The 144,179-nt window shown below is 39.2% G+C and overlaps 2 protein-coding genes and 1 non-coding gene across 3 annotated transcripts; 2 read left to right on the top strand and 1 right to left on the bottom strand.

Moving 5' to 3' along the window:
• Positions 1 to 1,908: 1,908 nt before the first annotated feature.
• On the bottom strand, positions 1,909 to 31,197 carry LOC139726482 (dehydrogenase/reductase SDR family member 1-like). Its single transcript, XM_071637439.1, has 8 exons — positions 30,998 to 31,197; positions 21,323 to 21,498; positions 12,042 to 12,099; positions 10,757 to 10,900; positions 9,456 to 9,535; positions 7,833 to 7,965; positions 5,363 to 5,515; positions 1,909 to 4,043 (listed from the first exon to the last, which is right to left on the bottom strand). Exons 2-8 carry the CDS (start codon positions 21,436 to 21,438, stop codon positions 3,759 to 3,761), a joined length of 969 nt encoding a protein of 322 aa, XP_071493540.1. The 5' UTR covers positions 21,439 to 21,498; positions 30,998 to 31,197; the 3' UTR covers positions 1,909 to 3,758.
• A 38,947-nt stretch (positions 31,198 to 70,144) lies between these two features.
• Positions 70,145 to 70,217, top strand: Trnat-ggu (transfer RNA threonine (anticodon GGU)). The gene has a single exon. It is a non-coding gene; the product is annotated as a tRNA-Thr (tRNA).
• Positions 70,218 to 81,870: 11,653 nt separating this feature from the next.
• LOC139727232 (fascin-like) lies at positions 81,871 to 132,843 on the top strand. Its single transcript, XM_071638192.1, has 5 exons — positions 81,871 to 82,128; positions 90,304 to 91,164; positions 127,732 to 127,912; positions 129,363 to 129,643; positions 131,403 to 132,843. The coding sequence occupies exons 2-5, from the start codon at positions 90,339 to 90,341 to the stop codon at positions 131,606 to 131,608; spliced, it is 1,494 nt and encodes a 497-aa protein (XP_071494293.1). The 5' UTR covers positions 81,871 to 82,128; positions 90,304 to 90,338; the 3' UTR covers positions 131,609 to 132,843.
• The last annotated feature ends 11,336 nt before the right edge of the window (positions 132,844 to 144,179 follow it).

Genomic DNA, 144,179 nt, shown 5'->3' with positions numbered 1-144,179 from the left:
GTAATAACAATGGTCATCAAATTACATTCATTTTTCTATTGCATTACAAGTAACCATGCACTTGCTATAAGGCACACAGGGTACAGTTTCACTACGCTCGCAACTCCATGGGCATACTAAGAATGATATACTACATACATCATGAATTCATTAAGACATGATTTTTCATTATCCTAATGGCAGTACATGTATTCACAAAATATTCATTCATAATTGCAGTGTTATGAATGCAAATCACAGTAGCTTGCAACTCCATTGGCATATTAAGAATAAAATGCTACACATACCATGAATTAAGACATGATTTTCCATTCACAATGGCAGTATTTACAAAGAAATGTTTTCATTTCTTCAGTGTTATCGATACAAAATCACAATACAATTGTATATCACAGTTAAAACAGGAGACATCACATCAATAATGCCGCTATCCGTTACATGGCAAAAATACAGATAAATTGATTAAAGTGAGGCAGCATTCTGATAGCATTCAAAGGTAGCAAAACAAATTACAAAATTGGCAAGTCTAGAGAAACATGGATCTCTAAAGATTTTAAGATAGAAATAAAGCAAAGAATAAAACATGACTGGCATGAACAGATGTTGGATGTTCCTGTCACAAACTAAATTAGGAACACTTATGTAAAAAGTGATAAGGCACATATATACTGTATGTAAATTGATTGAATACATACGCTGTAGATCAAACATCAAAGAGGGTGCATAACATGATAGGCCCATAAAATATGTATCACATATTCTCTGCACTAGACATGAAAGATTCACAAAATCAGTAAGGCTTTCTACAGTGATGCAATCGAGCAAGTTAGAGCTTTGCTTGCATTGGAAATCAAATAAATATTAGAAGGCAATTAAATAAATATTAGAAAGCAAACAGTGAGTAAAGGCAATGTTAACATTGAAATACTGTCAATTTGAAAAAGAAAGCCATAGTTACCCTGTTGTGGCTGACATGTGAGACTACGAGAAAACCCATTAATGCTTTATCTCGTAATAAAATTGACTGAGGTCTAAAAACACTGGAAAAACAACTCAGCAAACTCAAATAAAGTTGTCCCTTCCATTAAAAAAAAAATAGTTATATCATTGAAGAATGATAGGGATACTCATTTATCTTTAAAAAAAACCACATATGACAAGTGCAGAAATATGTTAAATGTCAGAATAGAGAAATCTTAGCATCAGACATAATCATATCATCACATAGCCACTGAGAGCAAATGAGATTACAAATTAAGAACATAATAACATCACATCACAGAGACACAGGTATTTATAAAAATTTATCTTGCAAAATCATACGTGCAACTCTTAAGTATTGAAAAGTATGTAACATATTTGTATAGTACAGAGTAGTTTATGATTATCGAAACAAATGTTGACAGAAAGAAATTATTTTCCTGATGCATGCTCATGTATTTCATTGATCTATTGAAAAAAATATATAGTTCTCTAATTTAGTTCAATGTATATTTTGAATTTTTTTATGGTATTGTTTTGCTTTAAGTAGAATGACACAGCTCCTGTTTGCTATGATAATACAAAATATAAGGTAGTTGCATGTGATGTTCATTATCCTGAAGGTTCATTAAAGGTTCATTATTCTGACGATTTGTTCATACAAAAAGGAAATAAGGTTCATTAATCTGAAATGAAACCAAGATGTGTACTAACAAACTTGTAAATTACAGACGCTGTATCTTTTTTTCAGATTAACGAATCTTCAAAATAACAAACCTTTCTTCATTTTCGGGTTAACAAACCTTTGGAACAACGAATCATTCTTCATTTTTGGATTAACATACCTTCGGAATCATGAACATTATTTCATTTTCAGATGAATGAACCTTAAGAACAATGAACTGTAACTGGAAATTGCACCTCCATAAGTCCAATGTGTTCCTTTGCTCATTGCAGCAACCCTACAATTTAAGTTCACTATGCCAATAAAATTTTGTGGATTTATCTATGTTCTAGTAAGTACAAACTAGCCACGACCACAGGTTTAGAGAACACAGATCTGATTTTTTTTTTTTTTACATGAGAAACATTAAGTTCTTTTCTCTGTCTGTGTTTTTTATGACTTTGCTAAGGAGCATTGATTGACCATATTGCAGAAGATTTCTAGATCATTTTGTGTTCTGCAGCACCTGTCTTAGATCTTTGCAATTGCACCTGGCAGACCTGTGACTTACTCATTGCTTTTACAAACTAGTAGTATGAGTTGTTTCAATTACCTGCTGCAATTAATCATACCACCTAATATCTATCTTTAGCTATTAATTTAATTTGCATAATCATCCACACATCCAGTTGGCACTAATTAAATTGATGAGAATCTGAAATATAAAGAAAACATGCAGAAGATTGTACATTAATGTATTCACACACTCATAAGCAGATATCCAAGTTTACACCACGTTATATTACTACCAGCTGGGGAGGAGGGAGATGGGATGACTGTATCTAAACTTGCCAAAGTTTGTGCTTAAAAAAATCAACAACAACAAAATCAACAAAAAAAAATCAAAAAAAAAATCACAAGATTCATTCACATGATAATAAGTTAAAATCTGTCCTTTCATGGCTAGCTCAACTTTGAGAGACATAAAGAAAAAAAAAATGGAATGCTTTAATTTGGTGTGTTCAGCTATAATACATGCAAATACCATGCATAATCATGCATGTTCTCTCCTGGCACCAACTTCACATAAACTCTGTTTACAAGGATGAGTGCTTGCAATAAAGATATGTTAATTACAACAATCTAGTATAGCTACTTATATTAACTGAGTTTCATGTATTTTAGACAGATACAATGATACTATTATTGCAACACACACAAATGCGATTATGAATACAAATTTTGAAGTCATGCACAAATATGAATCATAATATGCTATATGAAAGCTGAGTGATGACAAGAGAAATAAAAATCTCTTTGATCAAGTTCTGTTGAACATAAAGCAGGAGCACAAATGAACAGTTCTGCTACCTTGGCACTTTCACTTCACCTGAAAATATGCATGAACCCTAATCAGGCCAGGCTTTTTTGGCTGTGCTACAACCGGAGGGGGGCAGATTCCACCCCCCCCCCCCCATTTCTGAGATCTCGGCCATAAGTGGTCTCTGACCATTATTCTACCATAATTAGCATAAAAATAATCAATCAAAGTGAATAATGGGGAAAATAGTCAGGTTTTTTATGAGTTTCATGCCAGAGCACTGTTTTCCACAGGAAATGTACACAATATCACAAAAATGTGCCTGTTTTGGGGTGACATGCAGTTACAAAAGTGGGCGTGGCTTCATAACAGAATGTGCGGATGTTGCAAATTTCATCTTAAGAGTTACGTGAGATCCGAACAAAAAGAGTAAACTAAGAAGTCTCATGACAAGGCCTTCTCATGTTGCAGAATTATTGCGTGAAAAATCGAGGGGGCGGAATCCGCCCCCCTCCCCTTTAGGGTTTAGAATTGTGACCTTATGGAAAATAACATCATGTTATCATCTTTTTGTTTAAATTGGTCTATGGTTCTGCGATGTTGCTTCTTTTGTACTTGGTATAGCTGTTGAATCATATTCCCTTTGGCATAATTACAAAAACGCTGCTTCATTCTGCCAATGTATGGACGTGCAATCATTTGCGTATGTCATACAACATGAGCGTGAACTTCAATGACATACCGTAGCTGCATGATTTACAGCTTTGGAACGCCAAAATTCATGCACATTTTTCAATATTTGTGGGTTAGGGAAGCAAGCAGCCAAAAGGGGACCTTGATGAACCCGGGAACCAAAGCCCCAATCCAGGTATGGCCACCCATCAGGAAAAGGGACTTCACCTGGCGGTAGTTCATGGGACGGTGGCCGTCGACATCGGTGAAGCCATACTCGTCGGCCAGGTCCATGGTCAGGAGAACTTTTCCAGTCTTGCGCATGATGTTCTTGTCCTGTGCCAGTCCCACCACACACTTCCCTGCGTACTCTGGACTCTCCCCCATCATAAAGATGTCCTTTCCCTGCAAAAGGTAACATTGTCAGTGAGAAAAACTTGCCAAAGCTCGAGTTATTCCAAATCATGGAGATGCACTTTTGCTGCCATATTACTGTTGAAGAAGGAATTTTGGAAAATTAATGTGTGTGGCTCAATCGGGCGAAATGACTTTACATATTTTCAATTTTGAAGATTATTGACATAATAGTGAATACCAGTAGTTTATAAAGTAGGGGGTGGAAAATACTTGCCAATTTTTCATTACCCACTACAAATATTTCAAAATAAAATATGCTCTCATGCTGAGAATTATATATTATATGATTATAAATTTGAATGAATATATTGTGAATTTCTTTCAAGAATACTTAAATGGATAACAGATATGAAATAGATTTCTTCTTCGAAGCAATATATACGGATGAAAGCATTCTCCAATCAGATAACAGAGAATGAAGGGGGGGTGGGGTGATAAAAGGGGGAGGGGGTTGCTGGGAAGGAAGGAGGGTGGACATAGAATCTAAAGCTGGTGAACTCTGTCCCTCTATCTTTGGGAAGTAGTCGCTGAAGGTGCTTTCATACAAATGACCAAAACAAGATATTCGTGAATACATTATCTAGCGAGCTTCAGCACACAAAGAAGACTATGATCATCTTTGTGACGAAAACAGATGGTCAGCATGGATAGCCATATAAAAGGAGAAATCCAGTCCAATTATATGACTGTGGTCTGATAAGAAAGAGTGAAATATCATGAGTTCAATGGTAAATTTTGATCGAAATTGGGTGAAAAATGAGGAAGTTATGACGTTTTCAAGTTTCGCTAATTTTTTACGAAAAAGTTCTTGAACAGTTCATATGAATATGCAAATGGCAAAGTGAGTGTGTCATCCCCTCACAACTTGCCATATAGTTTGTACATAAAATTTTGACATTTCCAGTATTCATTCAAACGCAATTATGCCCGAGGCTTAAATCCTGATATATCTTACTGGTCACTATTCTAAAGTAATTAAACTGGGAATAGCATCATATTTCAGACTTCAATGACAGAAGCATTGAATTTTCATCATTTTTTTTTGCACACAATCAATGGAAAATTGTGAAGTTATGACATGGTCAGCTCACTCATTTGCATATTCATATCTAGTGTACAAGAACTGCTTTGTAGGAATTAACAAAACTTTAAAATGTCATAACTTCCTTATTTTTCATCCAATTTCAGTCAAATTTTTTACCGTTGAACTTGTAAGATTTTACTCTTTTTTCTTTTTTTTCAAATCAGACTAACTTATTTTTGGACTGGATTTCCCCTTTAAACAAAACATGGAAGAGAGCATTCACTTTGGCCTCAAAGTCGCCGATCTTCCAGCTCATGTCTGGGTCCTTGAACTTGTCCATGATGAGCTCTGTCTTGACGGCACCAGGCCAGAGTGACACGGCCGCCACGTTGTGTTTCTTCATCTCATGGGCACAGTCCGCTGCCAGCCTGTCCACCTGCCAAACAATGCATAAACCTGTGAGGACATGATGGCAAGAGTGACACTTCTCATCAATCTTTAAAGGAATGGTATAGTATTGATTGAGGTGAGGATTCAGCCTAGGTTACCTTTTCGCAAGATACTTACAAACCACTCTATGAAATTCAAAGAGCATACAATTCTAAGAGGAGATCGAAGTTCATTTGATGAAAATCCGTTTTGAAATGGCCGAGATATCCAAAAATGAAGTATTGAAAAACAAAGCAATCCTGATAAAAGGTGGGTCCCACCTTTTTACTAGGATTGCTTTGTTTTGGATATCTCAGCCAATTCAAAACCAGTTTTCATCAAATAAACTTTGAATTCCTCTTAGAATGATATGCTCTTTCATAAGAGGTTTCTCATTATCTCTTAAAAATATCATTAAAAAAAGTTTGAAACCTGTAGTCCCATCTCAACCAAAACAGTACCATCCCTTTTACAGGAGACTCTTTACTTTCATGAGTTCTTCGCCAGCTGCTCATCCTTGGATAAGATGTAATACCAGTGTCGTCTGTCTTGACTTGGGGTACATTGGGGTATAGGTAACTGGCAATGATGGAAATATAACAATTTCTTCCTGGCGAAGCTTCCAGAAAACAAGCATGACCACTTATCTTCCTCCTTTTTCCTTTTCTCCTCCCTTTTCTCTTTCTCCTTATCCTTATTCTTCTCCCTCTTCGTTCCCTTACTATAACTTACTGTAAAACCAGATACTAGCAGCATGAAGCTTTCAGGAATTGGAGCTGACAGCATTTCTCACACCATGATACTGAGCAAATTGCCACTTGCATTCAATGCCTTGTGTAAATGAAAAACATTTTTGTGTGCTTTTTATCTTTGTGAATCTTGGCTCCTCACAAAACTTGGGAAGGTTTCATAAACATAAAAAGTCTTTTTTTTTACAATTACTACAAATACTACTGCTGAAAAATACTACAAATATTGATAGAACTATGACAATAAGTAAAAAATGAATATGACATTTCTTTCAAACTTCATTATACTTTATTCACAAATAAGTTCATCCTGTGGCATAGTAGTTTGCTATTTAATATACATGGTTTCAAATGTTAAACCCAAAAAAATTGTGTAACTGTACATTGTATTATGATGGCCATAGAAGGCTCATGACATTAATTCTTTAGCGCATCCGGTGAACAAATTCAGATGCTATGCTACGCCATGAATCAAACTTATGATGTAAATGCTTCTTCTTACAGGATGATTATGCACAAAAATGTGATTTATATCTTATTTTCATCAAGAACACATGTAACATCAGATACCATCTTTCTTACACTGCAAAATGTGTTATACTTTACAGTTCACCAAATCCTATCAATCTCGAACAAGCCTAAACCGGCCAGCTCCTAAGCTCCATAATGTTCACATGTTTCCATATTGAGAGTAATTTTATGTTGAAAAAGAAAAACATTACTGGGCTATGTCTGCACACTTTCCACCCAAGAGAGTATGGGGAAATATATAGCAGAGTTTGAAAGGTGAAACTATGACATGTTGACATAAGGTTAACAGGGTGAACAATTTTACCGCAATTTGAGGCTCAATTACCTGATTTATTTTGGGTGTGGTCTGGATGACTGTCTAACCTGCAATTTCCTTCCTTTTTCTTTCTCTTTGAATGTTATGAGCATTAACGTGATTAGAAATCAGAAATGGCACATTATCACATTCCTGTCTGACAGCTCTCCAAAAGGAACGTGCCTGTGTCCTATGACATAGGCAGATACTACAAAAATACTTATAACAAGTACTCCACAGCAATTTGTCATTTGAGCAATGATTATAAATGATGACAGTGTACCAAAATGACAAATGAGTAGCCAATACTGGAGTTGATTCAACTGAATTACATAATTCAAACTGTTGTGCCTTTGTCTGATGCCAAAGTCTAATAACAAAAGTTCAACATCAATTAACAGACAACAGTTTCAAAAAGCCACAACAAGAGAAAAGATTGTACCGAGAATTGAATTCACTCCTGCTGTATTTATGTCCTTACGGCCCTATCTTTACCCCATCCTCTGAACATATCACAGAAGCATCCTCACTAAGTTGGAGATATCAATTTCATAAAATGAACGTATTCATGCAACAGAAGTTTCATGGTCTAAATCTTGGTTGACTCATTTCTCTTTCAGCTTATTAGTCCATTAATCTGTTTTTCTCATGATATATAAAGCCCCTGAGCAAAGAATGACTTCTTGTTGATGACTGTATATGACTCAAGTTGAACTATTATGTCTGCAGCTTGAAGAATTGATACTTACAGCAGCTTTGCCGACGCCATATGCAACGTTGAAGAGATAACGGAGCCCACCCCCAGATGAGATGTTAACAATAAGTCCCTGTTTGGCTGGCACCATCATTTTGGCTGCATAGAAGGAGCAGATATAGTGATTCCTGAAAGAGCAGAGAATAGACAAACGGTTACAAAAACAGTGTTTGCCTAGATCTGTGACTGTACATTACAAAACCTACAAAAAGTCACATGCACTGATTTTGTGTGGGGACTCAAAATAGGTGCAAAGGGTTGGCATGTAGTCAATCTTGAGTTTTTCATATTTTCTGAAAGAGCAATTCTTCTTCCACATCATCCTCAAGTTTGGGTAATTTAAACGAATTAGAAATTGTGTTTTTAACTGTTGTTCTAGAATGCTTTTTTGTGGAATGGTGTGATTAGGTGTGTCTTAGAGTCACCTACTGTAAAACATGAAATATTCGCGGCACGAAATTTTCACGAATTGGAGCCGACGGCCTTTTTCGCGGAAAGAAATTTTCGCGAATTGCCTCTTGCGTTCAATGCATATAGTGTAGAAAAAAATTTCACGTGCATTTTAATTTCGTGAATCTTGGCGCTCGCGAAATTCGTGAAATTAAAATGCATGCGAACATTTCTCGTTTTACAGTATTCATTCTTATAAATCCTTTGCACACTCTTCACTTTCAACTACAATAACTTTTTAAAGGATAATGCTACTGCTTTGAAAGTTGGTATTAGCTACAAATTAAATATGTTAATAGAGCATAATCAATTTCAGCTTAATCTAATAATCCCTTCACTGTTGTTGCTATGAAGTTTTACACCCTGTTTTTTGTCCCTGCACAGAGCACGGCTCGGTCATAGACCCTATAATACTTCAGAGTCTCTTTTCTGAGTACCGGTACACACTTTTGCAGATTGCGTTCTTTCTTTCTAATAATCTAGATAGGTTAGGAGAGTCCATTTGAATTGACTTATACATCATTTTAAAGCTTACAGACTAGTCTTTCAGAATCTGACCTTAACTAAAAATCGATGTCTGGTGACTTTTTGTTGGTTTTGTGATGCAGTGTCACACATGTGTGTTTCAAACATTAGAATCTTCCCTGCCTTATATGCTGACTCCCAAGATAAAATGTAATAATCTTGAATCTTACTCTAATACGGCCGGAAAGTCATTCTAGCAATGAGGAACACATGCCTTTTTAATTTATATTCATTTTTTTACAGTTCATATGAATACTTCTTAAACAACATAGACACAACCTGAATGCAAGAAATAAGATATCAATCTCTTAACATTGTCTTAATTGCTTTGTTTCTCTTTTTTTTTGTTCATTGTTTTCTATCTCCCATCTTGTCTAACATTTTTGTCCTTTTTTCTCTCTTCATTCTCTGGGTAACACTGACTGATATTCCTACTGTTAAATTAGGTGTCTGACCAACAAATTCAGAATACTTGCATGGTCTGCATTTGAGCAATTATATTGTTGACTTACACTTACAAAGCAAAAGGTGAGAGAGAGGGGGGGGAGAGTGAGAGGTAGACAAAGAAATCAAAAGAAAGGAAACAAAAAAGAAACAAAGACAAAAGAAAGAAGAAAGAGTCTACTGAACCAATACTACTCACCTCAGCCCAACATTATTGACATTATCCCAGATATCCACAGGAAGTTCCCAAAATGGAGTGTCGACAGCATTCATCAGACTCTTTTAAGGAAAGGAATAACAAAAAGAAGACACAGAAGTAGATAAAACATCCCTAAATTAATGTCTTTTTTGATTGCTACATTAAAGATATTTTCTTTCAGTTAAAAGATGTGAATCAAAAACAAAAACAAAAGTTTTAGTTATCCACAAGGTTGCAATGACAAAGATTTTTTAATTGAATCTACGAATGAAGATATCAGAATGTGTGGTATTTCCTCTCTTTCTTTCAATGACTTTTTCCTCTACCATGAACTATCAAAATCCCAGAAAACAGTTTCCCTTCCGACTGCAGAAGTGTTGATTGCTACAAAATGCTGCTCTCAATCTTTTGTGATTCATGAAAGTAAAATGCATGCATAAGTTCTTGACTATACACAAAAGACTGAATGCAAGTCACCACATTGTGAAAGTTTCATGCCGCGAAAAAAGGCTGTTGGCTAAAATTTGTGAAAGTTTCACGATGCAATTGTTTATGGCTTGACAGTGAAGCCCATCGCACACTATACAATATGACCAGTCGTACGACCTTAAGACTGGGGGGTGTCTCATAAAGCTGCTCGTAAGGTTACAAGTGACTTACGAGCGACTGGTGATCAGTTCTTGTGCTGAATTATGGAAATTCTGATAAGTATAGCACATCAGAACTGATCACCAGTCGCTCTTAAGTTGTTCGTAACTTTACGAACAGCTTTATGAAACAGGGCCCTCAAAAGTGTGACATCACCATCCTTGCCAGTTTCAATTTCAGTCTTATGACTGGGTCTTAATGCCAGCTGTAGAGATTTGACATAATGAATTTCCACGACCGGTCGTGGACTTTCAGCCAATCACAATACAGTATTATCCAAAGAGTACAGAAGCGCCCGCAATCTTCCATACTCAATTGGCATTAAAATGTACTGAAGCCAGAACAGTCGTAAGCCTAGTTGTAAAGGTAAGGTCCTATAGTGTCCGCTGCCAGGTCATACGACCTGGGCCCGTTTCATAAAACTTGTCATCAGTGACAAGTTGTCATAGATGTGACAAGCTACTGAAATCCTTGCATCTGATTGGCTGAGAGCAAATTTGTCATAGAAATGTGGCAGTTGTCACTGATGACAAGTTTTATGAAACGGGCCCTGGTCTCATGGTCATAAGGTCGTATAGTCGTGAGTTGCATGGTAGTGTGCGGAGGGCTTTAAATGCAGAAATGAAGGACAGTGCCATGTTTATCAGACTCACTGTGACAGCCGCATACGCATTGTTAACGAGCACGTCCAGTCTTCCATGCTGTTCTTTCTCAATCCTCTCAAAGAGGGCCTTGATCTGGTCATCCTTGGAGTGGTCACACTGGACAGGAACACACTTACCCCCTCTACTCTCAATCTGCATGATAAAGACACAAAAGTTAATGTTCACATGCAGTTGCCAAACTTGAAGTTTACGTTGAAAACTTAATTGTCGATGATTAGCTTAACTCCTGAATTCACGATGCGGGTTCACACGCGCACCTAAACCTTAAGTTACAACTTACGAGTGAGCCCCACTCGATGGATACAACGGAAGTGCAGAGCCTTTGCTAGATGACCTTATGGACATACAAAATAGCGCAGCTAGCGAACAAGACACAAGGTTCATGCTAACTCACAAGCTTGTTGATTATTGTGTCCACACAAAACTACGAGTGGGGACCCCCTGTGGCTCGTGGAGAGAGCGTAAACCCAAAGATGTCTCGTGGTTCTAATCGTCCACTAAACTTTGAGACTGCTAACTTTCGAGTGCATCCACACATGCATCCACACAGTGCTAAACTACAAGCTAATAATCAAGAGTTAAATTTTCGACCTAAACTTACAGTTTAGGAACAGCATGTGAGCTTAACTATAAACTGTGATCCTCCTTCAGCAACAGTATGTGAACATTGCTTGGAGAAGAGTTTCTTCATCTCAAAAGAACAATACATTTCTTTCTTTGGCATCAGTGAAAAAGCATGATCAAAATCAAGATATCTTGCATGATAATTGATATTTTCAAACTGTCAAAAATCATCTTTTTACAGAATTCCTTGTATTACCCTTACTTGCCCTTATACCATGATGTAAATACACACAGATTATTAGAAGTTTTTTAGTACATGTATTACCCAATTACTTCTAAAATAACACGATAATTGGTGTATTTTGACGTAGGATAGGAGAATTTGTCAATCAGTGACAATACAAAGAGCTTCAGGCAAAATCATTAATTTGAATATTCCATGATATCTACTTTCATATACATCAGGGAGAAACACAACAAACTTAACAGTTCAAGTTGTTCAATACTCTTTCTGGTAGTTTCAATAAATCACACTCCAGGCCTGAAAGTTAAAATTACCTCACGGCCTGAAAGTTAAAATCACACACCAGGCCTGAAAGTTAAAACTACCTCACGGCCTGAAAGTTCAAATTACCTCACAGCCTGAAAGTTCAAATTACCTCACAGCCTGAAAGTTCAAATTACCTCACGGCCTGAAAGTTAGAATTACCTCACGGGATGTTTCTTCCAGTGATCCTCCAACACTATCTGGCTTTGGTTTTAGCGTCCTTCCTGTGTTTGGTGAAAGCACAAAACATTGGACATTGTGTCATTAGTGCCATCTGTGTCAATGAGCCAAATGTTTACAAATTTCACACACATACCTATGGACAAGATAGTAATGTGGCACCAGAGAGTTAAAGGTGCATAGTCCCGGTAGTGTAGAGGGCGCTGTTGATGATACTGCCGATCACCGTTAGCATTGATACAAAGATTACCGAAGTTGAGCTGTCATCAAGAGTAAAGTGCCTTCGTTGTCTTCTCTGCGCATCACGCAGTCTGTAGTAATGCCAGGGTGCGTACATGTGCTTGTTATTATGACATCACAAAAGAAGTTTGCTAAAGCTGTCATCCCCCTCAGCCGAATCATGAGCCGAACTGTGATCAGACCACTGACTACAGTGGATCGGACTTCTTCGGACTCAGGGAAGTGGGCCAAAGCGTAAGCGCTAAAGAGGAGTCAATAGCATTTTAGGTCTCTATAGGAAACTTGCACCGTGCGCCCGCATACGCATTTGACTAAAAACACCAGGACCATGCACCTTTAAAGTAAACCAAAACCCGAAGAGAAATGTGGATGAGGAGACTACTAGAGGTTATGACTTCATGCGTGGACAACAAGAAAAGCATAAAATATAAAGGGAATTCCACAAAAAATCATTTTTCATGAAAACTACACATTCCATCAACTTGATACTGACATAATGCTGAGGGTAGTAAAATTTTATATCCCCTGCTTTCTGAAAGCGGTTAGTCAAGTCTTCTTTCATTATGCTAGAAAAGTGAAAGCATGTTCAATTTTCTTTATATTTTCTTTTTAATTGTTGTCCACACGTGATGTCATAAACTTAAGTAGTCTTATCATCCAGCAGTTCCAGCACCAAAGCTTTAAAAATGCATAACTTTTGCATCGATTGTACAATTTTCCTCAAACTTTCATTGATGTGTTCTACTAATGTTGCTGCTTTCACTCAATCCATATTGCTCTTTGGGTTTGGGTTCCCTTTATAGCTCAATTTCCCACAAGAGAGCTTCACAACCCTATTAAACATATAAATATGATAAAAGTATAACATATCATCTAGGTACTGAGATACCTATTATTGACAAAAAGAACAACAAGATGATGTAATAAATTTGCACCGACACCATAAAGTCTTGTTTTGTTTCATATGTTCATTCTTGGCCAAAGACTTCAACTTCACAATGACGACATGCAGGAAAGGTCATGTCAATGACAGCTAGTCTCTCACCACTGGACTTGTGTGGGCCGAGTACACACACTTATAATGAGAACACTGTCAAGTCCTACTACAGTGTATTCTTGGATAAACTTTACTAAAAATAAAGAATTATTATTTATTATTTTTAACAAACTTTTTTTTACTAATCACCGCTGGCTGATATCGAAGTCTTCATCAACCCTTTCATGTATTGCAAGTATGTCTACAAATGCTTATCAATGCTTTATCCCACCAAGTTAAATATCACATGTTTTGTTTGTTTTTGTTTTTGTTTTAGTTTTTTTTTCAAATTTGTGGCTTTGATTAGGCTTCTAATTCTGGCACTGGACTATAGACAAGTGGCATGACATGACTCACATATTGATTGCAGGAGATTATTACATCTACATTTGCAAAACAAATTGCGCTATAGAATCCTGCCTATCATCACACACAGACCTTGGTAAAGTGCAAATAGCTGATAAGAAATCACTTTACCAGGAACATGCTTAATCTTAATAAGTACATTTATAACCAGCTGAATGTAACAAATTTATATGTCTTTACATGTCATTTTTTGCTGCATACCTACATAATACTGATACCATGTTCAGAACCCCCTTTACCTCAGGAGGGTATACCAGACAAACGAGTGGTAAAAATGTTTACATCGGTTGTTTCTATCCCAAACTCACATTTTATAACAATTGTGAAGCACTACATTTTTTTTTTGATGATCTGTAAATATTAAATAACAGCTTTATAATATGTGCTCAGCTGTATAGTACAACATCAGAGACTCCAACCCCAAGCACCTTCTGATCTGGAGATTCTCCCGCCCGAAACCCCTAGCAAACGGGAGACTCCACTGAGTTGATGTGTGCGAAGTGCGAAGTTCCTAGGGTTCTAGATGTTCTCTGGTGCTATCTAAGGCTTATTTTTTTCAACATACGATAGCAATAAGTAAGAAATCCTTTCTACCGGGAGACACAGAGCCAGGGCGGGAGAAATCAAATCTCCAGCGGGAGAACGAGAGATTTTGCAAAAATGGGTTTTCGGCGGGAGATCTCCCGTCGAAAACGGAAGAGTTGGAGTCTCTGCAACATTTACCTACAACTCAATCCAGACTCACGCTTTGTGCTTTGTGCCCTATCCGTTTAGAGTCCAAGGCATCATAGCTTAATAGGTAAACATGGCAAGACCTAGAGAGGCTGCAGGGGCGGCGCAGCCGTGGGGGCCATGGGGGCTCGGGCCCCCACACTTTTTGTGCACCATACAAAGGAATACATAAGGTGTCATCACTTTGGGCCCCCACACTTTTTTCAACCCTGAAGTACGTAAGTGGTACTAAAATGGGAGGGGGGACGGGGAGAGATGAGCTGAGGACCATTTTTTTTTTTTTTTTTGCTTGTTAGCTCATGAAACCTGGAAGTGAGCCCCCACACTTTTGAAAACACTGCGCCGGCCCTGGGCTGTGCTGTGTTTGGGGGACTCAAACAGGATACATGACTACAATCCATTCAGTGGAGTCATACTTTTGAAGAGACCATCAAGTTACCAGAGCATAATGTCTCAGCGCTGCTGAATCGTAGACTCACTTACATGTCAAATATTCTTGTCTCTGAGAGATTATTTTGCAGAACACCAAACAGCAATGTTCGGCTGATACATTTACCAAAATTTTGAGCACCATGTCATTGTTTTAATTGGCATTTTGTCTGTAGCTGTTTCTTGTCTCCATGGATGCCAAGTAGTAGGATAACAGACTGTGCATGCTTGGGCTAACATTATACCCACAGGGATGCCAAGTTCAAAAAAAATTTATGAGTGAGATTTTCATGACCGGCATCTCGGCATGCGAATGTGTGCGCGAGCGAGGGTGTTGGGAGGGGTTTTTTCCCCCCTGTGGCCTGAGTCCCATGGTAGGGAGCTGTTTCAATTTTTAGCTCTTAATGGTGCGATCAGTTCATACTTAAGTGACTATAAGACAAAAGGGAAATACACCTTCATTTGCAACTATCACTTTAATCTTTTGAGCTATGCTCATTATTATAGGCCCAAGTTGCAGACTTCGCCTGATGCGTAAGAAAAATGGGTGTCATGCGTGAGATCGTGAGACGGCCCCTAAATGCTTGAGTCTCACGCAGAATGCGTGAGACTTGGTAGCTCTGTACCCATGTATAAAGTTTCATGTAGGGTTGATATGTCTGAGTCAAACAGGGAGCCTCGTTTACATGGGAGGACAATTTAGCCCTTTTTACACTTGTGTTTCTTAACCCCGGACTTTCTCTGACCCAGGACTATCGTTAGTCCCATACCAATTTTTTCAGCTTTTTACACTGGCCAATTAGTCCCGTACTATCTCTTGTCCGGGGCTAAGGAGAAAACTGACCTTTTTACACTCGTATTTCTTAGCCCCGGACTTTCCATACCACATGAATATTCATGATTACGCTGTGCACTGTACACGTACACGCACGCACCGGCAGCACTTGATTACCTCGTTTCTGATTGGTCAGTGGGGGTCGGACTTCGTCTCCGTCGCTTAGCCCCGGATTATTTTTTCGTTCTGTTTACACTCATTTGCTTGGCACCGCAATTGCGGTGCTAACCCTGCTATTTTGCAGGGCCAGATAGTACCGGACTATCGGTGGGGCTAGCCCACTTTGGCAAAAACGAGTGTAAACAGAAAGTGGGCTAAGGATAGTCCCGTACCAACGGTGGGGCTAAGGCCCCCCCCCCCCCCCCCTTATCAGCCTCACCGTTGGTACGGGACTAAGCAAAAATTAACAAGTGTAAAAAGCCCTTTTGACTCCAAATTCCTTGACTCCAAATACCTCCTGATTGTGAAGGGCTTACAGTGATACAGCTGTTGCTTTTCGAGAGGTGTAAATAACACTTGATATTCCAATGGGAATTATGTTTTTTTTAAAATGACATCTCGAGGGGAAAGTTAAACTTCCAAGACTGTAGTGTTATAGTACAATGCCACTATCTACATAAATACTCATCATTTTATTCAAGCCTCATCGACAGCAAGTCAAATTCTGCAATTAAATCTGATGCGATATCACTGATTGCAATATTACTGTATTTGCAATATATTTTGCAAGCTTTTCATTTTTGCATATACTGCAAGTCAGGTGCTATTTGCAAATTAAAAAATGAGTGATGATATTACCTCTGATCCCTGCATGAATGGGACATGCAAGCAAACATTTCTCAGTTCATTAATCGCAAATTTAACAACTCCCAAAATTGTCAGGAAGTCCAAATTCATAAAAAATCAGATGCGCTAAATATATGGTGTCTACAGTATAACAATTGTGATCCTCGCTGCATTAGTCACTTGACTGCATTTTCACCAATCACCAGCCAGTACTAGTAAAATATGTAGATCATGTAACATATAACTTATTTTTTGATGCACATAAAAATAAACCACAGATAACAATATTTGCACCAAATTTGAGTCAATCACATTCAGCCAATCAAAAGATTTTAACCATCACTATTAATAGAGCTGGAAGATAACAAACATCTTTTATGAATTGAGAGATCTTGAATTCTTCTTCTTGTCTAGACTCTGAAGTTGACATGCGCTATTCTTAGCCTGTATATCACTGTAATCAGTGATAATATTAACAGGTCACAAACAATTATATAAATAACTGATATGGTAGCAACCATGCATAATGATCTAGCTATCAATTTCACCAAGCAGTGCTTTGTGCAATGGGGGAAAAAAAAACAGGATAGAAAACTCTATAGGAACTGCTGCAAAGGGATTACCACATGAAGCTGGAACTTTGCACACTCATTATGAAGTACACTGTATTCATGACTGATTTTTTTTTGTTGTTAATACTAAAACTCTCAATGCAATAACATCAATTTCTCAACACTAGTGGAGTGCGGAGAGTTTGTAAGAAATGAAAAGGGACATTTACTGGTATTTAATCACCAAGACTGAAAAAAAGTGTTCTAGATATAGGGCCTGCTGCAAAATGTAATATTTCATAGATTGTTTTACAATCTAAAACTTTGAAGAAAAGTCGTTCGGTCAGAAAATGACAACAAGGCAAGTGCCGTAAAGCGTCTCGCCCACAAACGTACGACACCTTTTTTTCATTTTGTTCACAAATGGACCTATGGATCAAAAGTTAGGAGTCAAAATTAAATGCACAGTACATTGGGCCCTAAAAGTTCATTGACCCCTGCCTGTGACCTTTGACCTTGTCGTGACCATCAACTCCCCAAGGTACATCTACCATCCAAGTTTGGTCACAAATAGACTTACGGATCAAAAGTTATGGTCCATAATTGAAACTCGCCCTAAAAACTTAACAATGGGCCCTAAAAGTTCATTGACCCCTGCCTGTGACTTTTGACCTTGTGGTGACCATCAACTCCCCGAGGGACATCTACCACCTAAGTTTAGTCACAAACGGACTTATGGATCAAAAGTTATGACCTATCATCGAGACGTGCCCTAAAAACTTAACATTGGGCCCTAAAAGTTCATTAACCCCAGTCTGTGACCTTTGACCTTGTGGTGACCATTAACTCTCCGAGGCACATCTACCATCCAAGTTTGGTCACAAATAGACTTACGGATCAAAAGTTATGGTCCATAATCGAAACGCCCCCTAAAAACTTAACATTGGGCCCTAGAAGTTCATTGACCCCTGCCTGTGACCTTTGACCTTGTGGTGACCATCAACTCCCCAAGGGACATCTACCACCCAAGTTTAGTCACAAACGGACTTATGGATCAAAAGTTATGACCCATACTCAAAACGCGTCCTAAAAACTTAACATTGGGCCCTAAAAGTTTATTGACCCCTGCCTGTGACCTTTGACCTTGTGGTGACCATCAACTCCCCAAGGTACATCTACCATCCAAGTTTGGTCACAAATACACTTACAGATCAAAAGTTATGGCCCATAATCGAAACGCGCCCTAAAAACTTAACATTGGGCCCTAAAAGTTCATTGACCCCTATCTGTGACCTTTAACCTTGAGGTGACCTTCATACTTGCTAAAAGGTAAAACTTTGTATGACCACTCTTCCCTCCAAGTTTGATTCAAATTGAAGCCCAGAGTACAGAGTTATTCAAGTTTTTATAGCGTTACGGACAGACGACGGACGGACTGACAGACAACGGACGGACAGACGCCGCAGGTGATCCCTTATACCCCGTTTATACTGCTAGCGGGTTTCAGAGCCTCCTCGAGGAGGTTCGAAAGCCCACTCTGAAAAAGTAGCCTCTTGTCTGTTTAACTGCTCGCCAAAAGCGGACTCTGGCAGGCCCTAGCATGCAGGCCCAACCTTCTCCTCCCCTCTGATTTATGGCGCGGGCTTTTGAGTGACAAAGTGCAAGTTCAGCGGGGATTGGTCGAGATGGCTGGGTTGTTGATGTAAGCAAGTGATGACCTTCAGCAATTACCTCCGGGTCGGCCAAAAAGCGGCTTCTCGAACCCCCCTTGCGTTTATACTGCAGTCAAACCTCCTCGAGCCTGCTATAGCGGGTTCTGAAACCTCCCCCCCCCCCCCCCCAGGAGGTTTCAGAACCCGACCCGACCCGACCCGATCGGATCGCCCTTTTCTGAATTCTGTCTGTTTATACTGAGCTGAAAGCCTGCTCGAAGCGGCTACAGGGGGTTTCAGAACCCCCTTTTTCCTTAGTATAAACGGGGTATAAGTCTCCCCTCACTTCCAGTGGGCTCGACAAAAATGAAACTTGACTAAGTTGATCATTTCACCTATTCGTGAGTCATCATGTATAGTCCAGTGATACAACTTTTTGTTGGTTCTGTGATGCACAGTCATAATTTGTTCTTGATTACTGCAAGCCATTTACACACAAATTATCTAAAGTGGCATTGAAAATTCTCAGCATGCTCTGAGATACCCAATCACATGATCATGTTTTATCCGATTGATGATTGTAACTGGCATTGGACTAACCAAGAAAACATTTTATATATTTGCTTTCAATGATATAAGTCGGCCTGGATGTTCCGCTATACTTTGCATTAATTTCTTTATGGATTTTTTTCCCCCAATATATGACATGTATAACTCACACATAACTATCTCTCTGTATATTTTCAGCTTCTAAAATACCTGTGCAATGGTGCTGACACTGACATACTTCAGTGCATAAACTGATTGCAATTGTTTACTTTTTCCTGAAAACACTTTACAATTCAAACGATACAACAAAAGAGTAAAAAAGTATACATACAAATACAAAAAAAAAAAAATGTTTAGCATCACTTCCCTCAAACACATAGAGATGGCAAAGATTAGCTATTATTACACATTCCTTTGCAGTAGTTTCGACTGGGTGCATGCTGAGGCCACTGATACACCATGCCACATTGCATGCATGCATCCAGTGCCATAACTGTTAAAAACAGAGTCATCAGTTATACAGCTCAAAATATTGGCAGTACCATTAATTATGGTAACTCTTCTGGACATACTTACACTCTTATCAACCCATTAAGGACGAGTCCCGAGTATACTTAGGCAGGTGTCTATGGGAAATGCGTGTTATAGCAAAATCTGTCCGTCCTCAACGGGTTAACATAGTTTAAAGAACAGATATAAGCGGCAATTACCTCTACCAAAACCAATGTCTAAAAATGCAATAGCTTTTGCAAATGAGTGAATTGTCTTTGGCTGTGATAAGGCTAATAATTAACTAAAATATACTCTAATACATGTAGATGCTATGTGATCAAATCATACAAAAATATCCACCTGTAATTAATCATTCACATAAACAGACAGGTCTTTTCAAATTTCTGCAAATAACAACAAATCATGAAACAAATTGCCCGCAGTCCTTCAACATGATATCAAATAGTCCAATTATGTTTGGTACCATTTGTGATGGATTAATGAATACATGGTTAAATTTCACAATTTATGTGATTAATGTGATAATGCTTGAAGCATCTGCTCCAGAACCATCCCCTACTCTTTACTTCTAGAGAAAAAAAATAATATCTCAAAGATAAAGAGATCACAGGATTGACCTTGTAATATTTGGGATAATCCATGGATTATGACTGCATTTAATCATTTTAATGATTTAATCAAAAGAGACCCTGAAAGAATGAACTGAAAGTATATTTAAAGGAAACCTAAGCACAAATAAAAATGTGGCTTGAGTGAAAGCAGCAATATTAGTAGAACACATCAGTGAATGTAAGAGGAAAATAGACAAAGTATTGGTGCCGGTACTGCTGGATAAGACTACTGTAGTTCATTATGTCATTTTGAGCAACAATATAAATAAAACATAAATTCCACAAAATTAAAACTTCTTTTTAAAGAAAAGTACAAGTTCCATCACCTTGTTACTTACATTTATGCCAAAGGTTTTATTATGCCTCCTGCTTTCTGAAAGAGGCAAGTTAAGTGCTCTTTTATTATGCTACAAAAGTAAAAACATGTTGAAGTTTTTGCTGTTTTAAGAACAGCTGCATTCACAGAATTTGACGAGCGGCATTGCCATTGTTTACTACTGTTCAGATTTTCAATACCGGTATGACAAGAGTGATATCAACATTACTGTTAAGTAATGCACAAATGATTGAATCTTAGGAAGGAAATATCGCCTCAGATATGCCCATTCTGTCAAGATCTTTGTCTTTAGAAATTGCATGAACAGAGGGTTTGCTGAGGAGTCATTCCCCTTTTGTACATCCTGTAATCTGACTCGTAGCAGGACTGCACACTAACCCATTTTTCTACTGGTCTGACCTGTCTGTCGGACCAGTAGGTACCTAGTTTTTCCATGTTTTATACTGGTCCATTCCTGAAAAACTTACTGGTCCAACAGTGATTTTTACTGGTCAGGGACCATTGGACCAGTGCCAGTGTGCAGTATTGCTTGTGGTGCAAAATGGATTATTACAGCAAGAGGAGAGTCTAGATCAGATGAACTAAGGATGAAAAGTCCCTACCAGAAGCTGTGTTTCCATGGTAACTTGCCTGTGATGTAGACTGTGGCTCCGGCCTCACCGAGCTGGAGGGCAATCCCCTTCCCTATTCCCCTTGTAGCTCCCGTCACCAGGCAAATCTTCCCACTCAGCGGTTGACTCATTGTGGCTGATGATCCCACACAGTTGAAACAGTTCCCAGACTGGTATTAAAATTTGTTTGGCTGCAAGAAATGGATGCACACACAAACACAAACACATACAGTCAGACAGCATACTGTGGAGTATATTCAAAGAAAAACAACAACAACAACAAACGGAACATGCAGACAATCTTGCAAATGTGAGCAATCATTAATGGGGATGTCAGCAATGGTCCCCAACTTTGCAATATTGGCTTCTGCGACAATTGCTCCCATTTGGAGAAAAAAAATGCATGCTAATAAGCCAAACATAAATTTTATTCCCAAACATAACCTGAACCCTAATCCTAATCCTCACATCAGACTGAACCTTAAACCATAAAAGGTTGATACGATGACAACTCTTGCTGGAATGACAATTGTCATGGTAACGATAAGAATCCAGCTTCCTGATTGGCTGTTGCTATTGGAAGTTGCCATTCCAGCTAGAGTTGTCATCCTAACATCTTTTATGAAACAGGGCCCTTATCACAAACATAACCCTAACCCTAAGACCTTGGAGACAAAAACAAACAAACCAAAACAAATAAACAAAACACTGGAGAGATTGTCGCAGGAGCAAATGTCTTGTCACTGTCAGAAACATGTACTTAGCCTGCTGAAGACTAGTCAACAGTATACTCAGGCAGGTGTCTTAGGAAAATTTGTGATGTATACCAATCATCAGCTCATCCTCAAAAGGTTGAATTAGAAAAACATTTCTTTGGTCTGATTCTGTAATTCAATTACATAGACTACAGGTACCTGTCTATTTGAAACGGCTAATCGTATTCTGAAAAATAGGCAACATATCTCAATATTAACAAACACACTAAAATCTGAAAAATTACTAACATAAAACACACACAGCTTTCACACTAACTGAGCATTCACAAAGAGCAGATTGCAGTTTTGCGAGAGAAAGAAGTTCCACTCTGCCCTGCAATCTGTACATGACTACCACTTCAAAATTGTTTCTGATATATCTAACATAGCCTAAGACCTCAGATCAATTTCAAACCCGCTGAAGACTAGTCCAGAGTAGACCTGGGTAGGTGTCTCAGGAAATGCGAGTTAGAGCAAAATCGGCTCGTCCTCAATGTGTTAAGAAGGAACCAATCCATATCTTTCACTAGAACACCTTTGCCTCACAAGCAATCCAAAACAGTGTAAACCTGTGAAATTTACAACAACCTTCTTGAAATAAATTCTGGATCTTAACTGATCGACGTACAGACACAAATTCCTTGCTATGATTCTGTACATAGTTCACACACAGATCCCCCAAATCCCTACTTTCTATCCCATTCCACCCACTGAAGTTGCCATGACAACCAGCACTCTTGTGAGCCAAGAGCAGACACAGGCACTTGACACCAGACAATATCTAAAAAGAAATGATCACTGGGGATGGCATGACCTCTTATTTTCTTGGAAAACTCAAACAGCCTGTGACCCCACATGCAGCAATAGGTCATTGCCTAGGTAGTAGCCTATGCCACAAAAAAGTCTGCATTAGGAATACCAGGGCTACTCTACATATAATGGTTCCAGTAGTGAGGAGTTAACCATAACATCAAATATTGACAGTCATCTTGTTCAAATTAATGAATTTTTTGCATCAAGTTGTTTTTCATTTTAACTGATTGACAAATTGCCCTTATCAACCATGAATAAGCAACAAATTAATCAGTATTTTAGTAGTAGCCTTGATTGGCAAATTGCCCCACATTGATGCAAATAATATTTAAAGCAAAGTGCACTTCTAAAACACAGATTAATTCAGTGCTTACATTTGTATTTCCATTGATGCTGGGCAATTCATCACTCATCTTCTCGTAAAGCACTAGCTAAGTTCAACACAGAAATTCTTATACATCTTTATCTGTACAATTGTGGAAATCAAACCGACCACTGCGGAATTTCTCCAAATCAATCAAGAGACACCCCTGGGCTGAACTATGCTTGACTCACGGTATTTGTACGATAAACAAAGAGTTGCACATAATGAATTCATGGTACAACTCGCAAGACAGTGGAGAATCTTGGGATCAGCCACTATGATGGCCATCGAATCTGAACAATACTGAAAGAAATACCACTGGGTCTCATGAGACCAATATGATAGCAAGATATAGTTGACAAGTTTTATTGCAGCTGGAGGAGGATCACAGTTTATGATTCCTCTGGTACAAAGTGACCTTGCTTTGCAAAATGAAGAAAAAAAAAAACACATTGTTCTCAGCATTGATACAGGATGACACAATTGCCCTTTCACCTACTTCATTAAGTTATTATAAAAATTTATTTGGCTTTAAATCACAAATATCAATAATACATACAGGGGTGGATCCAGGAAGTCTGAAAAGGGGGGAGGTGCAACTAATATTTCTTGTGCCCTTTCCGGGTTTCATTTCATTTTTTTTCTTTTTATTTCTTCTGTTTTTAACGAAAAATAAAGGGGGGGGGGGGCATGTGCTGGTTGCGTCCCCCTCTGGATCCGCCACTGACATTTAAATACAAAATCAGAACAAACTCATTCAGTCAGTCAGAAACCGGTGGAAGTAAAGCAACAATCCTCGCATTCACACTAGTGACTACGTCCCATATCGCAGGAAAAGTTCCGCACTGCAGGACTTTCCCCTCCAAAACCATAATGTGGACACTAACTGGAACTTGTCCCCCTGTCCCCACGAAGCAAGTCGGGTCCAGGGACCAAATTTTTAGGGGAGAGTGACCTTGGGCCTGATTGATAGTGCCCAGAGCGTGTATTCATCAAATGTGCGCATGCGTAAGGTCTGGTGTCAAGGGGCAGGGCTTACCCCATTGCCCTCACGGCTCAGGGACAATCAAGATTCCAGTGTGGACGGACAGTCATAAAACAGATAAGATTCCCTGTGACTGACCCTTGATGCGGTGCTTATTTGAATGCCAGGATAATGTTTGAAGAGTCCTGAGAGTTAGATTGGACACAACTGGAAACTACTGTCCAGGGCCCTGTTTTATGAAGAGTTATAATTGATTGCATAGTTGATTTCTATCATAAGTCATGGCAGCCTGTGTGGTAAGGGAATTTACAATCGATTTTATCTTTTGATAAATTACAACGGGGCCCAGATCTCTTCAAAGATCTCAGAACAAAAATTTTTATTTTGTATGAAGCTGTACATCCTAAATCTTCCACATGTTGAAATCTGCTACATCGATTCAAATCAGAATTTACCCCAAAACACAAATTCAGATTCAGGGAATGAATATTAAAATAATAATCACTGAAGTTTAAGGGAAATTGGACAATCTGTTCAAAAGAACTACATGAATTTTCAGTGCTTTTATCAAATCAGCATGCAAGCTGTCATCTCAGAATAAGGCTACCACAATTTGTAACATCACAGGAAATTAGAATAAATAATAGAAAATACAAAGATAATCAATGCAATTCTTTTTTGTAGTTCACAGCCACTTGACTTTATCACTGACATACAGTATGTAAATGTTGTATCATTCTACTTCTACCCGCCTTCTGATGGAAGTCGAGTCCTCTTTCTAGATATGCCAGAAAAAATCTAAATATGTGGAGGTTTTTTTTTCTTATTTTACAGCATTGCACTACCTGCGACATCCCTAAGGCCAAGTAAAAAAAGAAACCAGTTTCTCGTTCTCGCGCGCATCGATTTTGGCCGCCGCATCGATTTTTTTACTATTTACTATTTTCAAAATGGCGCTGAAAATACCAAGAAATTCATAATTCTCGTCCCAGCCCGCTCCCCGCCCGCATCGATTTTCAGTTGCCGCATCGACTTTTTTGATATTTACTATTTTTTCGGCCGTGTCTGTAACTTGCTAGCTGTCCAAATCGGGTCCCCAGGCCATCGCACGCATGAACACATTCGAATGTGTAGAGGCCCGTACACTCTGCTCTGTAACGTTGCACCTGACGGCGATGTATTTTGAAGAGAAAATGAGTGCGCTTTTCCAGCAAATGTGGAATTATAAAATGGGTGTAACTACAAAATAAATAACTTTTCCACGGATTCTGGTTTGTATCGTATTTCTGCGGGATACTTTTCTTTACGGCGTAAATTCACGGACACGGCCGTGAATCGTAACATCTGTAGTGTGGTATACAGGGCAGGGGAAGCTCGGTATATAAAACGAACACTGCTATAACGAGATATCGGTTATTACGAGGAAATTTTCCCGGTCCCAAATTTCCTTCCACACAAGTCCATGTAAAATGCTACTCTTACAGCGAGATTGGCTATAACGAAATAACTGCTATAACGAGATAAATTTTGTGATTTCCAAACAAAGAAAAATATAGCCAATCAAACCTGATATAGCGAGGTAAAGCAAAATGTCTTCGGGTAAAGCTTAATTCGCCTGTGCTATCACGGTCCGAGATTGTAAAGCTCGATGCGCCAAAAACTGTCTTGTACACACACATTTTCTTCATGACAGTTCACTCTACAGCTAGCACCGCATGTTGTACGTGTATGTGTGTGTGTGTGTGCGCGCACTGATACATGCAGAAAATGTGGTGGGACGGCCGTATACATGACATCATCATGACGTTTAGCAAGTGTGAGGCAATCTGATGCTGTGATTGGCTTTCTACGTAGGGAATTCCCCATCTACACAGACACATGCAGTCATAATGTACATACAGAATGTGTCACACACACACACACAAAACATCGTGCAGACCATATTCAAGCTTTCCACACACAACACCCATACCATAAACCACATACCAATCCACAGACGATGTTCACACAATCGCAAGCTATGTAGATTTACAAATTCAAACATCTATTCTACAATTAATAAGAAAAACATTCTTGATATCGGATTTCATTGGCGAAAAAAAATCTTCTTAACCATAAAGGTGAGTAATTACCTCACACACATTAGCAAGTTATCAGTATTGATTGAAAGATGATGGGTAGTCCCACGTGTGCAAATTAATGTCTTTATGTTATGCCTTCTTTTATGCCTACTGATATAACGAGATATCGGCTATAACGAGGAACACGACTCGTACCCGACCATCTCGTTATATCGAGTTTCCACTTGTACAATCATCATCCAAATGATGAGTGATTATCAAATGTCTTTTTAGAACATGAAGAAACATCTTTGTTTAATGCTATAATGCCATAAATCGTATCATTTTGACATCCATCTGCAATTGTACAAGCCAGTTTCCAGTTGAATGTGCTACAATTGTACTGTGAGGAAATGCATATACAGTGTACATACACTGTACCAGCTGTGTGGATACAGTGTCACAAACACAATAATAAATAAAGCAGTGTTTTGAATATCATGGAATTTATTTCAGTCGTACATTTGTTGAAAGACATGTTTTATACCTGTTTCAATTAATAGCACAATACATCAGAATTGCAAGTACACTGGTATCAGAAATGCCATTACAACACTAAATACCAGTATTAAGATGGTCATTTTCCCTTGACATCTGTAATGGAAAGAAAAAGCAAATGTATTTCTGCATGCATGAAGTTTCATTTCAAGTATGGTACATATATCTATTTGTTTGAATATGTTTGAGAGTGCAGGCAAGACATACACTTGGGACCTGGTTTTTCATAACACAGCTACCACTTAACAGAGTGATATTTCATTTCATAAATTGGATATAGAAAATAGTAAAGCCCTCTCTCGTTACTTTTCTCAGAATTACCGGACGAGAAACACATATTACTTTCATTTTGACAATCCTCGAAAAAATAGTAAGATATCAAATAGTAAGGACCTCCCTCATCGCCTTGCTCAAAAAACCCGGACGAGAAACTACTTTCTTTTTTTACTTGGCCTAAGCGTTCACAGCAACATTCTTATCCAGCAACGATGACACTAAAACTTAAAAATTCAAATCTTTCAAACAGATTGTCTGCTTTTCCTTCAGATGGACTCTACTAATAAAAACATATTCTGCATTTGTTGAATGTGCATATCACATTGGCCTTTGTGAATGGGGTACAGTCCATTTTTAACAAAAACATTTAGGTACAGAATCATATTTGAAAAAAAAATGTAGCTTTGCTCATATCTTTAATACAGTGCAGTGGCGGATCCAGGGAGGACAGCAACCGGCACACGCCCCTCCCTTTATTTTTTGTTGAAACAAAAGAAATAAAAAGAAAAAATGGGGGGAGGGGTGTGAGCGCCCCTCTTTAATTTTGTAAACGCGCCCCCTCTTTACGGAATTCCTGGATCCGCCCCTGCAGTGTGATTCCCAGAGTTTTGGTATAAAAATGCTTGACAATGATATCCATCTCATAACTGCCTCAAAACACAGAGAGAGCCGCAACTTCAACTGTGAGGATATTGAATTCATAGTTCCCCTGATCAGTTTCCGACTTAAGATTCTCCCACTTCCCTGAGGGAAACTCCCTGCTGCACCTGGAGCTGACAAATAAAGCAAGAGCGGATCCAGGAAATTCGTAAAGTGGGGGGGGGGGGGGGCACAAAGCAGTTTATATTTTAAGCCCTATTTCTGGTGCTACTTTCAGGTTTAATGGGCTTTCAAGGAAAAAAAAAAGCTTAAGTGCAAATTTCCTTGTTTCTCATGCCACTTCCACGTTTCATCAGTTGACATACAAAACCAAAAACAAAGAAAAAGGCTTCAGTGCACTTTTCTCATGCCACTACAATCTGCTAGCTGACAAGGCTCAACAGATCATATTTCATACACATTTGTACATTTTTCTTTTAAAAACGGGGGGTGTGCATGTACCCTGTGCATCCCCCTTTCATTTCTAAAAATTTTTATCAAAAAATAAACAAACAAGGAAAAGTAGAAATTACGCGGTGCGTAATATATGTCCCCGCCGGAAGTAGCATTTTGTAGCAAAATGTGCAATATAGGTAAAAAATCAAGGTCAAAGGTCAAAGAAGTCAAAGGTCAAAATTCTGTGTAAAAGTTTTGAAGCCCTCACCTAGTGCCATCACATAAAGTAAACGGAATCGAAATCGGGTTAGAAATGGCGAAGGAGTAGCATTTTATAGCCAATGTACAATACAGGTCAAAAATCAAGGTCAAAGGTCAAAGAAGGCAAAGGTCAAAATTCTGTGTAACGTTTTGAAGCCCTCACCTAGTGCCATCACATAAAGCAAACGGAATCGAAATCGGGTTAGAAATGGCGAAGGAGTAGCATTTTGTAGCCAATGTACAATACAGGTCAAAAATCAAGGTCAAAGGTCAAAGAAGGCAAAGGTCAAAATTCTGTGTAGAAGTTTTGAAGCCCTCACCTAGTGCCATCACATAAAGCAAACGGAATCGAAATCGGGTTAGAAATGGCGAAGGAGTAGCATTTTGTAGCAAAATGTACAATATAGGTCAAAAATCAAGGTCAAAGGTCAAAGAAGGCAAAGGTCAAAATTCTGTGTAGAAGTTTTGAAGCCCTCACCTAGTGCCATCACATAAAGCAAACGGAATCGAAATCGGGTTAGAAATGGCGAAGGAGTAGCATTTTGTAGCAAAATGTGCAATATAGGTCAAAAATCAAGGTCAAAGGTCAAAGAAGGCAAAGGTCAAAATTCTGTGTAGAAGTTTTGAAGCCCTCACCTAGTGCCATCACATAAAGCAAACGGAATCGAAATCGGGTTAGAAATGGCGAAGGAGTAGCATTTTGTAGCAAAATGTACAATATAGGTCAAAAATCAAGGTCAAAGGTCAAAGAAGTCAAAGGTCAAAATTCTGTGTAGAAGTTTTGAAGCGCTCACCTAGTGCCATCATATAAAGCAAACGGAATCGAAATCGGGTTAGAAATGGCGAAGGAGTAGCATTTTGTAGCAAAATGTACAATATAGGTCAAAGGTCAAGGTCAAAGGTCACGACTGAAATTCTGTGTAGAAGTTTCAAAGCTCCCATGTAGTGCTATCATATAAAGCAAACAGAATCAAAATTGGCTCATAAATGACAGAGAAGTAGCAAATTGAAGATTTTGATCACACACGGACGCACACACGGACACACGGACGGACGGACGGACGGACACACACGTACGGAGCCCGTTTCATAGTCCCCTGCTCGCACTCGTTCGGCGGGGACAACAAACAAAATTAAAGGGAGGTGCGCACCACTTCCCCCAGTCCGCCACTGCATAAGGACACTGTTTTACAGTCACAGCATACAGTAGACAGAAAGATCCGTCTGTCCGGAGGACTCTTTTATGTTTTGCCATTAACGCTGTCCTCCGTAGACATGGAGGGGATCCGTGAAGCCAAACGCAGTCTCCGCGGAACATTCCCCAACAGACAGATACAGACCGATCATTCGGTCAAAGCATACAGGTACTCCTGTTGTAGACAGAAAGATCCGTCTGTCCGGAGGACTCTTTTATATTTTGCCATTAACGCTGTCCTCCGTAGACAGACGGAAGGTTGCAGTACCCATTGCTGTGTGGATGTTCTTAACCACTGTCTCTATGGAAAATTGGGTGAGGTACCTCACCCTTCTCGATTGCGTCTAATTCATGGCCCTAGGTCGGCAAATTTAAGCTTGTATGGTGAATTTATTTTTTTAAGAATACGTTACACTCACCAGATTAATGAATAATCCAACATTTTAGGAGAATTTTCAACGTAAAACACAGCCTGTCGTGTCGTCACATTCAAACTGCAGAAACGTACACTATGAATCTATTAGCCAATCACATGCGAGGTAGTTTCTACGTGTTTGTTTTACTAAAACACGTACCTCGCATGTGATTGGCTTAGCAATTGTTACAGATTCAAAATGGCGTCTTACTGCTCGCGAACGGCGATGTTGCGATATCGATAAAATTTCTGCATTATAACCGAGGTTATGTGAGTATTTCGATTGCACAATGTGAGAAATTTATCCCAAATATTGCTGCATAATGTGTCATGTCATTTCATACTTGTTTGAATGTAAAAAAGCTGTCTGAAATTTGGTTTATCGTAACGTTTGATCTGTGCGCGACTGCTCCACACAGGAGCCGCAATCATTGACTTCGGTCTGTATACGGAGGGGATCCGTGAAGCCAGACGTAGTCTCCGCGGAACATTCCCCGACGGACAGATACAGACCGATCTTTCGGTCAACTCCTGTTGCTGTGTCATCCTCTAAACTTTACAGCAATTTCTGAAAATCCCAGCCCACGGCCAAGTCAGGAGATTTTTTTTTTTTTCTGTAGCACAGACAGGAGCTCTTCTGAGTCAAATGTGCCAACATCGGCAGAACATTAAATTTTGTGTAAACACAAAATTGAGATACTAATCACATTTTACATACAAATAAAAAAAAAACCCCAATCCATTTAGGTTCTAACCTGTTAGTGACAAAAGAGATAAGGAAAGCTATACGCGGCATAAGCAACTCAACCACAACGAGCACGAATTATGTTAAATGACTATACATCTTTGATTATTTTATGATCAATTCTCACTTACAAACAAGATGTGGCCATTAAAAATACTGATAAGCCAAGAAGTTAATTCATTTTTTTCCGAAGAAAATCATTCATAGATTTCAGAGGCAGAGCCTTACCAGGTAGCTGTGTGCCTTCCTGGAATGAAGTTCGGAGATAGGCCTACAGACAGCGAGATTACCCCGTGTGTCTTGACTGAGCAGCGGTGATATGAGCAGCGGTGATGTACCGGAGTAAGGTGCGGGGCGGGGCGGGTGCGGGCCGTGATCCCTCTTCAAAACCTCGAGTAGACGTCTACACGTGTGTTCCTCTTTATAACCTTTATTGGGGGAGTCGGAAAAACTATGCGAGCACCTGTAGCACAATGAAATTAGACATGCGCCCACCCACTAATCTTGTGCACATTCACAGAAATAAACAACAGAAGGAAAAAGAGAAGTCGATATGACAAATGAGATGTGTTTAAAACCGACATTGGCGACAAGGTTAGGTAACTAACCTTCTCCGAGCGTGTTTTCGCAGCTCGACGAAGACGGCGCTACAACAGACTTCTCTGCAGAGCCTGGCTAGCGGACGTTAACACCTTGCTGGACCATCGCAGCCTCTTCTCTAGCCAAAAATCTTCCGGGATCCGTTTTATCAAAAGATATAATCGATTATACATTTCCTTACTACACAGGCTGCCATGAACTTATCATAGAAATCAACTACATAATCAATTATAACTCTTCATAAGACAGGGCCCAATATTGATCTGCCACTGGAGCCCAATTAGAACGTTTTACTTTCCTAGCGTTCTATCACGTCCTCAGATGCGACTGAGCACTGGTATAGGATCGGGATAGGATTATGATGACTGAACTATTATCAATGGATAACGACTATGCTGAGTACCTTTTCTTTCCTCTTATTAATGATTTTACCCCCATGGGAGGGAAACCCGGAAGTGCCCCCGGCCCCCCCCTCCGGCGGTGGGTAACTATACAAAAAAAAAAAAAAAAAAAAATCCATCTCAAAGCCTAGAGCTAGTGTTATTACAAGGTACATGTATTATAATATCAGTCTCTTGATACACAAAATGTAACTGAAGATAATCTATATGATGATTTAAAGAAGTCCATAAGTATTGTATTGAATAGTTAATGCTTGACTTTATTTCATCATATATGTTTTCAGCTGTTATAGCTGGTATTCCGCAAGGTCGTGTGTTTATAAGCAAAATAATACTGCATCAAATGTATTCAGAACATGTAACATGAAAAGTATTATAGCCTGCAATATTATATACATGCATTACGTCCCAAGTACGTTACATGACTTTGTGTGTGTTAATCATATAGGTCCCTACATATACAATATATATATATACATATATATATATAATGATGATGTTGTCAATTTTCATATTATTGTTCATGTCGACCCTGTTCAGAAGACGTGTGAATGCATCGAAAATTTGGTTTGAATAAAATAGCACTGTTTTACTGAAATGCATTACTACCCTACTTCGCCATGTTATATATAATCATGTATATAATATTATGATATATATGTATATATATATATACATATATATGTATATATATACATATATTTTTATATTCCTCTATATATATATATATATATATATATATATATATATATATATTGTTGGGAGATGTCTGATTTATCTGATTAAGGCATGATGTAGGATTGGTGTCATGGTAAGGGAGTGCATGTGTGGAGGCTATATACACAGTGCTTCCTTCCATCTTCTATGATTGTGATCTCACACTTCCGGCGGCTTGAATTGGCACAACACATTGCAGGTTTACTTATACATAGCGACATCAGCCATTTTGGTATTTTGGATACATGACATATACACTAAATGTTATCTGAACATATAGCTGTTTATGTATACGGCATAAATAAGCTATATAGTGTGAGCATTATCATGTTTATTACAGTCCCGATGGTCTTTCACGGTCATTATACATCGTCACGGTCATGTTATGATCTCACGACATTGGATCGAAGAAACAACGTCAAATCGGCCGCGATATCATTCCTTCTGCTTGCAGTGTATCACACACACACACACACACGCACGCACGCACACACACACACATACACACACACACACACACACACACAAACAAACAAACAAACAAACACTGAGAATATAGGCATCAATTCGGGGACCACTGCAAAAAAAGATTGATCATATTGAAGAGTTACACACTCTACCTACAATATGAGAATAAAAAAGTGGGGACCGGAAATTCGGTCCCCACTTTTTAAAGTGTCCCGGGTTTGTTGATGTGTGTTCATGCATCTTTTTTAAATGACATTGAGGTGTTTATACTGACAAAAAAAAAGAAAAGAAAAGAATGTTGAATGTCTTGAGCGGATTTTCGAAACAAAAATAATAGTAGGCATAATACAGATTATTTGTGTTTTCTCACTTTGCGAAAAAAAAAACTCGTCATGATACATGAAAGCAGTAATCTTTATTGGCAGTTTAAGAATAATGTCTTTCTCCAGTGGCGCATCCGGGGGGGGGGGGGCGCACCGGGCGCGCGCCCCCTCTTTATTTTGTGTTAAAGCAAAAGAAAAAAAAAAGGGGAGCACTTGCGCCCCCATTAGATTTTGTAAAGGCGCCTCGTTTATGTATACGGAATTCCTGGATCCGCCCCTGTTTCTCTTTGACACCCTTTCAACGATTACATAGACAGAATTACATTTCTCTCTAAAAAAAAATCGAGTGAAAATATTCACTCTTAAAGGAGTGAATACAAAAAAGAAAGAATTTAGAGTGAAATTGGAGTGAATTTTGAGTGAAAACGTTCATTTTCACTCGTTTTAGAGTGACCTCAGGGATCACTCCAAAATCTTCGAGTGATCCCTGAGGTCACTCCAAAATGAGTGAAAATGAACGTTTTCACTCAAAATTCACTCCAATTTCACTCTAAATTCACTCTTTTTTGTATTCACTCCTTTAAGAGTGAATATTTTCACTCGATTTTTTTTTAGAGAGTTCATTAACTATTTATCTCTTTTAATCAAAGCAACGTAGAAGCTTCTCGTTGTAGCTGAAATTGAGCCGAACATTAAAATTAGACTTAATCATTAAAAAACGCACACTTTCAAAAGCCATACAACCTTATATAAGACCCTAATTTTAATTCACATTAAGATGCTATCTTGCATTGTCTGCGAAACTTCAGAACAAAAATGTTTCCTCATTAAGCAATTCAATGTATAGGCCTACTTTTGTTTTTCTATACTCAATTTCTTTTTTTTAAATTTTGATTTACAAGTTATTTCATAAAGAATCATTAACAGAATCGTTCATTATTTCATTTTCTTGCCACGATAGGGTTTCAGCAATTCAAGTAAACAGGTAAAGGTTATATAGGCCTATATGATTCAAAGAAAAGTTGTAGAAAATTTGCAAGAAGACGAAATAATATAAAAGTTGTGAGTAGAAAGGAACGCCTTTTCCATGACAGAGAAGAACTGCGAATGATTATAGTCCTCTATTGCTATACATGTATTCCATTTTGCTGATGATTTTCGAATAGTAATGAGTGGAAAAGTCAAGTTAAATGAGCTAGACCCTGTTAAGTAATTATGGTAAAGTTTTACGAGTAAATCGTTTGGAAATGAGTAAAAATGAGATCCATAATTTTCAAAGCTTTATGCTGGAACGCTACTTATTCTTGGCAGGTTAACTTTCAACGAACTCACGGCCGGGAGTCTTAGGTAAAACAATATCATTGAAATTTCGACATCCAAACTCATTTCATTTGAACAGATTTACAACTCGCAAAATGATCATTCAACTAGCCTGTCGAATCACCTCATGAGCAACGTTCGAACAAACTGGTAGGCCTATACAGCTCTCTCATATACAAGTTAAAGGACAAGTTCACCGTCATAAACATAAAGATTGAGAGAATGCAACAATATTAGTAGAACACATCAGTGCAAGTTTGAGGAAAATTGGACAATCGATGCAAAAGTTATGAATTTTTAAAATTTTTGTGTTGGAACCGCTGGATGAGGAGACTACTACAACTTGTGAGTCATATGCGTACAACAGTATAAAGAAAATGTAAAGAAAATTCAGCATATTTTCACTTTTTTCGCATAATGAAAGAGCACTTGACTTGCCTCTTTCTAAAGGCAGGGGGAATAATATTACCCATAACATTTGTCGGTAACAAGTCGGACGAATGTGTACTTTTTTCAAAAGATGAAATTTTGTGAAATTCTCTTTATATTTTCCTTATATTGTTGTACGCATGTGACATATAAGTTATTCACACACTGCAGTAGTCTTCTCCTCCAGCGGTTACTGCACAAAAACTTCAAAAATTCATAACTTTTGAACGGATTGTCCGATTTTCCTCAAACTTTCAATGATGTGTTCTACATGTACTGATATTGCTACATTCTCTCAATCCTTATGTTTATGAAGGTGAACTTGTCCTTTAAGAGAGAGGGGGTGGGGGTGGGGGAGAGAACCATGCCCTTAAAAGGTCAAAACAACAAAAATAACTCAATTCCTTATGAAGTCAAGGACCTTAGATAAAAATGTGAAAAGCTGAGCAGATCTGTGATCCGTCAGAACCTATGCATCCCCACAGCGAGAATGCTGAACGGAATCTTGATACATGACGGCACCAGAGCCGCTAACCACGTGTGTCCGTACATCTTCAAGAGTGTCCTCACGCGGCGGAAGTTGGCAGGAGAGCGCCCGTCGACATCGACGAACTGGTACTCTTCGGCGAGCTCGACCGTCCAGAGAATGCGACCTGACTTCTTCAGTAGGTTCGGGTCGTTGAAAAGGGCGACGATTGCCTTGCCGCTGAACTCGGTACTCTCACCGTTCGAGAACAGTTCTCTTTGCTGTGTGTCATGAAAAATAAATCACAAATAGCGCTTGACATTGCATATCAGAGTATATTACGTCCATTGATGCGAGTCGATTCATCCATGTTTTACGAACCGCAAACACTTCAACATCAAAGAACAAAAACATGTGTGTCCGAGCTAGTGATAACCATGGGAAAATAGAAATCTGACAATCGAAACGACTCAGTTGTATCGATATTTTATATAGTGGAGTCAAAAGGGCCCTGAGCTTTCGATCCTAGCAGAATCTTCGTCAGAGGCAAAATGACAAACAAGTAGGGAAAGCACTCACATATAAGGACTTCACACAAGAACAAACAGGTACAGGCTGGGTACACAGAACAAAGAAAACAAAGGAGAGGGTGGGAGTTCATGGGCAAGGAGCCCAACAGGTAAAGAGAGGGGGGATTAGAGCAGGAAGGTGGACAGACAAAGGGCAGAGGAGAGTGGACAGACAAAAGGCAGAGAAGGGTCAGTGCTCAACAAGAGGATCAAGGGGGCAACCAATGTAGGAAAAGGATGAATAGGGAGGCAACATCAAAGAAGATAAGGAACACCAGAGGGATAAAGAAAGGGAAAGAGTGAAAGGGACAACAGCAAGGGGAAGGGGGGGGGGGGGGGGGGGGGGCTGAGCAAACAGTGAACCCTGAAAGGAGTACCAGGAGGAGGCAGCAAAAGGAGGTTAATCAAATAAATCAAAGTATATATACACACAGTAATGATAATGACAATTGAAGTAACAATAATGAAAAAGATATTGATAAAAGAAATGAAATAAAACACATATGAAAAAACTGGGGGAAAGAAAATTGTATACAATGTATGTAGATAAGCAGGCAAGGCATAGTAAGCACAAGTATGTGAAAACCAACAGAACCAAGTGTGTGTATGTTAAGGTAGAAAAGGGCTGTATAAAAGAGACTCGGACTGGAGGAAGGGATTAATTTGGAATAAACAGGTCTGCAAATGGAAAAAGCGCAAAGAAAGAACAAAATGAAATTCAAAAATGTAAAAGAGAATAACAATGGTAATAATAATAAAAAGAATGGTAATAATAATAAAAAGAAATAAAAGGTGGTTAGTCATTTCCCTCCTGGATGTTGAGGCCATGGGGTTGGATAGTGTGAAGACGTCTCATCCAGAGCTTCTCTCTGCTGGTTCTGACTGTGTCTGGACGAGTGCCTAAAGATTCAATGCCCTGTAGAGTCATATCAGTGATGGAATGATCGGGTAGATTGAAATGGTGGCCCACTGGAGTGTCGAGCTTGGCTGTGTTGACAGTAGATCTGTGTCCATAGAAGCATCTTTTGAGTGTTGTCTTGGTTTCCCCAACATACTGGATTCTGCAAACTCTGCAAGTGATGAGATACACAACATTAGTGGTAGTACAAGTGATGTTTCCCTTCGTGTGGTGAGAGAGGCCGGTAGAGTTGCTGGTGAAAGAGTCACTCTCGTGGATGTGTATGCTACAAATGATGCACCTACTGGCTGAACATTTGAATGTGCCATGCTGTAAAGGAGAAGAATTGTCAGTGAGGGAGGGTACTTCAGCACGGACGATGAGATCCTTGAGGTTGTGGGGGCGTCGGTATGCCAGGATGGGAGTATCTGGGATGGCCTGTAAGAGACGATCAGAGGTATGAAGGATATGGTGGTTATCACGAAGGATATTGTGGAGAGAGGGTAGATTGGGATGGAAAGTGGTCACGAGGGGTATTCTGTCAGTGATGTCCTGCTTGTTGGTTTTCGGCTTGAGAACTTCAGATCTGGGGAGAGAACGAACTTTGTTGATGGCTTGTTGAAGTCTCCTGGTACCGTAGCCCCTGGCTGCGAGATGTCTCTTCAGGTTCCTGGCATGGAAAGAAAACTCAGAATCCTCAGAGCAGATACGGCGAAGTCTGAGGGCTTGGCTGTAGGGGATACTGGTTTTGCAGTGGCGGGGATGGCAGCTGGCTGAGTGAAGGTACTGATGGGTATCTGTGGGTTTAGTGTAGAGAGTGGTGGTGACATGGTTAGACTCCTTCCTAACGGTGACATCAAGGAAGTTGGTCTCTTCTTGGGAGAAATCAGAAGTGAATTTGATGGTTCTGTGGAAAGAATTGATGTGGTCAATGAAAGTATGGAGGCTTTCTTCCTCCCTGGTCCAGATGAAGAAGATGTCATCGATGTAGCGCCACCAAATCCATGGACGACAGGGGGCTGAATCTAACATCTGCTGCTCTAGCTTGGTCATGAAGAGACAGGCGAAGGAGGGAGCCATCCTGGTACCCATACACTGCAAAAAATGCGGTGTTAAAAGTGTAACACCAACCGGGTGTCAAACTGTGGGTGTTAAATTTGGTGTTAAATTGACACAATTTGACACCCTTCGGTGTTAATTTAACACCAACATTCTCTCATTCATTGGGTGTTAGATTCTCGGTGTTAAAATGACACCCAAGTGGTGTTATAGTTTTGTCATGAAAAGGGGGTTTTCACTAATAACACCGTATCGGTGTTAGTTGTCCACCAGAGAAGTCACGTGTTCGCAGTCCGATGATCTCATTGGTTACACATGCCAATGCCTGAAATTTGTTGCTGTGGCGCGGAGTCGTCAACGTCTGTCATCGCGATAGTCAGGTTTTCGATGTCGTCTGGGGCTAAAAATGACATTGAATCTATGATGGTGACTTTGCTAAGTCTGTCAGCGGGGATAAGTATCTTTTAAGGTAATTATTTCCTGTACCAGTTATTTTCTATCATAAACGATGTGCATGATTTTCACGGATTTCATCGCATATTATAGACAACTTTGTCTTTGCACGCACGTAATACAATGTACTATAGTATACTATGTAGCGCAGCATACTAAGTACATGTAGCCTATAGTGTTTGCCATACATAATAGGCCATAACACCAACGCGCTGCATGCGGTGCATTGAGTCCGAATTTCGCTGAGGGTTCCTTTGTCCAATAATTGCATTTTAAAAATATCATCAAATTTTAAATATAAAAGGTTCCGTGGCATTTTGTATTGTTATTGATGTAGTTTTCTTACCTCTGAGGCTCTGGTGCGAATCTTTGTTAGTGCGCAAATCATTACCCGCTACTGACGTGCACGAAGACGAAGTTCGAACAATGTTTGTGTGTACATGTTCGTAGGTTTGTACGGTATGTTCGTAGGTATACTGGTAGGCCCCTAGGCCTACTATATTTTTTGTAGGGCCTACTGTAACTGTTCTAGGTCCAAACTGTTAGGTTTAAATTAGTACTAGGTACTAGTAGCAAATATCGCTCTAAAAAGAGCGTAAATACCCGATTAAAGGGGCTGGGTGGGGGGTTCTCCCGACCCGATTTTTGTTTATCACAACAGGTTACGTGATGTTTTCAGTACACTACAGTGTACACGTAGGAACGTAGGGGCCTATATAGGACGCTAGTGTTTGCGCGTGGATCTTACGTTAGAATCTACTAACTAGTTTTTAATATGAGTACTACTATTTATGAGTTTGCTAACCGCTTACAAATTTACATTATATAAGAATATGCTCTTATAAAGTTGATGACGTCACATGCATGTAAAACCGGTATTTCCACCGAGTCCATGTTAAGACTCTAGACTCTAGATCTAATTGTAAGGTGCGAGTTCAAGGGTAGCGAGAAACAGAATCACAGCCCATATTAATAACTAGACAGAAAGGGCAGTTGTTCTCTGTCTGAGAACTGATCCTAAATTTCACAAATGAGTCAAAATGGAATACTTACATGTATCATCGCTTTTTTCATGATTCAGGTGAGGGAATATACGTCTACTTTGATGGTAGTATTTGTTGAAATAATCTCTTGACAAAAAAAAATCCCTTCTGGAATATGCCTCTTCCCCATATAAATTGCCACACTTAATGATATTGGCAATAGTGCACTTGAGAATCTTGAAAATGACAGAATTGCAAAAAGAACTTTAATTATCTATCTAAAAAACCTTGAAAATGAGAGTAGATCAATTGCAAAATGGCATTTGATTTTTCCATTTCTCCTCAAATAATATTTGCATAAATGTACACTGCATAAAGATGATGAATACCTGGAAGCAGGATATTATTGCCCCCCCCCCCCCCCCCCCCCCCCCCCCCCCCCCGTGGCTAATTAAAACGAACTTGAAATTATGAGCATATCTCAAGTAGGTATATATGATAGAATCACCGACTGAATTAATCTGAAGCCACCTGAACAAAACCCTTTGTTTTCTGCAGTTCTGATCAAATCTTTCATGCACACAAGATAAATCTGTTTCATGCACTTGTATACAGTAAATACACTAGTGCAGTTATGTGGATGTTCAGTACTTTGAATCCTAAGCCAGTGCATCACACCTTGCGCACCAGTTTGACAGTTTGTGGACTTGTAGCCACTTGATAATTATGTATGTTCATGGTCCTTACACTTGCAGGTTGAACAGTACTTCTCACTCCTTCTCCCAGGCAACGATGCCAAGCTTTTTTGAGCAGTGGCCAGTTTTTGGTGGAAGGTCTTGTCAAGCTAGCAAGAGGAAAGCCTTCACAGTCAAGCTGTTGAGATTGCTGGGAGAACACATGCGGAAAACTGATGTGGATTCTTGAGACTTGGAGCAATCATCAAATAGTGTACCACCAGACCTGGTAGCAGTCAGGGTATGCCCAATACTATAGGTTTTGAAAGCCCCTTTTTTTGTGTTCTAGATGTCTATCCATCCAATATCGTTTCTTGTGTATCATGCCGCAAGTTGAAAACAATCATCTGTGAATGAAACTTGGTAAGGCTATGTAAATCCAGGGGGCGTTCCACAAAACTTGTCATTGGTGACAACTGTTATAAGTAGCTGAAATCTTTGCATCTGACAATACATTTTATCAAACGTTTCCCTGGAGTCGATAAGGGTCATGAGGTCAATAATCAAGGGTCAGGAGCCCTTCATTATGAAAAAAAAAATGCAGGAAATATCTTGTGACTTTGATTTTTCAAAGGCAGATGAATGGATTTCACCAAACTCAATTGTAATATAAAAGTTCACAGTCACAAATCAATATGTAACGTAATTTTGTTATTTTGGAGATGCTGGTGAAATAAAGAAGAGGTTTTTTTTCTTGTTTTTTTTAAAGAAGTCACACAACAACCCATGGGTTCATCCTACATGAAGGATCATATTTTTTACTTAATGCTCCCTGATTATGCAGTGCAATTCACTGATAATTTCTGTTGATACCTGGATACTTTGTTAATGAGTCGTAGAATATATTGTATATAACATGCATTTCTTACAACACAGCATAGAATGTAAGTAACCTGCAAATCCTTCTTGTACTCTATCTGCTTCCACCTGTGAACCAGGGCGCAAGGATTGTGCAAGATTGCTGTGGCTTTGGCTATAGACTACCTTATCCGATTTCAAAAGGTAAGTCTACATGATTATAAGGTTTGTTCATATATGATGCGACAAACCCCCTGACGTTTTTAGTGTTCAGATACGGTGCGCCGAACCTCGTCACTTTCATTATGTTAATGAAGCACATGACTTAAAAAAAAAAATAAGATAAAGATAAACTCATGACATTGTATCTTCACTTACTTTTGAGCTTGATTGCACCATAACTTCTTGCCACAGTGTGGCAAAATATATTCCTCTTGCCTCAGTGTTTTTGTTTTGTTTTGTTGCATTTTGATCTGTTTATTTGTTTGTTTTTTACCATCTTATATCGCATTGATTTGTGCACTAAAATGTTGCCGGAGTTTGACTCATCATATCTGAACAAGCATTTATGAGTCATTTTGGACAGGCAATTAGAACTCACAGTACTTTGGTATTCTGAAAATGAAATTGATTTTTACGAGTTTAATTGATTTTGCATTTTCTACTTTCTATGATCTGTTTTTGTATTAGAAAATAAATTAGAGGTCAAGGGAAATTTTCTGGGTTTTTTGTGTTGTTGGACTATGTAATTTATTAAGATCACTTGCTTTTCAATGTTTCACAGGTTAACTTTTTTTTTTTTTGGATGTTGTGAATATTTTTGCGCACTTGCCTTTGTCAGGGTTATGTCCTGATGTCGACGAGAACTTTACTCGTGAATGCTTTAAAGTCGATCCTTAAACTTTACAGATTGTCTTCCCCATATGTAGGCTGAAATTTTGAAGTTGCTTTTTGATCAGTCACGAATAAGAGAAAAGTGATAAATTTCAAAGCTTCTTTAAGAAAAAATAGGTATAAGTGAGTTTTAATTGTGAAATTATAGTGATCTTTAAGTAAAATGGAATAAGATCCATTTATTATCCTCTGCCAAGAAGTGGTGCCTGAATTGTTATGGTTTTGAGTAGTCCATCCCTCCGTGTGTGTGATAGCTTGAAATCTGTTAAAATAATCATAAATGTGAATAAAATGTGTTAAGCCTATGTATGACTGAGTCTATCAAATTGCATTATGGAATCGAAATAAAGGTCACAGTCAAATTTGTCTAGATTTTATTTGTAATAGATTCATACAATGTCTGTTTGTTTTTCATTGTTTCCTTACATTTTCAGCCTGATGCTAGTTTTGATCACCACTTGAAGAGGGAAAGCAGAAGAAGATGCAGCTCTTGATGCAGCTTGCTTGCTTGAAGATCAGAAGATGCAGCTTGCTTGACAGAGGACGTCAGAAGGATAACATACATGTGTACCAATATTACTTCATTGTTGACCACTTGGTACTACCCTGCCCTGGTGATATCATTCAGAGTGCCTTTGACACATTGTTCAAAGCACATTAAATATGTGTTTTGTCTACGGTATGCAAAACCTCTCATCAACCTTTGGACATTTGGAATTACCCCGAGTTCGTGAACCGAGATCTAAACTTTCAAATAGATAATGAAGTGATGCATTCTTTAGGAGTTCCCACTGAAACTGCTTTTTTTTCACTGTTTGCCATACGAACATGGACTGAGTGATGGACAAACAATAAATTGCGCCCAGGGGGTTTGTGTATGGACATAATTTGATTCGTTCAATGGTTTTAGAAGACACTTGAAGAATCATCATTGTGACAATGAAACTGTGAAGATACTCCAAGTCCAGTTCTATGGAGGAACCGAGATAGAGACTGATGATACAAGTTGTATACAGTTGATGAAGCAGTACTCTCCATTAGTCGATGACAGTTTTTGATGAGGAGGTAATTACCTTTAGTCCAGGGGACATTGAACAACGACCTTGTAATTTTTACATGTCCTAGTTTACATGTGTCAGTATGGAGTAATGCATTACCATGGTAACATCAAATTTTCATAAAGATTACAAATACAGAATGTGGATCAAGCTACTCAGTTTTAAATCAATTCTGTTGAAATTCGATTGTCCAGAAATCTGTTGCCATGGCAATTGCAGTTTTTAAACAAATCATACAAAATTGTGTGGATCACGCTGCTCTCTTAGTTTCTTTTTTTTTGTAGCATTTAGATTTGAATTTGATACATATGGTCACTATGATAATATGTTATCATGCAAGACACTTTTTGTGGGGGTCATAAATCCGTTTCCATGGCAACAGCATCTTCATACAAATCATCCACAAGTACGATGTGGATTCAGTTAACTTCCTCAGATTTTGAGCATTTGACTTTAAATTTGGCACATGTGACCACTGTATTATGTACCTGTGCAAATTTTATTTTTCGTCATTGTCAAATAGTATGTTGTCAAGTTAATGGTATTTTGTAATGAGAATCGTATAAACTACAAGTGGATTGAGCTTACTCTCTCAATTTTTAGCAATAACCTTGAGATATGACACCTATATATTGTGACAAGATAAATTCTAGATGTGCAAAACACTTTTCTCGTCAATGTTAAACAATGCGTTGCCATGCTAACTTATTTTTTTTTTAATACAAAGCAATCGAAGATATTGTGATTGACTCATAACTCCCTCATGTTTTAGGCATTTGACTTGAAATTTGGCACGTGACCACTGTAGTGCGCTAATGTGCAAATGTCATCTTTTGTATCGGTCAAAGAAAGTTATCATGGCAGTGACATTTTCAAATTAAAAACTTACACAACAGTTGATTATGCAATCTCCCTCAGTTTCTGAGCATCTGGCCTGAAATATTGAACAGAGTGCTGATGTAATGGCAACCATCTTTTAAAATGAAAATCAAACAAAAAATACTGTGAATTGGGTGAGCTCCCTCAGTTTTCTAGCATTTGACTTGAGGTTTCGCTCATGTAACCAGTGTAATCTTAAAATGAGTCGCACACTGATCTCACTGTTGAGTAATCTTGCTATGGTAACAACTTTTGTTACATTGTACTTTTTTTTTTCAACAAAAGGCATACAAGAATATCATGAATTGAGCTAACTCTCTAAGTTTTAGGTGGGGGTATCAATTACATCCAGTTCGAGTTGAAAATATTGGCCCAAGAAGGCCTTATGTGTGTCATTTGAATATTTAAATGATCAGAATTTCACATGCTTGTATCATCACTTGCAATAGCATTGATCAAAAGAAAGAGTATATTTTTTTTTATGTTAACATTTTACAACCAGACTGGATGATCTATGTTGAATATTTGAATTATACAGCTGAGTAGGCAATTCAATTTGAACATTTGAATGATAGACCCAAGAAGATATAATACTAGTATCAATTTCATTTGAAAATTCAACTTGATAGTGCCAAGAAGGCCAAAGGTATTCAGAGTGAGTATTTAAATTTGATATTTTAGCCTACAATAGCCATAATGTACCTCATTTGCATAGATAATCAAAGAACCAACTGACAGGGTCAAAGGTATTCCATTTTGATACTTATATTGTAGAGATGATGCTTTCATTACATGTAATAGAATTATTGTGTTTTGTTGTGACAGACAGAATTTATTAAATATTTTGATCAACCTAGTAGCACGTGACTGTCTTTCACCTACTTACATTACTGTGTTATTTTGTGCGATTGAATGTGGAGAGTGTGAAATGATGTCGAGGTATCGACACTTCAAATTGTTAATAAGTTGGCATCACTTGGAATTTATTTCTCACTCTGAAGCGTTGAATCAACACTTCTGTGGTGTCAAATAAACACCAAATAATGCAAACTTATAACACTTTGAAGTGTTAGAATAACACCATGACAGGTGTTGGGGTATAGATTCTAACAACAAATAGTGTTGAAGTTACACCGTCATTGGTGTTAAAGGGTGTCAAAAGAACACCAAAGTGGTGTCAACTTATCAATAATCTAAGCAACACCAAAGCTGGTGTTGGTATATTTTAACACCACGGGTGTTGAACTTACACCATAACTGGTGTTGGGATGTCAAATGAACACCATTATGGTGTCAACTTCTTAACACTCTCTTAAGTGTTGAAAAAACACCGAGGCTGGTGTTGGTATATTTTTACACCCTTTAACACCCATGGGTGTTGGATATTTTAACACCACAGACGGTGTTACTTTAACACCAGATGGTGTGGTCCTTTATTGAAGTTCGGCCGGTGTTAGATTCAACACCAGTGGTGTTAAATCTAACACCACTGTTTTTGCAGTGCACTCATTATCCGTATATTGTCATAAGGATACCGATGAAGTTACATTGATGTTGCAAAATGATTTGAATTGAATAATACGATGGCATAAAAGTAATCAATGTTGTATCAATTTAGACGAGACAAAGATGATATTATTAAGTCCATGATGCTCCAACAATATTTGAAGATCTTTCTTGACGGAAAAGGAAAAGGGATTGAGAAGGTTCATATTTCATTTTCATTTCGTTTCTTTATTTGTCCAAATATGTATAAAACCATGGCCTGGAAAATTGGTTTTGTCACACATTCTACACACATATTGACAACAAAATTAATAAACAACAAATTACATTACATATAACATCTCTGCAACGCTCTGTTTCTGCAGCAGGAGAGTTTTAAAGAGCAGCAAAAAAAAAAAAAACAACTCAATTTGTCTCCCTCTACAAGCAGACAAGTGAAATTTGTAAGATCGCAACTGCTGATCTATGATTTAACAAATATGTCGGGAAAAAAGGGAACCACGGGACTCGAATCTGTCATCTACTGCTTTCTGGGCAGCGACACTACCACCAGACTATCCCTAGGGTTGCCAGCAGTGACACGAGGAACTTCGTACAAATACTCAAGCTTCGAAATTCCGACACTGTTAGGTTAAGTAGTCCAAGGCGGACAAGGCATTAATGAAAGGAAGAGGGAGACAAATTGAAGAAAATTTACGCGTTAACCTTCACCCCTCTGCTTAATATTCTGTTCCTTTCAATTAAAAAAAAAAATCGAACAGTAGCCGAAAGCATGCAGTTCATGTTTACCGTAATGATCATTCTGAATTTAAAAAAAAAGAATTCCGAATGTTTTTCATTCGTTTGCTGTAATAACAGAAAGTTGCAATAGCTTAACGTTGTTTGCGTGCAACATGATGATTTGAGAGGGGAAAAAATTATCTGTCAAGTCCTTGAAGTCAGTGAACTATGGTGCTGTTTGTTTGTTTGCATTTATGCAAATACAATGTACTCGTCTTGCATGAGAAGAAATCAGATGGAGTGATGAACTCATTGTAATCGAGATCACGAAACTTTATCACAGTACGTGATATGAACGTCACACCTCCCGCTCGTCTTGGAAAAAAATATGGAAACGGAAGAATGAAAGATGAGTCTAGCAATTCTATTAACTAGCAGCATTGATCCAGGGCAATTTTAACCTGCCACACTGCAGTTACGTTGATGTGTAGGATTTCGATTACCTGCTAAAAGGCAAGAGGAATTTCATTGCTATCCACTCTTAAAACACTTTACGTGTTTAACATCTTCATTCAACTTTTAGAGGAAAGCAAAATGTATTGTGCTTCTCATTATTGGTAGGCCTACCATTTGCCTGAGGTTTCATTGTTGATTGGAAACATGGAAAAAAAAATCTAGCTCTCTTATGGCAACCGTGGGGCTCAGCCTTAAAACCGTTATGCGGGCAAGCTGAAATAATAATTACCAAGATGACGAGACCATTACCACCCAAAATCATTGTAAGACTACCAAATGTTCTGAGCAGAGCCTGATATTGGTAGATGCTACAATTACATTATGCTTCATATGCTACTTCCATCAGTTTGTTGGTTTGTCAGTACAGTTTGACTTTAGTTTTGAAGCCTGCATTAACGCAGACAGATGTTGACTTTGAATCTATTCTATTTCGTGTTCATCGTGTCTTGGCTCGTAACTACACACACACACACACACAAACACACACACACACACACACACACACACACACACACACACACACACACACACACACACACACAAACAAACAAACAAACAAACACATCCTAACTTATTCAGAGATATACCAGGATTTATATTTTAGATAAACTGTACAAGTGAATTATTATGTGCACACACTGAGAATGAAAAAGAGCGGGAGAGAAACTGCTATATCAAAATCATATAAAAATATACTTTGCATGAGTTTAATCTGTGTCGTATTTTGTATAACTATAATATTAGTGCATCGGCACGATGTATGTTACATTTGTATAACACATCTAGAGATCAATAAATAGTAACAAATATTTGAAAATTCTGTGCATACAAACTTTAAATAATATTTCGGGGTACAGAATGGGTTTAAATCAGTCTAGAGTATGTCACATTCATATCGGATATGGGGTTAAGATAATATGCGGGGGAATATGCTTGTGGGGGTAGGTCCCCAGAAAAAAAGTCAAACAGAATCACTCACATGAGCATACACACACTACACACACGCAAATACACCTGGACAAGCATGCATGTACACACATACACACACACACACACACACACACACACACACACACAACAACAACAACAACAGCAACAACAACAACAAGCAGGAAAACACCAACAAGAACGTCATAAGGACAACATTAAGTACAAAATAATGTGGGTTAATTCCTGCAGCTGTGAGAGAAAAGAAAATATGAAAAAATAAGAAATTAGAGATGAGACCATCTGGACCTGTACAACAACCATGCCGAGCAGCTGAAATCAATGTCACTTATTTCAAATCATGTATTGATTCATGTTGTCACTACAGATTACTGTAAAAAGCTTACGTTTAGTTGTATAAAATTTGGGTGCTCGTTGTATTTAAGTCTTAAGGAAATTCGAAAGTTTGGGGCCATTATAATTAACACTATTTTGCAACATGAGTAGTCATCTCTGTCTGGCTGGATATTTATGTATTTCTTTTGTCGATAATCTGTAAACGCTTCGTAGCCATTGGAGAAATGAAAAACAAAATACCGATGAAACTAAAACTGCTCAAACTGTGGCAGTAATTCATGTTTCATGTCATAAATATTAAAACAATTGACAGTTTACTTGTGACATATTTACCTTTGATATTTTTACGCTGGCATCTGTAACACAGATATTCTTACCCCTTGCATTTTCGTTTAACATTTCTACCCTCGACCATTGTCGACATATTTTCCCTGGACGTGTTTTCCTTTGACTGGTTTACCCTTGACATATATATATATATATATATATATATATATATATATATATATATTGCCCTGACATTCTTACCCTGACATTTTTTTCCTTTCGCACGTTCACCCTTGACATTTTTTACCTTGATTTTTTTTTTCTTTTTTACTGGCATTTTACCCTTGACATTTTTACAGCTAACAATTTTATCTTGCGCCATTTCTAATCTGTTCCGTATATCCACTAGCTGAAATATTGTAGGAATCCACAATCTTAACAAATAGAACAATAAACAAAACTAATAAGCACCGAATTTTGCTAAAGTCACAATGTCTGAGATCAGAGTGCTCCTACTTCATTGACACGAGTCTATACATTAGCTCATACAGGAACCAATAAATTTCTTCAAACAGATGATTATGACTGTAACTGTTTTTGAACGTCACTATGAAAAAAAAAATCACTGGCATGTTGTTGATAGTCAATGAATTATTCCTTCCTAACTAACTGTTTCAAAATTCTTTCACACGATAATGTAATATGAATGGTGGTGTTGCACAAAATTCTGAGTGGCAAAGGCCAATGAATTATCTTGAATGTTTTTAATTGCATCAATATTTCGCCATGTATAAGGAAATACAGACTTTGGCGACCATTTTTGCAGCCGTCGTGAACATCTCAAACTCCAAGATGTGCGTTTTCTTTGAAACAAAATGTTACAAAGAAAATATATATTCAAGATATGATGAAACTGGGGTACATTTGGCATTGTGATACAAAAGAAACAAAACGGAAAGCTTGAAAGCGTGATGATCTTGAATGAAATGTTTCATCTCTCTGTGTATACATACTGAATTCAAAAGCCGCAGGTGCATGCGCAGGGGGTGGCTGAGGACAGGGCGGAGATGATTGGCTCTCAAACTGTGTTTCATAATCTTTATAATGAAGTTTAGGCGTGAAATGTGTAAAATAATTACAATATCTCTACATCAGGAAGTTAAAAAGAAACCAAGTAAAATAAAATGAACTTAAAAGCGGAACCCGTAGGTAGTACATGGATACGGTAATGATCAATCTGAATTAAAACAAATTCCGAACGTCCTTCATACACATTTATTTCTGCAATGATAAAAGAAAGAGTAACAATCGTTTGCGTGCAACATGATGATTTGAGAGAGACAAAAGATCCCTAACGTGTCCTTGAAGCCAATGAACTGTGCAGTAGTTGTTTGTTTGCTCCAGTTTTTCACTGTTAGCGGAGAACAAGGGGCTGTATTATTTGGGCAACAGACTACTTGTCTTGGATGAAGAGAAATCAGAAGGAGTGATCAAATGCTAATTCAGTGTAACTGAGATCACGAAATGTGCCACAGTGTGTGATGTTAAATAATTCACATCTCCTGCCAATCTAAAAGAAAAAGAAATTAAGTGAAACGTTATTCTAGCAACTTAATTCCATCAGCGCGGCGTACAGGGATCGTCTTTGTTACTAAATTATAAATCGTCATTATCATCATCATCATTGTCACACACGTGGTAGTCACACTGAGAAGCAGATCAACGATTTGTTTTTGTCAAGGTGAAACCCATTTTACAACATCTGACATTCAGAAATGAATATTCTGTTGTGAGAATCGACTTTTGAATCCAATGTAGCATGATGACCTCTTTTAATATGAATGAAGAGGATATCAGGAAATAAGTCACACAGTAAATCCTGGCTTTATAGGGGTCGTAAAATTTTGGTTGAGACCTAAATTCAGGTTTCTAACCATTTTTGGTGAGATGAATGAGAAACCTCTTATGAAATATGAAAGAGCATGTAATTCCAAGAGGAATAAAAAGTTGGTTTTGAAATGGCTGAAATATTCAAAACAGAGCATTCCTAATAAAAGGTGGGACCCATATATCATATCTTCACAACTCAATGTCATTTCTATATAACTTTTGTAAGCATATACGTCACGTATAATTGTATTGCATAATGATAAAAATCCAGGCTCTCATGACGGTTAAGCAAATTAAGGTCAAGGTTGATATCTTAAAAGTTAATTGAAGATGGTCCTTGAAACACTCTGAGTGTCATTGTTTGTTATATAACTTTGCTAAATATGCAGTAATGGAGTTTTTTTAATATTGACGCACACCTGCACGTATGGATTGAGATTTGGATTCTGGGTCCAATTAATAGCGATATCCCTTTATTTCTAGTGATTTAACATTAAACAAGAGAAAGCGGGTGCGTGCATCTTTCACTCCACACAACGCAAAATAACGGAAAATCATAGCAATCTTAAATCCTCCATAGCTCCTAAAAAATGTATGATGACCCCGGACCCAAATTTGAAAACACTTTCTGAGAGTTTATGAGTTGTAGATATAAATTCATTCATCATTAAAATGTTCATCGGGTGTTCTGATGTCAACATATCGGCACGTGAAATCAAGTTATTGTTTGGCATTTTGATATCATTTTTTAATATATCAATTTGAGGTTTCTTGGAAATAAATAGTCAATTTTTCCCAATCTTTAAGATGTTGTACCATCAAAATACTGCTAATTTCTGATGACGTCATCACAATGAAATTTTCGACTAAAGGCGACTTGTCAAAATCTGCCATATTTACATAATTATTATGTCTCCGGAAGGTGATCTTTATATTTTTTCCATTTATGAGTTCTCGTAACTGTATCTCGATTTCCTCGGAAATTCAAATATGTTGTAGTTGAGACAACAAACTTTCATGAGTGTTGCATTTATGTTTTGCTCAGATGCTGGGATCATGGTGAAATTTTCTATTAAAAAGTGGAATTACGAATGGATTCAGTTAAACCGAAAAAGAAATAAGGTTCGTAATTCCGAAGATTCATTAGTACGCACCTTCTTTTCATTTTCGGGTAAATGAACCTTCGTACTAACGACCCTCATTTCGTTTTCGGAATTACAAATATCCGAAATATAACCTTCATAATAACGCCACAAATGTTTCGCATTAACAAGCCTTTTTTATTTTAAGAATAACGAACATTCGGAATAACAAACTTGAATTTGACTCGACCTTGACATTTATGTTGCTTTGTGAGAAAACAGAAGACAAAAAAAAAAACAAAAGTAGATCATGGAGAATTTTGAAAAAACAAACATGAGAATCACAAGAAAGTTGTGATCTTTTCAAGCATAGAGAGTAAGAAAAGCTAACAACTCTGTGCATCGTAGTTGTTGAGCAGCTCTCAAATCGGCAATGTTCGGTTTGTGCACAGAAAGTCACCATTTTTCCCCATTTTTCTCAAATATACGGGTATTTACAGACAGAACTTATCATCTGATGAAGACATGCAAAGACTTTACTCTAATTGCTCTTCATATACCAAGATGACAGCTATAAAAGAGAGAGAGAGAGAGAGAGAGAGAAAAAGTGTTCTCTGAAGAAGAATTATAATTGTTGGATTGCTTTTACCTCATCTAATTTGTGTTTGTATATGTCAATGTCATAAGGAAAATAATGATTGCGATGATAAAATAACTTCATTTTCGCTATCTCTGTCTCTCTCTTGATATCTCACAACTGTTGCTTTCTACAGTTCACAAAACTTTGCGGATTACAAACAGCTGGATGTGATTTGTTTGATTACCATAATTTATGTAGTCAGTCCGTTAAAAAAAAAATAATGATAATAAAAAATAGTACCAACTACATAGTGGATGTGACTTGGGTTGTGGTCCTCAACGAATCACAAGAGTACCAGGCCCATCATCAAGCAATATACTCATAAATCTTGTTTTAATCAATTTACATACTAAGTTTGCTCGAGTTTGATAGCCTTGCAACTGTGAAAGAAAAGAACTCATGATATTCTAAAAAATTAAATAAGGAGGCCATTTTTTAGTATATTCATTACCCAATTTGAGATGTTACATTCACTTTTGTCGTGAAGTTTGCAATCTACATGTAATGACACTTATACAAGAAGAGAAATTTAAACCGCGCAAACAGAGAACCTTTCGATAAGCCACGTTTAATAGCTTCATGAGGAGATCACGGTGACATACCGATGCGTATTTGTTAGGTATAGACTTTGAATAACGGCGGTAATAACAAGCTGTAGCCAGCAGCCCAGAGCAATACAAACTGAGCGTCTGCCTTTAAGAACTATCGTGACAACGTTTTGCATGGTTTTCAGGACTGTAAATTCAGTTGCTTTTTGCAAAAACTCTTTTTAAAGCCATATCTTCATCATTGTCATTATTTTATTAGTACAAACCTATGTTTTGTCCATGTTGAAAGATAGGCTGCCAAAATGATAGTGATTAAAAAAAAAAACATTTTTGATTGAGATAACTTATTTAGTCGTTAATGTATTTTATTTGAAATTTGGCACATGTGAAATGACTACTATGATGTGCGGTTATGTAAATTTTACTTTTAGTTTAAATCAAATTATCAGTTGAAATGGTAACTGTATTTTTTCAGCGATCAGCTGTGTGTTGATATGTTGACAGGAACTTGTTTTCCTTTTCCTTTTTTTTTCCTTATTCTGTTTTTGATAAAGTAATCTTAGTATTGATCGGGCTGGTACAATCACTGGTAAAGTTGAATTATTATTAGTTGTAATAGTAACGTGATTTTTTGTTTGTTTGTTTGTTTGTTTGATTTTTTTTTAGCGTTGAGCAGTGTGTGTCCATGTTGACAGTATTTTATTTGTTCTTTTTTTTTTCCTTTTGTTAAAGCAATTTCAGTATGGATTGGGCTGGTACCCTCACTGATTGACCATTTGTTTCGAGATTTGCCACATGTGACCACCGTAATGTTTGTTGTAATGTCACGTCTTTATATTATTGTTTGTACAGAACACTGAAATAATCTGTTTTTATAATCATGATTGTAAACATGTGCAAATCAGCCTTTGGCTGCGAGACATGATATTTAATAAAACTTGGTCATTGCAATTCAATTCAGTTCAATACAGTATGGAACTAAGAGAGTCGGGCACACATCACGTCTTGAATGATTACTGACATGTACAGATATTTACTGCATTAACAAACAGGTACCACTGCAGTTCATCGTATATACCGAAGTATATCTTCTTTGAGGTAATTCATTTTACAGTGTAAAATATTATCAGTCCTCTTGAAATTCTAAGACACAAAAAGATGTTTGTTACAAAACAAAATGTTTACCCTGCTTTTACAAGATACTATACACTCTAAGAAAAATGGGTTCTTGTAAGAGCAGGGTGAACATAATATATATTGTGTCACAGTTAAAGGTGCAAAATTGAATCTATTTTTCTTAGAGTGTATAGTCTCTTGTATTAAAACGAGCAGGGTTAACATTTTGTTTTTGTAACAAAATGTCTTTTACGTGTGCAACTTTGCACCTTTCCGACCAATGAGCACTTTAAAATGTGCAATCACGCACTTTTCTGGTCTGAAAGGTGCAAAATGGCACCCGTTTAGGTGCATACAGTGTGTAATACGTAAAGTGTAATATGCCTTTTTCCCCAACTCATGAACACACAAGAGCATAATATTGTTACAGCTCAAACCCTATCTTATAATATTTCAACTACAAGCAAAATAATTAAGTACTACATATATTTGAAGTGATTACATTTCAAATCATACCTGTGTGTCCAACGTATTTAGCCACTTACAGGTGTCAACGGTACTTTTATTATTAAAAAAAAGATAGTGTTGGCAGATTCATTGTCTACCTTTTTAAGCATTACAAGCTCCTCCCTTTGACGCTGGATCACATGATTTTTTTTTCTGTTTAATTTACCATGCATTTGCATCACCACGACTAGTTTAAGGCCCTGAATCAAGGTACAACAAAGTAAGTACAAAAGTAACCATTGTAAATGTAAAGCACGCTAATTGGTTGCTTGTTGCTAAGTGGAAAAAATGAGGCGTCGTTTCCTTTCGCATTGTTACGTTGTGATATCAATAAAAACTCGGATTATTATAATCGAGCATCACTCATCGAATGACACAGATAGGAGGAACATCAGCAACCATGAATGCTGTGTATTGCCTGATATTCATCACCTTGGCGGGGTACGCCTCTGTCACATCGGCTAATGGTACGTCCTACGGGGTATTCTATATTTTTGTTTGATAGCTACCACTATAACTATAATCATATTCCACAATAATCTATATAGTTCCACACTAAACTATTACTCAAAGAAGGTTCGACTTCAAGTGCAGTCGAGTTTTACACTTGAGTGAAATATGGTGTACCCGACATGAACACTGTTCCTCGCCAACTTATAGTTCAGGACTTTTTCATGCGTTCTATACAGCATCGACACTTGTATCAGTAGAATTTTAGAAGTATAAAACGATACGGCACAACACTGATTAAGGTGTAACATATCTTGAAGACCTGCTGGCAGACGTGTGTGCTGAGTGTCTTGAAAAATGAAAAAATATCACCCCGTTTTTGTTTTTGGGGTGGGTTTTTTTTTTTTTTGCATACAGTTAGTTGTCTTTGTCTAATGACTTTTTTACGATTTTAAAAGTGTGTTTTGGGTTTTTTTTACAATTCAAGATGCTTTGAGGGTATCACTTACATAAAGTGTCTAATCTTACCTCAGATGTTACCTTTGCTCATTAATTTACGTTGAATTGTGTAGCTGCGGCCAATTAGCCTTTGCCATATTATGTTGCCTCATGTGTATATCAAAAGCATCCTCAGTCAAATTTTCGATTACAGAGAAAAGTCATAATTGTCATTATTTATGTGTCTATGATGTATACAATCAACGTGAATGAATGGTGATTTCTTTTGAAATCATGATCTCATGGGTTTTGAGCAGTATCTATTAAACTTGAGGGGTCTTTTTTTTAGGGGGAAAGGGTTGTTGTTGTAATGTTTGAGCACGTTCGCCCAGGTTTCATCACGTTGTATCTGAGACTATGTGCTACCTTTCATAAGTAATCGGATTTTTTTTTCAATTTCAATTTTAATCTATTTCTGCAACTTTTTCATTCAAGAATAAGATGTATAAAAAAATCAAATACAACAGTGACATAGAGACTTTGGTAAAAAAAAAAGATGTTCTTTGGAAAGTCAGGTTTACAAAGAAATTGAATAAATCATTTAGATAAAACAACAGAACACTATTGCCTTTTTATTTCTTTCATGACATGTTCCTTGTTGCAAGAATGGTATACATAATGATGCTTGATGAGATGGCAGCCCTTTCCTTGTGACAAAATGACTAGACGTTCCAACAATATCCCCATAAAGGGAGATTTCAATATTACAATAGGTAGGGTAAAATGAGTGTAATAAAGCATTAAGATGCATTCTTTAGGCTACTGTACATATCACCCCTGTTCCTTCGGCTAATTGTGAAGATTTACCAGCTATATGATAATTCCAATTTGAATAATTATCAGCTAACAATCCTAAGAATTAGTATAATCCTTTCTGTCCAATTATAAACCACCAATCGCTATATCATATTCAATTTGGGGAATAACATTGCAGTATTTCGAAAATGCATGCATTTCTTTAACCAACATCCAGAGATAATTTGCTGCATTAAAACGAAAATTGTAATTTCTGCAATTCTGAATTTAATATCTCGATATGGTTGTGATGGTTCTTACGAGAAACCTAAACAGTAGTGTCATCCGCAAACACACACAAAAAAGTATTGAGCATTAAAGGGACTCAACATAATTATATTGTATATTTGGCACGGAGGAATAATGACCTTGTATACATACAAATTGTTTCCTATCAGATAGCAACTTTGAAACGAGGAATAAACTGGACCTCGTGTACCGTAATTCAATTTGTAAAAAAGATTCTTATGATCAGTGGTATCAGAGGCTTTGTCTTAATTCAAAATTATATACGGCAATAATGTGCTGTTTTTTGTGAAAGTTGTTCGGTGAATTTATGTCTTCACTGTATGACGGCAAAATCAGTTGAACAATTTTTCCAGAATCTACATTGGGATGGAAAAGGTGAATTAAATTTGTTAAAAACTATATTAATCGTTTGTTCACAATGGTTTCTAAACTTTCGACATTAAGGGCCATAATGAGATAGATCGATAATTTGTTACCTGCCTTTTTTGGCTTTTATAAAAGTTTTTATGTTTTGCATCCCTTTTGCAAACTTAAGCGAGGTTGGGAATTTAACACACTGCAAAGATATATTATATCTATAGAACATATCATACTCTAAAGGAGATGCAATGAATATACTGTTTGATTAACTTGATACCTAATCCATCATATCCAGTGGAAGTCCTAGGTAGAAATGATTTATCAATATTTTTTTCACAAATAAAGTATCTTTGAAATACTTTGAAACATAGTCGCACATATACAAACCAAAAATAACAACAACGAGAGATTCACTATGTATAATGGCTCTGTGTGACATGATCTACAACTCTAAATCAGAGAATATAATTGCAAATACATGACATATATAAAAGAGATGTAGATATGTATTCTGACCTGTCTGTCATCAAAACCTGATCAAAAAGTTATATGATTTGTATTAGGTTTTTCAAATAATTATATCTGAACAAAAACAATAATAAACATTTTCTTTTTGATAAGTGAGTAGATACTACTGTGAGGTCCATGCACATTCGAATACAGCAAGATGCACCTTGCACGATTACCCAAACGATATTTTCCACTTTATTTCCTCGTTTCCATTCTCTTCGATACCCCATTCCCAGACCACCATCAATGAAGGGAAGTGCTTACGATGTGCGGTCTACTGCATTTTTTTTTCTCTTCGTTGATATTCTTTTTATTTGATATTGATAAGTCGCCGTTGATAACAAATGTACAAGTTTCTGTACTGGGATATTGAAAAATGGAGAAATAAAATCAAACCATGCCAATTCATACAAATTGCTGGTCAATATTTGTGTCAAATTTTCGGAAAGACAGACAAGACAGACAAACACTTCCTGGCCTTTTTAAAGCTTTTTTTTTAAATCTTGAAAGCCTCTTAGATAAGTAATCTATGTGATATTTCCATGGTAATTCATGGTCAATATAAAAACCAAAATATTTAGACTATTCAACTTGAATTACACAGTCGTTATTTATCATGTTCATGTTTATATCGCCTGGCAAGTGAGTAACAGAATTACTAAATAACAAATAAATGACTTTGTTTACATTGAGAGACAGCTTGTTTGCTTGAATCCACATTTGAACCGACTTTGATTCTCTGTTCACTACATCAAAAATGACTGCTGGGTTTCGACGTGAAAAGAAGATATTAGATATTAGTTTATATAACGAAATATCGTGATTGGTAGTATCAAAGGCCTTGGACAGGTCCAGGAATAAACCAACTGTATGTTATGAATCGTCAATATCGTGGGCTACTTTATCGATAACAGCAAGCAGCGCGTGAGTAGTAGAGTGTTTTTTTCTAAATCCAAATTGAGAATAAAAAAAAAATATTGCAATCATTTCAAAACTTAATTACACGATGATATATCAAATGTTCGAGATATCTTGGAAATTGTGGTCAAGAGAGAAATTGGACGATAATTATTTACATTTTCTTTATTACCTTTTTTTTTATAAACTGGAACAACTTTAGCTATTTTCATTTGACTAGGCACTGTGCCAGTAACAAGGGACAAATTCAATATATACGTTAAAGAAGACAAAATTGCGGATATGATATTTTTCTATAAAACAAAAACCGCAATGCCATCGTGTCCACCACTCTTTTTTAGCTTTTAATTTATAAACTACGCATTCTTGGATGGTAGTGAAAACACAGATTGAGGATTTTGATTAGTTAAGAAATAATAAAATTCTTTATCTGTTACTGGGATATTACTAGCAAGAATGGGGCCTAAATCAACAAAAACAAAAATCATAAACGCATTATCTGCATGTACAGGATTTTGGATCAAGATTCCATGCTGAGATATTTCCTTCACTTGTTCCGATCTATCTTAAACTCGGAAAACTTCATTAATCACCTTTCACGTACTCTTGGCATCATTTTTGTAAAGATCAAACTGGCTTATGAAATAAATTCTTCTTAGCAAGCCTCAAAGAAGTTGTAAGAATGTTGCGATAAGAACATATTTACTTTACGTATTTTCATTTGGATTCCTCTTGTATTTACAACATAAATTATTCCTATGATTGCTAGACTTAAGGAGGGATTGGTAATCCAAAGCATTCTTGTTGCTCTTTTATAACTATAGATTTATGATTTTTCCATTCGTATCCCACTCGTAATTCGCAAAATTTTCATTTAGTAAATCCCAAATTAATTATTGCACAAAAATCTAGAAGACATATTGGACCAAATCTTTGGAACACACTCCCAGATTATGTTAAATCACGTAAAACGTTATATTCTTTTAAGGCTAGATTGAAAACTACGTTACTGTCAGATTACAATCTATGAACATAGCATCTGAATATAGATTTTGTTTTGTTTGATCACATTTCTTTTCCTGTAAATTGGATTTAAAACTACAACAAATATACGCAATGTTGCTGTGTGTATCATTTCATTTCATTCCCATTATCTTCATCATCACCACCATCACTTTCATCTTTATTATAACATTTTTTTTCTCATCATTACCCCGTCGTCATCATCATCGTCATCATAATTCACTTTAATTTTTTCGTATCTAGAATATAAAACATAATGCATTTACAGTGTATTATATTTTGTAATATTTCCCCATTCCGCAAACAATATATATATGTATTATGTACATAGGTCCCTGGGCTGCCACGTGTTCAAGCTTTTGCTTATAGTGGCAGTCCTAATTCTTCCGCATAATTTATCAGGTAATCATTTGGAAATTTGGTAATACGAGTTATACTTTGTTAATGGAATTAATTTACACATCAATTTCCCTTCTTTGAATCATGTACATTGTAGGCCTAATCTGCTTACTGATATTTTATGTGATATTACTGAAAAGAATCTTGATTTATGTATGAAATTGTGTTGGAAGAAAAATAAATCAAACAAACAAACAAACAAAATATCGGATACGTACTATAACACCAAATGACACAGACGAAATATCGTTAGAAAATATACTGTCTCTCAATTAACGTGGGTGATGTATCAGTCACACAGGTAGGTTTTTTGATAAACGGTATAAGGTGTTTGGATAACATCATATCTAAAAATTCTTGACAGCGAAGACTTTATCGTTGTAATGAAGCAAATTCAAATTGAAGTCCCCCATAACAAAATATTCTTTTGATTTAGGGAAGGCGCTATCAACAAATCGGAAAATGTTACAAAAAATCCTGGAAATTGGAACGCGCTGGCTTATAAATTTCACCTACTACAATATTCTTTTGTTTCGAAATTTCAATTTCAATACCGATACTTTCCAAACTATCACACATTATATTCAAATCCTTCAAAATTTTAACTTTCATACTGTCAATTAAATTGAAAAAAAAAAAACTACAGCACCCCCTCTCCTACTAAGCCTATTATTTGAATGAAAGGTATAATACCCTGGAATATAACAAGTCTCCAAGTCTCTGGAATGCTAATGACGGAATAATCAGATTTCACCTGATCTAAAAATATTATAAACTGATCAATTTTCTTATTCTAAGAACTCTGATATTAAAGGGCGAAATAAGAAGATAGCTCACAGAATCCTTTTGCGGTTTTGTTTTAATCATTTCGTTCACGGAATGACAATTTGTGGTGATGTGGGCTAACCAAACATTGGTATCAAAATCAAATCGCAGCTCAGGGTGTGTAAAGTGACTGTAAAAAGCCACGGTTGCCAGCACATTCTATAGTTCTACTCACAAATAAGGAGTTTATGATAACATCATTAGCCATTAGGAATTAGGTTACAACAAGTAGAAAAGGAAGAGTTGACATTATTTAGAAACTACCACTTTCTGGCGGGACGGAGAAACAAACAAGACATGGTTCCCAGTCATATCCATACGCACAATAAATAAATAAATAAATAAATAATAAATAAATAAATAAATAAATAAATAAATAAAGATAATATTTGGAGGTTTCGATGTATGTCGATTACCATATTGACACTGCGAATACAAGAAGTGCATGATATTACTATTAAACAAAGAGACAATTTGACATAATTTGCCAGAAACAGAAACACCGTCTGAATAGCAATCGGGAGATTTCGTTGCCAAGTAGGATTATAGACATTTCAAGAGGAATAAAAAAATACTTAACATTGCCATTATGGGAAGAGACATTTAAAACAAGCTGGTGGAAAACGTAAGCAGCGAGAAACACCAGTTGGGAGATTTCGATGCCAAGCAACATACTGACGCCAAAACTGCAAATTGTCATTACGAAGGCAGATGAGTCATACGCATTAAATCACACAAATGCATGTGTAAAAGGAATATTTTTTCAAGAGGAAATGTAAAGAATGCTTCTGAAGCGTAATACACCAGAATATTCTCCGAGCAAAAAAGGTGAGAGACAAACGATTTCTTTATTCTTTTGGTAAAAGTGAGCTAGAGTATACGCATACAGCTAGTATATTGTGTGAAAGGAAACTGCTGATGAGTTTTCCACAAGAAAGATATACGGTGCAAACGAAATTCCGCAGGAAAGAACCCGGAAACAAACACACACACAAAAAAAGGAAAAATGTACATACACATCAGAAACGAAACAAGGACCGAAATCAAGATCACAAGGAATGAAGTAGAAAAGAGAACTAGACGAAGATCTCGTCATAGAGAAGACACGGTTGTCTGCTCGCAGCCACCACTGACTTCGGGCTAACAATTCAATGAACAAAATGTGGACTACATGCAGTGAAAAATACAGCAGTAGAGGCCTATAAGGTCATATCACAAAATTAACGTTATGATGAGTAGAAGTTTTTGTGCAAAATTAATGGCTGAAAGTCATCATTTTGCTTCACCACTGACAGACAGTTGCGTTAAGTAAGCACATCATTACAATATGGTAATGATATCAAAGAAACAATGTAAATAGACACGACGTTATAAGTGTAACACGTTGAGCAAGCATACTGACAAGAGCAATGCGAAAAAAAGAGACTACAACGTTAGCCACTGTTAACGTTTATCTCAACAAAGCATTAAATATGTGAGAAAAAAGAATCTGTCCTTGTGGTCAATGCAAAAGACTATTACCGTTGAGCAGTGTTACCGCTTAGCAGAGACAAGCATTGATTGTATGGGTGAGAAATTTTCTGTAATGAAATTTATTACACATGACACGACGAAATTTTATGACAAAATGCGTTGTTGCAGTAATCAAAATGCATGACAAAAAGTTGATTCACTCTAGTCACTGCAGTTGATCCATTTTCTTGTATTTTTCCCATTGCAACATTACCTTCGTTCCAAGAACAGCAATCTTGGTCAACACACCTTTCTCGTTCCTCAGTCTGTAGGCAGTTTTGGCTAGCTCTCCTCTGGTGATTTTGATGGTTGGTGGCAAGTCAGTGCGGACCGTGTTTTTTTTTTTTTCCGTTGAAGGGTAGGTAGGGAGGGAGTCGCGTTAGAAGCTTGAGAAGAGAGGTCGGCCCGGCTTTGACGATCGTCAAAAGCCGCTAGGATTCTGTTTCTGTCCGTCATGTGTACGAACTTGGCGATGATGGGGTTGGGTTGGGGTGGGCGATACTGGTCAACCTGATCTTCTGCAACATGGCGGGGCGGCAATCGGTGAGCGCTCACCAAGGCCATGTTGCTGGCAGCGTCATCTTCTTCGAGGCTGAGACAGGCGAAGGTGTCCGATAAAACTTGGTAGATGTTTTTACCCCACTTCTCCTCTACGCCGTAGAACATTGGGTTAGAGCGCTTGAGTGGTGTGTAGATAATTTCTCTCCAAATCATTTTTTTTTTACCCTAAGTTGAACAATTATTGCTGATGAGCACAAGATTTTCCAGAGAAGACAGATAGAGAGACAGAGTGGGGAATGATAGTGCAAACATTTATTGCGTTCATCTAACCATAAATACACAAACAGAAAGACACAAAGAAATAAGTTTGCAGACGCGCTTACAGTACATGAGGGTGAGCGCTTTCAACCCACATTACCGTTAGAGAATAGAGTTGAAAATGGTATAGGAGAAACATTCTATCTTTTTTTTTCACTTGCACGGTATTTCTATTGAGAGAGTAAATCATTCTTCGAACGATTTTCGTCTAGAATTTCTGTAATCTCACTAAACATTCTTGCTATTGTGCAAGAAATCGTAACATAGGCTAGCTATTCCTTTCCAAATATCTGTGTGACAATGCTCGTGTCTCCGCCGGTAAACATACGCGGGTCACGCGTCATCGCGCCTACCAGTATGTTGTACATTCATATGAACTCTTGGTTTTCTTGCGATTCAATGTGCAAATACTGTGGAGTTAAATATCTCATTTGTCACAATCAATCCTTTAAGAAAAAAAAGTGGGATCCGTTTATAAGTAAAAAGAGATGTTCAGTTTTCAGAGGTCACCGTACTATCGCATTCTGTCTCACCTCCAATCGTTTATATTTCAAACACGCTATCACGGAATCAAAGAAGGTTTGAGTTTTTTAGGGGGTGTCGTTCTCATGGGCCTTTATTTGCCTAGTGATGAGCTCGTGGGTTGTATAAAGCTACGGTCACAAAGGTTCGTACGAATGTGACTGTTCGTACGAATTCTGGAGTTCGTAGAGATTCGTAGATCGCCTTCTTATGAATTTCGTAGGAAAGCTGTATAATTCGCAAGAACAACTTGAGACCTTTTTAAGAAACGAAATGATTTTCAGTTATACAAAGGCCCTAGAATTCGTACGTTTTTTGAGAGAATGTCTTGAGTTATTCTTTCGTCAGACTTACGGCCATCTTACGATTTCTTGTTGTCGTAAGAAGGTCGTACGTGCAACTCACGGCACTCTCAAGTCATTCGTAAGAAGATTTTACGATTTTGTGTATATTTTGTTGGGTTGTTAAAAAGACGCTGCCGTGTCCTGTCTAAAATTCTGTAACAGTTAAAAGTTTTATACTTCAAGATGGCAGTAGTGCCAAGGAAACTACAACTGTAGCTGCATCTACAAGTAGAGGAGGAGGAGGAGGTTGTTGCTCCAACTCTCCTCCTCTCGCTCCTTCCTCCTCATTTCCCTCCTTTCTTTTCTTCCCCTTCCCCCTTTCCCCTTTGATTGCCTTCCCCTTTGGTCTCATATTTAGCAGAAATGCTTTCTGGTCGAACACCTAGAACAGAGTGTGGATTTGAACTTTGCCCTTTGGCTTTATACCCCCTAAAACTCAACAGTTGCACAAATTGTGTACCTACGCCTTACGAGTCCCTTACGAACGCCTTACAAACTCGAAGAGTTGTTCGTAAGAGCGCCGTACGAATCTCCGTTCGTAAGGCAGTCTTACGAAAGACGTAAGAGCCCTCTTTGAACGACTTAAGGCGTTCTTACTATCATCGTAAGAACTTAAGGCTTCTAGAATTGTCTCTCGACCCTACAAAATCTTACGTAGTTCTTACGATGTTCGTACGACGTTCATACGGCCGCCTTACGAAGAGAGGGTTTCGTGCGAAGTTAAAAAAAAAAAATCTTGGACAAGACCATCGACCAGGCTACGAACTTACGAACGGTCTACGAACGGTCTACGAACGCTGGTTTCGTACGGCCCTCTAAAGAAGATCTTACGAAATTGTCTAAAAAGTGTTCGTATGGCGTTCGTAGCAGTTCGTAAAGGCATTTGTGACCGAGCCTTAACTCATGGACTTTTTTTCCAGGTTGAACTCGTAGGCTGTATGACTCGTGGATGACTACCTAGTGACAATTGTCAACAAACAGTCAGGTAAATTCAAAACAAAAATTAACTTACTCATTTCTTTCGATTGATTCTTTAACACCCACATGATGACTAACTTATTGTTGTCGATGTCATAATCTGATAATCTTGATGTTGAATCACCATGCAGAGACTACTTAGATTGATGCCGACTCTACAGGTTCAAAAAAGCAGCAAGTTCATTATCAACCATGGCCTAGGTCATTCATAATCTGATTTTATACCAACTACTTCAAGAAAAAAAGAGGGGGTATGTACTAGGTGTTACTAAAAAAAAAAAATCCCACTTTTGATCCTTAATAGTTCGAAAACTATACATCAGATAACACTGTCATTGATATGAGTAATAGCTGAATTGTGTACAGTTTAGTAGGAGGTGATTTAAATATGAGATCATGGATCAGTTTCGTTAAATCCATGATTAATTTTAAAGTTAAGTTCCAGATTTTGGTCAAATTTGAACTCTATGTAAACAAGAACCCTATGTACACAACTTTACACAAGAACCAGTGATGTTTATGTGAGTGTGTGCTCACAGTGACCCTGAGCAATAGACATGAATACCACGAATACCACCTTCGCAGAGCTCTGCTGACATTAGACAAGGCTTCTGGACTCTTGCTCCAAGGCACATGAATGCTTTATCAATAATTCACGATGGATAGCCTTGGGCACTGCTAATCTAAATTCATGGTAATAGTCTGGGTGCCAAAGCCACTTTTTGGGCCTAACCTTGTTTTACCGTCCACCCAATGTTTTTTGGTGGTTTTATCCTATTTCGAGGATGCTGAATCCGAATCTGGATGATGCAACTCTTGCATCCTTGAGGGTTTTGAGATATTCAAGATGGCCGCCAAAATGGCCGCCCAAACCGGAAATTCTCACGTATTTCATTCTCAATGGTGAAAAATTGAAAACACTTGATGGTTTTACCCTATTTCGAGGATGTTGAATCCAAATCTAGATGATGCAACTCTTGCATCCTTGAGGATTTTGAGATATTCAAGATGGCCGCCAAAATGGCCACCAAAACCGGAAATTCCCATGTATTTCCTTTTAAATGGTGAGAAATTGAAAGCAATTGATGGTTTTACCCTATTTCGATGGTGCTGAATCCGAATGTGGATAATGCAACTCTTGCATCCTTGAGGGTTTTGAGCTATTCAAGATGGCCGCCAAAGTGGCCGCCGAAATAACCGCCAATTAAAACCAGAAATCCCGATGTGAGAAATTGAAAACAATTGATGGTTTTACCTTGTTTGGAGGGTGCTGAATCCGAATCTGGATGATGCAACTCCTGCATCCTCGAGGATATTGAGATATTCAAGATGGCCGCCAAAATGGCCGCCCAAACCGGAAATTCCCATGTATTTCCTTTTAAATGGTGAGAAATTGAAAACAATTGATGGTTTTACTCTGTTTGGAGGGTGCTGAATCCGAATCTGGATGATACAACTCGTGTATCCTTGAGGATTTTGAGATATTCAAGATGGCCGCCAAAATGGCCGCCAAAACCGGAAATTCTCACGTATTTCTTTCTCAATGGTTCAAAATTGAGAACAATTGATGGTTCTATTCTATTCGGATTTCAAAATCGTCGCCAAAATGGGAAATTTCCACGTATTTCAATTTTAATATTTCGCAATTGAGAGCAATTTTATTGATGATTCTACCCTATTTTGATCACTGTGCTGAATGCGAATCTGGACGAAACCACCCTTGCATCATTGAGAGTTTGGGGAAATTCAAAATGCTCGCCAGAATGGTGAGAAATTGATAACAATTGATGGTTTTACCCTATTTCAGGTTTCGTCAATGGCAAAATCTAAACCCAACCATACTCTGCTGATAAACGAATGCATATTGTACATCCCAGTTTGAACTTGCTGTATAGTGAAACCAGCTTTACCGGATATCTTAGAGTTTGTAAGATACAGCTATGCCAGGAATGAATCCTGCAAGACTACAGATGCGGTTGAATATTTTGAAAGATTACACTGTTTCATCTACATATCATGGATATGTTTTGAACAATAACAATCAGTGGACAAGACATACCCATCTCGATCATATTGTGATAGTGATGTAGAGAAGTTTACTGAGATTCCCAATAATACCTGTTTTAATCCATGAACAGTTTTAATCGTTTCATCTATGAACACTCACATTGGTTAATTGGTTTAAATTGGTGGTCTTGATGACATTGTCCAAGACAAGAGTTGGACATTTTTATAGTTCTGCTTCAAATTTTCCTTCAATATGATGTAATATCATACATATATATGAAGACCTGAATATAAGAACGACCCAAGTCCAATTTTTGGCCAAATTCAGTTTGATATGGGAAATTGTAGCTTATGCATGGACTCATCTTGTGTATAAATGATAAATCCTAATTACCCCCGGAAGTGCCTGAAATGAATGAGTTAAATCTTATATTAATGTAAGAATGAAGGACTTGGGTCATTCTTACATTCATATAATAGGGCCCTCTCTCATCCTTCTCTCATCTCTATAGCAGAATATCATGTATATGAATCAAAGAACGACCCAAGTCCATATGAATCAAAGAACGACCCAAGTCCACCACACAAAGTGGCCTCTCCACAATTAATGTAAATGTTGATTGTCATAATAATATATGTTCTAATTTGTGTATACAATGTTGCCTTCCCATCACAGTTAAAGAGAATATCATTGGACAAATAAAAAAATATGAAGTTTTTTTTAGTTTACTCGAAATGGTCTTCCATGGACTTGCGTCGTTCTTATATTCATATACTCATATATGTATATATATATATATATATATATATATATATGGGGCGACAAACCTCGCATCTACAAAATGTCACATGTTCAGGAGAGAAAAACAAAAACAAAAACAAAAAGCAAACAAACGTGGCAGCCAAAGAACTATAACAAATGAGAGAACCTTTCCTTTGACGTGCCATGGTAGCTTCATTTTTTTTTTTTTTTTTTTGGGTGAAGACAGCAAGGGTTTGGACAGGACATCATTAACTGATTATCTGTTTATTCAAAATTGTCATTTTCACTAAAATTTCAGATACACAGGGTCTTGTCGCCCAAGCGACGACATCATATATACACACGAGGGAATGGAAAAATCTCAGGTAACGCGCAGTAAAACAAACAAACAAACAAACAAACAAACAAACAAACAAACAAACAACAACATGTAAGGTAATAGTTGATAGTCCAATACTTACGAATATCATAATCACGCAGAGTGCTTTTGAAATTACAATTGTACCTTCATATTGATATCTACTATTGATAGTGGTCATGGATACAACCATTTCTGGTGACGTAATCAGAATATGCCACAAGTTTCATGAGAGTACGCGGCGAGACTCATAAGAATACAAGACAAATTTGAACACCAAATACCAGCAGGCCATAATCTAATATTACTCTTATAACCAAAAAGGATTAACTTCACATCAGTCTGCGGAGCCCTTATTGGCTACCACAGGCATTACTCTATAACAATTGTGCATAAAGAAATTTTCAGTCTAATCTTTGTGTTTGTACGTTTCAGTTGATGTCAATATCATTTTTCTTTCCATTACGTGTTAAAGTTCCGTTTGAGACATAGTGGAATATCTCAGTATATTACAATACCATTGTGACAGTCATTCTGGATGCCATTAATTGTTGGCTGATTTGACAAATTTGCTCAACCGAGTTGAATTCAAGAATACGGATTATTGCTTTTAATCACTCGCTTCACTTTATAGCACAATATTTCACAATTTATAAGAAAATATCAAGGAATTTCCGTTTATACAGGACATTTGTAAATATCTCAAAACCTTCAGCACCCTCGAAATGGGATGAGACCATCAATTTATTTTCAAATTTTCACCATTTAGAAAAAATATTAACATTGGAATTTCAATTTCTGCCAATTATTTTGGCGATCATCTTGGACATCTCATAACCCTAAGGAACGCAAAAATGGCAACAACAAAACGTCGAGGGTGCTGAATAGGGTCTCAAAATTTCAATATTGACAGTTATTTTGGCGGTCATCTTGGAATTCTCAAAACCACCAACTGTTTTCAATTTTACACCATTTAGACCGATTCAGGGGGCCTACATGGAAATTTCCGTTTTTGACGGCCATTTGGGGGCCATTTTGGCGGCCATCTTTATAATCTCAAAACCATTAAGGATGCAAGAGCTGGATCCTGCAGCTTCAAATTCAGCAAACTCAAAATAGGATAAAACCATCAGTTTGTTTTCAATTTTACATCATTTAGAAGGAAAAAGGGTCACTCTACATGTGAGTTTCCATTTTTGGCAGTCATTTTTGTGGCCATCTTTATTATCTCAAAACCCTTAAGGATACACGAGTTGTATCAAGATTCTGATTCAGCACCCTCGAACTAGGGTAAAACCATCAATAGTTTTTCAATTTCTCACCATTTAGAAGGAAATACAGGGGAATTTCCGGTTTTGGAGGCCATTTTGGCGGCCATTTTGGCGGCCATCTTGAATATCTCAAAATCCTCAATGATGCAAGAGTCCCATCAGCCAGATTCGGATTCAGCATCCTCGAAATAGCTTAGAACCATAAATTGTTTTGAACTTCTCACCATTTAGAAGGAAATACATAGGAATTTCCGGGTAATTTGGCTGCCATTTTGGCGGCCATCTTGAATATCTCAATATCCTCAAGGATGCAAGAGTCGCATCATCCTGATTCGGATTCAGCAACGTCGAAACAGCTTCGAACTATCAATTGTTTTCAATTACTCACCACTAAGAAGGAAATACATAGGAATTTCCGGTTTGGGCGGCCATTTTGGCGGCCAATTTGGCGGCCATCTTGAATTACTCAAAATCCTCAATGATGCAAGAGTCGCATCAGCAAGATTCGGATTCAGCATCCTCGAAATAGCTTAGAACCATAAATTGTTTTGAACTTCTCACCATTTAGAAGGAAATACATAGGAATTTCCGGGTAATTTGGCTGCCATTTGAGCGGCCATCTTGAATATCTCAATATCCTCAAGGATACAAGAGTCGCATCAGCCAGATTAGGATTCAGCACCATCGAAACAGCTTAAAACCATCAATTGTTTTCATTTTCTCACCATTTAGAAGGAAATACATAGGAATTTCCGATTTTGGCGGCCATTTTGGCGGCCATCTTGAATATCTCAAAATCCTCAAGGATGCAAGAGTTGCATCATCCAGATTTGGATTCAGTACCCTCGAAATAGGGTAAAAACGTGAATTGTTTTCAATTTCTCACCATTTAGAAGGAAATACATGGAAATTTCCGGTTTGGGTGGCCATTTTGGCGGCCATCTTGAATATCTCAAAACCCTCAAGGATGCAAGAGTTGCATCATGCAGATTCGGATTCAGCACCCCAGAAATAGGGTAAAACCACCCAAAAACATTGGGTGGACGGTAAAACAAGGTTCAGCTTTTGGCACCCAGACTATAAAGGGTAATATGCATGCACATGAAAAAAAAATAAGCACATGTTTTCATGTGCTTGCATACACTTCATTTATGAATAAAGTGATGGTGGAATTTATCATGAATATGTAATAGAGCATTCCAATCCTGGCCATTGTTCAGGACCATTGTCAGGGTATTAACCACACACTCCCATACATACCAATTGACCCATGTGCAAAATTAAAATTTTGTACAGAGGGTTGAAAACAGAGCAAAATCTGAAACCTAACGTAAATCCTTTATGCTATCATTTTTTAAATTACCTCCAACAAAATTGTACACTTTTCAGTTATTGGTCATATCAATGTCAGTTTTATCTGATATATAATTTTTTAATTATTAAGGATCAAAAGTGGGAAATGCTTTTCAAATTCATGAAATTTCTCCGTCAAGTTGTTTTCATTGCAACTGATTAACAAATTGCCCTACACCGACGTAAATGAGCACTGAATTGATCAGTGTTTTAGTAGTGGCAATGATTAAAAAATCATGGGGGCAGTGCCCGCTGCATGCTATAAGGATTAGAAGCAACACTTGCTGTGGGGCGGAAGCTCGGTGGTCTAGTGGAGATGACGCCTGTCCGGTGATCAGGAGGTCGTAGGTTCGAATCCTGTCCGAGTTTGTACGCCCATGATTTTTTTATGATTAATTTATGACTAGTTTATTTTATACAAACCGAATTGATAACAATTATGTATATTCAATTGATGCAATATTAAATTGTTCTTGTTTTGTATGAGCCTGTGTGTTGTCTTGATTATGTAATTTTTCATTTTGATATTTATGTCATACCGTATTATGTATATTTTTCCATTTTTGTAAAATCATTTGTAATTCAGCCTCTGGCTGCGATCAATGATATGTTGAATAAAGATAACATCAATAACAATAATAATATAGTTATGGCTGGAAAGTTATTTTTTTTTAAAGACGCGAACAACGACCAGCTGTGACCTCGCTTTCATTTTCTTTCAGAATAAATATTGACTATGTCTTTTACTTTAGCATCCACAAGGCTTAAATAGCAGGTAACGATATACTGCACACCCACCACACCCACACAAACACACAATACACACACGGTGCATTGAAGGTGCAATCATTAATTAAATTTGGCTAATATCGCCTAAATGTCTTTTTTTTTGGCATTATCTTGACAACATGTTATAATAAAACAATCGTTTCAAGTCGCTTCCGCATATCTTTCCCTCTCTCGCACACGGTAGACATATGGTAATGCTGATATAATAAAGTTCATATAGTCCATGGGCCAGGCCAGATATTGGTACCACCTGAGGTGGCAAATCCTTTGTGGTGTCATTTTGTTTGTTGAGCATAGATATGCTTATCAAGCTATGATAGCATTTCCAATTATATGAGTACTTTTAACCAATGTCGTCTCGTTTTTATATTCCAATACTTCTGAATCGAGACTAATCGACATTAAATGGTTGTAGCGCCCTCTTGATTTTTGTCTTTATTTCTAATGTGGTAAGTACTGTTTTCTTGTAAGCTTTGGACCTTTAAATGCACTAAATTTATCAAAACAAGGCTAAAGTTTTGTTCCATTGTCTTTGTAGTTTGGAAATAACAGCACAATTTGATTCTTTTTTATTCCACATGTCCAATTTATAATGTGGGACAAATCAATTGAATGTCATTTTGTTAATTTTTTCTTTGTTTTCAGCGTATTTTGACTGAGTGCATCCCATCCGGTGTTTTTAGTGAAATTTTGATGGTGTCATTTTGTAGAGCATCATATACTGTACATGTGTGCCAAATTTCAGAAGGATTTGTTGAAAAATCTGGAAATTATCAAGGGGCAAATTGTGCCTGTCTTTAGTCACGGAGCGTCAAAAAATATTTGGTATTGTTCGGGTTAATGGCTGAAATTTATTGCTAAGCTACTACTCTGGAAATGCTATTATAGCAAAAAAAAAAAAATAATCCTTAGATATATGCCATTTCAAAATGCACAACTAGAACTTGCCACCTCAGGTGGTACCAGTAACCCATTTTTCGGGTCTTGGCCCATGGACTAATACGGGTGAGCTGCTATCATAGCTCCATTATCTTATCACTTTCTTTGTGTATACACTATTCTTTTGTGTGTGTTTGTACGATACTGCACGATTTCGAGACAAGAAATCACGCATGACTTCCTTCCTTGGGTGTCAGTTGACAACAAATGGTTTGTACACAATGTCATTTAAACTCATGAACCTATAACTGGAAATCTGATACTAGTTAAAGCCAGTTGAAACTTGGCTTCTGTTGGTTTCTATATCGATCTTGAATTTTCATAAAAAGAGACGGGTATATAGATGCAATTGTGTATTATATTTCTGTAGTGTATATTAATTAGGAAATAGACACACAAATGATAGTCCCAACATTTATTTTGTACTATTTCGTAAGATGTTTGAAATGTCACGCAGCTACCAAACAATAACGACATGTTCAATTTTTAATGAAGTATGAATGATGGAATCGAAATAAAAATATTTTATGAAACAAAATAAGAGAAAATATATGGAAACTAGCCGAAATAAAAGGAAATAGATAGAGACATCAAAATACTTATAAAGTTAAAGTTAAACATAATAAAGTTGTTAGTTCAATTTTTCGTATCTTGACTGTGACTGGTTATAAAGACGTCATAACGACGTCATACGTTTGGTAATATATCCATCATGAATATTCATAAGATTTAATCTAATATGCAAAAACTAGAGGAAATCATATGTTTAACTAGAGGGATAACATTTGTAACTACACTATATATGCTTGGTTTAAAGTTAAAGCATCAGAAATTGTACACTTGATTGCTATCTTATTCAAACTAATTCCAACTTGTACGTGTTATGAAGACATAATTTCATATTTTAATTGGGGTGATTACAAAATTGTGATCTAGTTTAACATAGTAACCATGACATGAGGCAATACAACTTTTTGCCAGTATGCATAAAAACGTGATTCAACAGTCCAGTAATTAGGAATTGGTTGTAGGCACAGGCACAGGCATAGGCATATCGGTTTAGGATTTTGGACTTTAGGAGAAGGTGAGATTAAATTTGTACTGATGTACCTGAAGATGCCCACAGCTTCATTAAATTTAGTAATGGTATACTAATTACTCTGTCTTGGATCAATAGCGACGTCAAGATGATATCCATTTTCTTTCTTTATTTTCGTGAAAAAGACGTCTTTACGACGTCTTTTTCTGTACCGCTACAAGTAAAAAACAAAAAACAAAACAAAACACGTCGTAAATCAACGTGTAAATGACATGTTTATGACATTATTCTTACGTGACATTTAGTCTTTAAAGTAGTAATTCAAACGTCATTAAGACGTCTTTGTATAACCACCTAGACAGACGTCACAAATATAACGTCTTTTCTACGTCTTCCATTTGAGCAAAAATATGACATTTTGACGCCGGTCTAAAACGTCTAAATGACATCCATTTTTTTTTTTTTTATTTACGTCAAAAGACGACATATTACGACGCCCTTCTGACGTCTAAATATTTATTATAATGTCTTTTTTACGTTCTCCATTTGAGCAAAAATACGTCTTATTGTCGACAGTTTACGACGTTTTTTGACGACAGTACTGGCGTAAAATTAAAGTCATTCTGACGACTCTGCTATCAGGGCTTTTGATGTATATAATTTGCCGTATTTAGATACTTCAACAATGTAGTCAGTCTAAATTTTGAACGCAAGGGGCTCCCTCGTGTGGGAAAGGGAAATCCTCTCCCAAAGCGTCCACAGCGCCCTCTCGCGTCGAGAGAAGCCCAAGATCTACACGGCAACAACTTGTACGCAGGAGCTCGTCCAAACACTGAATAGCTTTCAGTTTCAGGACACGAACTATCCTCAAATCCAATATGCCGGAGTAAGCTTATTCACTATTATGGGCACATTCGTCCGAATGACCTTTCTTTTTTTTTTCTCAGTCGGTTACGGGCACTTCACTCGTTTTCAGAGCGACATAATACATAAGCTTTACCTGCTAACGTAAGAATTTATGGGATTCATCAATCCTGTTCAAACAAAGAATGAACTTGCGTAGACCAGATGACCAGAATGATCCGTTAATTAACATTTGGGAAAGCATCCATTTCGTTATTTTGCATTGAATGTATTAACGATCTCTTTCTATTGATACTGCCAAATACAACTTTTACTGTCAGGTGGATGTGCTTGCAAGCAACCTTTACTAGGATTACATGAATACCATCATAGATGCTTATCCCTGTAAATTTAACATACTTGTTGGTACGAATTACGAACTCCGAACTGGCTTATTAGGTACAGCCATGGGTACCACTGACACTGGCCCCTTTCCCTCCCTGCGCTTGTCTGTCCATGACAGCTAGGACGGTGATTTGGTTTAATCGGTAGCGCGTCTACCTATAGATCTAAAGGACCCGGGTTCGATTCCCGAGTCTAACTGAGCAATGTTGTGTGTATTCCAACACCGTCCGCTCTAGAAAGAGGCAGAGGCTGTCCCTCGGATAGTCGTAAAATTGAGATCCCGTGTGTGAGGGAGTAACAACTCGCTCAAGTAACCCCCACCCCACCCCCATTTATTCATCGCACAGAACAGGGTGCACAACCTGGTGAAGTGGTCCCCCTCATATCCAACGATCCAACTGGATCCTATAGAATACCAGCTTGTGCAGCTATAAATATGGGTCATCTAGCCATCTTCTCAGATCGAAAACGAAACAAACAAACAAACAGAAAGAAAAGATAAATCCTTAAACAATGAACACGCCCACGCAAAAAGAAAAAAAAATCGTGATGGCCAGAGATACATCCATAGCATCTTGGTAGGCTCTCCTCATAGGATCTAAAAATTCCAGAACACCATGAACCAAATGCACGAAACGATCATATACATATTTAGATCATGATTGTCTGACACAAGCATCAGTTTCCTAGATGAAACACTTTCATTGAAAATGACACACTACATACAGAAGAGAACTCCACACCAACCCACCAACACGTGTACGCATGCCTGCTTACCTACTCGCCACATCATGCAATCCGATACATTGTATTTAGCAACGTTCCATCACACAGCCAAGCCAGCTGATGTCGCATCCGCCTCATTTTTTACAGATCCGTACAAAGCCCCCATCATCCTGACCAACTAAAAAGGTACCTCTAGCAGAGAAGCCACAACTCAGATATGGTTCAACAACAAATAACCCGTGCATCACACCTTCCCCGGAAAGACTTTCTCTCCTACAAGAAACGTAACATACTCGTATCACACAACATTATACCACATAAATAGCCGCTATACTGCGGGCAACGCCTCCCGCATAACCCGAATCAGCGAATGTGAAACACTACGAAGCATCTTCCCCAGACCTCCCCTCCCGCCGTCACATCTTACCTCGCTGTATTATATAATTTAGCATTACGACCCGCACATACATGCACATACATTCGTACTGAGGAATGCCAAATTACCTACACCACACAATCTAACTACCGTATACACACTACCAAGAGCACAGATACACAAACAGCATCCATACTTATGAATTTAGATGGGATTGAAGAAGACGCCTTGCAGAGCGGTGTTGTGTAGCTCCTGCATGGTTGGATCAGGGAGGTGTCTCACCTCCCTGGTTGGATCAACGACATGCACCATCATGACCAACCAGAAACAATTCCGTCAAAACCGCCACGGATCCAAGACTCGCCAACAGACTTCATCTCTTCGTGGGCTGAAAAAAACCCCAACAAAAGCAAACCAGCGTTCTGTACCAACACATCCAATAATCACACGTTCGCAAGCACGTAAAAAAAAACCAATAAAAAAATCTTCATAACAGATTATGAAAACTGTAAATGATCCTGTCTAATCTATCTAACCACATGCCACGAACGCAACCTACATTACATAGGAAAGACCCACTCAACTCACCATGAATACGCTCTTGAACAACACACGCTCTGAAATATCCACTCGCGAACCTCTATCATCCACACCTCCATACACCATTGTAAACCCTTCTTTCTGCATCCGATATCCCTGCCCCTTCCACTCCACTCACCCACAGAAACAAATACTACACAACCGAACTCAACTTCTTCTAACGCCATTATCAAGGTAACCACTTTGTTCTATGCTTCGTTTGAGCACTAAAATTTCCTTGCCTTACTTGGAATTGCTTAATAGCGAATACTGTTGTGTTGTTTCTATGTATTGCTTTGTTTGTTTGTTTGTTTGTTTGTTTGTTTGTTTTACTATGATTTTGTTCAAGTTTCGTTGCAATTTGTTGCTTTTTTGTTATTCTTTATCTCAAAAGCTCCAACAAGGACCGTAAAGCGATTGAAAGGTCTGCAAATAATGGCAAGAAGTACGTTCTATACGCCAAGTTTCACGATGTTTTTTCTTTCCGAGTCAAAGTGCTCACACATATAGCATTTCAAATAGTGTCAACTGGCAGTTTCGATACCAATATCATAATGATAACATGGTCTACGATACCAGGGTAGCCTCTTTGATCACTGTTCGCGCCTTTCTTCAAGAGGATCCTGTAATTGTTTTTACCAAATCATCACCAGGCATCCATTTTTTTCTTCCTTCTCTTAGTCAAGAGGGACGTCGCAACGTCCCTCTTGACTAAGAAAAGAAAAAAAAAATCGTTGGCAATAACGTTTTCTCCAAGGATGTTTAAGCGCCGAGTTGGATTGCGACCCAGGACTTCTTGTGTGAAAGAGTCACGACAGTTTTTAACCATAACCACACTTTTTATTGTTGGTTTTGCGATATCTTATTTGAATATGAATTATCTTCAGATGTATAGACAAACCCCGGGATACAAACACATCGTGTATCAGAAACCTCCGACAGTGGAGGAGTTGAGGGTTTTGTGTTTGCCTGCCGAATCATCCATTTCAGTGGATTTTCAAAACACAAAACATTCTTGCTTGAAAACTCCTATTCCCATCCTTTCACTCTTTCATCTAACAGCTGAAATCTTGAAAGCGTTTTTCACCAGAAACATCTACTTTCATAATTATGTAACATTGAAATACCTTCAACACTAGCAGGCAATCCCATGTGTTATCACTGGCTGTACATTTTTGTTAATGATTCGCAAAAGCTTGCCATTCATTGGAGAAAGGAAGAAGAAAAAAAAAGCAACTCCCGACAATGCCGACGAAACTGAAACTGGCGAAATCAGCATGCCTATATGAATACATCATCAGGTCTTGTTTGTGCCCAGAATTCATATCATCTTTCATGCATGTACGTACATAGTTGGTTCAGAATTCCTTTTTGCTCGAAATTTGTGTAGCGTTTCAAGCTCTTCTATACCATAGGTTTCATTTTTAAAAATGCCAGGGGCAAGCAAAGTGGTTCCATAATATTTTCTCCTACACCAATTGCTCCTATATGGGTATTATATCAGAATGCTAGGCCGATCGTAAATTCTACCCACAAACATAACAATAACCCTAATCCTCACATCAAACTAGACCTAAAATCATCTCACAACCATAACCCTACCCTAAGGCCTTGGAGAAAACAAGGCATGAGCAATTGTTACAGGAGCAAATGTCGTGTCAACACAAGCAAAGTATAAGACTGCTTTCGCTTCTTATACTTCCTCATTTTAGACCTCCAAAAAATGGGTTTTTCTACCTCTCTGATCTGGCTGCAAGAAGTTGAAGCTTGTTTTACAGTCAGCTTGTGGTAGTACATTGTATAGGTGGAACCAGCCAGGAATGACACGGCCGAAAGAAGGGACAAAATAAGATTGACATTATTTCGACCATTCTCCACATATAATACTCGTGGTTTTATTCGGAAGTGCGAACCCTGGCAGTGTGCGTAAGCGTGGGTCCATCGTGTTCAGAAGATCATTCCCTGAAGGGTCCACGCAACAGCGCCCTCTAAAATTCTCTGACATTTCACTGCTGACATTTACCTTTGACATCTTCACCAGTACATGTAATATTTTTTTCTCTTGGCATATTTATACCACCACTGACATCATTATTCAACTAATGTTTGTTTTGTTTTGCTTTGTTTTTTGAACCTGTGACATTTTTACTCATGACATTTACACTGGTGACAATCTTATCCCGCTTCTTACATCTCATTAATTCTAGTTTATCTGAGCTGTTCTCTCTCTAGTAGATAAAATTTTGTAAAATTTACGATTTTAGCAATTAGATGGGAAAAAAATGTGTGTCGTACGGAATATTGTTATAGTCACAAATCGGAAATCTCATTGCTCCTACTTCCTTGAAACCAGCCCATACAGGAAATCCCACAAGAACCTATCATTACTTCAGTAAAAAGAATGATTATGAAAATGTTGGTCATAATGATGATGATGATGATGATGATGATGATGATGATGATGATAATAATAATAATAATAATAATAATAATAATAATAATAATAATAATAATAATGATAATAATGATAATAATATAATGATAATAATAATAATAACAGCAATAATAATTATGATTATAAGTAAACAATTAAACAAACACACAAATTCATTTTGATGGAATTGAAAGTGATTTTGATTGCTTTTTTTCCAACCGGGCAACGTAGGGAAGCCCCCCAGGGAAAGCCTGGCATCTTGTCTTCTTGTATTTTGCTCTTTTTTTATACTGAAAATGAATTAATTGATTCATCAATCAATAATCAAATATTCAATTGATTTATTGATAAAAAGAAATAATGATTAAAATGAGTGACTTTGTTTTGAACGAAAAAAAATACTAGTCTTCTGTTGATAGTCAACTTCTGCCAAATGTTCAAGATTAACTACTTCCTAACTTTCTATTTTGGCAAGACTTCTGCCTTGCATAATGGCGGTGATGAACAACATTCCGAGTAGCACGAGAAGGATGGAGTTACCAAATGCTAATGCTTTCATTTACTTTTTTCACCAAATATAAGAAAAGATACAGTATCCATGAAATGGGTAAAACCCATTCAAAAACATTGTGCTGTCGGTCAAATATGATAAGGCCCAAAATCTACTTGTACCCCATGCAACACTTTTTCATTCTGACATTTTTACCTTGACATTTTCAAGCTGGTATATCCATTCAGTCGTAGTGAGATGCATGAACAGAAGAAACTCTCGTCGTCGTTTTTTTTAAACAAGTAATCATGATAATTTGATCCCATTTATACCCAGAGAAGTCTCTCCAGTGGCATCACTGTTCTACAAGAGGGTCGTTTCATTGCCATATCCCTTGATTACCACGCAGGTATACCACTGCGTATACAGGGGCGGATCCAGGAATTCCATAAAAAAGGGGGATGGGCGTAAAGCAAGGTGCCACTTCCGGGTTTCATCAGCAAAAAAGAAAACGAAAAAAGAAAAAAGGCTTAAGCTGGTACATTCTTCTATTTTTTTAAAGATACAAAACTAAATATTTTGTCTTTTTTTCTTTATCAAAAAAGGGAAACAAAATAAGGGGCGCCCCCACCCCCCCCCCCACCCCCATCTGCCACTGTTATACACCCGTTTCAAGACAAGGAGGTATATCACCTTCTTGGTCAAGGAGGACGCTGCAGACATTCGTGTCAAATGGGATGAAATCATCTTTTCAAGAATGAATGCAGCAGGAGGAATTCGAACCCATGACCTTTTGTTTACAAACTCAAAGCCTGATCCGCTATGACATGGTGATTCTCTGTTTTCCTTTATCAGTGTTTTTGTTGTTGTACTAAGAAATTTTTCCATTTCTGTCATTCGCTACACAGAGCAAGGAGGTTACAAAGAACGCCAGTTCTTTGTAACCTCCTTGCACAGAGCAATACATTGTGATGCCCCATGCTGTTCCTATCAGATTAAACAAATCAAATATTACAGCCACTTATGTAAAATTATATAAATTATAAAAACAAACGACCGACCAGCAAACACTAAGGCCTACACATTTATTATCACATTTATAATGAAGCGCGTAATCAGATAATCGTATGATTTTTACGTCAATTGCAACTTGTTTGATGTGCCTTTTAACAATGAAGATGAATGAGATCAAGTTTGAGAAATTGAAGAACATGTATTTTGGTTACAGCCCGTTCTTGCGGCAGGAAACTAAACAAAAAAGAAAAGAAAAAGAAGAAGAAATTGAATCAAAACAGTAGCCTTTGGCAGTACAGCATATTTATCGTAATGATCAAACCGAATCATCGTCCCAAATCCGGATGTATAATCATTCGCTTTTTTGTATGCTCTTGTAAAAGAGAGATACAATCACTTTCATGCGAAAGCGAGAGAGAGGGGGGGGGGAGAGAGAGTGGGAAAGAAATGACAGAAAAGGGGTCTACAGAGAAAAGAAAAAGAAAGGGAGACGGGGAGGGCGAGCTAGAAATAATTTCCTCGCGAGTCCTCGAAGTCAGTGAACTGTGCTGTTGTTTTCTGTTTACTAAAGCACTTCACGATGAGTGGGTAACACGAGGCTGCCTTATTTGGGCAATACACACTATTGCATTGATGCAAATACTGGTCTTGCGCAAGAAGATTAAAGTCAAGTAGAACAGGGAGGTGGGAAGAGATCCACCTCCCTGGGTAGACAGATCAATGTCCAATAACCCATAAGATTACCCGGGATCACGAAATTGTGTCGCAGAAAATTCACAAGGCCTGCTCATCTTAAAAATCATCTCGGGTGCAATATGATTCCAGCAATTCATTGATACGAATGGGGAAATCTTTTTCAGTAGTAATGGAAAAGTATGGTAAAAGAAGTACTTGACTCTGTTGATGGCATTTCTTCAGAATTTTCCTGTGTAATAGGCTAACAGCAATGAAATTTGCAGAATAAAGACTCGAAAGTCTTCCCTTTTGCAGAGGTTTTTTTTTTCTAGAAAACATCGAAAGAGACTGAGAGATAAGTTTGAAACTGTTATACTATCAACTCTTATTGCTGTTCTTCAACATTAAAAAAAGAACAGAGTTGAAAAGAAGGGACAAAGGTGAAAGATAATAGTGAGAAGATTCTGCATCATACAATAATCATAATTCTTATGATCGAGGATATTTGATATTGCATTAAGGTGAAATTATCCTTTGAGGTCCCCCCCCCCCCCCCCCACCTCGCATTTTGCTGTTCATATCAAGACACTGGCCAATTCAGGAACAGGGAGTATTGTTATCGCATTCTAATCATTCTTTTTTCCGCCTAACAAAAGTCATTATCATGATTATCACACTAATAGTCCTTGTAAAGATACAAGAGTATAATATTCGCACTAATGGCTTCTTTCTGCAAAAGCATGCTGCGACATGACTGCACGCTTCACATGCTATGAGTAACCGTTTGGTGCTGAATGTTCGGTTCTCATTTTTGCAGAGTTCAACGTTCATCTTTTTAAAGTTGTTTTGTCGATTATGGTAGAGGCAAAGAGAGAAGGGGAGGGGTCGGTGAAATGAAAAGCAGCAACAATGAGGAACGTATGAGCATGGGGCTTGTTGTATGAGGGTAGCTCTTTGGTATGAGGACGTATTGTGCATGCGAACTCAATTCGGGATTTACCGGAGTGACGTCAGTGGTAGGAGGGGTCACCTCCGTGGTGGTAGGGACGCCTCTGGTTCTGGCATTGTTTTGGTCATCCGGGTCACAGATTATCACGGCATGATCAAAGGGTCTGACCATCATCAATGGGAACTCGTTTCTGGTGACGTTTGCACCTTTGTTGAAACTAACTCGACTCATTTTCATAGGACCGTTTGCCATATATGGCAATGAAGAACCTGCTGTCGATGATGTGGATCTTTTCCCCATTGTTTGTGGTGTTTGTTTAAATGTTTGTTGTTGTTTGGGGGTCTTTTTTCGGTCTGTCTGACACCGCGGGAGTTCTCGGTAATGTTTATTTTGGGATGACCTGGCGGTATATAAGTAAAGCAAAGGATACTAGTAGTTAACATAGAGACACTCATTAATCTAAGAGTTGTACCCTGAAATGTTTTGCAAATTTATTTCTCTTACGACTGTTTACAATATAGAAGAAGATAAACCGGTTTCATTGGGAGAGTATCGTCAGTAAATTTTCTTGTCAGAGTGCACTCACTTGCAGCATGTCAATGAGCGGTCTGATCACGTGACTTCTCGGGTCGCCCCGCCCATCTCTTCTCGGCGGAATAATAATCCGACCGCACCAGCCGAGCTTGCAGACACCGCTTCAGCGTCGTTACATTTGTGAAGTACACTCCGTCGAACAGAGAGACATACTGACTTCCTGAACCCCGCCTCGCTCCCTCGCGCATCGCTACGTGTGTACACGCGGATGATTAGTTCATAGGTTCTCTGTTACTACCCGCTCTGCACGTACTAGCGGAGCAGCGCGCGGAGAAAGCGGTACGGTGTGTTGTAGAAGTAAAGCGCTCGCATCCTTTACTCTTCCGAAGTGGTTGTGAATAGTGGTGGACCGTAAATACTCGGTTGTTGACATTATAGAGCTTCTTTGGACACTTTTCACAAACCGAGGCTTTGAAGCCAAACTGCAGGTACGTTACTTAATGTCCAATTAAAATGATGATGATCTTCTAGTCACTTTTGTCGGAGCCGGAACGTGTGAAAGTTTGGCAAAATGCCTAATTCCATGTCATGATTTGTGTTGCGTGTGTGTGTCTCTGTGTGTGTCTTGATTCTCGAACAGGTGTGCCACGATATCTTGAGCATGGCGTGTGATTCAAGTAAAAACATGGATGTAAACTCATATTTCCACTCACGAAACGTTACAGGCATGGCATTGATATCGAAGCCATAAAGAAGTCCGATGTCTCGGGACTCTTTATTTCTCTGCTGCACGATTTCTTGGTATCATTTTCATGCTTTGCCCGTTTACTGTAAGACTCCCTTCATAACATAAAGTGTTGCTCTCTCCCGGGTCCCTCCGCTCCGTCTCTCTCTTTCTCTCGAGAAGTTTGAGAGCTCTTGAGGTCAATCCCTGAACCTCAGAAACTTTAGAGGGGCTTGGTTGAAGTGAAAGGGATAAAAAAAAATATACTGCTAAACTCATGCGCTTCATGGTTGTGCATTTTGTCAACTAGTACTCCTGCTTTGCCGTATTGGGTTCTAAGGGGTTCGTTAACGTTCCTCTTGGAGAAAAGCGGGCCTCCCCTCCCCTCCTTCAGCATGTTACATGCACGCTTTCGGTTGCTCCACGCACAATCAACCGCCTGGCTTCCCTGTGTAGAGCGTGGGGAAAACAATACTATTGTAGAAAATCAAGCGTGGTGCTCCTGGAAATCAATCATAATTGTGCCCAAGGGCGAGCTGAATAGCGACTGTGCGTGTTTATGCGATTACGTAATGCACGCCCTTCTGTGCTGTGCGATGTTGGTGCATGACATCGCCTGCCTGTGTGTATTACATGTCCTTAATTTTGTTTCCTCCGCTTCATGTTCAACTGGAGCTGCTCATACGCTTTTATGCATGCACAGATCATCGTGCCTGCTTCATTTGGTGAAGATGATTCATAATCATACTACAAGGCAAACTTAAAGAAATGTGTAGACAAAATATCTGCTCATGACATTTAGATGGTAGAGTAATTAGATCGATAATGATTCTTCAGCGCAAAGTCGAAACTTTAAAAAGGCACTTTGATCGAAAATTGGCAAATGATCTCGTATTTATACTTCTACCAAATTCAGATTTGATATTTATGCAAAATTTGCTTCCTCATCTTTTTAATCTGTTATACTTAAAGGAGATTTTTTTAATACGACACAAGTTTGTGACAAGCCCCGATAAATTTTGATCCTGACACATATAGGAGGTACTGCTCGCGTAGAGGCCAGAACCCGGGGCAAAGGGGACCAAATTTGTTTGTCTGTCAATTGTCAGGCCGAAATAGCAAAGCAAGACTTTTGGTTTATAATTTTACTTCAGGACGAGCACTAACAAATGGCAGTATCTGGGGTTTTTTTTTCTCTCAAATTATCCATGTTATCAAATACCAGGAACTTGAAAAAGTATGAAAATTCATCGTTGCTCCTGACATTCGGGGCAAACTGAAATACGGAACGAGGCAAAGTATAAATTAAAAACACTTTATACTAGAGGTTATCTTGAATGTGAAAACCATGACTCTCCGCTAAATTGCTCCTCTTTGGTCTTTCAAACACTGTTATAGTATGGAATGTCCTGTTTCCTTAAAGGACTAAATGAGGCCTACATGGTTTCGAAATTTAAGAGTATCTAGGTCATACCTCATGGGCCACACTTGACTTGTGAGTTTTGTTGTTGATTGTAAATTTGCTGTTTTGAGGGATGATGAGGTTAATGATATTTGTCGGAGGTTAATGATATTTGTCGAAGCGTAACAAGATGTTATTAAAATTTTCCGACGATCGAAGACATGAGGAATAAATTGACGTGATAGGGTGAATCAAATCGGTGGAATGTTTTATTTGAAAGGATAGTTTATCTTTTCATCACACTCCTCGGAGCACACGTTGGCCAAGAACTACCCCCCCCCCCCCCCTCCCCTCCACCTATGTACACAGTGTACAACTACAATACACTGACGCTATAAGACATCTTGGGCGTTCTTTGCAGGCAAGGGAGATTATAACAAGCGGGCTTCAAATGCAATTTTTCATTGTAGGTCGACGAATGCGATATTATGCCATCGTCTGTGTTTCAGCTTTGTGTAACCCATGGTTCCAGTGAGGGAGCTAATGAGGAAAAAAAAAGAAAGAAAGAAAACGGTCTCTGGTGAACCGATCACGTCTGCTGCTTTTAGAGCACTTGCTCAAGAAAGACGTTCGCGGGTTTTTTTTTTTCTCACCAGCGAGGAGGGGATTAGTGAGTAGTCTGCTGGAAGTATCAGTATCCATGGCAACCACTGGCTACGCGATTATGCGCTTTAGGAGAGCGCGAGGTTGCTGGGCAGGTCCAACCATGGACCCACCCTTAATTCAGTGATTCACAATCTTCCCTCTTCTTTGTGTTTTCATAAATAGATGCCCTCTATATCCAAAGCCTACCAGATTTAATTAAACTTCATGACCCCTATTTCCTATAGGAATACGAATATAATGTTTGTTTTTCTCTTCTGATGAACTACATTGTACATCTTGGTATTTTTATCGAGAAATGCTGTTGTTCCTTGTCCTTTATTTTCCTGTGAACTGCTCTCTTAGTTGAATGAAAGACACCCCCCCCCCCCCCCCCCCAATGTTAGTTGCGGTAGCCTAAATGTACCTAGATTTTGCTCTGAAGGTTAGAAGTAGGGCCCAGGTATAAACCGCATATGCCAGTCCTGATATTGCGTACTTCAGAAAAAGGTAAATGTAAACGCTTCCCAAAAAGTCATACAGATACAACATAAGGGACAAACTTAATACAATGCATGTGTAGGGGCCCATTGTGTTATTGTTTATTGTTCATATTGTATAAGTAGGCCTATCAGTTCAGACAATTGATTAACAAAAGTAGTGTAGGGCCTATACACTCATCTGCAAACAAAAATGTCCCTTTAACACGTATAATGATATTTTTTAGGTATGATCGTTGAAGATGATAGTGAGGGATATGATGATATTGATTAACGACAGTATAGGTGATGAGTGAAAGGAGTAGGCTTGCGAAGAGACCAGGAGGTGGATTTTTATACCTCTCCGTGTAATAATATATAGGGATCGAGGGTGTAGGCCTATACGTTCTATTACAGACTCCTTTACAATGACATTGAGCTCCGGTCCCGAGTCCGTGATGTTTTCTGCTTTTATGAGTATATTTTTATATCACAAATTCATAAATATTGTTTCATTGACATATGATAGGCTTATGTATCAAATATTATTATGACTGAATTTTCAAGTTTTTTTTTTTAAGACGCACTAAGGTTCCTTGCCTTTCATTGATATCTTCAACATTAAAGTCAGCTGAAATGATCGAGCCTAACAATTCCTAATGGCACCTTGTTATTTCTGCGTGCACCAGGTCACAATGGCAAGATATGTTTCAGACAATTTAATTCCGCACGTTTTCCTGCCATATTACTCTCAATTTTCCACACAACAATGACCCGTGATCATACTATCATACCATGGGAGATATAGTTCAATGAGACATATCTTACTCGTGTGATTTTGGTCATATTTCAAGGCAAGTTTCATACCAAGCGTTGTTATGCTTATTTGGGCTGACTTTTTTTACGAAAGGTAAGACAATGAGAGCTGGTTTGTTTTTCTTTCTCTGGGCGGAGCATAGTGGGTGCAGGAAAAAAAATGAAATGATAGAAGACAGCTCCAGAATTTGCGATTTTGGACTTATTCACATCAGTAGAGTAGATGACAACATTGGGATGGATGATTGGGAAAAATTTTCAGTCCTTGCGGGTAAACAAGGGCTCCCTTGTCACGTTCACATTCGTACAAAGAAGAAAAAACCACAGAAGAATAGATGTGACGGTGATATGTGAATACCATTTTTGTTATAGGTACATTGGTAAAGATCGCCTGGTTTGCCAGAAATCGGTAGAGTAAGCCCTACATAATGCATCAACAGATTCTTGTCTCTAAATCCACCCCATTCCAAGAGAGCGAAGACAACGAAGGCCTTTGTAATAGACCACAAAGTATCTAATAACTGCTTGTCACTTTTATCGTGATTTTCCAAGATGTCGATGTCCATGTAACAAGTGCAGAAATGACATTTGTACTCTTGGCAGCATTAATCCTGTTGTCAAACCCTGGCGCGACGAAAACTTTCTTAGATGGACAAGACAATGAATATTCACATCAAATCTTCTGGGAAACTTGCATTGTGCCATTAATGATGAAGTCACAGGTTTTAGCTGGTGTTATATACTTTCTTTCTCAAATTCATAAGCTTTCGACGATCCGGGGGTCCAACCCGCGCGGAACGTCAGTTTGGAGGGGTACCATGATAGTAATAGTAATATACCTGTCGTGTATGTATTGGCAAGTGCAGTTCACCATTCGTGAGAACCTGGAGGCGAGCTCCGTGTTGCAGAGAACATGCATCTGTGTTTTGTCCCACCTCACAGTGATGCTGTTTTGCATATCAATACAACCACATAGGAGGTACTCGGCGGGGCGGAACAGTGAACAACGCAGCTCCCCTTGTTGAGTGCTTTCAAAAGAGAGCATTTACTTGAAATTCTGCCACAATGGTTGCCCCCGGTAGTCCTCCCCTCATTTTTTTTTTTCTGGAATATCACCCACTGAAATCTCGGCAACCTTGATAAAAATACAAAGGGCAAGAATAGCTCCCTATTGTGGTTTTGCTCTGGTCTTGAGAAAAAGGGTGAAGATGTCTGTCGCCATCATTCAAGTCGTTCTCCCGTGACTTTGAGCAGACCAAGGAGTAATCATACTCCTTGAGCAGACGATGCGTCGACACGAAAAGTTATCACATCACTCAGTGGATCGTTTCATTTCTGTTTCCGATTGTTCGAAGCATTAGTTAGTTCAGCTTCTCTTATTGCAGCTTGTGTATACATGCGATAAGAAGAAACACTTCTCTAGTCTCTAGTATGAATGATTGTGAAAACACGCTGAATGCTTGGAAGATTTTATTGTATTATTTTTGCTTTTTCTTCTTTTTGTGTGTTTGTATCTTCAATTTTCTTTCTCTTCAAATATCAGCGGGATTACTAAGAGTATTTTTACTCCGTGAAATTAACCGCCCGGGAAGTTGTGCTTTGCGCTCCTTTAAAAGGGGATAACTAGTAGGCTCATCTGATCAGCGGGAATCAGTGGGAATGCTGGGGGATGATTGTTCCAATCCTTGTGGATTCTAAGAGTACATTGTACATCTATTGTTGTGTGAAATTTATTTGCTTCAGAATGGTCTCATATTCAAGTAAAGTGCAGCTTAATGTTTCCAGGGTAACATGCCTGTACAGTGACATTGACGTTAACGTTAACGATCGTGAACAGCCCATTAACGATCGCCCTGACACTGTACAGGCATGCTAACCTGGAAACATTAAACTGAGACCATTCTGACGCAAATAATTTTCACACAACAATAGTTATACAATGAAAAGGATTGGAACAATCACCCCCCAGCATTCCCACTGATCAGGTACTAGCCATCCCCTAAATCTACATCTGGTCAGTCAGGCTTGTATGCGGCTTCTTTTGTGTGTGTGTGTGTGTGTGTGTGTGTGTGTGTGTGTGTGTGTGTGTGTGTGTGCTTTTTTGTACATACCAAGGAGGCATCGCATCACACATTGGCTTGTGACCGTTGCAAAACTAACAAATCCACAATCAGCGTGCGCAACCAAATAGAAATATACCCTCGGACCTGGACGCCACGTTTTCCTGCTGCCAGGGCGGTTGAAAAACTTGAGACTTGCTCGAGTGGGCGTGGTGGAGACACGGAAGTAGGAAAAAGAAAAAACACGAGAGGCATGTTTGTTGTAATTTCCTCTATGGAGACAAGTTTCTCGAACTTCAAACTAAAACTCCACCACGAGTTCGCCATGAGTTCGCCCTGAGTTCGCCCTGAGTTCGCCCTATGTTCGCTGGGAAGAAAAGCATCACCCAGACATAAACGCACATCGGGAGGATTAACCAGAAGAGCAGTTTCTGATAGCTGTAGCATGTCATGGTTTGTTAATGTGTGGACTTGACAGTATTCATCACGGTTCCTGAAGATGCGCAGGCCCAGGCACTTCTTGAGCTAAAACATATGGTATACACAAGTATACCATATATATAGATAGATATATATAGATATAAATACACAAGAGTCAACCTTTGATAATTTGATTGCACCCAATTTTGGAAAAGTGACAGAAAACAGATCACCCCCACCAACCCACCCCCCCCCCCCCTCCCCCCCCCCAAAAAAAAAGAATGTATAAAATAAAGAGAAGAAAAAACCGTCAATAAACTGACATTCCACTGGATTGTTCAACAGTCTCTGACTTGAAAGCTTGGATTTTTTTTTCAAAGCAACGAATTTGTAAGCGTTTTGGGATATAGGGCTAAGGGTAAGATTAGGTTTGGGGCTTGCAAGTTGTTGTTTTTTTTTTTAGTCCAGATATCTTATGGCTACCAACTCCAGAAGGATACGCGTGACTGACGTGAGCCACCTTGCAGGCAAAATATACAATATATTCTCTCTGAAATACTGTATCTATATGTGTGGTTATATAACAGCTAGAGTCGCCTGTTTTACGAAAATGTCCTTAGCATGAGCGTGATTTACGTCACTTGAAAATGTTCACGTGATACGTGGATGTTCGTTCCAAGCCAGTCTCTGTTATGTGGCTGATTTTTTTTTCTTTGCTGCCTTCCGGAAACCTAGTACAAATGTAAAATATACCAATGTAGCCAGATACTAGGTGTTACAAAAAAAAATGCCGCTTTTTATCCTTAATAGTTCAAAAACTAGTACAGTGTATATCAGATAACACTGACATTGATATGAGCAATAGCTGAATAATGTACAATTTTGTTGGAGGTAATGTTACAATGACAGCATAATTTAGTTTCATTAAATGAAACATTTATTTTTCAGTTAGGTTTCAGATTTTGCTCTATTTTCTACCCTCTGTACAAAACTTTAACTTTGCACGGAAGTCAATCGGTGTATATGGGAGTGTGTAGTTGAGACCCAAATAATGGTCCTGAACAATGGCCAGAATTGGAATGTCCATTATTAATTCATGAGGACTTCTACTTAGATCGCAGCTAGTCTTTTTTTCGTTCTGAAATGTGGTGTATGCAAGCACATGGAAACATGTGCTTAAAGTACTTTTTTCGTGTGCATGCATTTCACCCTTTGCCATGAATTCAGACTAGCAGTGCCCAGGGCAGTCCATCATGAACACGATGAATAATTTTTAAAAAAAATCATGCGCCTTGGAGCAGAGCTCTGAACAGGTGGTATCCATGTCCATTGTCCAGGGACATTGTATTACACACTCACATACACATCATTTAGTTCCTGTGTAAAGTTCAGGTTTTGTACAGAGGGTTAAAATTTGACCAAAATCTGGAACCTAACTCTGAAATTGATCATGGATTTCATGAAACTGACAGGCTCCCTATAGGTTCTCATATTCAAATCACCTCCAACTAAATTGTACACTATTCAGCTATTACTCATATCAATGACAGTGTTAACTGATATATAGTTTTCGAACTATTCAGGATCAAAAGTGGGAAATGTTTTTTGTAACTCCTAGTATATTTATACTTGCAAGATTTAAAAGATTATACTTCATGCAAGTATGATTATCAAAAACATTCATTTCGTGTGTCGTAAGTTGGTATTGTCAAAGCATTTATTTCTTGTACCGTTACACTCTGTGTGAAGATAGGTTCAACTTTACCCCCTTTCTGGTCTGAAAGGTGCAAAAAAGCTCCCGTGAAGGTACTGTGTCGGGCCTAGGGCAATTATCATCCCCATGGCAATTACCCGGACCCCTCAGCTGATCCCTAATCCTGAACCTAATCCTAACCCTAACCCAAACTCTAGCCCGTAAACCGAACCCTAACCCTAAACTTTACTTTACCCTTATCACTAACTAGTATTTAGCCGGGGGATGATTGCCCTCGGGGGTAATTGCCCTGATACGACTGCGTCACACTTACTTGTGCAAAGTTGAACCCGTTTTTCTTCCACTGTAAGCCAGATAGCTGACGAGTAATAATGTCTAGTAATTGTATTTTTGTATTTCATTTCAGATTTCCACGAAGACTTGCAAGAATCAGAAGATACGATGCCTGCCACAGAATTGAAATACAAATTCGGCTTGATCAACTCTGCTGGAAAGTACCTGACAGCCGAGAAATTTGGTGGAAAGGTAAATGCTTCCGGTTCATCACTAAAAGCCAAACAAGTTTGGACCCTCGAACAGGATGAAGGAACTTCTATCAGTTACTTGAGGGCGCCATCAGGTAACTATCTCTCGGCAGACAAGAATGGAAACGTGTTTTGTGATGTAGAGGATAAAAGCGACAGCGAGGACGTTCGTTTCAATCTCGATCGCCTTGACGACGGCAAGTGGGTTCTTATGAACGTCAAATACGAGCGGTATCTTGGATGCAATGGCGAGAACCTGGTGTGCACGGCCGGCAACAAAGAAGACCCATCGGTCAAGTGGACTGTCCAGTTAGCCATCCACCCACAGGTATGCATGAAGAATTTCCAGCACCAGCGCTACGCCCATCTCAAAACTAGCGAAGACGGCAGCGACAAGGTAGTCGTCGAGGAACTCGTCCCCTGGGGAGCCGACTCCACCCTCACTTTGGCCTACCTGGGACAGGGCAAGTATGCGTTGGAGGCCTTCAACGGCAAGTTCGTCCAGTCCAACGGAGAGCTTAGCGCAAGTGCAACCCCTGAAGCAGAGTTCACCCTCCTCTTTCAATCTGGTCATCTGGTACTCAGGGACAACGACGGCCATAACTTAGGAGTGGCCAGTGGATCCAAGGCGCTCAAATCGTCCAGCAAGATCGGAATTTCCAAGGAAAACTACTTTATCCTGGAAGACAGCGCGCCACAGGGGGCCTTCCAATACGGATCGAAGTTTGCTTCTCTCAAGCAAGGTAAGTCCACGCAGTTTACTTCTATAATCTTGCATTTAATACAGATACATGAACTACATACTTTCAGAAAAGCTATCTTGCGACCTAGGTCCTATACGCTATTAGAGTTTTAGCGATATGCAGTTAAAGGAGTATTCGAAAGCAGCGACAAATTCCTCTGAAGATAATAATTAGTTGACCTGTAGACTCAATTTTACTCATTGCCTATGGGGAGTTGGTTCATGCTTTGCACAAATTATGGCACTTTCAAAATGTGGAATGGCGTGGGTTAGTGACTCGTGTGGTGGTAAAATCAGGGAGGTGGGAAACCTCCCTGGTGAAATCGAAGTCTATGTTGACACTCTGTGGGTATGAAAATGATGTTACTCTCTACTAGTAGTATACAAAATGTACCACTGACAGTGGAATGCCTAAAATAGCGCCATTACTATCGAATGGCACGCCAAGAGCAACCTCCCGTAGAGTGACCTATATACCGGCGAAGTTCAGAGGTCGCATGAGGTCATCCAGTGGTTGGTTGTCTGGCAGTCGCTCGCGGCCTCTCACTCAAATTTCAGATGAGTGAACCGCGCCAGCCCAACACAGACACCCCTAGGCATATGATTGTAAACAGCTCTCAGGTCGTCAGGAGCAGGAGCAGGTCGTCGTGTGACCCTGATGGCTGGCGAGGGTCAGGTGTTAACCCGAAACACAGGGTGGCAACGTGAGGAGGAAGCAATTTTTTTTTTACAGAAGAATGATTATGAAATTTAGTAGAGCCTATAAAACATCTGCCAAAATAATACCGGAACTCTGCGGATCAGTTTCTGCGGTCGGTGCTTCCCATTTTGATTTGTTCGTCATGAAGAGAGTAATCCTTCTTCAGAGCTATTCAGCTGATATCAGGCTCAAAAAGATGGGTGATAGGAAAGTTCTCGGATTACAGTTTCATCATATATACCAGGCATATCCTGTGAGATATAACTATATGATAAAATCATATCAGCTGGCCAAGGAAGTGAAATTCAAGGACTCATGAAGATGAGGGTGAGGAGCATGAAAAGAAAATTTCATTCTGTCTATTCTTGGGGGCATTGTTATGGTTGTTAGAGAAATGAGAAATATTCCTCTTTGGGACATGGGGGCGGGGTAGTTCAGTTGTGACTGTGTAGAAAGATACATCGAAGTCGAAATGACTTTGGCCCGAATTCACGAAATTGGTACAATTGAAACCATGGTTTATACCATGGACAATTTGTATGGAGCGCCAAGCGTCGCATGGTCTATTTCGTTACGAAATCAGTCATTTCGTCGACGAAATAATCACTTCGTTAACGAAATAAACATTTCATCGACGAAATGACTAATTTCGTAACGAAATAGACCATGCGACACTTGGCGCTCCATACTAATTGTCCATGATTTTATTTTAAACCATGGTTTTAATTGTATCACCTTCGTGAATTCGGGCCTACATGTATGAGTGTAATCAAGCCATTGTTCAATTTTTTAGCATCGTGGGGGAAACCCATTCCCAGGGGCATTGTCTGTCCTACACTTCTACATGAGAGAGAACACGCAAGTATCCCACTGTACATACACCTAAAGACACGCCCATTCTGACACGTGACTTACATCAGAAGCTGACTTGAGTGTGCAGTACATGTATTTACACGTCTCTCTGATTCAAGAGAACACAATAGTGAGACGAGTTAGAAAACAAAACTTCAGACATCCCTTATTTGGAATGGAATACCACTCAGGCCCCAATACCATGGAATTTCCACCCCATGCAAATTTCTTCTCTCAAGGACTGTCTGCCCCGGCATGATTGTATGATATCGTTTGTTCAAAAATCCTATTGGTTTAATCTTTTTATTTCTGTGCACATTAGGTAGGAAAGTGAAAAATGCTTGAACCTTGGAGTCCTGAAAATACTTAACATTTGACTGGTTTATTTGTTTAAAAATTGAAATGCAGTTTTCTTTGAATTATATCTTGTGTTCTTGGGGCAATAGTCCAAAATTCGCAAGTTTATTAAATCAGATGATATTAATGATTTATGTTACTTGTGCCTTATACTGTGCGGTCTATAAGAAAAAAAAACTGCATTTAAAATGATATCACTATTCACACACATTTAATTTTTTTCATCTTGTCATTACGAACAATTTCCTTAAAAAATGAGTGGTAAAAGTTCATTTGGGACAGAGTGTCTCTTGGACACGAGGTACTATCTGCTCAGAAGATCCTCAGTTTCCATTTAGGATCGGTTGTTCATGCACGTGGAGCTTCTAGATATAGAGCGAAAGAACCTAGCCAAGGGCTGCCCCTGGGTCTGGGCGCACGAACAGGAACCAGCCCATTTCCCTTCCCAACCCGGCAGGATGCTTGCACCGAGATAGAAATCTTATCTATGTCTTTCTAGACGAATTAAAGGACGACTAGCAAAGTGGTAGAACGCGGATGGTAAAAGATTTCCTTCTGGTTGAATTGAGGCTTGCACTTGAAGCCGGTGGTATACAGTCATTTCTTAATCCTTCACGATAGGCCTTCATAGGCTAACTTTGTTCTTGCCAAGGTTCAGACACGGCTAATTCCTGTCCATATTTTGCAGAACACTAAGGTGCAGCACTGATGCAATTTGTAAAAATTATGTTCCTTCGTTTGCCAATACTCTATACCAATAGCATCACGGATAAGTTTGTAGTTTCATGTGCTCACTTCATCGAAGTTTTAGAGAAAGAAAGAAGCATCCCTCGCTTTTACAACATCATCGTTCCTGGTCTCCTCCACTTAAGGCATGATAAACAATCCAATACTGAATCAATCGCACGTAACCTCGATGTTACACAGAGCTTCAGGATGTCTGCTGCACTGTCAATAATGCTTGTGATACTCTGGATAACTGATTTACGCATACGACACATAGACCGTAGTACATGTATGTGAGGTTGGCATTCATGGAACAAGATTATTGCTTTGAAGTGGGTATCGATTGCCAGAGACTCAATGAATAACACAGTAATGATTGTGATCAAGTAAGACTTGCCGTGTACATCATTACTATAAAAACATGTAGACTAACTACTGTACACCGGGTCCCGGATTACATAGATTTGTAACACGGTTTCTTGAACGATACTCCTTAGTATTATCCAAGAGATATCAAATGGGAACCATTGCACTTGCAGGATACTAATTATAAATCGTTAAAGGTTCTAATCCTACACATTTCCGTTTGTTTTTGGCTGTTAACTATACCAGCATAACAAGAGAGTGCAAATCAAGTCCTAAAATTAACAGTCGGATGGGTGGATGCCTGAATATCAATGTACTCAGGATGAATGTATTGTGGTAAATATTACACGTGTTCTATCTGTGATCAAGACGACCAAACCCCCTCCTGTCCTTTTGAGTTCTCGGTCAACATGACACTGACCAGTCATGGACCGTCGACATCAGTGTTCCTTACAATTCAAACAAACTTTCTGTCTCGATTAGGCGTTGTAAATTCCATGGCGCATTATTCGCCTCGTATTTACCATGATGTTCTTGTGGAATGTCGTTCCAGCGTTCTTCTCACATGTACAAGATTCTTGTGCCATATTTGGCGCTTTCGCTCACGTGGTAAAGATACACCTGCAATAATACTCGAACTATTATAGCTGTCGGGGTGAGATCGTTGACGTTAGTTATGCGGGCTGTGCCCATTGTGTGTCTTGTTTGCTGTAGGCAATTATTCTGTGTTTATGAATGGTACAGGTGTGTCATGGCGTCACCATACAATATCGCTTGTCCTTGGCATGTAATTACTGTACTTTGTAAGAGAGGCTGGGAGTGGAGGTTCGGTACTGGTTATATGGAAACGGAGCACCGCATTAGCAAAAGAGGTGTGCAATGGCGAACACCTATCTACACTATGATTTTTTTTTTCTTTTTCAACACTACAGTATACGCTGACCCTTTAATAGTCATCACGCCAGGGGTAGTAATGAGCTTATAACTCATATTAGTATACGGCTGTAAATGAAAGGTTTATTTCATCACGTCATCAGATGGCATGGCGTGTTAGTGTTGAGACCAATTTAGATCTGTATATAGCGGGTTGTCCATGCCATATTTACATTGTATCATAATATTACAGAGGAGAGTGCCGAAGTTTTTACAAATACATTGTGTAGTTTTAACGTGTCGACTCTAACCATCCTGTAATACTGAACTGAAACGTACCTGCCTGGCTCATTCTGTTTTCATTATTTAACAATTATAGAATTGATGCTTCGTGTCTGTTACAAATAAGCAGCGATCAGGCTGCGTTCACATAGAAGTATACTATTCGGGTATTCGGGCTCGTTTTTCGAGGGCACGCGAATAGCTTGAATCGAACGATAGGATTTCTTTACACCGGTTCACATAAGAGGGCACTATTCGAAAGTACGAATAGCTGCGAAAAGTATAGCAAAGTGGGAATCGAGCTTGTTCGATTTTCTTGCAGCGTATACCGTCTCTCGTTTATGAAATAATGGCACTTTTGGTCTGGATTTGCCCTTTAGCAAAAATAAGCATGTAGACTGACATTCTAATGCAGTTTAGAAATTGTTTTTAATAAGATTTGCTGCGATGTAGGAGGAAGAAATCCTCTCTACATGGGATGGTGAGTTGACGGTGCGGGTGATGGTGTAGTCGGTGCTCGAATAGCGAATACCGAATAGCGAATACCGAATACCGAATACCGAATACTAATTCTATGTGAACGCAGCCTAAAGGGCATACAGATTTACAGCAATCGTTCCCTAGATTTTGTACCATGTAGTGTGACCATAGACCTTGCATATCCATGTGAACTTGTAGTCCAGCCGTTCGCTATGATATTAATAGACAGGTTGACTAAGTAGGCCTACATTTCAAATGTATTAATGTTTCTTCCGTCCTGACGTAGTAATTAAACTGTTAACCTGTACCTCAAAAATGTTTTTTAATACTTGGAATCCAGTATGCATTTATACGAGTTCTTGCTACTCTTGCTACATCGAGCAAACATTTGGCAAACTTTCAGGTTGTCGAGAAGTACCTATGTGTATATAGGCTACCTATATAGTTCAGAAAGGCATGCGTAGATTTGGAATATTTGTAAACTCATCTATGGAGGAGAAGTTATGTGTCCGATGCTGAAAAAAAAAAAATGAGTTGAAATGACAAGTTGCCATGACAACGATTTAATGTGTAGGCCTACTTTGTTGGGGCTTCTTTTATAACCAAAATGATGACTGATAAAATTTGTGAAATCGTTGATTGGTGGCTGGTGGCATTGCACAGACAGTCAATGGAACACGTGATTTCATTATTGTTCCCGGAATCCCCACGGCATAGAGCCTTTTGTCTCGCGATGAGAGCGGATGCGACGTCGAAGAGTGACGAGCAGCGGCTCCAGCCCGGGCCGAGAAGACGAAGATTATAGTCTAGTGACTCAAAGTCATGACTCAGTAACGACTTCACCAGGCCACCTCCCTGCTCCCATGGGTTGCGTAGGTGCATCCCCAGAGAGGGTTGCTAATACACTTATACCTACACACACACACACACTCTCTCTCTCTCTCTCTCTCTCTCTCTCTCTCTCTCTCTCTCTCTCTTCCCCCCCCCCCCCTCCTCCTTGGGCGCCATACATGGTGAATAACCTAGCTAAAGAAACACAATAGACCATGGTACTACCAGTATACCTCCTTGAATAGACGATCGAGAAACCGGCTATATCACGGCTTACTTGTCTCTGCTTGTGATATATAAAAAGTAAACCGATACTGATAGCGTAATCGTCAAATTGCATGGGCACGGAGGGCATTTGGGCATTTTATTAAGTCAATTAATCAAAAATTCAGGAATATCGCAGCTGTGAAACTATTCTGCGAAAAGGCAATCAGCTTTGCGGGCAAACTGCGTCCAGAAACAGAACGGCACGGCGTCTCGTAAATAAGGGTCACCCATGATCCTTGCGGACTTTTGGAGCTGCCTCGTTTCCTTTCAATTAAGATTCAACCAAAGGTGATATCTTCTTGATTCTAAATAATAAATAAATGTCACGGTACCATACTGAAGAAAGCACTGAATTCTGTTTTTAGTTGATCGATAGACAGTTTTAATCATTGAAGTGAAATGTGACACCCTTCTCACTCAGAATCCTGTGCGTTCTTACTTACGCTACCTTGGAGTTGCTTGAAGCTCTAAGCATACACAAATTCTGAGAATTACTTTAAATACGCAGATTAAGAAGTCTGTGAACAAAATAGTACCATTCGTAGTAGTGTAGCTCCATGTATCGGCCAAAGTACTGAACCGCAAAACCCAAGCGGAAACACCGTAATCTCATCATATACCCCCAGACTGTCCCAGGTGGCTCGTATACACCTCGTCTTATCATCCTTGGTCCCATTTCCTTCCGTAGATGCAACTTCCTCGTTTCTGGTTTTTTTCTCAGTCTTTAGACCAAATTACAGCGCGTTTCTCTTGGTGTATAATTATATTCATATACTTTACAGTCGTCAATAACCTGCCCAGAACGGAAATCCTAATCTCATGACCCAAGTAATAGATCAATCAGGAGTTTCAAAGGAAACAAACAAGGAGGGGCGGAGTTAGGTCTGAGACGAACATGGGAGTGCGTACCAGGAATATGTAGCCTGAAACATTGTTCCCCTTTAATATACCCTTACACTCTGCAAAGAGCAGGGTGTTTCTGGCTTGTCATCCCAAATGCATAATGTATGACTTTGTATACATAATATTTATGCTCGTCTGTTAAAAACAAACAAACAAAACCGAAACTATATACAGACAGACGATTATGCGTTTAACGGGTTGATGAGTTAATTAGTCACCAGTTGATATGGCATATACTACAGCGTGGTTTTATAGTCCGAGAGGCCAGTGTCGCTTCTCTGTCGAACCAGTCGAACCATGGTTGAACAGAGCCGACATTGAACTTTGAAGGAGGTGCCCCCTTACAATTTGCAGATGAAATAAAAACCCAGCATTAGTGCTTTAAAATGGTTCCAAAATGTGAGTTAGGGATTAAAACAACCACTGTAAAAATTTGAATCCGTATTATCGATTTTAAGTATTGCTAAATACACGAAATGTGAACAATAGTTATAGTAAAATTGTTTCCAGACTAAACTGTCTACAGTTAAAGTTATGGTTTATGAAGAAAAATGCTGATATCTCCATATATTTTATTCTTTACTGCGAAAATTTTATATGGTAGGATGTTTTGTGATACAACAGACCTACACATATGCATTAAATGTGATATCTTGAATTTTTTTTTAAATCACTGCTCCCAAAGGTAAAACTGGACCTTTAATATTTTATTGACGTGCAAAGAGCGGCCTCCGAGAAAGTCTAGCAATCAATGTCACGCGGAAGATTTGGGTTATGTAATCGTTCTCGACTGGCTAGACTAAACATGACGGCGTCCCTGATCCCCTTCTCAGCTATCAACAGGGTATAGTAGTATACAGTCATGCAGTCCACAGGTGGTCTTGTACAGTGTATAAGCTTCGCATGATGACGTCATCTGGTAGCGGTCCACGCCAATTTCAATTTTTAACAGGTTCGCCTCACAGTTCATAAGACTAGTGAAGGCGAGAAAGCTTTGGTTTAGACGTATTTGAAGAGTGACCGTGACCGTGGGTTTAAATTGAAGGCCCACGACTGATGGTAGCCGTACAACTATAACACAATGATGCCCATTTTAAAGTAAGAAATGCCGGTCACGACAACTTTACCAACGAAACAAAATGTGGAAGAGGAAGGGAGAGGTCAAATTCATTTATTTTCACTGGTTTCCAATATCCAGTCTACCAGTACATTACTTGTTCCTTTCGTTGTTCAGTGATTTTTAACTTCCAACAACCTGACGGCGTTGTAAAGTTTCAGCCGCCGTGACCGCAAGCTTTGTGCCCGGCTTGTTCTCCACGAAATCCCGGATTGTGACTCAGCCCGTGTAATAAGTCATTGACCTGTCGTGGACAAAAAGATTTCTCTCCGTTTATGGGAGGACTGTTCCAAAAGTAAAATTTGTGGCACTGCACTAAACACAAAATCTCCTAAGTATTGCAGTAAAACGAATTCTTTTTGGTTTGTTAAATGATATCAACTACATAGTACATGTCGTTATCAACTATTGGCCTCAAATACATTCTCCTCCAATCATTCAACATTTCAGGTGCTTAAAAACAAAAACGCTAAACGAATAATAAACGCACACAATATAGCCTACATGTTAAGAGCTCCATGGTTCGACATGATCAGTATTATTATATCTACTCATACATTTCACTGATTAGTGTGAGAGGGAAGGGAGGACCATGCTCCACGCGTCTTATGTTTGCAGTGGCAGATAGTTGACTCGTCAAACACCTACGTGTTTAATACTCGCACCTACAGCTGGTGTTAAACGATTCCATTCACCACGAATACGAATGACTCGTTAACCTGGCTCGTTGATATTGCAAATTACCTTTGTACGGGGACATCCCAGGTTAGTCTGAAAGGAGAAGATGTCTTTGGTTAGTCCATGGAATTTCCAAGGGTGCATGACATCCTTTGTAATGCCACGATAGAGAAGATGGAATGAACATATTCGCCCCCCCCCCCCCCCCATTTGCCACGACAGCTCTTAATTTTGGATTTCGGACGCTACTGATGTTATCACCAAAGAGGTAGGACCTATGTAGTACAATGGACCTACAACATGTACAACATGGTTGTTGTAAGTCCATGCAGGGAGGTGGGATTCTGGGAAGAGTCTCTTCCCACCTCCCTGGTGCATGGTAGTACTGCAGGCCTAATAGGGGTGCGCCTCCCTGCAGGAAGTCATCACACCCCTTGCTCCCAAAGCAAGTGTACTTCCTGAATGCTCCGAAGCCAGAAGGGGAACTGTTGCAATTATCCGACATGTTATTTTCAAATGTCCTCTTGGTGACAAGTAAGGCGTTGACGCTTTGTATTCACTTGGAACGCGGAATTCGCGAACAATACATAACTACGGTGTGAAAAAATCACGACTTCTGCTTGTGTCAAAGAAAGACAGCATTTTTTTTTTGTAGGCCTATATGGTGCTCCCCACAAAGCAAACAGCATGTTTGAGGGTCTGACGTGTTCTGCAATGCCAGACAATCCAAATATTGGGTTGAGGGGGCCATGAATGAAAGGCCCTGTCTGTCTTTTGTTGTCTCGCGGTATGGATTCCCTTCTCCAGCCCACCCCGCATCCCGCTCCCAAGCTGGACGACCAATTTTCGGAGAAAGAGCGCAGCTGACTCCAGGAATAAATATGCAGATGCCCACCGAATGTCATACAGCAGCGACGTCTCTATAAATATGCCGGGTGGAGATTGTCCATTTTAGCCTTTACCATTCGAAATGTTTCTGTCGTAATGACGACTTGTGAGGAGAAAGGCTGTTGCTGCCATTTTTTATATCCGAACATGATTATGTGTGTGTTTGTGTGAGTGTGCGCGTGCAAACAGAGACAATGATTACTATCCCCTTAATTGGCATATATGACCCTGATATGGTGACGGCTAATGTCGATTTTCTATGACTACACTCTTCTCTGATGTGAAGCTGAAAAAATTTACAGCTTTTCTAGCATGTATCATGTCCTGTCTTGAAGAAACTTCTCCTGAAAGTTTTTTTTTTTTTTTTAAGTAGGCTAGTTATGACTTGTATTGAAGAAAGTTCAAGAGTTAGGTAGAAATGTACTCAAATTTACTTCTTGAGCTCGTCCATGCGATTCTGCGTGTAATCCGCTGATATCTGAATGTGGTTGTTTTTCTGTCATTTCCAGACGAATACACACCCAAGTAGCCTATTTACTTTTTACCAAGGAGGTATCTGGGACCTCTTTACTTTTACTGCATCTATTGAGTGTCACCGCTGAGCCGTGAGGAATCCGTGTGGTTTTGCAAACACTGCGAGGGGTTTTCCAAGATTTGGTTAGTGCAAGGAATTAGGCCCTGCATGTATTGTTAGGCTATACGCAGCTTGATTACTAGTAGCAGGGAGGTGCACCTCTATGCTAGTAGGTATCCCCTCTGCATATTGATGACATGGAATCCAATGACCCCTATATTATAAGCATTAAATTTACTCCTTGGTGTGATAGTAAAGTACTGGACCAGAAATTCTTGTTGCAGGATGATAAAGCCCTGTAGTTCTGTAAGCCGATGCGCATTTATATTGCAATGGGGAAAAACCACCATAGGATCAAGGTGGTACCAGGGAGGTGGTATCCCACCTGCCTGGTGGTACTGGTAGTATGGGGAAGGTGAGACGATCAAAGTAGGGCTGCCAAAAGCCGAGCCCTTCATTTCTTGCACTGGTGGCTTTTCCATGCAGCCCTGATAATACAAAGGAGGTACATGTACTACTATATAGGCGAGCTCGCCTAGTACCAACTCGCCTACTAGTACCTTCTGATGTTGTACTCTGCACCGCGTCATGACCCATGTTCGCTTTCCCCATATCAATGCAATTACAAGAGGGTCGGTCACCACACTTCCGCCATTGCTTACCGATCATTTTTTCCTTTCTCCGAATTCCGCTTTTGGCAGTGATTATCGTTAGTACGTTAGCCAATGCAATTTGCCGCTTGCAGATCAATTCGTGGGGTCAATCGTACCTTGAGTACAATGGGTACAAATGAACAATCCTACCCTGATAAAATACGCATAAAGCACAATGGACAGGGACTGCATAGCCTTCCATGAAAGCAGTTTGAATTTCTTACGTCAGCTTTTATCGATATCTCTATGGGCCTAGTGGCTCTAACAAAACGTTTTCTTGATAAAACATGCAAAGAGGCTTTCCTAAGGCTTGCCCGACAATGCAACAACTAATGTATGTTGGCCATACATGCGAACTGAACTCTGCTGGAGTGGGTCAGATTCATTTGGCAAACAACTTGAGGACTTGGAAAAATGCCGAAAGCAAGCAAAAATAAACAGCTAATCAGAGCAAAAACCAAACAACTACAACAAACCCCCCCCCACACACACACACACACACAACTAATAAACAAGCTAACAAACAAACAAGAAACGCCAAGGTATGTCGAATTCTTCAAAAAGTTTCTTATTACACCCTGTGATTTCGAAAAGTGTTGTTCCACCTTTGCCAAAATATTCAACTTCCTTTTTTTTCTCTTGTGCCAGGGACGTCGATTATACGTGAGTTCCCCGGGCAATCCTTTGCTTGAAGAGGGTGCGTCGTATCATACACTTCCTTTTTCATGATAAAATGGCACGTGATCATGCGCTTAAACGATAAACATGACTGTTTCATGTGTTCCGTGATTTGATTCCACTCTTAGGGGATAGCTGATTATGTTTTGTCAGGATCAGCTCCCTGGGTTTGTCAACCAATCACCCGTGCCCTATTTTGTGGGGGTTTTCCCCACGGTATTGTTATATCTCAAAAGTCGGATATATTGCAAATATACATGTCTTGTCTTATCTCCCTATTATAGTTATGCAGTAACTGTGCTGGTTTTCACGTATGAAGAGAGCTAAGAGCAGTGTTCTCATTGCAGTGGCTAATTTGTGTATGTAAATTTTCTAGTTAATATGACCTTTTTTCAAAAACACGTGATATGAAAGAAATCTTTGATTTTAGACACTGCGATATAATATAACATATTTCACCGCTCTGTTTCGTTCACGTTAATCATTTTGATTAAGTAAACAGAGATATGAAGAGGAGTTTCTCCTTCCAACAGTACAAACTTTGTATTATGAAGAAGGGGTGCTTGGAGGAGAGCCGGAGAATGAAACTTTTAACAACTTTATCTGTGGTCTGCATGTTTATTTTATACAGGGTTTTGTGGCTGTCATACAATTCACAGAAGCAAACTTTACTCGGGACCTGGGATGTAATGATGAGATAAAAAATGTAATAATAATTATCTGCCAGCTACCGCGTGCAAAGGTCCACGGTGCAACCGAAGTTTCGATCAAAGAGTGTTATCGACAGATCGTACTCGAGTGCAATTAGCTTTATTTCATCATGACAGGCGATCGGGAAAGTCAACATAGGAGCACTGTAAATATGAAGTTTGTGCTGAGTGAAACCAAACCCAGATTGAGTTATGGGCATGGGGATGGGGAACAACTTTCTTATTTAGAACCAAAAGAAGCTTCCACGATGTTTCGCAAATACCGCCTACAATACTGTACGATCTTAAATTCTTACGCCAAGACAATTGCCTGGAGAAAGAAATGTAAACAGAATACAAACAAGAAGGAAATATGATAAAAGAAGAAATAAGAAATCAAAGACATTTAAAGAAATGAATTAGTGACAACTCGAATTCATTCGAAAATCAAATGTCGCGATGAATGATAAAAGGTGAAGATTGTATCACAGTCATGATTATTGCACACATTATACGACCATGATTACGATGACTTCCCCGAGGCATGTCAATTAATGTTATATTGCATATACAGTAAAAGTGACGAGCTGAGTATGTTTGATGAAAGTTTTATAATTGTGAAGAAAATGATGCCATGAATTAAAGTACTTCAGGCTGAGTTCATTTGTCAAGACTGATTTTATGAAGGTGACATTTGGATTGGCATCATTTGGGTTCAAACTGCATGTTTCTATTTGAACTTGGACCCTGTGATGACTTTACTGCCTCGTCCAGATAACGTAAATACACATTGTTAATTGCCCTCTTGTTGAAGGTGCACGATAAGAATGACACACGCCTGTGACAAAGAGTATAATATACCGGTCGCGTATGCATGATAGATTCAATCCATATGCCCACCTCCCTGGTTGGATTGCTGAATTTGCTGTTGCTGTTCCGTCTCTTCTACTTCGTTTTTTGTGTGTGTTAAGATAAGTTAATGGATTATAAATAATGTATTAAGTCGTATAGGTCCTCACGGAGAGAGCCCAAATGCACCGAAGCTCACCGATACATTCGAAGTGACATGATCGAGTTAAGAAGCTTTCCCCCTACTTTGGGTGGTGATAAGCTGACAGATTTCATCTATCCAGAGATTTGCAAGCAAATCAGTGTACATTTTGAAAGTGCTGTGACTGAAAGACGCTCAACTGGTATGATTCTGGAGGTGGGGGGGGGGGGGTCAAGTCTTGTTACCATGGTTATGAGTTGAGGACGGAGTGGCAAAGTGGCCAAGAGCGTCATCAAGACGAGAATTCATAACCAGTTGTATTCATTTGATAGTCAATGGTTGCTAGTATTAAACAAGAAAAAAAAAACTGTGTTACGCGCGTTTTTATGTTATACCTTCATAGCATTATTCGCGCCATTAACGCTTCGAACCAGTGACGTGTACTCCGCACACCACGAGACGAGTGGAAGAAGTGAAGCAACAATGATGGGCACTCGGGGATGTGTAAGTCAACCTATGGCCCGCGCTCCAGAGTGTTGACACCGGAGAGATGCTTCCAATAACGCGCTGAAAGCTGTTATACCTCCGCCAATATCAAAAGCAAGGCCTTAGAGTTATTGTAGGTGACATTGAGAGATCGAGTTATTTGAGGATAGAGTATAGATCGATCGTTGCGAACATTGTTAGCATGGAGTAAAATTGGAAAGCTTTCGTATTGGAACGAGAAACAACCTTTACACACATTATACACACCTACACACACACGCCCTCTTCTACGCAAGCTGCATATTGATATTAAATGTCAAACAATAATATATAACGCAATACCTGTGCCGTATGCGGAAGGTGCTGTATCTTTATTATCGAAGCCAATATCGCGCGCTGCTGTTTGAAGGCGACAGATATTGCCGATTTCCTTCCCACTTTCTTTGCTCACGTGTCGAGAGAAGTTTGGCTGCTTCCTTAGTTCCTCCAAACTAGTACCTCCTTGGTGTATATCCCTCCTTGGTTTGGCAGTCTGACACCGACGCCAAGACTGTTTCTGCCTTTGTCTCGCCATCAAGACACTGATGGTAGTAGCTAGAGGTAGGACATCAGCGCCCGGAGCCACTCCCTTGAATCCCCCCCCCCCCCTCTTTATTTTTTTTTAATGCTCCTCTTTCAAATTGCAGCGCAATCCTCAAAATACCACGCGTCTTTTGTGTTGGACCAGGGAGGTTCCCAACTCCCTGTTTGGACTCCCGAAAGGGGTTATCTCAAGCAGAAATAGTCCCTTGATTATGACATGCTCGTATGTGTGTATCTTATATGTCGGACGGTAGGACCTACATCATGCAGCCCTAAGTCTAGTGATCTTTACAAATTCATTTTGACTGTATTTGTGATCATAAAGTAACATTTTCCTAAAGAAAATTAGTTCTCTAGAACAGAGTAGTTTTTACCATGCACCGCCATTCAGAGTCCCTTTTGACTCAAGAGATATTGAGAATGGAATCGAAATTGCAATTAACACTGGAATAATAATTCTGTATGCATGTTTTTGTTAGGCTACTTTAAACACTGACTTGTGTGTACAGTTGAAATAACTGACCTTCACGGAGTCAATCTGCAAACTGGTATTACGAACGAAATGAGAGTTATTCATTGGTATACAAACAATCTCGCCGACGTGCTGTCCAACGAACACAACTGTGATACATGACAATATTACATGCCCCTTGCCATCAACTCAAACATTCATCATGCCTCTAACTTTCTTCGTCTTCTTCTTCTTCTTCTTCTTCTTCTCCTCCTTCTTCTTCTTCTTCTTCTTCGTTCTTCTTCTTCTTCTTCTTCTTCTTCTTCTTCTTCTTCTTCTTCTTCTTCTTCTTCTTCTTCGTCTTCTTCTTTGTCTTCTTCTATTTCCCGCTATTATTATAGACTTGCGGTCTGGAGGTAGAGACTAAGATTTGCAATAACGTATAAATAGCATGTTCACATACATAAATGTGTGCAGTATGGGATATCCTTCGAACATGAATTCACTGTGTCTGGATTTATTGTGTGACGACCTGTTTTTCACAGCACACATCCCTCACATAATACACTGCTGCAATATCCAGACACGAAATAATGTGTGTGGATATGGTTGCGTGCATTTCTCGTAGCACAATATTGCATTCTTTTAACAGAAGGGTTTTTTTTTTTCAAATCTTCTGGGAGGCATGCCACAATAAACATGATCTCTAATAGAATACGTACATGCATGTGTATGTGTGTGTGTGTGTGTGTGTGTGTGTGTGTGCGTTTAGTTAGTGAAATGATCACAACATGTTAAGCTGCCTTTCAGTGGCACGCGATAGTAGGCGTTTTCACTTCAGCCCGATGTTTCGAAATATCGCGCTATTTTGCTGACTATTTTCTGCGAAAAATATCTCGAGCTTGGATTTTTATCGGGCTGATGTGAAAACGCCTAACGTGTGCTTTGCACCGGTGGTTCGTCAAAAGGTCAACTAGGTATACATGCCGAACAATTACGACATGAAAATTTGGTTTACATTACGGTCATTAAGTAGCTACTTCTCTCACCTTCGCAGGCGCAAATAGAATTATAGACATAGCATGTTTGTATACACACACACCATACATGGTAAATTTATCTGTTCAAATTTGCATGCGCCAATATTCGGAGAACCAGAAATGAATGCTATACCGTAGGTGCCCATACGTGTACTAAATATGCACATCGCGTTTCGTGGCATCTCTTAAAAGTTCGTACATTTAGAATAACACACTGCAAATTGAAGTAACTATAATATTATAATGGAACTATAATTCACACAGTGTTTTCATCTTGTGTTGTAGTGTTAAAGCAGGGGATTGAGAAAGTGAGTGAGCACGGTGGAGTGAAAAATACGAGCTCTCCGACTGCCACGTGGGGGAACCATTTGCGAAGACTGCGCCTCGCAATATGTTGCCGTTGTGTTTGGATACGTAATGATTCGAGAGCGGGGTGGTTTCTCGCTTATTTCTTCTATTCATGTCTGGTCTCATGCGATTATCGTATACGGCAGTCGCTGAATGGCTGAGCGCAACGGACGAAACAGCTGCGATATCCCTCAAATTACTTAATCGTTTTTCATTCTTTCCGATGAATATCCCCCCCCCCCCCCCTCCCAAATGGAAATGTGCAATCCGTGCCACGCTTCTGCTCGCAGGGTCAATTGCTGTCGGCTTTTCCAGACGATTCACATTTTAGTTCATGTGTTCGTGCACATTGACACGAAGAAAGAGAGAAAGAACGACGTGTTACGTGCCAGGAAGTAGGTGAAGCGTTGGAAGAAAACGAGGGACGTCGTCGTGCTATAGGCGTTGTTGATGTTCAGTTAGTTTTGAACTTGGTTTAACCCTATAAAGCCCAAGGGGGGCACATTGTGCCCCCTACCAGATTTTCGTTTGCCACTCCTTCGTCCTTAACTCGATTTCAACCAAATTTGGTGACTTTTCCTAAAATCTTATTGCGAACATTTTGATATATAATTTAGCTATATTTTGTGTTGCTGGTTGCCATGGCAACCATAAACTGACAACCATGTCAGTCAGATTTTGCATCTTTTTTCTGTTCCCATTTCATTTAACAGCATTACAGTGTATGAAATGGGTATTTCTTGGCTGAAATTTGTTGAAGAAGCAAAATTTGAAGTAATTATGGTCCTGGAAAGTTTTTCTTATTATTTCCTTTGTTTTTATGTGACAAAGGCATAAAACAATAGATATAATAGAGATAATTGAAAACAATAATATTTTCTACAGATTGCCCTTATATTTTGAGTTATTTTGATTCCTTCAGCCAAGTTATGCCTCTAATATCATTAGTTTATCATATTATCAATTTGCAATCTCAAAATTCCACTATTATGCAAATATGAAATGTCATAACTATACATGTTCCCATCCCAAACATTTCATCTCGGGTCTCATAATGTATCACTATGTTGATATGAAGAGCGCCCCCATGTGGTGACCTTGAGAAATTTCAAACATAACAAATAATAAAATTCGACTTGCTTATCATTTGTGGCAAATATGAAAATGATTGGTCGCAAGGAGGTATGATACCTCCTTGACGTTTCCTCGCGTACAGAGTATACTTCCTGTAAATGTATTCCACAAACTATACCAGGAACCACTTCTCTCTATCGACATAAATGTATACATCGAAATCATGACGGAGCAATCCGGGAAGCAATCACGTCTATTACAATATGAATGGCGGCTTCATACGACGTTCAATGTAAAATATTCGTGTCAGTATATCGAGCATATACTTTTATAGAAAGTTGTGTTGATGATAGAGGAAATGATATCGAAAATTTTTGTCGGGAGGAGATGAAAACGAAAAATGTTTGTGACAGGAGAGAGACTAAAAGAACGTCGTGTCTTCAAATATGCAACTATCCTCCCAGCAAAGAGACCTTCAGGTCACCTCTTTTTATCCCCACGATCTCTCGGCTCCAGGTATATACAACCGTTGTAGCTGTGTTGTCGCGCAGGCAAGCGAATCTGAAGTGGAAGCATTGTATTCTGAGCAGGAAGGCATCATTATGTAGAAAAATTACATACAGAAAAGTATTGTGCTCTTCAAGGATCTTGTCAGTGCTCCATGGCCCTTTTCCTAATATTTCTGTTTTGCTTCTTCCTTACAAGGAGGGTTATTTCTTTGTTTGGCTTCTGTTATAGAGAGAACAAAGGAAAAGATCATTCAACAAGACAAAATAAACTATATATAGGCCTATATGCTTTCATTTCAAGGAAACCCTTGTGCAGTGTTATGAGCGAGTAGGCCCTATATAAATTCCAAGGGGTACTTCCTGAAACTTATTCTGACTGAATAATTCTTGCATTCACAAACTACGTCTCCTATAAGCTTGTCGTTTAGTCGTATAAAACAGTTTAGCGCACTGTGACTTATTTCATAACATGAAACTGAAAGCTTGTACGTTATCACAGCATGATCAGATGGTACGGCGTCATTAAGATTATGAATATATCATTTACCTGGTAACTCCTCATATCATAAATTCTTTAATGAATGAAAACTTCTCTGAAATTCTCTGAAATTTTCAGCATGGGTGACAGATCCATACAAACACTCACGACACAGAGATTATGGATGGGCCCTTAAATATGTAATGTCATCAAGATATCAAAATAAACATAAGTACATGCAAATTTTCTCTTTGCAGCTCGTAATGAACTTGCTGCCTCTGTCCAGGGAGGTGCTCTGTCTGAACGTACGTCTCTAAGCGCATGGCCATTCACTCACAGTACACACACATACAAGCATACACACACAAAACACAAACACACACTCAGCCACGCCCAGCTCCATGCTGGGTCCATGATCATGCATGAAGGCAAATAGATAGACGTTCTATTCGTCCGTCTGTGGCGGCAGACTGTGACCAGTCAGCCGTAGCGTCCAATCCACTTGGGTTGGGCGCTTTTGCTGATACTAACGGCGACGTTGCGAAGTGATAATCGCCTACTTAGAATAGAAGTACTACTACTAGAACAGGGAGGTGGATGGTGCTTGCTAGCTTCTTCTCCCTGATGATACACTCTTGACTGTACATGTTTTGTTCCAAGGAGGTTCAATGCAAGCTTACCTAGTACCTCCTTAATCGGGCACTGTTTTTTACTCAAGTGCAATTAAAATTTTCATCTCATACAGTTGTTACATTGTAATCAAGGACTTTCACTTCTATAGGGCTGTTCAAAGGGATGGTACAGTATTGGTGGAGATGAAAATTGGACTTTTAACTGAAGTACCAAGAAAACACTTCAGAAATAGTACAGAGCATACCATTTTAAGAGGAATTCAAAGCTTATTTGATGATAATCGGGTATGGAATGACTGAAACATCAAAAAACAAAGTAAAACAAAATGATCGTAATAAAATATGGGTCCCACACTTTATTAGATTCGCTCTGTTTTGGATATCTCGGCCATTTCAAAACCAATTATCATCAAATAAACGATGAATTCCTCATGGAATTACATTCTCTTTCATATTTCATAAGAGTTTTCTCATTATCTCACCAAAAATGTTAGAAACCTGAAATTAGGTTTAACCAAAACTATATTATCGCTTTAAGTTATACCTTTAACACTTTCATCGCAATAGTTATACCATGGGTTATACATGACTATTGTGCTACCTACATGTTATGAAGATGGGGGATGAACGACCGAACGTATCCCCTTCCTCCCCGCTTAGAAACCACGGCAGGGTGACTCAGGACGATTGTGTTTCGATGAGTGATCGATGTGGCACAAGCGGTGCCGATAGGAAGGCTGTTGGCGTTAATCGGCGATCGTTCGCTCTCCTTGAGGGGTGAAAGGCTGTTTCCTCTGTTCATCTGGGATGGTAATGTGGTTTAGCACCTTTCACGATCGAAATGAATGAAGAGAATCGCCGGGTTATTCGGATGACGTTTCTCTTGGACTTTTACTGCTCGAAGAAACCACTAAGTGTCTAACTAAAAGTCTACGAGTACACCACAATGTTCCTTATAAGGAAATGATTGCGGCCTGCAGAATTGTATGTCGATGTAGTCTAGCTGGCACACAGATATTTTGTTCCTTATCAAAGAGAAGTTTGCAGGGAAGCCTATTCAAGTTTGACCGAGTTTAGAGAAAAGTAGTCTCTTTCGCAGATTGTTATATTCAGCGGTCCACATAACAGTGGTTGGTGATTGGCCATAATACAATGACGTGACGAATGGATGGAAAACGTTAGGCCTATAGCCCTATTGCAAGCAGCGACGTCATGTCAGGTAATATAAATCCAGATTTTTTACTGACCCCCGACTGGTCGAGAATGTTTTGGCTGATACGCAGTTATGTTACATGTAGACCATGTAATATCACAAATATTGTCCGGGCTGTCGTTGTAATATAACGCTTGGCAGTCTCTCGTGGGAGTTATATTTCCTCTCGAGACAATATCTTGGGGAAAACACATAATTCCCGCGAAGATGTCAAGTGTTGTATAATTACATTTCTATAAGGGCAACACCTGTAATGTGTAACAGTGTTATTAGTGCGCCAACAGCCAAATGGCCATAGACAATAGGACAATAGGTACTTGACCGAACTCTTGATACCCATGGACGAAAACAAGAAGCTCAAAGAAACTCCCCAGCTCCGACAACATAAGAATACACGTCAATGTTGTCTAATTCAATCTTGTTAGAACACCTACTGGAAGCCGGAAATCGTATAGCGTGTGTTTATCCTGATAACCAGTCGTTAGAAGAAATTTGTGGGATTGTTATGGGAAATAGTATAGTATTGGTGGAGATAAGAATTGGGATTTTAACTTTTTTGCGAGATACCAAGAAACCACTTAGGAAATAGTACATAGCATACAATTGTCAGAGGAATTCAAAGTTTATTTGATGAAAATCGGTTTTGGAATGGCTGAAACATCCAAAAGCAAAGCAATCGTAATAAAAGGTGGGTCCCACCTTTTATTAGAATTGCTCTGTTTTGGATATCTCAGCCATTTCAAAACCAATTTTCATCAAATGTTGAATTCCTCTTGGAATTACATGCTCTTTCACATTTCACAAGAGATTTCTCATTATCTCAAACACACACAAAAAAAATGTAAGAAACCTGAAGGTAGGTCTCAACCGAAACTATTGTTACAATCCCTTTAAAAAGGGTTAGTCAATCATGGCATTATTGTACATGAGGGCACGCGCTCGTCTGCATCGCTTCCCTTCGTAAAACACATTCGGGAGGTGCAGCTTCCGAAGTCATGTTTGTTGGCGCGATGGAGTCGCATTTGTGTGCCATATGGGCTTATGTCCTTTCATCTCGACGAGAGATGAGAGACGGACACTTCTAAATATAACTGTCGAGACATGGCAAAAAAATGATAACGCGGACTGACGGTTAGAAAGCTGGAAAGTCGCGGATGCTTGCGAGGTATGCAATTTTTGCCTCCAGCTGAATTCGAAACGCGACGTGCCCATATTTTTTTCTGTCGTTAATTGTCAGTCAGTAATGAATATGAAACATTATCTCTTATGTCAGACATTCGAAGGTTTCTACACTTGACGTTTTTCTTAGCAATATTCTTGTTGAAATTAATCTCATGGGGTTTGTATACAAGCTTGTGTCCTCGTGGGACAACAGAAACGATTATTCCAATTGTGATAATCGTTCCCCGAGCTATACCTTTACAGGCGCCTACCTCTCTCCCTTCCCCTTCCCTCTCCATTCACGCACCTGCATCTGCCCCTCCCCGCCACCCCCTGTCCAATGAACTCCACCCAGTGTTGTTATCTTGAAAATTAACTCCATGGTATAACCAAAAAGGTATCGTACATTCGTGGGCACAGCTTTCATCAGGGAGGTGGGACACCTCCCTGCTTTCATGAAGGGTCTCAAATCTATTAGTATAATGGGATAGAGGCTTCCCCGACCCTCGTCAATCCAACGTTTAGCTTTCAGACCCCACCAGCGGTCCAACTAAAGGCTATTACAGTAGTCCTGCTAGTCGAAATTTATTGGGGTGTAGATATTGGCCGATTGGCCTATTCTGGGAGATACATTATTGCTTTTGGAATGTAGGAGAAAGTAGGACATCTGCCGTAGCATCAATTCCAGTGGAGTTATTCGAGTACGTTTATTCTCCTTCGAGATGCTCCAAAAATAATCTTACAGACGTTGGTAAACATGTTAGCTCAAGCTGAGTATACGCAGCCCTGAATAGCATGTGTTGGTTCGTGTGTAATGTTAGGTTTCCTGTCATGAGGTCGTCGTAGGTTCATACATGGTGTCGTCAATTAATGGGATGAATGGGTGTATACGTCAAACCATGGTCAAACACGTTGATAACCCTGTGATACACGCCTTGGAAGCGGTTGACGCATCAGTCCATTATTACCGAGACAAGGTCCAAAGGTGTGCCCCGAAGGGTGTGACTTCTGCGCGTGATGACTCTTAATGAGCATTCATTGATCTATTCTCAGCGCTTTATATTATTATGTGTGTGCGCGTGTTGTGTTTGTTTGTTAAAGTAACGTGTACCCAGGTGTACCAAATAGAAGGAGTGTAGATGAGACTACCTCCTGAGTTCTTGCTACCGCCTGACCATGGTTACGTGTAAAACAGGATCCATGGCGACCAGGTCAATATAATACTGTGCCAAGAGAAATCATTATCGATTTACCAATCGATCGATTGAGGAGGCGTGGTGTAACTGAGATTTCCTGTCGAGGCACGCTCACTTGCCGCTTGAGAACGCACGGACACATTGCATATTTCCCACGATTATATCATTGAGGTATTAGAGCTCCATGATTATATCACGGTATATTACGTTCTACACGTGGCAAAGATTTTCGCTTAAAATAAGATGACTTCAATTACTGGCGTAAAACCCTCCAGTCTACGCCTTGGCTTTATATTGATAAGCTAGGAAGAAACCTTAATCGGGGTGCCCATTATGACATTCACTGGCCGTTTGTCCGTCTTCCTGCCTTCCCATTTCTCTTGATCCATCAGACGATGGGATGGAAATGCTTGATGATAAGTTAAATCATTCTAGATAGCGGTATGATATTAAAGCCATAGTAAATCAATATCCTATCGACGAAGAAATTATTACCACGCCCACAATATTAATATGGTATTGCACGTTCCAAGGACAATGCTATCATGGACCTCACTCGCCCCACCTCACCCCTCATCCCATGCAAATGTCAATAATTGGGCCTTCAACCATAAATGTCTCGACTACAGTATATGGAGCTAAATTAGCCCGTGTCACCTTCTTCAAGGTAATAGGTGATGGTGCCATCATTAAAGGGGTGTATACGAAAAGATATAGTTTGACGAACCATTCTTGCATGTGTATGATATGGGTTATGAACTTTTGCCTGTACTCGTCTGTTATTTTAACGGTCTTGTGTATTTTTTCTGTCTTTGCCATTTTATTTGTTTTGTTTTCTTGCTCATATATCAATCCAACTGTGTTTGTTCGTAGTCCTATTTCCTTGTTTCGTTGTCCGCGTGTGGAATTGAAATGAAAAGTAAAAGCAACAATTATTGAATTTCATAAAAAAGAAAGGGCCAGGTATAATAATGATGTCAATGATGAACATCGTTGTCAAGTCAAACAGACTCATACAGTCCTCTGCTGGAAAGATCATGATTGTTTTATGTTGGTATTGTTTTATTGTCCTCTACCAATTTAAAAGAAAAAAATGATAGGGAACTCGTGTGGGAAAATGGTAATACAATTATAGTTCATTGTGCTCCCTCGTTTTCTTCATTCACAGACTGTAGAGAAGGTCACTCTCTCTACATAGAACAAGGTGTGTTTAGTTTGCACTAATTTGATACCCCAGATAATTGGAAAGTGCAAGCACACACAAACAGGAAATTGCATTTTGATTAATAATAGACCTCTGGATTGTAGAATAGCTCGGCGATACCTAGGGTATAGGAAATGGCGCGTTACTAGGTCTTGACCAACTATGGTTTAAAGTAAACATACCACGCGTCGTGATGAAAACATGTGCAGACGACAGGACCAGTTTCGAATTCGTCTTTTGATATCGGAACATGGTGTGCACTTGACGATGCTTGCTCGCGCCATGCTCGATACTGATGCCTCTGTATGTTTGTACTTTCTATCCAGGGTACCAACGTATATCACAAATACATTCATGTTGCGCAGCGCACTGTGGTTATGAGGTAACAGTAAGTGATACTATGATGATACCAAGTAATATTCATCAAGTTATTCACGATTAACAGCAGGGAGCTAGATTTCTATAGGGATCCACAAAAGAATTCCACAGGTGCGTTCGTGCCTTTGATGATCGGGGTTGGTTGCCGCTATCTTTTTGAGCAGACTAATTTTGAACTCTTACATAACTTCAGGTATGATCATTTTGTTTGTTTATTCATTAAATGAAATTAAGTTTACTTCATAACATAAAAAGTCACTCACCATAATAATTCAGAAACATGGGCAAAAGTATAAAACAGTGCTGTTGTATGTTTTGAGAGAGTTTGAAACTGTTCCCTTGTGTGGGGGGGGGGACGACTTTATTACTTTTCCGATTATTACTGACAATTTTAAAAACTGATGGTGTAATCTTCATAACTCTGAGTCATTATCAATTAATATGTCAGATTAGTGTCAAGACATGTCCTGTCGAGAAAGTTTGATTCTTATTTCATCAATCGTTAGGCAGTTTGTATTCGCGCACCCCCTTGTCTGTACCATTGTGTATCGCCCAACTTTCTATAAGTATAAAGGGATTGCAATAACTATCAGAAAGACATGTATATATCTTCCTTGGAGAGTGGCTAATTTTTATCCAGTGAGACATGAATCAATTGTCTTCCTATATCTGTGAGGTAGATCCAGTTTGGCATATAATATTCAGGAATATTTTGGAGTGGTGACATCAAACACGAGTTCTACGAGAATAAGAATATTGTGCCTCAATCTCTTCTTGAACCGTCTTGGTGGGAGATTATACCAGAGAGGTACAAAGAGAGTAGTACCTCCTTCGTGATACTAGGGAGGTGGATCCAGCTCCATTAACCATCATCAAGATGCCTTAATGATGGCTCCACCGCCCTGGTGATACCAGAGTCCAGAGATCCAGACAGCGAGCGGACGGGTAAGATTGCAGTGAGATCACTGCGTATACTGACTAGGCTCAAGAAATGCAAAGCTGGATCGATCTCGTCCCGGTGCTTCACACCCTCAACAAGATGTTGTACCCACTGTACAGTATAGCGCTCTTGACCCAGTTGTGAAACTTAGTACGAGCCTTAATATTCGAAGACGGTACGGTACATGAAATAACGGCCGGATCCTCTGTGTCTGCCTATATGAGGATAAGTGTTGGTAATCTTGGCTGTCTCGGTTAAAGAAAGAGCTACCTTTCATGTTAATGTTATTACTATTTTAAAATGGGACACCTGATAATTATCTTTGTAGTTAACCCTGCATTTTAAAGGGTAAATTATTCTTTTCATAATGAATACTGAACGCAAAATTGTAGGTTGCCTGTCTCAACTCCACTCGATCCAGAGCCGAGACATACCAGGGAGGTGAGTTCCCTCTCACCTCCCTGGACACACTAAGCGGACTTGAAGGTGATAATTTGCCATTCAACTGACAACAGCTCTTTCCTCGACGTATGGTCTCCACTGGAATTGAGGCCATTGAGGCGGTCGTTGGTGTAAATCATAACAGCTCGTTTGTTCATTTGTTTGAAGTGGTCGTAAATTTTGTTTTATAGGACGGTAAGATTAAAAGGCAGGCATAACGGGACGGTGTTATGTACCATGTTGTGCCTGTCCAAAGGAACGAGCTAAAAATTGAGAGCTGATCACTACTGCCTGTGAATTCTTATGTTGGTAAAGAAAGATATGGACGTTGTCAACTTGATAACTTTGTGGCTCTCTCTACACAACGGTTGTCTATACAGAAAAAAAAATAAGAAGAGTTATTTTATGCCCCTGATTGTTTTCGTCAACAGTTAACACTACAACCCGCTATTTATAGGCGCCATATGGAGAAGGGAGAATTAAGAATAATAATTTATGTTTCGATGTATCTTGTGTCATAGTCTGCATGGCTGATATAAATGATCATATATTAGTATCCTGTTCAAAGAGTCAACACTCTATCCCTCTGTCTCTCTCTCTCTTTCCGCCTCACACGTATGGTACACACTTGCTTGGTTCTATAACAAATTAGATTCAGATAAAACACAACAAGCGAGAATACCCATTGCCCATATTCGTACAGTGCTCTCTATAAGAATAAAGAATATGTGTACCAGTAACAATCTCAAGCGTCTGAATCGTAATAAATCGTATGCTACTTCATCGTAGCGTGTGTCTCGACAGGTGAGCAGGTCATGTTTTAGATTCTGTTTGTGTCTAATCTTGACCGCAAAATGCTAGTGAAATACCGTGAAAGAGCAAATTACTGACCGTAATTATGTTGATCTGATGTCAAAAGGAAGAGGATTGAAAATGACGTGCTGCACAGTTTGTATGCGATGAACGATCGCTCTGGAGCGACATAATTTAGAACTCGGATGGTGATACTATAGCATAATCCTCTTATACATGATGAACTGTTAATAATTGTCGCCTGTCCTGTCTTTCTGCAACGATGGACAGGAGCTGAAGAACAATCCACGACAAAGATTCTTTCTTTTATCGATGATCTCAAAGAACCTAGAAAAGCGTTGTATCGATGATTATCTCTGCGCAGTCGAATACAGTCCTTATGAATATTCAAATGAGAGTGAGTTAATGACGCCATGCCCTAACACTTATTTTTCGTGTGTGTTAATTGTTATACGAAATTCGGAGTGAATGTTATTTTTGCTAAGACAGGTAAAAACATATTCCCATACCAAAATATATTAGAGATAACATTTGTTTGTTTTGGGTTTTGTTTTTGTTTTTTGTTTTGTTTTTTGGGGGGGTGGTTTTAAAGCAAGTTTTTTTTTTAATTCATACAGCTTAAAACAATGAGATTTTTGTCATTTCTGTATATGAAATCAATAAGAAATCATGAGAGCATGACGTCAACTTGCTGATTTGAATATCCATAACGACTGGTCCAGTGGTGTTTTTCGAACTTTCTTATTTCTCATCCGATTTTGATACTTTGCACTGTTCTGTGGGGATTTTGTTTTTCTCTTTCTTAAGAAATCAATAAAGTTTTGGAGTGGATTTCTTCTTGAAGACCCCCAACTCGACGGTTGTTTTACAACTCACCAGTTTGGAAAAGGTAATACAATGTACCCCCAGGAAATTTTCCTCCTTTTTGAATTAAATTGTGTCACTTGCCCCAACCACCAGGCGTTGTCGAGGGTAGCGTTCCCTTTCGTCTGTAATTTTCAGTGCAGCAGGAACCGTAATTTAAAGGGATCGTTTAGTTGTGGCTTAGAATGTCAAAATATCGTATTTTCCTTATTTCTTATCCGATTTTTGTCATTTTTTTATCATTCTGTAGGTAATATTTTTTTCTTTCTTTCGAAGTTTATTCATTTTTGGGGGTGGATTTCCTCTATAACTATAGTGTGAAAGGAGTAAACCAAGCAATAAGGAGGTACTTGACGAGCCAACTGGCACAACTTTATGTGGTTGAAACTAGACTGTCGTACATAATACCATTATAAACTGAACTTCGAAGCGGAGATACTAGTATACTGTATGAGACAACCATGATTCCATACGCCTTTCTGCATTTTATGCTTTGTTGTTGTTTTTAATGGAGCCCGAGAAATATTGCGGAAGTGTAATAAACACGTTTTACTCGAAGAAGTCCGTGGTATATGAATTGAAACCCGAGTGGATGATATGGCGATGAACGCTGTACATGAGATATATTCATAGCACTATCGATCTTGCCGTGAACAATAAGCTACATCCCCGGCATCTCTGTTCGTTATCAGTCATTAGTCTTGATTCAGACTTTAATCTTTAGCGACGCCCCTCCTGGGGTTTCTCTGGGTAGTTTTTCGGAACGTTTTTCTGAGCAAGTGTCGCTGTCATCAGGGTTTTGACAGGTCAACAAGGGAGGAGAGAAGGGGTGGCAGAATTTTCCGTTGTGGTGCAGATCTCGCTTCCTAGATTTAAAACGAGAGAAGATGTTAATTCTGGATATGAAATTGCTGTCGACGGCACATACCAGGCTACCATGCCACCTGCTCCTGGCTTCGCACCTCTGCCAGCGCGACAGCCTAGAATTAGCCAAATTAAAGCCATAGATCACCAGCTTACTTCCCTTGGCCAGCAAGGCCATTGCTTCTTGCTCGGTACTCGTTTATACATAAAATGAAGAAGAAGGGGAAAAAAACGATGTTAGCGTGATATTATCCGATCGATCTAAAGTGCATGCGATTTCATGTCATGTGATCAGGTAGAAAACTGCCAAACCACGGCGTTTACATCATCCTTCGTTGCCGAGTAGCAGGGAGGCGAAAGAAACACTGAACCCCTGCGTAAAGGGATCATTTAGCACTCCTTCATAAATCGCAAAATATCATCTGCAGCGAATGTAATTCTACACGGACGGTCAGGCAGTTCTCGAATTGCTCTCATCTATCATTGGACATCAATATGAGGCATGCATGGTGGGATATATAATATATATTTCTCGTTCGAGAAAGAGCAGAAATAGTCGTATATGTGGATGGTATTGGAGGAAACGGGCCTAACACCCGCGAACCTCATTTCGCTCAGATGATGGAAATGGTAGGAAGGATGGGTGACAACCAGCTAAAGATGTCGTCAGTCGTTCACTACAGGACTCTTCCAGTGGAATGGCGTGCTTGAAAACACGTCGACGGTGCCATGAGTGGTATCGGAGGGGGGGGGGGGGTCCCACCTCCCTGGTGGTATAGAGAACTCTTGATCCAGCTTGAGGGAGAGAGTTTATGGAAATGTGTATACTATAAAGCATTGTCAACTGTAAAACATGGATTGAATTGGATATAAAATGGTTGGAAGCGTTACGAAGACACACATTGTCTCTCCCTATAAGGTGAAATCCAAAGATGTATGATATGTATATGTCGGAGCCTTAAATCCCAAGGAAATGAACCACTGACTACTACTCCATCATTTACTACCAAGAGATAATCGGATGAAGCCTTTTCTACTTCTCTACCGCGCTGCCATGCCGTTGTCATCTCTTAGTACTAAGTCTAAAACTGGCTTTTAATTTTAGTTCAACTTCTCGCATGAGATAAAATGGTGAAAAGATGATATCTTTTGATGAGCAAATTATTAATCAGTTCCACGTTGTATTTTTGCATCACCGGCGATGGGCGTCTTCGTACACAAATGAATAATTAAATTGTGCTTTTAGAAAGAACGTTAACAATGGTTCACATTCCTTCATGACTCCCCCAAACTTGGGGGAGTCTGAGGTTACTCTGAGCCCCACTTATCGCTGCCAAAAGAACATAATCATGCATACATCCTAATTTTGCATCACATTAAGAAATTTACAAGTTGACCTACTATGGGTGTTTTAACGACGACAAAGTATCAAGTAATTGTTTATGTACTGGCATTCCATTTGCTCATATCATGAGTAGGTTCCTATGTTCTAGTTTTTTTTTAAAGGAAAAAAAAAGAACTGTATTCAATGTTCAATCTGCATGAGAGACCCAACAGAGCGAGTGCAGTATCCGGGTCCTGCGATTCCTTGTACCAGGGAGATGACCCGTCTCTCAGCTGCTAATACCTCTCCACGTTGTGGGTATACAGTGGACATACGGTTAACACAAAGCGACCTCCACCGTTTGACTATAGGTACCTAATCATTGACTAATTGACAAGCTTCGGTAATTACAGCTCTCCGAGCGACGCGCAAGCTCTCTCCATCCAATTTGGTTCCTTTCATGTTTTGATTGGATTACCAAAGCGTGCCATTATTGTATTGTTTCGTCTTATTTCTTTCTCTCTTTTTTTTGTCGAGAAAAAAAAATACAGCAGAGAGACACGGTGTAGGCCTATACTTGCCGCAGGTTGTGTTTCGCCGACTTGAAAACAAGATTATTTTATGGACAATAAACACGAAGGTAGAACTCTTTTGAGAGTCAATTGGATTGTATCATTACCAATGACCTCTGTTCTAACGAGCCAAAATTATTTACCAGGGTATATTGCTGGCTGCGTGAAGGTCAATGTATTACCCAAGTCATAATGTGTTTGCTTGCATTCACATGCACCGTATGGTGGAATTTGCCGTCGACGGCGGAGATGTGTTGATAAATTACATTGGCCTCCTTTGCGATTTTGTCACTTTCAGGCGATGATATATATATAGCACGGTAATAATGATCACCGTCATGTGTTTGGTAATGGCACGCGTATACAATCATTCTGATGCTTTTTCCCCGCTTTAATCTTGTTATTGATTTTCAGCTTCTAATCCAATAAATATGGCTGTATAGTGTTGTACTGTGACCTGACATTATTCATGGGGTAGCGTGATAAGCAGTTCTTATCTGATGCGTGTCGAAGACCATCTGGATATGTTATCATGTAATATCCGAATTGTCACTCCCCCTACCTACTCCTCCAGCTCCAACCACCCCCAATCACCCATCCTCGCGGGGAAACTACCCCCGCATCTCTCCACTTCTAATGAAGGAAAGACGCAACTCGAGTCTTCCACTGATATGACAGATATACCATGTATACCACATGCCGCGTCCGTGTCCGTCTGTTATAGATATAGGGCCCTAATTTGTGTTATGCCTGTATAGGGTACATAGAAGGGTGTCTTTTTATGGCTGATATCATTATGGTCCACTCAAACTACAAAGCTGTTCCTTTCATCCTGCCTACTTCTAGAATTTTGCGAGTGTTTCATGTGTGATCTTCGTCTGTCACGTCGTGTCCCTGGTCGGGGTGGTTGATGACGTCGAGGGATGATGATATCGCACTTTTTTTTAGCTTTGATCTGTTTCAATTGACTTCCGCGTCGCTTAGACAAAGGCCAGCAAAGAAAGTCGTAATCTCAGCAGTGAAGGTTTTCAAGAGGAAGAATTAGTGTTGGAAGAAAATCAATGCACATACAAGGTGTACTGTGCGAGTTCTCTCTCTCTCTTCTATGATTATTATCTCTCCCTCTCTGTCTTACTCCCTCTCCCTCTCTTCTTCTTATATTCCTGCTTCCTTCGGGGTATCTGCTCATACATTAAAGGGTTTGTACAGTTCCTGCTTTGCGAGATATTCAGAAACCACTCTATGAGATGTCAAAGAGCATGTAATTATAAGGGGTTTCAAAAGTTTAGGCCTAGGTCATATTTGATGAAAATCGGTTTTGAAATGGCTGAGATATCCAAAAACAAGGTGAAACATAGAGATCCTATAAAAGGCGTGGCCTGTCGCCTTTTATTATTATCACTTTTTTAGATTTCTCAGCCATTTGAAAACCAATTTTCATCAAATATACGTTGAATCCTTCTTAAAATTACATGCTCTTTCATATTTCATGAGAGGTTTCTCATTATCTCACTTAGGAATGTTCAAAACATGAATCCCTACCTCCACCAGTACTGCACAGTCCCTTTAAAATTTTCAATCGATCTTTTCTCCCCTTCGTGATCTTCTACTTATCCGCCCATCTATCTATCTGTCTCTTTATCTATCTATCCATCTAAATATATTTTGTCTTTCTGGCAAGCAGTGAGTCTGATATCTGCCTATTCAAACACCTGCATGCCCAATGGCCACACAATAGACATGTATTTTTCGCAAGGTATTTCAGTATCAGATCATTTTGACCCTGGAGAACTCGTAGTAAGCTGCGCAAATTGCCTGCTACTGTAAATCCAGATCTGATTACTCGAAAATCATTTTTTGATGTATATCGGGCAAGATTCAAGCATGGTTTTTTTATTGTCCTGAACAACATTTGTTATTGGGTGTGCGTAAGGTGAATACACTGCGATACATTCCGTAAAATTGCTTGTCTCCTGTGGAAAAACAAAAAACAAAAACAGGAAGGCTTTGCTGCATGTGCAATGTCTATGCATCGGCATTATTAACATAGGTTGCCCATCCTATTTCTCAGTAGTAAGCTCATGCGTACATAACTACATGACAGCATTATAACTGTTTCATAATAATTATCTAAGTTGGCGTCACTGCAAGGGGATATAAAAACATAAATGGGTTTTGCTATATGGCGCTTTATACATTGACGGCAATGTTATAATAAGGGAGATGTTATACATTGTTATCATGACACTCAAGATGACAGGTATGCCTATATCCATATATTGGTTTTGTTAAGAGTCCGTCAGGACTCAAGTGCATGTCATACTTCAAGAGCTCCTCTGTGTAGGCGATGTGAGTCATTTTTCTTTTGTGAGAGATCACATTGTAACTGGGAACTGGCCGGAAGTATTCGCCGAATAAAATCACCGTGCTTATGCTATAAAGGAAATCTATTTGGAATCTAATTTACTGAAAAAATGACGATAAATGTGATAGTGAGACCCCACAAAGATGTTTCGTATGTCATTTCTCTCTCCCGCCCTACTCTTTTGTCACTTGTGGTTAGTCTCAAGATTGACAGTTTATAAGTCGTGCGCAAAACTCTTTTGGAGGTTTGGAAGTTCAGAATCAGTTGCAGTAATGTTCTGTTTACACCGAAATTGACAATTATCCTCCAGCATGGTAGAATGAGAGAATGGTTCTACTCTTTGGTAAAATATGCTGGTAATTCCTACAGCCAAGAAATGAGTCACGGGCAAGTTCGACCACCATTGCTGAGTGGAACATGTCGACCTTCATCAGCGAGCAATCCGTCAACAGAAAACATCTTTTCGCTATGCGTGTTATGTATTTCTATACGAGACGCACAAAAACGAATGTCATCTGACTCCAGAGGGGTTTATACATGTAAGACGAAAAGAATTTCCCCTTGCGGCTCTCCAGATGCGAGACACAGACTTTGCGCTCGCGGAAAAAACAGATGCAATCATTTTCGTCGTAACCATTCTTATTCATGTTAAGGGGAAATTATGAATCAAGCGGCATATCGGTAATTATATCGCATGACTCATGATCCAAATACCCTGAACTTGGCTCGACCTTTCACCACCTATCCCGGACTGTATGACGTTACGGGCGCAGAACTTGGGGAACTCGTGAGCCTTCATAATCATTACTGCCAAAAGGAGCAATCAAGTTGAAAGTATATTTGTCTCATTCGGGGCCTGGCTCACGTGGGGTTAAGCGAACTTTATTACCCGAGTTGAAACCACAATTGATACACAATCGTGATGTATACAATATGAGAGCAATGGTTGTCTTACGACTCCCGTAAAAACAAAGGCCGGTCAATGATGAGTATGATTAATATCACATCATTGTCGTAAGTATGTCGGACGAGAAAAGGAGCGGGTATTTATCAGGGAGGTCCCATCCCCTTGGTACAGCACAGCGGAATGCGTCAAAGAAGGAACAGAAAGGTCCCCGCCGCCATAAAGCCATTTGCCCTATACCTTAGTGGCGTTTCTTTGTCTTTGTGTATGATATGTGCTTGTGTATAATGTGTATTCATGTGCATATGTTTATGTTTATACTTATGTATCTATGACTACGTGTAATATACATCACACGGAATAGCTACACAATGTCCATAACTGAAATTTGTATGATAGGAGTTTAATTACATGCAGATATAACTTAAGCATATTTCACGCATGTACGTTCAAACTCAGTTGGCTTTGTATTTGTGTTGTACAGTGTATTTAAATGATAGAACGGCCTCGTCATTCCGGACGCACTCGTAATAAGATTGAGAGAAAGAATAGGAAGAAAACATCTTTGGCCGAACGTAAAGTTAGTAATGTCGTTCCCGAATCAGGCCATTGCCAACGAACAAGCCATCAGGAATATTTCTCGTAATGCTGTCACTGTTAGAAGACAATAAAAGGTGAAATGTAAAAGCAAAATCAATGCAACAAAACTAAAGCAAACAAAACGAAAACATGAACAATAATGAAACAAAGATACCATATAGTCCAATATGTGCTTCCCCAGCCTGAATTTTACACCCCCCCCAAAAAAAAAACAACAAACAAACAAACAAACAAACAAACAAATAATAATAATAATGATAAATTTTAAAAGAAAATCAAAAATAAATAAATAAACAAATGAAAATTAAAAATATGATATAGCCTTTACAAAATCTTACGTTATGATTCTTTCATAGCTGACCGTCCTAAACCGTTTGAATGAGAGTATATCACCTCTCATAATTTCCCCGTCCGAAGTACGTGGTTGAGGGTGCCAGCAGAGTTTAGGCACGGAACGCCCTGGGCACAGAATTCCCGTTAGTGCCCAACGGCTTGGGTGCACTGATTAAACTGCCTTTTGAAATGACACCGTGATCATTAGCCTAAGTGAGTATCATTTTTCGCCGTGGCAGAGTGAGACGGCCAGATGGATCAAAGACCGGTGGAGAGAAATAAAAAAAAAAAAAAGACTCGAGTCTTCCATGCACTTTAATTGTATTTGATGACGTAATGTTGGGGGTGCGGAGTCTTGATCAGGGTTACTACAAGCTACACAAATAGACGCGGTAGGTTTCTGAAATCTCTAGTGTCAATGTTTGATTTCTTGGCCGATATCACAATCACAAGTGTGAAGTTTCTATTTTGCGGTTTGTTATTGTTTTTCAGTCATGTTTCTGTTTTGTTTGTTTGTTTGTTTGTTTGTTTGTTTGTTTGTTTGTTTGTTTTGTATTTGACTTTAGTGTCGTTGTTTTGACGGAACAGGTGAAATACCGATTACAGGTCGGTGCTATTCATGGGTGGTTTTAGTAGTGGTTTCCTCGGAGAAAGCTATAGGGATCAAATTTGATGTTAGAAAGGGGCTATTCAAATAAGTTATGGAAGTTTGAGCCCGAATTTGTGAGTACCTTTGGTAGTCGGGGAACAGCAGTGTATAATTACACCCTTCACGGTTTGACCAATAGGTGGCGCTACATAGTTACTCCAGCTCAGCTTCCGGTCAACATACCATTCTTCACACGATTGTGTCATCCGTTAACATCTTGTGGGTTTTCGAGTTACAATAGTCCTTCTCACAACGTCCGTCGCGGAACGATATACGAAATCTCTCGCTTCTAAGAAAGACTCAGTCTTTGAGTCATGTAGAAACCACAGTGTTGTTACTTGACTGTTTGCAAAGTCGTTTACTATCACCAATCGAATATTCTTGTCTATACTATATGGGGGCCGGCGCCCAAGATCTTCCTAAGATGACACCAACTTACAATGTCGTTATTTCTCCGTAATAGGTATTGACTTCTGTCTCTTATCAAGCAGCTACCGAAAGACGCTGATGAGCAATGAGTTGCATTGAATACCTCGTTAATCAGTCGGGAAAAGAAAACCCACTGAGTTTATGACGAGACAATACCTTTGTAACGTGATGACAGTTTACGTCATTAGCATTGCATGGCTTCTAAGCAGGTTTAGCAGATAACCTTGTAAATGCAGTTACAATCGTGACATTGCTTGGTCATTTAAAGGTCTCTATACTGCTTTGATTGAGTCACTAGCAACAAGTCGTGTTTACCCGTTGTGACAACATTGCTTGAAGAATTCACAGTGACGGTTAGACTTGTTTAGCTTGGGAGATAAGATTCAGTCCACACATTCACATCCTTATACACTCGGCAAATACATGTACATGTAGTTACGTAATTCATGACTTGTCGACGACCTGACCGGATAGGCTTGTGGCGCCCATGGTTTACTATTTCCTCTTTGTCCATATACATGATATTCTGCTATAGAGATGAGAGAAGGATGAGAGGGGGCGCTATAATATGAATGTAAGAATGACCCAAGTCCTTCATTCTTACATTCATATAAGATTTAATTCATTCATTTCAGGCACTTCCATGGGTAATTAGGATTTATCATTTATACACAAGATGATTCCATGCATAAGCTACATTTCCCATGTCAAACTGAATTTGGCCAAAAATTGGACTTGGGTTGTTCTTATATTCGGGTCTTCAATTATGCGTGAAGATTATTCCGTATCAGTTTTATTTGTCGGAATTAAGTGGAAAAGAGATAAAACCGGATTTCCAGGAGGGTACAGTTTTAATCACTTTCACATGATACAGCTCTGATTTACACTTATGCACATATTTCTAGAAGGGATTGACCTTTGTTTAATGTGCTTTATCATTAAGTGAGATTTCGTTCCATTTGATAGATAAACAAGCAAAATATAGCCAACATTAAGTTACGTTCAAAATGAAAACTTCAGATTGCTCAGCAAGACGGCGGCATCAAATATCGTCATCAAAGGCACAGGTGCACCTGTGGAATTCTTTTGTACATCAATAGAAAAGTGACAACTGTTTGAATATTCACAGCCAGTTGGAACTCCATCTCTTAAACCTCCTTGATTAGATGACTCAAGAGTTTGACACACCATGACCTTCTTCTCATTCATGGAACTTGTACCATTCAAAATAAAAGCGTTCAAGTTTTGTCCCAAGGTAACTACGCTTCTTTCCCTTTCCTGTATATATTTTGGCATGTTCACATTCATAGAGCAACATCTACAGATGCAAATTCTCTAAGAATTACTAAAGACGTATAGATGTGCTTTAAAAGGGTTTCTGAGTGGATCTCATCTTTAAAACCAAACCCCGTTTGCTGATTCTTCTATTTTTATCATACAACAATGCAACAATATTGTAACCTATCCAATGCATGTGGAGCTTTTAGCTATAACTTGCCTTAATGGCGAGAGCAGAGCTCCGCAGTCTTCCTGGTTTGCGGGAGTCTCCCTGATAAATTAACTATCTCTCCATGCCTTGACTGTAGGGTTCATGCCTTGACAAGGGAACGTAGAGATAGACCTCCTTGATTAGGGCATTAGTTTTGACTACACTGAGATGCATGTAACACCCAGGTATCTCCGTGATGACTCTTTCGAACGTCCCTTGCATGATTTTGATATGTGGCTGTTACGGCACCCCAGAGAAACTCACACTCTTTCATTTGTCTCCCCCCCCCCCCCCTCCCCTTCCCATCTTGAATCATTTGTCCAGGTGAGGATGTGTCTTTCAAGCTCCTCAGCGACGACGAGATCACAGACACGGAGACCTTCCAGCTGGAGTTCATTAGCACAGACCTGTACGCCGTCCGGGTGTGTGATACCAAGAAGAACTCGGCGGACGTCCGTTACTGGAAGAGGGTAGGAGCAGGCATTCAGGCCAACGGGACTTCCAAGTGAGTATTTTGATAGCACTCTAACGAAAGAAAGGGAAATGCATGCCTGAAAAAAAAAGAGCAGAAAAGAACATTGATCAGGCCTGGTGAATAGATACAGGAAGGTAGTCCCTGGACGCAGGAAGTGGCAAGGATCATCCGCAGGATCGCTCTCTGCAGCCCTTATCTCATGTGATATCTCGATCTTTCTCGTGCGATCATTTTGAAAAGATGCAACAGATATTTTTGCTCTTTCTTTTTCAGTGCAGGATTTCTACAGGGCCCCGTTTCATAAAAGATGTTAGAATAGCAACTCTTGCTAGAATAGCAACTTCCCGTAGCAGTAACAGTCAATCGGGAAACTGGAATCTTGTTGTTATCATAAACTAATTGCCATTCTTCCAGCAAGAGTTGTCATCATAGCAACTCCTTATGAAATGGGGTCCAGATGTATCGGGAATTGCACAGTATGTAACGAGCTCCACTGCGTCTGTGGCTGCGTTTATCAACTTTCCCCTGTTTAAACAGCTTTCAAAAGCCGTTTCCAAAGCCTTTTAGAAGCGGCTTCCAAAATAGTTGCGTTTATCACCTCTTCGCGAACACGATAACTGGCCTGTCACTGCACAGCTGCATTGCGCAATTCGACCTGAGGAGAAGAGGTCATATAAGGCGTGCATTGTTCGTATTAAACTGCAGTACAATACTACAAAGCCGTTTCAAAACAGCTTTGCGTTTATCAACTTCAAAAGGCTTTTACAAACAGGTTTCTGAAAACCTGTTTAGGAAACCTGTTTGGAAAGCCACAAATTTGCGGCTTTCGAAAAGGCTTTCCGAAAGGGCTTTCAAAACAGCTTTGCGTTTATCAACTCGTAAAAATTTCTTGAAAGCTGTTTGGAAAACCTGTTTCTGCCGAGAAAAAGAGTTGATGAACGAACCCAAAGACAGAAATATCAGAACCTCGCAAATGCGACACACGAGTGATACACCTCAAATGATTTAATGGAAGTCACAGATGCATACATTGTCCACCCTCAGTATTCAAGATTTTAACTTCTTTTAATCAACTGTTGTACCCTTATTACAAGTATACATATGAATGAGTACCCATGTTAATTTCTCTAAGTCTGTCACTGGAATCAATCTAACAAGTTTTGCCGTAGATGAAATTTGTCCTCACAGAAGTACTTTGAGAACATTTGAGATTAACGTATTGATTTCAAAATGTACTGAGTAGTTGATTTTTATGTGAATGCACTTTTGCTTTGACTTGTCATAATGAACGAGGAAGTGAAATAGAATACACAAATATTCTGTAGATATTGAGATGCATGATTTACATCCCATGCTTATATTCCTATTCACGATTTTAAGCGAGCGAATATAAGCTCCGAGTTTTGGGTCTCACTGGTTGCTATGGTTGCAACAACCGCTTGCTAAACTTCTGTACGTCTCTCTTCTCATGCGAATTCAGGGAGGATGCCAATTGCCAATTCGCTGTCGAGTACGAGGGCAAACACATGTACCTCCGTGCTCCCGGGGGCAAGTACATCGGCGTGCGTGACAACGGTCACCTGTACCAGGAGGACAACCGCAAGGACTTCGTCTTCCGCCTCCTCAACCGACCCAAGCTCGTGCTCAAGTGCCTACACGGCTTCGTCGGGGTCAAGGAGAGCAAGGCCGAGCTGGCATGCAACAGATCCAACTTCGACGTCTTCAGCGTTTCCTACAAGGAAGGCGGATACACCATCCAAGGTAACGAGCTGTGCACCACCAGTGCGTTCAACACGTCTGGGATTGACCCCATTATAGAGTGAATTTTAGCACAGACTTTTCACCCAGGATAAATGTAAAACAGAGGACTTCATTTGAAATAGTGCAAGCTGAATTTTTGCTTTCGGTATGCCAACTGTTACTTTGTTTGTTCAACTATGTGTTGTTTTGAAGTTGTCTGTATAAGCCAGTTCGGAGTTAGCTCATGTGCACTTGGGTACAAGTGACCTTCCTTTTTTTCTCAGTTATTTAACCCTAACTAGGCCGGGGAGGCCCCCCCCCCCCCCCCCCCTCCACGTTCCGCGCGGATGTATCGCAATCGCAAAAAGCTATCACCGCGACGTTTCATGGCTTTTTTCTTTCGAGTCTCTTTTGACACTAAATTTGCGACGCCCGGGCGCGCGGTTCCGAAGTTACGCATAAATATGTGCATGCATGTCAGACCAAAAATTGCTCAAAAACGTGAATTCGTGTACAATTTCAATGCAAACTGTGCTTACAGGCAAATTTCATAAAAGCATGATTATTTTGGTGTTTTATTGATCAAAATCAATGAATAACATATTTTCTTGTTCGCAGCGATGTCGCGGACAAATTTCATCAAAAAACAATGAAAAACATAAAGTCGAAAAAAACAGAGAAATACATAAGAAATTCAAAAAACAATAAAATACTTAAGAATTTTTTCTGAAATCACAATTTTTTTACAACATTTGCTGAGGACACTAAAATGAATATTTACACAAAAAATGTGCCTGTTTTGAGTTTTATTTTGTGATTTATACCAAATAGTCTGTTTTCATGCATCATTATGCATAAATTAGTATGATTTACCATAAATGATAATTTTTTGAAAAATTAACTTCATGGTATTTTAGATTACATCATAGGCAATGTGTGTGCCAATTTTCGTCACGATCGCGCTGTCGACGGGCGAGATCTGGTGGGGGGGCTAGTTTTGAGTTTTATTTTGTGATTTATACCAAATAGTCTGTTTTCATGCATCATTATGCATAAATTAGTATAATTTACCATAAATGATAATTTTTTGAAAAATTAACTTCATGGTATTTTAGATTACATCATAGGCAATGTGGTGCCAATTTTCGTCACGATCGCGCTGTCGACGGGCGAGATCTGGTGGGGGGGCCTGGGAGGGCCCCCCCCCCCCCCCCTCGGCTCTATCAACTACCTAAATATCCCGGCCTAGTTAGGGTTAAGGCAAATCATTCGTTTTCATAAGCTTGCCCAACGTAACAATTTTGATGAATTCATCAATCATTTTCACACAAAGGATGAACGTACGTAGATCGTGACCAGAATGGTCGTTAATTAACACCTGGGAAAGCATCTATTTCATTATTTTGCACTGATTATTTATTAACAACATCTTTCTATCGAAACTGACATAATCAATGCCACATTTTGCTGTTAGATAGTTGTGGCGGCAAGCACCAGTTATAAGGGTTACTTGAATAACTTATTTCATTACATCCCAGAACATCCCAGATGCAAATCTCAGTAAATTTAAAAACCAACCTGCCCTGTATACGAATCATGCGCAAAGTGGAACCTCGAACTGGTTTATTGTCATTGATAAACGGAAGTGCTTTTTCACTAGGGGTATATTATGCACACCACCTGCAAGCGTAGGTGTTGTCGACTATTAAACTTTTGTTGAGGAAGTCTTTGTCCTGAAAAGATGCACATCTCTTTTCTCTTGATAATTCGTTATATCCAGATTCGGAAGGCAGGTACTGGTCCATCGACGATGCTGATCGAGTCGTCCTCGGCGCTTCACAGGGGCTCTTTTTCTTCGAGTTCCACGAGCTATCCAAGTTCACCATTCGAGCGGAGAGCAACGGCAAGTTAATCAAGGGCGAGCAGAGCGGCTTGTTCACGGCTAACGGCGTGGATGTGGGAAAGGACACACTATGGGAGTTCTAAGGTGTCTCCAAAGGGGAAAAAATTCGGTGAATTTTACAGAAGGGGACGAGTGTGTTGTTTAAACACAAAGCTTACACGTCTGTATTTGCTTCCGTGATGACTTGCGTATATTTTCATTCGGACGCATCGGAGGCGTTGCTGTTCAAAAATAAACTGGTATTTTTTCTAAAATTACATAGGATATAAATATCCTAAGAGATCAATACGCTTCCAAAGGTTTCTTTTTTCTCAGATGGTGGCTCGTATACATCTCGAAAGCTATTTACTTGTATTTATGTAATAATGACTCTCTAAAGTGAGGCTATATTTTCGCTGACTTGACATTAAGTTCACAAAAGTTTGTATAGTCATACGTTAAAAGAAAAAAAAACTTTGGCACTTAGATACAAAATGTGGGGATTGGAAACACAATTATGAGTATGCATGTCATCTTCGGTCAGATATTGCAAGCGTTTAAGCTTGCGTGAAACTTTTCTCGTGTGTCCGTAGCCAGACGCCACCCGTCGCTTGACGGCCGCTCCGCTCGTCCGTTTGCTGAACAAGGACATCGAAGCCGACATCATTTCCGTTCCAAAGTCTCGCTGAATGTTTTCCATATACTCACTGTGGTGTCGTAAGAAATCGACCACACGACTTGTCACCATCACTAGTTCCCCCCTACGAGATGTGATGTAGATATTCACCATATAGCAGCCGCAATCAGAACAAACATAAATTTGCTATGCACTTGAAATTTCGAAATAGAACTTGAAGATTATTTTGCTTGGTGTTTGTACAGAATGGGAGAGAACGCAACGCGTTGATGAATGCTCTTGTTGCGCATTACGGTCAACATTTCTTTATGGAATGTCGAATCTCTTTAAAATGTCGACATCGTCCATGAAATTTGAGCTGTGTTCTCTGCATTGGTATAACTCTAAGACGTAATGCATGGTGTCATTATTTCAGTATAAGATGCTTAGGGAAACTTATGAAAATTTTGATTTTTACGAAGATCGCTCACGTTTCTCCCAGCTGAAAAATGTGTAACGCAAGTCTTTTGTTTTATACCGTTAATCACAAAGCCCAACCTAAGGTCGGACGTAGAGAAAAAAAAAAGTATGTCTAAATGAAAGTGACATTCCGTTAGTTCCTATTCTTTCACCAACATTCTCCAGCTATATGTAGCCCTAGGTCTACATTCCGTAAATGTAACTTGTATTAGCTTGACCAAATCTTAACAAGGATACAAGGAACTTTATTGTCTGTTGTCTGTTAAAAAAAAAACAAGAAATGAGTGAAAGAATGCCAGCTGTTTCTGAGTGTTATCTTCGCAATTAGTGTCGAGATTCTTAAAGAAGATGGTACAAGACTGAATCTGTTCAGATGGATTGTCCTATAGGTAAATTTGTATGTATTTATGTTTGCTCGCTAGTATATCTACGCTTTTTATCTACACCTGACGTTAATAGCAGTATGTGCTTGGGACGAGAATGATACCAAAAATGCTTCCTTGTTATATTGTTCAAGCTATATATCTGATCGTAGTGAAGTTTGAATTGAAGAAAAAAAGAAAGAAACAAGCAAAAAGCATGGTAAAGTTTTGATACGATCATATTGAGGATTTCTCGGCTGTGTACAGTTCTATCATAGTTTTACTACTTCAAACGCCGATTTGTACGTATTTACAGGATCTATTACCAATTTTCTTATTCACCTATATCTCCTTTATTACTTAAGACTGTTAATGTAGCCAGTAATTTTGCTGTTAAGTGTTATGATAGCATTCCATGCATAACGTGTCTTTGTTAAAACTGCATTGTCTTTTCATGCTTTATTTAATTTATTTCTTTATTTTGGGTCTTTCAAGAGTGTACTACGCGTGTAAATATTTGATCATTTTGCTGATTTTTGTTCGTATGAAAAAAAAATATTAATGGTAATTTATGTATCTCACTCGCTTGTTTTAGGACGCAATGTCCCCGGCCCCTCCCTGTCAAAGCGTGGGAGTGGGTTTTTAGAGAAAGTCGTATTGACTAGACTTGAAAATTATTATGATGAAAAGCTGTAAGCAGATAACGCAGTTATCAATTTCTATACCTATGCCGTGCTTAGCACTGTATATGGCATAAGCGCTACCCGATATTTGAATGGGTGATGGCATACAAAGCTATTGTTCTAATGTTGCAGCATCTGCTCGCATTCATATTCTATGTAGTATAGGGAAAACATTAGATTCTTTTTTCTTTTATGGTGATTTGTTGGAAATCTAACAGATACAAAGTAGCACGAAAGCAATATTACATAATTATTGTAGGATGAAGTATGATTGTGTATTATGATAGATTACCAAATGTTTTAGACAAGGTGACACTAACTTTAATTTGCTAACACTTCTGAACCGTGTATGATATTTACATTGGTTCTCGTATCAGCTATGCACTGTCAGGAAATTTTTGTAGCTAATGAAATTATAGGTATCAATGACAAATTTGAAGCTTTTTTAACAAGAAAAACACGCAATTATGCTAGGAGATACATAACGTGCTTGTTGTTGCACAGGGTACCTACACCATTTTGCGGTCGTGGATCGTGGTGGGAAGACTACCACATTACTCTACGAACGAAGATGGTTTATTGCATGTAATAAACGGCCTTAAAAATTGTAGCCTTGTTTCTCATTTGATGTGTATATGATGTGAATCGTTGGTCGGAAAAGAGAGGGAACAAAACCAAGGAATAAGGGGAAAAGTGTGTATGTGTGTGTGTGTGTGTGCGCGCGCGCGTTGTGTGTATGTGTTTGCTCTTTGTGTGCGTGTTTGTGTGTGTTTGTGTGTGATAGGGAGAAGGGGAGGGGGCACGGAGCTCTATAGTATTCAATATACGGGGCATTAAAATTGTTATCCTAGTGTAGAGTGTACCGTAGTATGACTTCATAGTCATCCATCGCCATGGTACTTGGTTCTAAACAACCTCACCTGGTCCAAATATCTGAGAACACAATGGATGCCAACAGTGCTCGAAATACCCAGTTCCTGCACACCGCTTGATGAATATATGCCACCCATCTGAACCGTGTATGATATTTACATTGGTTCTCGTATCAGCTATGCACTGTCAGGAAATTTTTGTAGCTAATGAAATTATAGGTATCAATGACAAATTTGAAGCTTTTTTAACAAGAAAAACACGCAATTATGCTAGGAGATACATAACGTGCTTGTTGTTGCACAGGGTACCTACACCATTTTGCGGTCGTGGATCGTGGTGGGAAGACTACCACATTACTCTACGAACGAAGATGGTTTATTGCATGTAATAAACGGCCTTAAAAATTGTAGCCTTGTTTCTCATTTGATGTGTATATGATGTGAATCGTTGGTCGGAAAAGAGAGGGAACAAAACCAAGGAATAAGGGGAAAAGTGTGTATGTGTGTGTGTGTGTGTGCGCGCGCGCGTTGTGTGTATGTGTTTGCTCTTTGTGTGCGTGTTTGTGTGTGTTTGTGTGTGATAGGGAGAAGGGGAGGGGGCACGGAGCTCTATAGTATTCAATATACGGGGCATTAAAATTGTTATCCTAGTGTAGAGTGTACCGTAGTATGACTTCATAGTCATCCATCGCCATGGTACTTGGTTCTAAACAACCTCACCTGGTCCAAATATCTGAGAACACAATGGATGCCAACAGTGCTCGAAATACCCAGTTCCTGCACACCGCTTGATGAATATATGCCACCCATAAATACACGGTGGTTACGTGACATTACTAAGTACTGCGACAATATTATATTGCTCCCATCGAAATATCTACACGCTTAGGTATTAAACATATTAAGTTCTACCCACAAACATAACCTTAACCCTAATCCTAAGTCACATCACAATAAACCTAAAACCCTACCTCAACAATAACCATAACCCTATAGTATAGTCTTTATTACATTGTATATGAATTAATCAATGCACCTAGTTAGAGTTCTATCTGCATATCCTCTCCAAGTATATAATACCCAATATGCATGTATCAAGTATATTTTAATCCAAATTAATGGACCTCTTTTAACAGGACTGTTTTCTTTCTTTCTTTCTCTCTCTCTTTCTTTCTTTCTTTCTTGCTTGCTTCTGATTTTACTTTGAAGGTGACAAAGAACAAAAGTTTAGAAAAGTTTTTAAATGGATACTTTCTGTTGTCGATGAGTATAGAAAATTACAAATTAATGGATATATAATATCATAGGACTGTTTCTTTTCTTTTCTCTTCTCCTTTCATTTTTTTTTTTTTGCTTGCTTAATTACTTCTGACTTTACTATGAAGGCGACAGAGATAGACCTGTTCATTATCCCATGGATTATTTTCTCTCTTTTTTCTTAATGTTTTCTTCTTACTTTGATACAAAGTCTATATCGAACGTGAGTTTATTGCATTTTGCTGTCTAGTCTGATTGCCATGCCCAAGAAATAAACAATTGTTCTATTTAGTAGAAGAGACTGGAGTTGAAACACTGTAGCCTTCGTGACATTATCGTTTCATGCAAATTGTTAATGGGGATAGTATCATGATATATGATTTTTATGATCAATGCGCTGGCAGCATTATAAATGAGATTCATATCTATGATGGGTTTAATGTAATAGAATAACGCTACACACGCAGAAAGCACGGAGTGAACGTGCTTCTCGTCTTTCTATAACTCGTCAATTCCTCGAAATTATATCATAAGCACTCGCTTCAAGTCGCTATCATTTTCAGGTGTACATTTCAAAGTTTGCACTTTGTAACTTGATGCTGTAAACCAAACGTGATAAGTAGTAATTGAAATACCCATCAAGCACGCCGTCGTTCAAACTCATTTCCAGTGGAGATGAAAATACACAGGTATTGTATTCACTGTTCAAAGCGCCGTGTACTGACAAAAACAAAATACATGTAGTACTTTGTTCTTAGCATACACTCGCAAGATGCTGAATAACGTTAGCTGTCAGTACAAGAATGACGGAATGATAGGCTCTATAGTCAATACAAAAGTTGCAAGACGTACTTAAAACTTCAATCTACCCTATATCCACACCTCATACCTGTAGAGGTACGTACCAAGGTCAGAGAGCAGTTTGTCCCGCTCTCACGCTCGAAAGAGCAAATACTGAGTCTGAGACTTAGGAGGGGGCGTCCCCTTTCCTTCCACTGCTTTATAGAACTATTTCCACGCTGTAAATTGTGCGGGCGGGTGTATACAGTCACAATTAGCACAATGTTTTGGATTATTCAAGATGAAAAAAAAAAGAAAGATTGTCCCAAAACCTGAAAAAGTTACTTTCTTTGTGGTTGGGAATCCGCATTTTTGGAAAGGAGGTTGTTCTAATTAGAGACGTGAGGAAAAGTTTGTGACGAGGCTTGTGAGCGTGAGAAAGGCCACACCTAGGCCTGATGCCTGAGGTTTGGTATTTGTAGGTCTGTATACCCAGGGAGGCCAACATCCTGGTAAAGGCCTGCCTATAGAACTGACTGACTTTAATTATACCTTTTTCAGTTGAGTCATAACACCATGATGAGAAATGCGAGCTACATGAGAATCTAATCATCTCTTTTTCAACGTATCGCATTATGTAAAACCATGACAAGTCCTATTTGGCGACTTCTCGCTGCTTTCGTAATGGAAGGTCATGTAAAAACAATGAAAATGTTGTCATAACTGGCGAAGGCAGAAACTTCCCTGGCAGTTCGTTATACTCTACCGACATATCCCCCTCTCCCAAAGAGTGAGAGAGAGAGAGAGAGGATGAGAGAGAGAAACTCCGGCAACTCGGTATAAAAGATCTTAAGACTTAATATATCAACCCGTTGCTGATTGAAAAAAGAAAAAGAAAAAGCGTATCATGCCTCCAAATAGGGTGTATCTTTTAGAGGGATACATCCTCATCAGCCACATATAACTGATTTGTAATACTCTGGTATGGCTCACATTTGACTTTTTTTCCCGGTTTATTTAAAAATCTTTGGTACAGTACAACGAAATTGGAATGAGGAGCTACCGGTCAACTTTACGTGAGGTGCGCGAGACACTGGGCCGGATGCATAAACGCTAGCAATTGCTTGTGCTATCCTTTTACTCGAAGACGTATGCATAAAAACAAGCAATTGCTTGTGAGAAGAAGCTTTTGCTAGCAAGCCCTAGCAATTGCTTGCTGCCCGCAAGCAATTGCTTAGAGACCAAGCACTTGCTTGAAAACGTATGCATAAAACATACCTTTTGCTAGTTCTTGCTAGCAATTGCTTACGATTTTCCAAGCTCTGTAAAAATGAATGAGCTTGAGCTTTTGCTTATCTGGGACGTTCCCTTTTAAGTATCATCTGATTCATATTCATGGAAGAAAGACCATACTTGTGAAGGAGTGGTATAAATCCACAAGAAATTACTCTTAAGTAGAGTAAGAAATTTTTCATTTCAACAACGGGAATGTCCAGTGGTTACAGGGGCGTCACCAGCTTTTTTTCAAGGGGGGTGCGTTTTGAGACTAAATGTTTACGAGATTTTTTGGACAGACATTTGGAATATAGGAAGCTCTCAATCCCTAGACTTTTACTGTTTTTTTTTTAGGGAAACCAAGCGGGGAAGGGGCACCGGCGTAGCTAGGATTTTATCTTGGGGGGGGGGGGGGTTAGTATGCGAGGGAGCGAGCAAGGATGGGGGGGGGGGGGGGGGGTGTGGAAGTGCCGGAGGGGGTTGTACCCCCTATAAATGGATTATGGAATGACGGTGTGAAACGACAAATTACTGGCAGCGATATCAGGAGAATGGCATAACGACTACATGCGAGCGAACGAGCGAACGAGCGAGCGAGCTTGACAATTTTGACATTTTACAGTCCAAAAACTGCCGTTTTATAGCCATATTTTATTGCTTTGTAAATTAAGGGGGGCGCACCGGGCGCAACTGCTGGCAATTACTGGCAGCAACATCAGGTGAATGGCATAATAATTAAATGCGAGCGAGCGAAGAGAGCGAGCTTGAAAAATTTGACATTTTACAGTCCAAAAACTGCCATTTGGAGCCATACTTTTTCGCTTTGGAAATAAAGGAGGGGTGGGGGCGCAACGGGCGCAACTGCCGGTAATTACTGGTAGTAACATCAGGAGAATTGCATAACAATTAAATGCGAGCGAGCGAGCGAGCGAGCTTGAAATTTTTGACATTTTACAGTCCAAAAACTGCCATTTGTAGCCATATTTATTTGCTTTGGAAATTAAGGGGGCACACTGGGCGCAACTGCTGGCAATTACTGGCAGCAACATCAGGTGAATGGCATAGCAATTAGATGCGAGCGAGCGAAGAGAGCGAGCTTGAAAACTTTGACATTTTATAGTCCAAAAACTGCCATTTGGAGCCATATTTTTTCGCTTTGGAAATAAAGGAGGGGAGGGGGGGCGCAACGGGCGCAACTGCCGGTAATTACTAGCAGAAACATCAGGAGAATTGCATAACAATTAAATGCGAGCGAACGAGCGAGCGAGCTTGACAATTTTGACATTTTACAGTCCCAAAACTGCCATTTGTAGCCATATCTTTTTGCTTTGGAAATTAAGGGGGGCACACCGGGCGCAACTGCTGGCAATTACTGGCAGCAACATCAGGTGAATGGCATAATAATTAAATGCGAGCGAGCGAAGAGAGCGAGCTTGAAAAATTTGACATTTTACAGTCCAAAAACTGCCATTTGGAGCCATACTTTTTCGCTTTGGAAATAAAGGAGGGGTGGGGGCGCAACGGGCGCAACTGCCGGTAATTACTGGTAGTAACATCAGGAGAATTGCATAACAATTAAATGCGAGCGAGCGAGCGAGCGAGCTTGAAATTTTTGACATTTTACAGTCCAAAAACTGCCATTTGTAGCCATATTTATTTGCTTTGGAAATTAAGGGGGCACACTGGGCGCAACTGCTGGCAATTACTGGCAGCAACATCAGGTGAATGGCATAGCAATTAGATGCGAGCGAGCGAAGAGAGCGAGCTTGAAAACTTTGACATTTTATAGTCCAAAAACTGCCATTTGGAGCCATATTTTTTCGCTTTGGAAATAAAGGAGGGGAGGGGGGGCGCAACGGGCGCAACTGCCGGTAATTACTAGCAGAAACATCAGGAGAATTGCATAACAATTAAATGCGAGCGAACGAGCGAGCGAGCTTGACAATTTTGACATTTTACAGTCCCAAAACTGCCATTTGTAGCCATATCTTTTTGCTTTGGAAATTAAGGGGGGCACACCGGGCGCAACTGCTGGCAATTACTGGCAGCAACATCAGGTGAATGGCATAATAATTAAATGCGAGCGAGCGAAGAGAGCGAGCTTGAAAAATTTGACATTTTACAGTCCAAAAACTGCCATTTGGAGCCATACTTTTTCGCTTTGGAAATAAAGGAGGGGTGGGGGCGCAACGGGCGCAACTGCCGGTAATTACTGGTAGTAACATCAGGAGAATTGCATAACCATTAAATGCGAGCGAGCGAGCGAGCGAGCTTGAAATTTTTGACATTTTACAGTCCAAAAACTGCCATTTGTAGCCATATCTATTTGCTTTGGAAATTAAGGGGGCACACTGGGCGCAACTGCTGGCAATTATTGGCAGCAACATCAGGTGAATGGCATAGCAATTAAATGCGAGCGAGCGAAGAGAGCGAGCTTGAAAACTTTGACATTTTACAGTCCAAAAACTGCCATTTGGAGCCATATTTTTTCGCTTTGGAAATAAAGGAGGGGAGGGGGGCGCAACGGGCGCAACTGCCGGTAATTACTAGCAGAAACATCAGGAGAATTGCATAACCATTAAATGCGAGCGAACGAGCGAGCGAGCTTGACAATTTTGACATTTTACAGTCCCAAAACTGCCATTTGTAGCCATATCTTTTTGCTTTGGAAATTAAGGGGGGCACACCGGGCGCAACTGCTGGCAATTACTGGCAGCAACATCAGGTGAATGGCATAACAATTAAATGCGAGCGAGCGAAGAGAGCGAGCTTGAAAATTTTGACATTTTACAGTCCAAAAACTGCCATTTGGAGCCATATTTTTTCGCTTTGGAAATAAAGGAGGGGGGGGGCGCACCGGGCGCAACTGCCGGCAATTACTGGCAGCAACATCAGGTGAATGGCATAACAATTAAATGCGAGCGAGCGAAGAGAGCGAGCTTGAAAATTTTGACACTTTACAGTCCAAAAACTGCCATTTGGAGCCATATTTTTCGCTTTGGAAGTAAAGGAAGGGGGGGGGGGCGCACCGGGCGCAACTGCCGGCAATTACTGGCAGCAACATCAGGAGAATTGCATAACAATTAAATGCGATCGAGCGAGCGAGCGAGCTTGAAAATTTTGACATTTTACAGTCCAAAAACTGCCGTTCTTAGCCATATTTTTTCGCTTTGGAAATTAAGGGGGAGGGGCACCGGGCGGAACTGCTGCAATTACTGGCAGCAACATCAGGTGTATTGCATAACAACTAATGCGAGCGAGCGAAGAGAGCGAGCTTGAAAATTTTACATTTTACAGTCCAAAAACTGCCGTTCTTAGCCATATTTTTTCGCTTTGGAAATTAAGGGGGGCGCACCGGGCGCAACTGCAGGCAATTACTGGCAGCAACATCAGAAGAATGGCATAAAGATTAAATGCGAGCGAACGGAGCGAGCGAGCTTGAAAATTTTGACATCATCTTTTACAGTCCCAAAACTGCCGTTTGTATAGCTATATTTTTTCGCTTTGGAAATTAAGGGGGGGGGGGCGCACCAGGCGCAACTGCCGGCAATTACTGGCAGCAACTTCGGAGAATGGCATTACGACTAAATGCGAGCGAGAGGAGCGAGCGAGCTTGAAAATTTTGACATTTTACTGTCCAAAAACTGCCGTTTGCAACTATTTTATTTTTTTTTTTCGCTTTGGAAATTAAAGGGGGGGGGGACGCCCGGTGCGCCCCTCCCCCTGGATCCACCACTGGTAGTCCAGGGTGTGGGTTTATGTTCATGACTGGGGGAGGTAAGACCAGCGAGGTGGCGTCGAAGTGACAAAGCGGGGAAAGGATGTCCAAAATCTGCACTTTAGAGCATCCCCTAAACTAATAATTATTGTGCGTGTTTGTTTGGTTGTGTGTATTATATACATGGAAAAGTTGGGAATTAGCCCAGGTCAAGTCTTTTTATTGGCAATGCAAGACATTTTTACATAGACTAGTATGTAAAGCAACACTGCAAAATGCAATGATCTAGCTTTGATAAAACGAAGTGTAAGGTACAAAGGTGTACATTCTACATCACATTGCGCAACATTGTAGCGACTCTTCGTTCGGATGTACTGAGTACACTGCGCACATCCTGCTTATATGCAGAATGCCAACCAGAAATCGTAATCTTTTGTCGGGTCCGGGCTTTTTGAACAATGTTTCACACTATATTCCTATACCTATTTAATTATGGTTAAAAGAAATCATAGAAAAATATCTTATTTCTGGATCACCCTTTCATTCAAAAGCAGTTTACTAACACTTGAACTACTATTTCGGTATTTTTTTTTTTTTTTTTTACCAGCGGATTGGGAGGGGGGCGCACCCCCCCCCCCCCCCCCCCCCCCCCCCCCTCCGTAGTTACGCCACTGCTTTTGGGTGAAATAATTGGACAGATTTCTTGATTCTAACAAAAAAGAAAGAAAATCTTTTCATCGCGGGAATTATGATTATGTGGGGTGGGGCAAATGGTGCGCTTGCCTTCCAATATCTTTATGGGGGCAACATTTTTGTTTTCTTTCAAAAGCAAGAAAATCTTTTCATTTCGGGAATTATTAGTTATGGGGGGGGGGCAAAACTAAAATATGCTTGCCCCTCTATTTTTTTTCTCTTTTTTTTAATGAGGCTAAGGCTCGCTCTTGGGCTGGCAATATGGATTGGTCAGAAGTAACGTACATAGACCCTACATACTTGTAAGTAGCACACGTACATGCAAACGTGTATAAGTGGTCCGTATCGTACGGATGTACAGTACGTCGATAAATAGTAAACACTGTAGAATACTAATAGATATGTATAAAATCAGTGCTGCCAGAACCAGGGGTGCGAATTGTTTTTGCCGACGATTTTCTTTTGTGTGTGTGTGTGTGTGTGTGTGTGTGTGTGTGTGTGTGTCCCTGGTGCAAAATATGAAAAAAAAAATAGAAAAGAATAATTATTCAGCGTCCGGCGTTGAGGTCGCTCGCAGACTGGGTTGTTTTTTTTTTTTTTTTTTTTTTTAAGGATCTGAAGGGGGGTGCGTTCGCACCATAGAGATATATACTAAGAACACTAGAGGGCGGACTCCGTAAAATCCCTGTGACCGATAGAAGGAGGCGTTCGCCATTTTGGTCCGGGCAAATTTCGACTAGCGACCGTACCGATAACGTGTAGCGCTAGCGGAGCATGCGGGGAGATCGACGACGGGATGCAACGGCAGTAGGCTAGCATCTATGCCAGGGTCTCCATCGGAGTTTGGAAATCGAAAATGTTCCTAAATTCGCAAATTCTTCTTAAAGTAGCATAGATCTATGTTGCAAAATGCCTGGTTCATGTGCTGCTTTTGGATGTAGAAACAGGAGAAAAGAAGGGGAGCGGAGTTTCCTTTCACAAGTAACTAAAATTACATTTATAGTGTGTGTTAAACAGATTGATTCAAGACAAAAAAAAAGAAAAAGAAAAGAAAAGGTCTTGCAAAATTCTTCGTCAGGGGCACTCCGCCCTCCCTCAGCTATTCTCGATCTGTTGCTATTATTAAATATACTGTTGTAGATAGCTAATACAGTACATAACTATATGCAAGGTCGGCGGAACGGGGGGGGGGAGGGCATTTGCCCTATTTCCAAAATAAAAAAACTCCCCTTTTTAAGTTTAAAAAGTGTTCTTTTCTAAGTGCCCTATTTGGCCCTTGAGCCCCCCCCCCCAAAAAAAAAAAAAAAAAATCGTTCCTCCACCCTTTGCTATACCAGTAATACCAGCAGTTAATTTCACGATGGTGATAGTGTGAGAAAAGCTCAGAATACGTAATATATGCCTGGTGACAGAACATATTATGCTCCGGCATTGATATCTTTCTGAAAATAGAATTAGCATCACGGGTCTGATTGGGCTTTTGGTTCAAGGCAGGGTGAGGATTAAGATTAGGGTTGGAGGTGTTATGATTTGGGTTAGGGTTTATGTAAGCTTCAACATTAGCATTTCGAGCTTGAACATAATATGTCATGTAACCAATATGCTACACGTACTTATAAAAATGATTTATTTCATTTCCACCACCACCACCACCAAAAAAAAAAAAAAAAAATAGAAATACAATGAAACACTCGTATACATGGATACGACTATAGAATGCAGTCCCCTCATACAGAAAAAAAAAATATAATTGCAAAAAAAAAAAATTGACGCAGTATACTGTATCACAAGGGGCATCCGGCTGTCTAGAGACCAATTAGAGAACCCTTTGTATTGCATGGACCATGGTCGTGTTGGTCGGCTTGAAAGTATTACCTCGTTGAGAATAAAGTAAAATTTTGTTTGATTTTCATTTTCCTTACCACTCATAATAAGAGAT

Source organism: Diadema antillarum, unplaced genomic scaffold, assembly GCF_040938485.1.
Source record: "Diadema antillarum isolate AM-2024a unplaced genomic scaffold, OU_Dant_1.0 scf00000017, whole genome shotgun sequence".
Taxonomy (NCBI): Eukaryota; Metazoa; Echinodermata; class Echinoidea; order Diadematoida; family Diadematidae; genus Diadema; species Diadema antillarum.
Note: the sequence above shows the minus strand (reverse complement) of the source record. Positions and strands in the feature narration are given on the sequence as shown.

Excerpts from the sequence above, each read along its gene's own strand:
- LOC139726482 (XM_071637439.1), bottom strand. The coding sequence starts at position 21,438 with ATGAGTCAACCGCTGAGTGGGAAGATTTGCCTGGTGACGGGAGCTACA. Across the intron at positions 12,100-21,322 it reads ACAGTCTACATCACAGGCAA|GACGCTAAAACCAAAGCCAG; the intron begins GTTACCATGGAA and ends AAACACAGGAAG. Across the intron at positions 4,044-5,362 it reads TCGGCGACTTTGAGGCCAAA|GGAAAGGACATCTTTATGAT; the intron begins GTGAATGCTCTC and ends TACCTTTTGCAG.
- LOC139727232 (XM_071638192.1), top strand. The coding sequence starts at position 90,339 with ATGCCTGCCACAGAATTGAAATACAAATTCGGCTTGATCAACTCTGCT. Across the intron at positions 127,913-129,362 it reads CAGGCCAACGGGACTTCCAA|GGAGGATGCCAATTGCCAAT; the intron begins GTGAGTATTTTG and ends ATGCGAATTCAG. Across the intron at positions 129,644-131,402 it reads AGGCGGATACACCATCCAAG|ATTCGGAAGGCAGGTACTGG; the intron begins GTAACGAGCTGT and ends CGTTATATCCAG.